General features: G+C 41.2%; 2 protein-coding genes across 6 annotated transcripts; both read left to right on the top strand.

Annotated features, from left to right (window-relative positions):
- The first annotated feature begins 42,716 nt into the window (after nucleotides 1–42,716).
- LOC118398412 (collagen alpha-1(XXI) chain-like) lies at nucleotides 42,717–107,664 on the top strand. 5 transcript variants are annotated; one of them, XM_035793725.2, is made up of 29 exons: nucleotides 42,721–42,946; nucleotides 48,401–48,531; nucleotides 48,749–49,309; nucleotides 58,077–58,242; nucleotides 58,363–58,591; nucleotides 67,000–67,173; nucleotides 67,723–67,800; nucleotides 74,150–74,239; nucleotides 75,253–75,315; nucleotides 83,353–83,406; nucleotides 83,501–83,554; nucleotides 83,745–83,798; nucleotides 84,268–84,321; nucleotides 85,117–85,170; nucleotides 85,258–85,311; nucleotides 87,420–87,473; nucleotides 93,465–93,509; nucleotides 94,143–94,196; nucleotides 94,390–94,443; nucleotides 95,985–96,038; nucleotides 96,244–96,315; nucleotides 97,188–97,223; nucleotides 99,531–99,575; nucleotides 102,947–102,979; nucleotides 103,092–103,238; nucleotides 103,399–103,453; nucleotides 103,539–103,733; nucleotides 103,841–103,918; nucleotides 105,848–107,664. In XM_035793725.2, exons 2-29 carry the CDS (start codon nucleotides 48,432–48,434, stop codon nucleotides 106,036–106,038), a joined length of 2,898 nt encoding a protein of 965 aa, XP_035649618.1. In that variant the 5' UTR covers nucleotides 42,721–42,946; nucleotides 48,401–48,431; the 3' UTR covers nucleotides 106,039–107,664. The 5 variants fall into 5 exon arrangements, 4 of the variants coding, with proteins under 4 accessions (XP_035649618.1, XP_052330146.1, XP_052330157.1 ...); XM_052474186.1 differs by lacking the exon at nucleotides 97,188–97,223; XM_052474197.1 differs by lacking the exon at nucleotides 48,401–48,531 and having other exon boundaries at nucleotides 42,722–42,946.
- A 2,150-nt stretch (nucleotides 107,665–109,814) lies between these two features.
- Nucleotides 109,815–124,884, top strand: LOC118398405 (bone morphogenetic protein 5-like). The gene is made up of 7 exons (XM_035793701.2): nucleotides 109,815–110,924; nucleotides 113,963–114,155; nucleotides 118,236–118,384; nucleotides 120,413–120,610; nucleotides 122,315–122,391; nucleotides 122,657–122,767; nucleotides 123,374–124,884. Exons 1-7 carry the CDS (start codon nucleotides 110,429–110,431, stop codon nucleotides 123,521–123,523), a joined length of 1,374 nt encoding a protein of 457 aa, XP_035649594.1. The 5' UTR covers nucleotides 109,815–110,428; the 3' UTR covers nucleotides 123,524–124,884.
- The last annotated feature ends 19,295 nt before the right edge of the window (nucleotides 124,885–144,179 follow it).

Below are 144,179 nucleotides of genomic sequence, written 5' to 3'. Positions count from 1 at the left end.
CTCAATAATTATGTTTATCTTAAGATTTTCTACTTTCCTCCCATGTGAGCTAGTTAACATGAGCTAGGACCATGCACAAAAATAAAGATTAATAGCGACATGTATTGTATGAGCTACGTTTATTCTCTGCTCCTTTGCCAAAGGGGTATCCACGGTTTTTCCACTCAGTTTAATTATCACTTTCAAACAACAGATTTGATTTCATCTCCTGCACGGAAACCTACAAATGTGCCTTTGCGTCATAACTTGATGTTCACCAATTGACAGTTGGTGGAACACCACTGGAGTTTCATTCAGTCATCACAATGGATCAATCTAGTAATTGACTCGTTTGTTGTCTGTATATGTATATATATATTTGCAATATATATATAAGGGATTGAAAGTGATGCAGACAATTACCTTGATGGAAGATACAATCTATCTGCAATATTAAATCTGATGTACTCCCTTACATTTTCTTTTACAAACATGTAAAATGTTCAATGCCTGACAACTAAGATATGTTTATATTGAGTATCAGAAGTGTGTTACTATAAATTCAATACAAATCATGGAAACAAAGAATGATGTATAATGTTGAAGTACAGCATCAAAAAGGCAACAGGAGTGATTTATCTTGACAGGAAGCCACAGAGGGAGAGAAGAGGGTGTATACAATTAGGTTGTGCAACAGGCTTGCTGTGATTGAAAACATTAATGGTAGATTAAGTTTCAGTTTCAGAGTTTCCAACTAGGGTGGTTTTGAAACCAAAAGCAGAGGTTTAAAAGCAGCGGAAAAAGCCACCAAGAGGTCCTGGAACCTGTGGTAGGTCAGCGACACTGATGGACGTGAACAGGTGGGCCTCCATTTCCAGGGCGACACACGATCTCTGGACTTCTTCTACACCAGCCACAGTGGCACCCAGATACTGCGCACATTCCACCGGGTGGAAAAGCTGTTCAACGGCAAGTGGCACAAGCTGGCGCTGCAGGTCAAGGGCGATAAGGTCAGGTTGCTGGTGGATTGCGAGGAGGTGAGCGTGGAGCCCATCGACAATCCCAGACCCATCATCCACCAAGGTTACACCTCCATTGTAAAGAGGGCTGCCTACAGTATTTTGCAATTGTATTCAACATTGATGAAGGCAGCACAGTCAATTCAGTGTTCATAAGAAAGCACACTGACCATAATATCCCGTGCCCTGGTACTGTAGGTAGACTTCCAGCAGATGGATGTGTCCTGTGATCCAGAGAAGGCCTACTCAGAGGACTGCTGTGAGCTCTCCAATGTGGTGAGTTGGAAGCGACTGTCAGCGGGTTCATGTTCCTCACTGAGAGATACGTACAGTACAGTATGTCTTTTAATCTAGCCTGTACTCTCATTGTCTCCCATAGAAGTGACTATGTGCTCCTCCCAAATGTGTACTGTGTGTTTGTGTGGTGTCTCTAGGGAGTAGGGAACCAATCATAAGAATTAGTTCTGTCCCTACAGGTGGACTAATCAAGTTCTATTCTATTCAGTGTGGAGGGTATGCTGAAATTGAACTGACAGCAGGAAGGGCCACCTGTACGTGTATGCCCGGACAGCCTGGCAACCAGGGGCCCCCAGGACCAAAGGTGACTACTAGGCTCATTACAGCACCACTGCTTTGAATAATGAGCTGAGTGCCATTAGCCTGGTGGGGCAGTCTCTGTGTTTGTTCATTGGCAATGATAAAAGAGTTGATTACAGCACATACAGGATGAGACCAACTTGGCTTGCTCATGGTCCAGGCTAATGGTAACTGCTACCAGTGTATTTCTCCATCTGCAGGGTGACAGAGGTCTCCCAGGCAACACAGGAGAGCCAGGAAGACTAGGCAACTGGGTAAGGACATTTTCTCATTATAGTTCTCACTACGGTGTTGAGTTGAGCTGTATGGGCGAGGGTCAACAACTTAGAATAATGAGTGTTAATTGTCACTCAGAATGTATGCTCTCTGTTGGTCTTTGTAGATTTTACAGTATGCAGACATTAGATGTTGGGCTGTAGGCCCCATATTGACTGAGGAGGTTTCTACAGTGAATTAAATAGAAGAACCACTGCTTGCTCGACAGCACTGAAGTTGTGGAAAAGGGCAATGGAAGCATAACTGAGAAACGGTATGATGTTTCAATAGCAGGCTTATCTGCATCGGAAGGGAAATGGTTTAGCTCAACATGGCAAAGGATCGTAGTCTGTCTGGTTTCACTTTAACATTAGGGGATGCTTAACAGAACACTTAATAGATTGAATCTGAATGTGTTGAATTCCACACACAGCGAAAGCAGACAGTTGCATAAAATTATTGCAAATGCCTAATAATGAATGTCGTTTTACTTGCTATGGTCGGATTGCTATGTTTTATACGTATTAATCATTGTTTCATAATTGTTTTCATCGTAGTCATCAACATCATACTACTGCCCTTCATTTACTTAGCTCTCAGGAAGAATGCTTTGTCATTGTCAGAGGACTGGAGAGAGTTCACATTTAAACATTTAACATTTAAGTCATTTAGCAGACGCTCTTATCCAGAGCGACTTACAAATTGGTGCATTCACCTTATGACATCCAGTGGAACAGCCACTTTACAATAGTGCACCTAAATCTTTTAAGGGGGGGGGGGTGAGAAGGATTACTTTATCCTATCCTAGGTATTCCTTAAAGAGGTGAGGTTTCAGGTGAGTTGAGAACAGAACACCTCTTAAAGTACAATAGAGAGCCATCCAGTGCAGAGCAGGGGACAAAATGTTTGTTAAGCAGTTTAATGAAAGGACATGGCATACTCATTGCATCAGGATTCAATTACATGTTTGACTATGCAAACATAACCCTGCTTTTAGGCTTCAGGCAGTAGACATGATTATTTCCATTGAGACTGAGTTATGACTAATTTACCTCTTTGATGTAGCTCCAGTACTCAGTGGTATGCGGGAGTTAAAATGCATAATGTCTTTTAAAGACAACCCAGAGAACCGAGAACATGTGCCCAATAGTGTGCAAGGCTGGCAGTGGGTCTTCAAAGACATAGGACGAGTTGTTGGCTTGGCATTTAACATGCCCTTTAGTCTGGAGAGACTCTGGGCGAAAATGGCCCATATATTCCACACACACACACACACACACACACACACACACACACACACACACACACACACGCACGCACACACACGCACGCACGCACGCACGCACGCACGCACGCACGCACGCACACACACGCACGCACGCACGCACGCACACACACACACACACACACACACACACACACACACACACACACACACACACACACACACACACACACACACACACACACACACACACACACACACACACACACACACACACACACACACACACACACGACTATGCTGGGTACTCACTCAAAGACAGGGGGATGAGGGGGACATACTGTTTCTGGAGCTCGGTTGGGGGCCAACATCTGTCTTCTGTGACTCAGTGGAACCCTCACCCCCTGCCAATATGTAAGTCACAGGGCACGACCATGTTTACAGCCACCCCCGCTGACGTCTAAGGAGGGCATTCCCTGGCTCCAATATATGAACTGACCACCCCGGTGGGTGGGTGGTCCTTCCATTAGTAAAGTTGTAAAGTTCACGGTCATGCTTCTGGATAAAGCGTTTAGCGTCTCCAAGGTCAGCCTCTTAGCAGTTCACTGTGCATGGCGTGGTCTGAAGTGAGATGGTTAGTAAACTGGTGTCATGGAATAGAGGACTGTTGGTCTTGATCAAAGGTGTTGGTTGACCAAGTAGAATAACCCCAATTCAAAGGCCAAAATTGTGTCTTATATGAGTGAGGATATGAGCATCTGTGTGGAAACACTTACAGAATAAGTTGTTCAATTTTCCCTTAGCTATGACACATCTTTCCTCGGGTCATAAATTGTGGTCTACACTTTGTTAACACTAACTCCACGTTTCAGGGGTCAGCATGTCTCGCACTACTTAGATATTCGGTCTAAAGGAAATATTTAACACATCATTATAGTCATCATGTACTACTAGAAACCCCTAATAGCCCATGTTCAGATTTCATCCTTCTGTAAACATCTAACTCCTCCAAGGAAATGTTATGGTTATTATGATAACTTCAAGTGTTTGGATTGATATTGTATATTCCATTCAAAGGCCACAATGAAATGCATATAACTTACTGTCATGCCCACACACTTGTCAGGTTGGGAAACTCCTATCTGTTCCGCCAATGTCTGGTCTGTCTTATACAATCAGTCAGAGCCACATTCCACTGGCCAAGACTACTGTATAACAGTCACCATGGACGGCTGTGATACACTGCTCTACAGTAGTTCAGTCATGATATCATTTATTATTTCACATCTAATTACTGTAAATTCAGTCATATGATTTTGCATGCCTAAGCTGGGTTCTGCATGAACACTGTGCAAAACAGAAAAATAGGAAGGTCCCCGAGGTGAGCTTGTGTGTTCTGATTGACGCAAGTGCACATTTCACTAGAATTACAGTTGAAGTCGGAAGTTTACATACACCTTAGCCAAATACATTTAAACTCAGTTTTTCACAATTCCTGACATTTAATCGCAGTAAAAATCTCCTGTCTTAGGTCAGTTAGGATCACCACTTTATTTTAAGAATGTGGAATGTCAGAATAATAGTAGAGAGAATTATTTATTTATGCTTTTATTTCTTTCATCACATTCCCAGTGAGTCAGGAGTTTACATACACTCAATTAATATTTGGTAGCATTGCTTTTAAATTGTTTAACTTTTTTAACTTTTTCACACGCTTTTTCAGTTCTGCCCACACATTTTCTATAGGATTGAGATCAGGGCTTTGTGATGGCCACTCCAATTCCTTGACTTTGTTGTCCTTCAGCCATTTTGGGACTTTGTCCATTTGGAAGAGCCATTTGCGACCAAGCTTTAACTTCCTGACTGATGTCTTGAGATGTTGCTTCCATATATCCACATAATTTTCCTCCCTCATTATGCCATCTATTTTGTGAAGTGCACCAGTCCCTCCTGCAGCAAAGCACCCCCACAACATGATGATGCCACCCTGTGCTTCACGGTTGAGATGGTGTTCATCGGCTTGCAAGCCTCCCCCTTTTTCCTCCAAACATAACAATGGTCATTATGGCCAAGCAGTGTTATTTTTGTTTCATCAGACCAGAGGACATTTCTCCAAAAAGCACTATCTTTGTCCCCATGTGCAGTTGCAAACCGTAGTCTGGCTTTTTTATGGCGGTTTTGGAGCAGTGGCTTCTTCCTTGCTGAGCGGCCTTTCAAGTTATGTCGATATAGGACTCGTTTTACTGTGGATATAGATACTTTTGTACCTGTTTCCTCCAGCATCTTCACAAGGTCCTTTGCTGTTGTTCTGGCATTGATTTGCACTTTTCGCATCAAACTACGTACATCTCTAGGAGACAGAAGGTGTCTCCTTCCTGAGCGGTATGGCGGCTGCATGGTCCCATGGTGTTTATACTTGAGTACTATTGTTTGTACAGATGAACGTGGTACTTTAAGACGTTTGGAAATTGCTCCCAAGGATGAACCAGACTTGTGGAGGTCTACAATTATTTTTCTGAGGTCTTGGCTGATTTCTTGTGATTGTTCCATGATGTCAAGCAAAGAGGCACTGAGTTTGAAGGTAAGCTTTGAAATACATCCACAGGTACACCTCCAATTGACTCAAATTATGTCAATTAGCCAATCAGAAGCTTCTAAAGCCATGACATCATTTTCTTGAATTTTCCGAGCTGTTTAAAGGCACAGTCAACTTAGTGTATGAAAACGTCTAACCCACTGGAATTGTGATAGAGTGAATTATAAGTGAAATAATCTGTCTGTAAACAATTGTTGGAAAATTTACTTGTGTCATGCACAAAGTAGACGTCCTAACCGACTTGACAAAACTATAGTTTTTTTAACAAGACATTTGTGGAGTGATTAAAAAACTATTTTTAATGACTCCAACCCAAGTGTATGTAAACTTTCGACTTCAACTCTACATACACTATATATACAAAAGTATGTGGACACCTCTTCAAATGAGTGGATGAGCAATTTCCGCCACACTCGTTGCTGACAGGTGTATAATATCGAGCATACAGCCATGCAATCTCCATAGACAAACATTGGGAGTAGAATGGCTTTACTGAAGAGCTCTATGAATGTCAATGTGGCACTGTCATTGAATGGCACCTTTGCAATAAGTCAGTTCGTAAAATTTCTGCTAGTGCTGCCCCGGCATCTGTAAGTGCCGTTATTGTGAAGTTGAAACATCTAAGAGCAACAACGGCTCAGCAGCGAAGTAGTACTATAGGCCACACAAGCTCACATATTGGGACCGCCGAGTGCTGAAAAATTGTCTGTCCTCGGTTGAAACACTCACTACCGAGTTCCAAACTGCCTCTGGCAGCAAAGTCAGCACAATAACTGTTCGTTGGGAGCTTCATGAAATGGGTTTCCATGGTCGAGCAGCCGCACATAAGCCGAAGATTACCATGCGCAATGCCAAACGTCGGCTAGAGTGGTGTAAAGCGCGCCGTCATTGGACTCTGGAACAGTGGTAACTCGTTCTCTGGAGTGATGAATCACGCTTCATCAATCTGGGTTTTGCGGATACCAGGAGAATGCCACCTGCCTCAATGAATAGTGCCAACTATAAAGTTTGGTGGAAGAGTAATAATGGTCTGTGGCTGTTTTTAATGGTTTGTGCTAGGCCCCTTAGTTCCAGTGAAGGGAAACCTTAAAGCTATAGCATACAATCCTGTTCTAAATTATTCTGTGCTTCCAACTTTGTGGCAACAGTTTGGGGAAGGTACTTTCCTGTTTCAGCATGACAAGTCCCCCATGCACAACGTGAGGTCCATACAGAAATGGTTTGTCAAGATCGGTGAGGAAGAACTTGACTGGCCTGCACAGAGCCCTGACCTCAACCACATCAAACAGCTTTGGGATGAATTGGAATGCCCACTGTGAGCCAGGCCTAATCTCTCAACATCAGTGCCCAACCTCACTAATGCTCTTGTGGCTGAATGGAAACAAGTCCCCGCAGCCATGTTACAACATATAGTGGAGGCTGTTATAGCAACAAAGGGTAGACCAACTCCATATTAATGCCTATAATTTTGGAATGAGATGTTCAACAAGCAGGTGTCCACATACCTTTGGTCATGTGGTGTGTCTAGCATAATCTGGTTTTCCACCTGATTGCTATGCAGCTCACACTGCCTTTCTTCCCCTAGTCTGCTTTGTAACTAATTTAAAAAAAAAATTCTGCTGCAGGGAGGTATGGGACAGGCAGGTGACTATGGCCATGTTGGGGAGCCAGGCGCTAAGGTAAGACATACCCTCAGAGGTCAACACCTTTGTTTCAATGTTTAAACAAATGTATAAAATGTGTATAACAACAACCTGTCTCCCTCAGGGCATTGAAGGAATCAAAGGAAACAAGGGGATGAGAGGACTTCATGGCCTTGATGTAAATCCAGCATCAAACACATTTCCATAATCTCTTTAGCTGGTCAGTGGTGTCACAGTACAGATTACTGCTAACGAGCTGCTGTGTTTCAGGGCGACAGAGGTCCCAAAGGTCTGAAGGGATTACAAGGCACCGGGGGCTTCAAGGTAGATTGTGTTGTGGTTCGTCATGAAGCATGTGGTCTCTTCAAATCCCCTAGGCTTCCATTTGGTCTGCCAACTCAGCATATGCAGATTGCAGAGTCATATATACAGTGTATAATAATTATGGCTCCGAGAGTATGTAGTCATTTTGAAAAGTAACAAAGTTGCTTCTTTTAATGAGTGTTGTTTTCCTGAGTGTCGTGCTTGTACCATGTAATAGAATATTAAGAGGGTCTCATATGGGTGTTTTGATGATTACAGGGAACTCGGGGGTCACCTGGAGAGCTGGGTGAGACCGGAGAACAAGGAGGAACTGTACGTTTTTCTAAACATGGGAGATACATACAGTATTGCAGTATTGTCATTGGTTTTATCATCATTGACTAACTTGTCTGTCTTCTTGAAGGGAGATCCAGGTCCACTTGGATATGAAGGAATTCCAGGATATACAGGAGTGAAAGTGAATATAATTTAATCCACCAGTCTTATTTCCCCATGTTCTCTCCTATGAATTATTTCATTTTCAATAACATTGTATGCTTCTATTCTTGTTTGTAGGGAGAAGAAGGGCCCTCCGGTGTTGAAGGACCGGTTGGGGCACAGGGAGCGCAGGTATGTTGAGGGGCCACACAGTCAACCCCACTTGTTATGATAATCATAGCCACGGGAAGTAGGCTGCAGCACCCCTGAAAAATCAGATAATAATATTTTTTTTTATCATAATAATGATTAAAAATATTTTTCTACACAAAAGTAGGGGCCACACACCGATCTGTAGAGCAGGCAACAAACAAAAATCAGCACAAACAACATTAGTACCTCTGGCCAGGTTTGGGAATAATCAACAAATTGAGTTAGTAATGGTAGCACTTTTAGCCCTAGTGATTTCCTAGTGGGAGGACTATCTGTAGGTCAGCTAACAAGGCAGTGAGAATGTTTACAGTGTCTCCATACAGTCCATCAAATTCCACTGTAGATGAAGAAGTCCTTAGTGACATTAAAACATCTCCAATCACAACAAACAGGAACAAATTGTGTATATCAAATCAAATCAAATTTATTTATATAGCACATCAGCTGATATCTCAAAGTGCTGTACAGAAACCCAGCCTAAAACCCCAAACAGCAAGCATTGCAGGTGTAGAAGCACGGTGGCTAGGAAAAACTCCCTAGAAAGGCCAAAACCTAGGAAGAAACCTAGAGAGGAACCAGGCTATGTGGGGTGGCCAGTCCTCTTCTTGCTGTGCCGGGTGGAGATTATAACAGAACATGGCCAAGATGTTAAAATGTTCATAAATGACCAGCATGGTCGAATAATAACAAGGCAGAACAGTTGAAACTGGAGCAGCAGCATGGCCAGGTGGACTGGGGACAGCAAGGAGTCATCATGTCAGGTAGTCCTGGGGCACGGTCCTAGGGTTCAGGTCCTCCGAGAGAGAGAGAAAGAAAGAAAGAGAGAATTAGAGAGAGCATATGTGGGGTGGCCCGTCCTCTTCTGGCTGTGCCAGGTGGAGATTATAACAGAACATGGCCAAGATGTTCAAATGTTCATAAATGACCAGCATGGTCGAATAATAGTAAGGCAGAACAGTTGAAACTGGAGCAGCAGCATGGCCAGGTGGACTGGGGACAGCAAGGAGTCATCATGTCAGGTAGTTCTGGGGCATGGTCCTAGGGCTCAGGTCCTCTGAGAGAGAGAAAGAAAGAAGGAGAGAATTAGAGAACGCACACTTATATTCACACAGGACACCGAATTAGGACAGGAGGGGTACTCCAGATATAACAAACTGACCCTAGCCCCCCGACACAAACTACTGCAGCATAAATACTGGAGGCTGAGACAGGAGGGGACAGGAGACACTGTGGCCCAATCCGAGGACACCCCCGGACAGGGCCAAACAGGAAGGATATAACCCCACCCACTTTGCCAAAGCACAGCCCCCACACCACTAGAGGGATATCTTCAACCACCAACTTACCATCCTATATGAACAGTATGTACATACAGTACATTCAGAGGTATTTAGACCCCTTGACTTTTTCCACATTTTGTTGCGTTACAGCCTTATTGTCAAATGTATGAAATCGTGTGCTGTGTGCTTAGGGTCGTTGTCCTGTTGGAAGGTGAACCTTTGCTCTAGTCTGAGGTCCTGAGCGCTTTGGAGCAAGTTTTCATCAAGGATCTCTCTGTACTTTGCTCCGTTAATTTTCCCCTTGATCCTGACTAGTCTCCCAGTCCCTGCCGCTGAAAAACATCCCCACAGCATGATGCTGCCACCACCATGCTTCACCGTAGGATGGTGCCAGGTTTCCTCCAGACGTGATACTTGGCATTCAGGCCTAAGAGTTCAATCTTGGTTTCATCAGACCAGAGAATCTTGTTTCTCATGGTCTGAGAGTCCTTTACGTGTCATTTTGGCATACTCCAAGCAGGCTGTCATGTGCCTTTTACTGAGGAGTGGCTTCTGGCTGGCCACTCTACCATAAAGGTCGGATTGATGGAGTGCTGCAGAGATGGTTGTCCTTCTGGAAGGTTCTCCCAACTCCACAGAGGAACTCTGGAGCTCTATCAGAGTGATCATTGGGTTCTTGGTCGACTCCCTGACCAAGGCCCTTCTCCCCCGATAGCTCAGTTTGGCCGGGCAGCCAGGTGGTTCCAAACTTCTTCAATTTAAGAATGATGGAGGCCACTGTGTTCTTGGGGATCTTTAATGCTGCACATATTTTTTGGTACCCTTCCTCAGATCTGTGCCTCGACACTCAGAGCTCTACGGACAATTCCATCGACCTCATGGCTTGTGGGATCAGCTGTGGGATAGAGAGATGTGTGCCTTTCCGATCAATTGAATTTACCACATGTGGACTCCAATCAAGTTGTAGAAACATTTCAAGGATGATCAATGGAAACAGGATTCACCAGAGCTCAATTTTGAGAATCATAGCAAAGGGTCTGAATAGTTATGTAGGTATTTATGTTTTTTTATTTTTTATAAACATGCAACATTTTGACAAACCTGTTTTTGCTTTGTCATTATGGGGTATTGTGTGTATGTTGATGAGGACATGTGTTATTTACTACATTTTAGATTATGGCTGTAACTTGTGGAAAAAAATATTTAAAAAAAATGTGGAAAAGGGAAAGGGTCTGAATACTTTCCAGAATGCACTGTACATATCTATCTCAAATACCTTGTACCCCTGCACAATGATCTGGTGTTGGTCCTCCCTGTATATAGCTTTATTCGTGGGTATTTCATTTCACTTATGTTACCTTTTATTTACCCTTAACTGGGAAGGGCTCGTAAGGTTGGTAAAGTTGGAGCTCCCGTTGGAGTTCGGCACATGTGACAAATAACATTTTATTTCAATTGAGAGTAAAGTTTGTCTCATTTCAGTGAAACAAAATAAATAAACAGAATAAATGAAGCCACAGAGGTTTTACATTGGTACATTTTTTTTGTTTTTCATCCCACATGTGGTTTGTCTTGACGTTGACGTTCAATGTCTTAACAGGGTGTTGTAGGTGATCCTGGAGAGACCGGAGCTACTGGGGAAAAGGGCAAACCTGTAGGTATGTCACATCATCACGTCTCTCATTTTTAATTTAAAAAAAAATATTTAATGTATTTTTATTTTTACCCCTTTTTCTACCCAATTTCGTGTTATCCAATTGTTGTAGTAGCTACTATCTTGTCTCCTTGCTACATCTCCCGTACGGGCTCGGGAGAGACGTAGGTTGAAAGTCATGCGTCCTCCGATACACAACCCAACCAAGCCGCACTGCTTCTTAAACACCGTGCACCTGGCCTCCTTGGCGAGCGCACACTGCGCCCAGCCCGCCACAGGAGTCGCTGGTGCGCGATGAGACAAGGACACCCCTACCGACCAAGCCCTCCCTAACCCGGGCGACGCTAGGCCAATTCACGGACCTCCCGGTCGCGGCCGGTTACGACAGAGCCTGGGCGCGAACCCAGGGACTCTGATGGCACAGATGGTGCTGCAGTACAGCGCCCTACGTCTCTCATTTCTAAACATGCAAACAGTTCCTTCATAGTATATATTTACAAGCATATGCAGTAGAACTAGAAATGGACATATTACTATATCAAATAAAATGACATATATTCAATTCAATTCAAGGGGCTTTATTGGCATGGGAAACATGTGTTAAAATTGCCAAAGCAAGTGAGGTAGATAATATACAAATGTGAAATAAACAATAAAAATGAACAGTAAACATTACACATACAGAAGTTTCAAAACAATGAAGACATTACATATGTCATATGATCAAATCAAATTTTATTTGTCACATACACGTGGTTAGCAGATGTTAATGCGAGTGTAGCGAAATGCTTGTGCTTCTAGTTCCGACAATGCAGTAATAACCAACAAGTAATCTAACTAACAATTCCAAAACTACTGTCTAAAAAACACAGTGTAAGGGGATAAAGAATATGTAAATAAATACATAAAGATATATGAATGAGTGATGGTACAGAGGCAAGATATAGTAGATGGTATCGAGTACAGTATATACATATGAGATGAGTATGTAAACAAAGTGGCATAGTTAAAGTGGCTAGTGATACATGTATTACATAAGGATGCAGTAGATGATATAGAGTGCAGTATATACGTATGCATATGAGATGGATAATGTAGGGTATGTAACATTATATTAGGTAGCATTGTTTAAAGTGGCTAGTGATATATTTTACATAATTTCCCACCAGTTCCCATTATTAAAGTGGCTGGAGTTGAGTCAGTGTCAGTGTCAGTGTGTTGACTCAATGTTAGTGGTGGCTGTTTAACAGTCTGATGGCCTTGAGATAGAAGCTGTTTTTCAGTCTCTCGGTCCCAGCTTTGATGCACCTGTACTGACCTCGCCTTCTGGATGATAGCGGGGTGAACAGGCAGTGGCTCGGGTGGTTGTTGTCCTTGATGATCTTTATGGCCTTCCTGTAACATCGGGTGGTGTAGGTGTCCTGGAGGGCAGGTAGTTTGCCCCCGGTGATGCGTTGTGCAGACCTCACTACCCTCTGGAGAGCCTTACGGTTGTGGGCGGAGCAGTTTCCGTACCAGGCGGTGATACAGCCCGCCAGGATGCTCTCGCTTGTGCATCTGTAGAAGTTTGTGAGTGCTTTTGGTGACAAGCCGAATTTCTTCAGCCTCCTGAGGTTGAAGAGGCGCTGCTGCACCTTCTTTACGATGCTGTCTGTGTGAGTGGACCAATTCAGTTTGTCTGTGATGTGTATGCCGAGGAACTTAAAACTTGCTACCCTCTCCACTACTGTTCAATCGATGTGGATAGGGGGGTGTTCCCTCTGCTGTTTCCTGAAGTCCACAATCATCTCCTTAGTTTTGTTGACGTTGAGTGTGAGGTTATTTTCCTGACACCACACTCCGAGGGCCCTCACCTCCTCCCTGTAGGCCGTCTCGTCGTTGTTGGTAATCAAGCCTACCACTGTTGTGTCGTCCGCAAACTTGATGATTGAGTTGGAGGCGTACGTGGCCACGCTGTCGTGAGTGAACAGTGAGTACAGGAGAGGACTCAGAACGCACCCTTGTGGGGCCCCAGTGTTGAGGATCAGCGGGGTGGAGATGTTGTTGCCTACCCTCACCACCTGGGGGCGGCCCATCAGGAAGTCCAGTACCCAGTTGCACAGGGCGGGGTCGAGACCCAGGGTTGAGCTTGATGACGAGCTTGGAGGGCACTATGGTGTTGAATGCCGAGCTGTAGTCAATGAACAGCATTCTCACATAGGTATTCCTCTTGTCCAGATGGGTTAGGGCAGTGTGCAGTGTGGTTGAGATTGCATCGTCTGTGAACCTATTTGGGCGGTAAGCAAATTGGAGTGGGTCTAGGGTGTCAGGTAGGGTGGAGGTGATATGGTCCTTGACTAGTCTCTCAAAGCACTTCATGATGACGGAAGTGAGTGCTACGGGGCGGTAGTCGTTTAGCTCAGTTACCTTAGCTTTCTTGGGAACAGGAACAATGGTGGCCCTCTTGAAGCATGTGGGAACAGCAGACTGGTATAGGGATTGATTGAATATGTCCGTAAACACACCGGCCAGCTGGTCTGCGCATGCTCTGAGGGCGCGGCTGGGGATGCCGTCTGGGCCTGCAGCCTTGCGAGGGTTTACACGTTTAAATGTCTTACTCACCTCGGCTGCAGTGAAGGAGAGTCCACATGTTTTCGTTGCAGGCCGTGTCAGTGGCACTGTATTGCCCTCAAAGCGGGCAAATAAGTTATTTAGTCTGCCTGGGAGCAAGACATCCTGGTCCGTGACTGGGCTGGTTTTCTTCTTGTAGTCCGTGATTGACTGTAGACCCTGCCACATGCCTCTTGTGTCTGAGCCGTTGATTTGAGATTCTACTTTGTCTCTGTACTGACGCTTAGCTTGTTTGATAGCCTTGCGGAGGGAATAGCTGCACTGTTTGTATTCGGTCATGTTACCAGTCACCTTGCCCTGATTAAAAGCAGTGGTTCGCGCTTTCAGTTTCACGCGAATGCTGCCATCAATCCACGGTTTCTGGTTAGGGAATGTTTTAATCGTTGCTATGGGAACGACATCTTCAACGCACGTTCTAATGAACTCGCTCACACCGAATCAGAGTATTCGTCAATGTTGTTATGTGATGCAATATGAAACATATCCCAGTCCACGTGATGGAAGCAGTCTTGGAGTGTGGAGTCAGCTTGGTCGGACCAGCGTTGGACAGACCTAAGCGTGGGAGCTTCTTTTTTTAGTTTCTGTCTGTAGGCAGGGATCAACAAAATGGAGTCGTGGTCAGCTTTTCCGAAAGGAGGGCGGGGCAGGGCCTTATATGCGTCGCGGAAATTAGAGTAACAATGATCCAAGGTTTTTCCACCCCTGGTTGCGCAATCGATATGCTGATAAAATTTAGGGAGTCTTGTTTTCAGATTAGCCTTGTTAAAATCCCCAGCTACAATGAATGCAGCCTCCGGATAAATGGATTCCAGTTTGCAGAGTCAAATAAAGTTCGTTCAGAGCCATCGATGTATCTGCTTAGGGTGGGGATATATACGGCTGTGATTATAATCGAAGAGAATTCTCTTGGTAGATAATGTGGACGACATTTGATTGTAAGGAATTCTAAATCAGGTGAACAGAAGGATTTGAGTTCCTGTATGTTTATTTCATCACACCATTTCTCGTTAGCCATAAGGCATACGTCCCCGCCCCTCTTCTTACCAGAAAGATGTTTGTTTCTGTCGGCGCGATGCGTGGAGAACCCCGCTGGCTGCACTGCCTCCGATAGCGTCTCTCCAGTGAGCCATGTTTCCGTGAAGCAAAGAACGTTACAGTCTCTGATGTCCCTCTGGAATGCTACCCTTGCTCGGATTTCATCAACCTTGTTGTCAAGAGACTGGACATTGGCGAGAAGAATGCTAGGAAGTGGTGCACGATGTGCCCGTCTCCGGAGTCTGACCAGAAGACCGCCTCGTTTCCCTCTTTTTCAGAGTCATTTTTTTGGGTCGCCGCATGGGATCCATTCCGTTGTCCTGGTTGAAAGGCAGAACACAGGATCCACGTTGCGAAAGTCATATTCTCGGTCGTACTGATGGTGAGTTGACGCTGATCTTATATTCAGTAGTTCTTCTCGACTGTATGTAATGAAACCTAAGATGACCTGGTGTACTAATGTAAGAAATAACACGTAAAAAAACTAAAAACTGCATAGTTTCCTAGGAACGCGAAGCGAGGCGGCCATCTCTGTCGGCGCCGAAACGATGTACAAATGGTTAAGGGAAAATATATAAGCATAAATATGGGTTGTATTTACAATGGTGTTTGTTCTTCACTGGTCACCCTTTTCTTGTGGCAACAGGTCACACATCTTGCTGCTGTGATTGCACATATCTCATTATTCAACTTGTTTGTCAACACCACGGTGCCCCAGGAGCAGAAGGAAGATATGGCACCATTAGACAAAAGGTGAGTTATTCCGACTAAAATGTACATTTAATCTCAGAGATGAGCAAGCTTTGGAAAACCTTTAGTAACACCAATAACAACATATCTCTACAGGGCATTATTAGAGACCCTGGTTTGCCTGGGAGAGATGGTGACATAGGAGTAGAGGTAGGTTCGCAGTCTTTCATCATCCATGATGCTGTTTGCAGGAATGCTTTACAGAAATACATACCATGTATTTTTAGGACATCAGCAACATGTCGAATACCCCTCATGAGACATGATGAGTCGGGGAATGTGCACCATATCTATTGTCTGTATCAGATCTGTTCTATTATCCATCCGTTCTCAAGGCTTATCAAGGACCACAGGGTCCGGAGGGTAGAAATGGATAATTCGGAATAATGGTAACAGAATTAGCCAATAAAACAAAAACATTTTATTTATTAGATTCATATATGTTAATGAAGGTGTGTGGTTTTACCCTAAACAGGGGGAGAAAGGAATGCTGGGGCCGGCAGGGGAGATGGGGCCTCAAGGCCAAACTGTAAGTACAGTCGTCTTTCACATCTGTCACACCAAAGTTCCAAAGGCTGGGCCTAAAATAGTGTATAAGAGGTCATACAAGAAGTTTTGTAGTGATTGTTATGTTGATGATTTAAAGAATATTTCCTGGTCTGTGGTGTGTAATGAGGAGCAACCAGATGCTTCATCTGACACATTTATGGAATTGCTTATTCCAGTTACTAATAAGCCTGCACCCATTAAGAAAATGACGGTAAAAATGGTTAAATCCCCGTGGATTGAGGAGGAATTTAAAAATTGTATGGTTGAGAGGGATTGGCAAAAGGGATGGCAAATAAGTCTGGTAGCGCAACCGATTGGCAAACCTACTGCAACTTGAGAAACCATGTGACTAAACTGAATAAAAATAAGAAGAAACTATACTATTAAACAAAGATAAATTATATAAAGAATGACAGTAAAAAGCTTTGGAGCACCTTAATTGAAATTCTGTCTAAAAAGGCAAACTCAGCTCCATCATTCATTGAATCAGATGGCTCATTCATCACAAAACCCACTGATATTGCCAACTACAAGATCAGCAAACTTAGGCATGACATGCCACCAACAAACGCTGACACTGCACATCCAAGTATATCTGACCAAATTATGAATGACAAGCATTTTAATTTTGAATTCCGTAAAGTGGAAGAGGTGAAAAAATTATTGTTGTCTATCAACAAAGACAAACTACCGGGGTCTGACAACTTGGATGGGAAATTACTGAGGATAATAGCAGACGATATTGCCACTCTTATTTTCCATACCTTCAATTCAAGCCTACTAGAAGGTGTGTGCCCTCAGAACTGGAGGGAAGCAAAAGTAAAGCCACTATCTAAGCCCCCTTTACTGGCTCAAATAGCTGACCAATCAGCCTGTTACCAACCCTTAGTAAACTTTTGGAAAAAACAATGTTTGACCAGAAAGAATGCTATTTTAGAGTAAACAAATTGACTTTCAGCATGCTTATAGGGAAGGACATTCAACAAGCACAGCACTTACATAAATGACTGATTATTGGCTGAGAGAAATTGATGATAAAAAGATTGTGGGGTTTGGCTTTTGACTTTATCGATCACAGTCTGCTGGTGGAAAAACGTATGTGTTATGCCTTTATACCTCCTGCTATATTGTGGATAAAGAGTTACCTGTCTAACAGAACACAGAGGGTGTTCTTTATTTATTTTATTTAACTAAGCAAGTCAGTTAAGCACAAATTATTATTTAAAAATACAGCCTACCCCAGCCAAACCCTAACCCAGAGGACACTGGGCCAATTGTGCACCGCCCTATGGGACTCCCAATCACAGCCGGTTGTGGTACAGCCTGGAATTGAACCTGGGTCTGTAGTGATGCCTCTAGCACTGAAATGCAGTGCCTTAGACCACTGCGCCACTCAGGAAACCTGTTAATGGAAGCCTCTCCAGCATAATCCAGGTAGAATCAGGAATTCCCCAGGGCAGCTTTCTAGGCCCCTTACTTTTTTCAATCTTTACTAATGACATGCCACTGGCTTTGAGTAAAGCCCGTATGTTATTGTATGCGGATCACTCAACACTATACACGTCAGCTACTACAGCAGCTGAAATGACTGGAACACTTAACAAAGAGCTGCCGTTAGTTTCAGAATGGGTGGCAAGGAATAAGTTTGTCCTAAATATTAAAAAAAACTAAAAGCATGGTATTTGGAACAATGCCTCAAAAACCTAAACTAAATATTGTAATGAAAAATGTGGAAATTGAGCAAGTTGAGGTGACTAAACTGCTTGGTGTATCCCTGGATTGTAAACTGTCATGGTCAAAACAACAGTAGTGAAGATGGGGAGAAGTATGTCCATAATAAAGCACTGCTCTGCCTTCTTAACAGCACTATCAATAAGGCAGGTACTACAGGCCCTAGTTTTGTTACACCTGGACTACTGTTCAGTCATGTGGTCAGGTGCCACAAAAAGGGACTGAGGACAATTTCAATTGGCTCAGAACAGGGCAGCATGGCTGGCCCTTGGATGTACACAGAGAGCTAACATTAATAATATGCATGTAAATTTATTCTGGCTCAAAGTGGAGGAGAGACTGACTTCATCACTACTTGCATTTGTGAGATGTATTGAATGCACAGAACTGTCTGTTTGAACTAATGACACAAGGCTCTACAGAGAGCCATGACTACATGGAACTCTATTCCACATCAGGTAACTGATGCAAGCAGTAGAATCAGATAAAAAAACGGATAAAAATACACCTTATGCAACAGTAGGGACTGTGACGAGACACAAACACAGGCACAGACACATGCATACACACAGGATAACATATGCACAATACACACACTTACACATACGTACATTACCTCCCTTCTCACCTAATTTGCTCACATTGTATATAGACTTGTTTATACTGTATTATTGACTGTATGTTTGTTTTACTCCATGTGTAACTCTGTGTCGTTGTATCTGTCGAACTGCTTTGCTTTATCTTGGCCAGGTCGCAATTGTAAATGAGAACTTGTTCTCAACTTGCCTACCTGGTTAAATAAAGGTGAAATAAATAAACATGGATTTTGTGTTGTAGATATGTGGTAGTAGAGTAGTGGCCTGAGGGCACACACTTAATGTGTTGTGAAATATGTTGTGAATGTATTGAAATGTTTTTAAAATTGTGTAATTGCCTTCATTTTGCTGGACCCCATTGGCAGCAGCTAATGGGGATCCATAATAAATACAAATCTTCACACGTCTCACTTTAATTAAGAACCCATTGCATTCAAGGAGGAGTATTGAGGAGCAGCACTATTAAATGTATCCTTCTCAACAGATGTCTGTGTCCAGTCATTTGCCATCCTACTGTACAGGATCATTTTTTACTGTGAAAAGTAAGTGATCCCTCTGCTAAATTTAAGAAATGCTTCTCTCTCCAGGGCCCCAGAGGTTATAAGGGATCAGCAGCAAAGCCAGGAAGACCCGGATTTATTGGACTCCCGGGACCTGTCGTGAGTGTTCCGGGTGACTCTTTGTAAACTATTTGAAATACAAGTTAATCTCTCCAAACCACTAAAACATGTCATTTCTCCAACAGGGGCATGTGGGAGCAGCTGGACGGCCAGGTCCCAAGGTAATCAACGTTATTCACCTACTGTACGGCTAGAAGAGCAACATGTAGGGAGTTCTATAATGAAGTGTGATAGCACCCAAATTATCATGTCAAATGTCAAGACATTCATTTGTCTACACCCAGATCACATAACATTATCATCACATATCTATGTGTTCTCAACGCTAAGGTAAAACTGGTGACCAATACCTATATACTGTACTGTAAGTGTTAGTGAGTTTAGATGACGTTCTGCAGAATGTTACATAAAAGCACAGCTTTGCAATTAACTGATTTGATCATGAGACTTGCTACTGTATTCAGTACAGTACCAACATTCCACGACTAAGTTACAACACTAGACGAAACACTAGACCTACTCTAAATCAATATCCAGAGATGTGCACAGACAAAACGTATTACCTGTCCTGTCTACCTGTCCTGTCACCACAAACAGAGCTTCTGTAGCTCACTACCCCCATTAACCTGGCAACCACCCCACATCAATCCCCATGTCCAGGGTGGAACAACAAAAAACTAGTGGATGATTCACTTAGTTCTCCCCGCCTGACTGGCTCTCCTCTTCTCCTTAATTGTCAAATGGCTGCTCTGCTCTTAAGGCATGTTCACTAGTGGTGACAAACTGGCTTTCACGGCAGAGCCATGGCTCTTGTTTCACAGAAAATCCTATTCTCTCCCCATCTGAACCTGAGGTAACGTAGGTACTAAACTCCCCTGGGGGCCTGTTCAGGGCCTGTTCTACCTGTTTATGTGCCTGCTGATAACAAACTCAAAGCTTGCTTTGCACCATGTGGCCTGGACGGGGCCTGTTACAGGTGTTTACTAGATGGGTTTCTTACAATCCTCTCAATCATATGTGCATTATACAATCAATGTGTCTGTTTATGCATTATGAAACATGTCAATTCTCTCACGGCGTGAAACCACATTCTCTGATGTAGAGTGAGAACAATGCAGATTCCTTAGAACCCCGGAAGTAGTTAGATCAAATATTTGACTCTCTGCAGCTGTTCATGCATTTCAAAACATGTTAAAATAAATGTACGGAAAAAACGACGTACAGTCATGCAGACTGCAGAGCTGTATATATAAAACCCTGGATGTGGAGATCACATATAGGACTTTCAACATGTTTTTGAAGTTTGATCCTGTCTGATGAGAGACAACTCCCACTGCACTGCAGTGCATAGCACACTCCATGTTGGCTGCGTCATTATGTGGCTCATAGTGGCTTCAGACTACAACGTGTGTGTGAGTAAAACCATGGGCTTCTCTGTTCTCCTTCCAGTGTCAGCTCTCAAATCAGAATATAACCTATTTTAAGAGCCTTTGGTGCTGGCTTTAAAAGCCCTCAAAAGGCTAAATGCATTAAGACATGTAAATCAGTATCTGTACAAGCCTTAATATATTTGTTTAGTAACTCCTATTTCTGAATCTTGTTATGGATTTTTGTTTTACACACAACATTAGTAATGCTTCATTACAATGTTATTAAACACTCTCCCAGGAACACTAAATAGAATTGCCGTGAATTAGGCATTTGGCACTTTGCATCTCCTTTTCTTGTCATTCGTTGTATACCTGTAATTGTCATGAAGACATCAGACTGATACAGAGTCTAAAGGGAGACATGTTGTTGGAACATGATGTCCCCTACAAAACAAAGTCGTTTTTGCTGTAGCTCTGAAGTACATGTTTATTTGACATTTGCCATCCATCAGGACAGAGGCGAAGGACTCTGGGGACACGTTGTCTACACGCACGCACACACACACACACACACACACACACACACACACACACACACACACACACACACACACACACACACACACACACACACACACACACACACACACACACACACACACACACACACACACACACACACACACACACACACACACACAATACACCGACGCATGTCTTGTATTCAAGATCCTTAATGGCCTGGCTCCCCTTCCACTCAATATTTTTGTTAAACAGAAAACCCAGACATATGGCAGCAGATCCACAAGGTCTGCCATGAGAGGTGACTGTATAGTTCCCCTAAGGAAAAGCACCTTTAGTAAATCTGCATTCTCTGTGAGAGCTTCCCATGTCTGGAATACACTGCCATCAGACACACATAACTGCACCACATATCACACTTTCACAAAATGCTTGAAGACATGGCTAAAGGTCAATCAGATTTGTGAACATGGTCCCTAGCTGTGTGTTGCCGCTTTCCATCTTGTCTGTAGCTTGTGAGGTGTGGAAACACTTTGTTGCTTTTATGAATTTTGTCTTGCTGCTTTTTGTTCTGTCTGTATGCTATGTCTTGCTTGTCCTATGTTGCTATGTCTATGGTGCTATTGTCTATATTGTAATTGTTTTTAATAACCTGCCCAGGGACTGCGGTTGAAAATTAGCCGGCTGACTAAAACCGGCACTTTTACTGAAACATTGATTAATGTGCACTGTCCCTGTAAAAATAAAATAAAATAAACTAAACTATACTAAACTAAACTAAACACACACACACACACACACACACACACACACACACACACACACACACACACACACACACACACACACACACACACACACACACACACACACACACACACACACACACACACACACACACACACACATCCTGTTCCTGGATGAAAAAAAGAAGATGGCAAAGATTTGTGGGCCATCAAAGACTCGTAGGGATTAATGAATGTGCGAGAAACACTGTCCTATAGATCAGATGAATTAGAGTCAAAGAAGGTAGCAAGGACATGCTGTGTTGTGTTTCAGTCATGTTTCACATGTTCATACAGACAGTCTGTGAAAATAAGTAGAATGTGCAATGGCATTTTAATCATATGTTTTGTTTAAATTGTATCTTACAGGGAGATACAGGCATTGAAGGGATCCAAGGAGTCAACGGTGCAAAGATACTTATAATATTGCCTTGTTTTTCATATATAAAATGTCATTGTGTTCAATTGTTTCGACTTCATCTTGAACAGTATTCATGAAGCCCATGTTATCTATCTGTACTCACTCTGGGTTTACTTACTTTCCATAGGGAGAAAAGGGCGAAAAGGGCCCCAAAGGCAAGGTAAATATACTTTACTTGCATTGTTGTCACATACAGTGAAAGAAAATGAGGACGACAGAGTCATTGCAGAAGACATTTGTAAGAAGAATTGTTGTTAAGTCTCCTGAGTGGTGCACCAGTCTAAGGCACTGCATCTCAGTGCTTGAGGAGTCACTACAGACACCCTGGTTCGAATCCAGGCTGTATCACAACCGGCTGTGATTGGGAGTCCCATAGGGCGGGGCAAAATTGGCCCAGCGTCGTCCAGGTTTGGCCGGTGTAGGCCGTCATTGTAAATAAGAATTTGTTCTTAACTAACTTGCCCAGTTAAATAAAGGTTACATTTTTAAAAAGTCCTTGGTATTCTACATAACCATATACACAGTGTCAGAAAGTATTCATGCTTTGACTTATTCCACATTTTGTTGTGTTACAGTCTAAATGTATCCATTTGTTTGTTTTTCTCTCTCACCTATCTACACACAATACCCCATGATGACAAAGTGAAAATATGTTTTCAGAACATTTTGCAAATGTATTGAAAATGAAATACACACAGTACCTTCGGAAAAGTATTCAGGCCCCTTGATTTTTTCCAAATTTTGTTACATTACAGACTTATTCTAAAATGGATAAACATTTTTACAAATCCTCAGCAATGACGTAATGACAAAAGCGAAAAAAAAACCTTAGCTCAAATGATTACATTTACATAAGTATTCAGGACCCTTTGCTATGAGACTCGAAATTGAGCGCAGGTGCATCTTGTTTCCATTGATCATCCTTAAGATGTTTCTAGTTTACAGTACATGTCAGAGCAAAAACCAAGCCATGAGGTCGAAGGAATTGTCCTTACAGCTCCAAAACAGGGTTGTGTCGAGGCACAGATCTGGGGAAGGGTACCTAAAATGTTCTGCGGCATTGAAGGTCCCCAAGAACACAGTGGATTCCATTATTCTTAAATGGAAGTAATTTGGAATCACCAAGACTCTTCCCAGAGCTGGCTGCCTGGCCAAACTGAGCAATCGAGGGAGAAGGGCCTTGGTCAGGGAGGTGATCAAGACCCGATGGTCACTCTGACAGTGCTCCAGAGTTCATCTGTGGAGATGGGAGAACCTTCCAGAAGGACAAACATCTGTGCAGCACAACACCAATCAGGCCTTTATGGTAGAGTGGCCAGACGGAAGCAACTCCTCATTAAACGGCACATGACATCCTGCTTGGAGTTTGCCCAAAGGCATCTAAAGAATCTCAGACCACGAGAAACCAGATTCTTTGGTCTGATTCAACTGATTCAACTCTTAGGCCTGAATGCCAAGCATCACGTCTGGAGGAAACCTGGCACTATCCCTACGGTGAAGCATGGTGGTGGCAGCATCATGCTGTGGGGATGTTTTTCAGCGGCAGTGACTGGGAGACGAGTTGGGATCGAGGGTAAAAAGAAAGGAGCAAAGTACAGAGAGATCCTTGATGAAAACCCTGAGTGCTCAGGACCTCAGACTGGGGCAAAGGTTCACCTTCCAACAGGACGACATCCCTAAGCACACAGCCAAGACAATGCAGGAGTGGCTTCAGGACAAGTCTTTGAATGTCCTTGAGTGTCCCAGCCAGAGCCTGAACTTGAATGCGATCAAAAATCTCTGGAGAGACCTGAAAATAACTGCAGCAACGCTCCCCATACAACCTGGCAGAGCTTGAGTGTCACGCCCTGACCTTAGAGAGCTTTTTATGTCTATATTTTAGTTTGGTCAGGGTGTGATTTGGGTGGACATTCTATGTTCATTATGTTCCTTTTTCTATGTTTTGTATTTCTTTGTTTTGGCCGGGTATGGTTCTCAATCAGGGACAGCTGACTATCGTTGTCTCTGATTGGGAACCATACTTAGGTAGCTTTTCCCCACCTATGCTTTGTGGGTAGTTATTTTCTGTTTAGTGTTTTCTGCACCTGACAGGACTGTTTCGGTTTCGTTTATTCTCTTTGTTATTTTGTTATAGTGTTCAGTTTAAATAAAAAGCATGAACACTCACCACGCTGTGCTTTGGTCCGATTATTCCTAATCCGGCGATGATACCCGTTACATTGAGAGGATATTTATTAAATATTTTTATTCATTTTTTTTATTGAACCTTTCTTTAACTAGTCAAGTCAGTTAAGAACAAATTCTTATTTACAATGACGGCCAACCAAAAGGCAAAAGGCCTCCTGTGGGGACAGGGGCTGGGATTTAAAAAAACTAATATATATACACCACCGTTCAAAAGTTTGTGGTCACTTAGAAATGTCCTTGTTTTTGAAAGAAAATCAATTTTTTTTGTGTATTAAAATAACATCAAATTTATAAGAAATACAGTGTTGACATTGTTAATGTTGTAAATGACTATTGTAGCTGGAAACGGCAGATTTTGAATGGAATATCTACAACTTGCGTACAGAGGCCCATTATCAGCAACCATCACTCCTGTGTTCCAACGGCACGTTGTGTTAGCTAACCCAAGTTTATAATTTTAAAAGGCTAACTGATCATTAGAAAACCATTTTGCAATTATGTTAGCACAGCTGAAAACTGTTGTTCTGATGAAAGAAGCAATAAAACTGGCCTTTAGACTAGTTGAGTATCTGGAGCATCAGCATTTGTGGGTTCGATTACATACTCAAAATGGCCAGAAACAAAGTACTTTGATCAAGCACCCTTTCGGCTACTGGCCCAACACTCTAACCACTAGGCTACCTGCTGCCCCTAGGCTACCTGCTGCCCCTGGGCTACCTGCCGCCCAGTCTTAGGCTACCTGCCGCCCAGTCCGACTCTTATGCTGTCAGAGTCCTTCACGTGCCTTTTTGCAAACTCCAGGCATGCTGTCATGTGCCCTTTTTCTCAGGCTCAGGCCGCTCAGGCCACTATCCCCACCTGCTTCAAGATGTCCGCTATCCTCTCTGTGACCATGAAAGGGAAAGTAACTGAATTGAATGAATACTGACCCGTAGCACTCACTTCCGTCATCATTAAGTGCTTTGATCGGCTTGTCAAAGACCACATCACCTCCTCCCTCCACGACAGACTCGACCCTCTCCAATTCACCTACCACAGTGACAAATCCACGGATGACAAAATCGCCATTGCACTGCAAACTGCACTCACCCACCTGGACAAAAGGAATGCATATGTGAGGATGCTGTTCATCGACTACAGCTCAGCCTTCAATATCATCGTACCCTCTAAGCTCACCAAAAAGCTCATGGCTCTGGGACTGAACTTCACCCTATGCAACTGGGTCCTGGACTTCCTGATGGGCCGGCTCCGGTGTTGAAGGTAGGCAATATTACCTCCTCCACACTTACTCTCAACACGGGGGTCCCACAAAGGTGCGTCCTCAGTCCTATCCTGTACCCTCTGTATTTGTTATTGTTTTTATTTCACCTTTATTTAACCAGGTAGCCAGTTGAGAAAATGTTCTCATTTACAACTGCGACCTGGCCAAGATAAAGCAAAGCTGTGCGACAAAAACAACAACCCAGAGTTACACATAAACAAATGTACAGTCAATAACACAAAAGAAAAAAACAATTAAAAAATCTATGTACAGTGTGTGCAAATGTAGAAGAGTAGGGAGGTAAGGCAATAAATAGGCCATAGAGGCTAAATAATTACAATTTAGCATTAACACTGGAGTGATAGATGTGCAGATGATGATGTACAAGTAGAGATATAGCAGTGCAAAATAGCAAGAGGGTAAGCAATAATATGGGGATGAGGTAGTTAGGTGTGCTATTTACAGATTGGCTGTGTACAGGTACAGTGGTCGGTAAGATGCTCTGACAGCTGATGCTTAAAGTTAGAGAGGGATATATACGACTCCAGCTTTAGTGATTTTTGCAATTCATCCAGTCATTGGCAGCAGAGAACTGGAAGGAGAGGCGGCCAAAGGAAGTGTTGGCTTTGGGGGTGACCAGTGAAATATACCTGCTGGAGCGCGTGCTACGGGTGGGTGTTGCTATGTTGACCAGTGAGCTGAGATAAGGCGGGGCTTTACCTAGCAAAGACTTACAGATGACCAGGAGTCAGTGGGTTTGGTGACGAATATGTAGTGAGGGCCAGCCAACGAGAGCATACAGATCGCAGTGGTGGGTAGTATATGGCGATTTGGTGACAAAACGGATGGCACTGTGATAGACTATATCCAGTTTGCTGAGTAGACTATTGGAGGCTATTTTGTAAATTACATCGCCGAAGTCAAGGATCGGTAGGATAGTCAGTTTTACGAGGGTATGTTTGGCAGCATGAGTGAAGGAGGCTTTGTTGCGAAATAGGAAGGCGATTCTAGATTTAATTTTGGTTTGGAGATGCTTAATGTGAGTCTGGAAGGAGAGTTTACAGTCTAACCAGACACCTAGGTATTTGTACTTGTCCACATATTCTAAGTCAGAACAGTCCAGAGTAGTGATGCTAGTCGGGCGGGAGGGTGCGGGCAGCAATCGGTTGAAGAGCTGGCACTTAGTTTTACTAGAATTTAAAAGCAGTTGGAGGCCACTGAAGGAGTGTTGTATGGCGTTGAAGCTCGTTTGGGGGTTTGTTTGCACAGTGTCCAAAGACTGCGTGGCCTCACATTGTTCCAACTCCGGCAGTTAACCCACTGTTCCTAGGCCGACTTGCCTAGTAAAATAAAGGTAAAAAAATAAAAAATGATAATTGTTTGCTGATGACACGACAGTAGTAGGCCTGATTACCAACTATGATGAGACGGCCTACAGGGATTAGGTAGGCACTATGACTGTGTGGTGCCAGGTAAACAACCTCTCCCTCAAAGTCAGAAAAGCAAAGGAGCTGATTGTGGATTTCAGGGGGAACTAGGCTCTGCACGCTCACATGGAAACCATGGTGAAGAAGGCACGACAGTGACTTGTCAACCTCAGGATTCGGAAGAAATGGTGCCTGTCCCTGAGGTACCTCACAGCCTGGTACAGCAACTCCACCGCCGCGGACTGCAAGGTGCCACAGAGGGTGGTACGCTCAGCTGAATGTACTGTACCATTGGTTGCACACTGTCTGCCTTCCAGGACACCTACAACATCAGGTGTCGCAGGAAGGCCAAGAAGATCATCGGGACCCCTCTGGTTACCATGATGACAATCCTGTGGGTTTCAACTGTAAAACGTCCATAGATGACTTTTTAAAAATCCAATGTATTTTCAATGTAGATTCCACGTCACAATATATAGACAAGTTTTGTTGAAACAACGTTGATTCAACCAGTGGGTTATGTCTGTGTGCTCTACCAAATGGGGACCACGTTAGAGGAATTGTAGTTTAGTCCTGGGCATTTAACAACCTATCAGTATGTTGTGGGTGTATTACAGAATATTTCTGTTGATATTCTGTCTGTGCTTTAGTTTGGAGACATGGGTGCACAGTTTCCCCACGGTGGCCGGGGGAAGTGTGGGCCAGGGGGCGAGCCCGGACGCACAGGCCCAGTCGGAACTAAGGGCGTCCGGGGTGATGGAGGACCAGTCGGGTTTCAGGGTCCGCCAGGGCCACCGGTAAGTACAGGAAGTGCCATGTTCAGCAGGATCTGAAAAGGTCAAGTAACTTAATTTGTTTTGGGCAGGTGCCACACAAGCGTTGAATATCAAAGTAGGCCTTTTTACTGACTGTCTGGGTAAAAGAAAAAAAAGACGAAGCCAGTACCTCCTTTACATATACTGTATATGTCTCACATAGTAAAACTCACAAAAGTCACACATGCAATGGATGACTCACCAACAACCCCTAGTGATAAGAGAGCATGGAACCTGCTTTCAATTGTGTTGTGTAAACAGTGACACTATTTACTGCCATAATTTTGTACTGACTGATCCACTGACTGATCCATTCAAAACAAGCCACCATATTTACAACCTGCATTGTGCCAATATGCCAACTATCTTCTGTTTTCCTTGATAAAACATATATAACAGATACCCTAAACTAACCTCATCAGAGCTGTTCTCACAGACTTAGTCATTATAGCGATTGGCATAGACCATGTGTGGTAACAGTGTCGAGCAGGCTTGTAAATGGTTTCTAATTAATGTTGTTTTTTGTGACTCACAGCAAGAGTTGGCTGTAAATCTATAATGTGCCTAACAAAACAATTGTTGTTTGTGTTTCTCTCCGTTCATTACATACACTCACCGATTTCCTCAAAGAGCCTTGCATGCCATTGGTTGGGCCTGCCCTGTCCTGCAATTGTTATATTCCATATAGCATGTCATTGTCCCACTGTTCAGTAATCTCCAAGTAATGGATGCAGTCATGACTTGTTTCCACAGGGCCCAACCCTCCCCTCTCAACACGTGATTGAGGTCTGCAAAAGAGTGGTGCTGGAACAGATGTCTACCTTTGCCAACTCTGTGAAGAGGACATGTGCTGCCGTGTGCCCACTCTACGGGGACGTCCCCTTGGGTGCCCCCGGTCCCACAGGACAGAAGGGAACACCGGGACCTCCAGTGAGTGTCATGTGTTAGACTTACTATGCGTGTGTGCGTGTGTGCATGTGTGCGTGTGTGCGTGTGTGTGTGTGTGTGTGTGCGTGTGTGCATGTGTGCGTGTGCGTGTGTGTGTGTGTGTGTGCGTGTTGGTTTTATTATTATCGTAGAAATCCTCTAACAACTGAACATGGAAACTGTCTGGAGGATGCCAAGAATATATTCCTTCCAGCCTCATTACACATATAGGTTGTTTTGCTCAGGAACACTGTTGAAGTGCACACTCCATACATTATTGTGTTTCTGTGTTTCCCAGGCCAAGTTAAATGCTTACATAGCACCAGGAGTAAGAAAGCTAAAGTATTTGGCAGTATAGATTGGAATGAAAACATTCAGACTTTCCACGTCCCTGTGAAGACAACATAAGAAGTCACAGACGAAGCACTTGCTCTGGGTTGAACGGTTCTTGGAGGGATTCACCAGCATCCCTGGAGTGGAAAGCCTTTTCCACATGTATTATGCACTAAGACAGACCCTGTTCAGGTTCACCAAACTAACGTTTTCCACACTCTTAGAAAAAAAGGGTTCCAAAAGTGTTCTTCTGCTGTCCCCATCGGACCACCCTTTTTGGTTCCAGGTAGAACCTTTTTGGGTTTCACGTAGAACCCTCTGTAGAAAGGGTCCTAAATGCAACCCAAAAGGGTTCTACCTCGAACCACAGAATCTCTCAGGCTAATAGAAGTTCATGAAACCACAAATGCATACAAATGCTTCTGTCAAGCATCCTGTTGTGACCTTCGATAACCAGCCAGCGATCAGGAGACAGAAATCTTATTGTGTAAATGTCTAACATTATATCTCCTTCAAAGCTCTGCACCTTACTCAAGGCTATAGATTGATGTGGTTTTAGGGCGGTAATGGTATTGACGGTATGAATGGAGAGATTGGACAACCAGGATTCTATGGGGAGGTGGGAGACACAGGCAAACAAGGACAGCCAGGTGAGAAATACTGTGCAAATGAATGACTGACAGAACTAAATTGATCTCTGCATTTTTTAAAATTACATTTTTTATTTCACCTTTATTTAACCAGGTAAGCTAGTTGAGAACAAGTTCTCATTTACAACTGTGACCTGGTCAAGACAAAGCAAAGCAGTGCGACAGAAACAACACAGAGTTACACATGGAATAAACAACCGTACAGTCAATAACACAATAGAACACAAAAAAAGGCTATATAGAAAGTGTGCAAATGGCATGAGGAGGTAAGGCAATAAATAGGCCATAGTAGCAACGTAATTACAATTTAACAGACTAACACTGGAGTGATAGATGAGCAGATGATGATGAGCAGATTATGGTGTGTAGTGATACTGGTGTGCAAAAGAGCAGCAAAGTAAATAAAAACAATATGGGGATGAGGTAGGTAGATTGAGTGGGCTATTTACAGATGGACTATGTACAGCTGCAGTGATCGGTTAGCTGCTCAGATAGCTGATGTTTAAAGTTAGTGAGGGAAAGGTAAGTCTCCAGCGATTTTTGCAATTCGTTCCAGTCACTGGCAGCAGAGAACTAGAAGGAAAGGCGGTCAAAGGAGGTGTTGGCTTTGGGAATGACCAGTGAGATATTCCTGCTGGAGCGTGTGCTACGGGTGGGTGTTGTTATCGTGACCAGTGAGCTGAGATAAGGCGGAGCTTTACCTAGCATAGACTTATAGATGACCTGGAGCCAGTGGGTTTGGCAACGAATATGTAGCAAGGGCCAGCTAACTAGAGCATACAGGTCGCAATGGTGGGTGGTATAAGGTGCTTTGCTAACAAAACTTTCCTACGCACTTTTCAGTATTTGGTATTCTTACCTTATTCAGTCATGTAACACGCTCTGCATGTGTGGCTACCTTGCACGCTCTGAATACATTTAATTCAACCACTGAAAACCCTCCCATTTGCTGGCCAAAAGATTTTCATTCAATAGGGTTTTCATTTATCTTTATTCTTTTATCTTAAGTCATCCCTTTAAATACGGTGTACCTTTTAGTTCGATTTTAGCCCACAGACATGAGAGAACAGGTTCAGATATTAGGGATCAATGAAAGAAAGCCATCTAAATGCAGTATATGCATATTCATCTCTGTTTCAGCACCAATTGATACTCTGATCTTATACATTATTTAGTTTTAGAAGAGTATTTATGAATCATAAAAAACCAGGTTTGGAGAGCCTTTACGCATGAAAGAAAGAAAACAGTGCTTTGAAAAGGGCCACATTCAGTTCTTCAACCCATGGTAATGTTGGAAGATTAGTACACATATAATTATAATAGGGATAACAGTGTACAATAGTAGGCTATACCCTCGTCTATTGATGCTTTATTGGTGGAATTATTATGGAATTATGTCAAGGTCAGAATACTGCAAATCTGTAGACACACCTCCGCCACACCTTAATTTATTAAATCGCCACCCCAAACGAATACCAGGTGAATAAAACGTTATTCTCATGCTTAAATTCAAGGTCAGAATAGGCATAGAGAGAAAAGTGCATAAAAGCAAAATGATGTTCCAGTTACACACTAGGGTTGGAATCGGGCCCATGACAGTATGTTTAGATCAGTCATGACGTGCATCAATATGTATTTGTTTAAAAGTAAACAATAAAACTGGCTCTTAATTTTCCTACAAATATGAAAAGAAATACCATGTCAACCAAAAGTTGAATGAAGCAGATGTGTAGCCATAACTAATTATGGCGTTGTGTGTGTTCTTGTGGTGAATTCTAATGTATTGTTTTAGGGCCTAACAATGACGTCACACTTATGGTACAATTCCCCAGCCAAGCTAATGAAATTGAAGAATATTTTACAAGCCGTTTTTTAAAATGTATCCAGCAATGATCTCAGTAACACATGGTTGTTAATCAACATGGACAACGTGTTCCTGTGTACCAGCTCAGTCCCGGGGGCATGCATATTTTGGGGTGGTAAATTCATGGGTTTTCCTGATGTCCTTCATGTTTTGAGAACGTTATGTCTTGTTCCCAGGTGATCAAGGAGACGAAGGAGACGAGGGAGCAAAGGGCCATGGCCTGCCTGGCTATATCAGAGACCAGGGACCAAAGGGCCATGGCCTGCCTGGCTATATCGGAGACCAGGGACCAAAGGGCCATGGCCTACCTGGCTATATCAGAGACCAGGGACCAAAGGGCCATGGCCTACCTGGCTATATCAGATACCAGGGACCAAAGGGCCATGGCCTGCCTGGCTATATCAGAGACCAGGGACCAAAGGGCCATGGCCTACCTGGCTATATCAGAGACCAGGGACCAAAGGGCCATGGCCTGCCTGGCTATATCAGAGACCAGGGAGCAAAGGGTAACTTTACATTTCACGTTGAATCCTTTTTATCGTCTGAATAATCATTTACAGCTTATCAAAGGAAACCCAACAATAGTTTTGACAGGCCCAGTTCTATTGTAATTATTATATACTGTAACAGCAGATGCTGGTTTCTTGTTAAGTAGGGGTGCATGTTGAATAATTTCCTTTTTCCAATGCAAATGGACATGGGAAGTCAACATCAAGTCTACTGCAAACTTTCAAAGCTGTGTAGTAGTTGGTAGGTACAGTCATTATTTACCCACTATTAGCTAACAGCCATTTCCCCTCCTTTACCCACCAGGCCAACGTGGAAGACCTGGTAGAGCCTTCAATGGCACACCAGGACGAGAGGGCGAGAGAGGCCATGTAGGCTGGCCTGGACTAAGAGGTCACCCAGGACTACGAGGAGTCCCAGGTGTGTGTCAGACCACTGGGTGCGCTCTGCTAAACAACAACACCACCAATGGATCATCAGCTAACCTTTAGCTCGGAAAGCTCTCGCCAGTTCGAACAACGCAACGCTAACCAGAGCATAACGGACCAATTTATTTTTTATCCCCGGATTCCCTCCGCAAACGGAACATTTTTTTCAGCTGGATCTTCACAACTAGCTATCGAGCTAAACCGCAACCCTGGTTGATTACTCCTGGCTAGCGTTTCCACCCACGTAGCTTGAAGCTAGCCCGGCCAGAGCTCCTGTGTTCCTGGCATAGTCCTGGGCTTCTATACCCGGATCCACGACCGGTCTATCGATGTCACTGCATGAAGAGGAATAAACAGACTCACCCCATCGCGACGTCCTCCAAAGGCTAACTCTCTAGCCCTCGCTATCTCCTTGCTTGCTAATTCGGCATGCTAACTGCTAGCTTGTTTAGCCCAGGTCCGCTAACTACTACCTTGTTTACCCCGGCCTGCTAATCTGTTAGCTTGTTAGCACAGGCCTGCTAACCGTCTGCATCGCATTGGCCCATATGTACTTTCTATCTCTTCCCGATTTTTAAAATGTGTTTATACCTTCCGGAAACCTGCCTCACCCAATGTGATACGGAATCGCTATTATTTTTAATTTTTAGAACACACTCAAGAACCTCCAGAAGCTAACCAGCTAACTAGCTACAAGCTATTTAGTCATTGTTAGTTTTTTTTAACCTGGATAACACTCGCCAGTCCAGCCCCCCTGCCCCATCCACCGCTGCCCCTGGACTCTGATCACTTGGCTACATAGCTGATGCACGCTGGACTGTCCATTAATCACGGTACTCCATTCTGCTTGTTTGTTTTATCTGTCGGCCCCGTTGCCTAGTCAATGCCATTTTACCTGCTGTTGTTATGCTAGCTGATTAGCTGTTGTCTCACCCACTATTTCAGCTAGCTTTCCCAATTCAACACCTGTGATTACTGTATGCCTCGCTGTATGTCTCTCTCAAATGACAATATGCCTTGTATACTGTTGCTCAGGTTAGTTATCATTGTTTTAGTTCACAATGGAGCCCCTAGTCCCACTCCTCATACCCCTGATACCTCCTTTGTCCCACCTCCCACATATGCGGTGACCTCACCCATTACAACCAGCATGTCCAGAGATAAAACCTCTCTCATCATCACCCAGTGCCTGGGCTTACCTCCGCCGTACCCGCACCCCACCATACCCCTGTCTGCGCATTATGCCCTGAATATATTCTACCATGCCCAGAAACCTTCTCCTCTTATTCTCTGTCCCCAACGCTCTAGGCGACCAGTTTTGATAGCCTTTAGCCGCACCCTCATACTACTCCTTCTCTGTTCCGCGGGTGATGTGGAGGTAAACCCAGGCCCTGCATGTCCCCAGGCACCCTCATTTGTTGACTTCTGTGATCGAAAAAGCCTTGGTTTCATGCATGTCAACATCAGAAGCCTCCTCCCTAAGTTTGTTTTACTCACTGCTTTAGCACACTCTGCTAACCCTGATGTCCTTGCCGTGTCTGAATCTTGGCTCATGAAGGCCACCAAAAATTCAGAGATTTCCATACCCAACTATAACATCTTCCGTTAAGATAGAATTGCCAAAGGGGGAGGAGTTGCAGTCTACTGCAGAGATAGCCTGCAAAGTAATGTCATACTTTCCAGGTCCATACCCAAACAGTTCGAACTACTAATTCTGAAAATTACTCTCTCCAGAAATAAGTCTCTTACTGTTGCCGCCTGCTACCGACCCCCCTCAGCTCCCAGCTGTGCCCTGGACACCATTTGTGAATTGATTGCCCCCCATCTAGCTTCAGAGTTTGTTCTGTTAGGTGACATAAACTGGGATATGCTTAACACCCCGGCAGTCCTACAATCTAAGCTAGATGCCCTCAATCTCACACAAATCATCAAGGAACCCACCAGGTACAACCCTAACTCTGTAAGCAAGGGCACCCTCATAGACGTCATCCTGACCAACTGGCCCTCCAAATACACCTCCGCTGTCTTCAACCAGGATCTCAGCGACCACTGCCTCATTGCCTGTATCCGCTACGGTGCCGCAGTCAAACGACCACCCTCATCACTGTCAAACGCTCCCTAAAACACTTCTGTGAGCAGGCCTTTCTAAGCGACCTGGCCCGGGTATCCTGGAAGGACATTGACCTCATCCCGTCAGTTGAGGATGCCTGGTCATTCTTTAAGAGTAACTTCCTCACCATTTTAGATAAGCATGCTCCGTTCAAAAAATGCAGAACTAAGAACAGATACAGCCCTTGGTTCACTCCAGACCTGACTGCCCTCGACCAGCACAAAAACATCCTGTGGCGGACTGCAATATAGCATCGAACAGTCCCCGCGATATGCAACTGTTCAGGGAAGTCAGGAACCAATACACGCAGCCAGTCAGGAAAGCTAAGGCCAGCTTCTTCAGGCAGAAGTTTGCATCCTGTAGCTCCAACTCCAAAAAGTTCTGGGACACTGTGAAGTCCATGGAGAACAAGAGCACCTCCTCCCAGCTGCCCACTGCACTGAGGCTAGGGAACACGGTCACCACCGACAAATCCATGATTATCGAAAACTTCAACAAGCATTTCTCAACGGCTGGCCATGCCTTCCGCCTGGCTACTCCTACCTCGGCCAACAGCTCCGGCCCCCGCAGCTCCTCGCCCAAGCCTCTCCAGGTTCTCCTTTACCCAAATCCAGATAACAGATGTTCTGAAAGAGCTGCAAAACCTGGACCCGTATAAATCAGCTGGGCTTGACAATCTGGACCCTCTATTTCTGAAACTATCCGCCGCCATTGTCACAACCCCTATTACCAGCCTGTTCAACCTCTCTTTCATATCGTCTGAGATCCCCAAGGATTGGAAAGGTGCTGCAGTCATCCCCTCTTCAAAGGGGGAGACACCCTGGACCCAAACTGTTACAGACCTATATCCATTCTGCCCTGCCTATCTAAGGTCTTCGAAAGACAAGTCAACAAACAGGTCACTGACCATCTCAAATCCCACCGTACCTTCTCCGCTATGCAATCTGGTTTCCGAGCCGGTCACGGGTGCACCTCAGCCACACTCAAGGTACTAAACGACATCATAACCGCCATCGATAAAAGACAGTACTGTGCAGCCGTCTTCATCGACCTTGCCAAGGCTTTCGACTCTGTCAATCACCAGATTCTTATCGGCAGACTCAGTAGCCTCGGTTTTTCGGATGACTGCCTTGCCTGGTTCACCAATTACTTTGCAGACAGAGTTCAGTGTGTCAAATCGGAGGGCATGCTGTCCGGTCCTCCGGCAGTCTCTATGGGGGTGCCACAGGGTTCAATTCTCGGGCCGACTCTTTTCTCTGTATATATCAATGATGTTGGTCTTACTGCGGGCGATTCCCTGATCCACCTCTACGCAGACGACACCATTCTATATACTTTCGGCCCGTCATTGGACACTGTGCTATCTAACCTCCAAACGAGCTTCAATGTCATACAACACTCCTTCCGTGGTCTCCAACTGCTCTTAAACGCTAGTAAAACCAAATGCATGCTTTTCAACCGATCGCTGCCTGCACCCGCATGCCCGACTAGCATCACCACACTGGATGGTTCCGACCTTGAATATGTGGACACCTATAAGTACCTAGGTGTCTGGCTAGACTGCAAACTCTCCTTCCAGACCCATATCAAACATCTCCAATCGAAAAACAAATCAAGAGTCGGCTTTCTATTCCGCAACAAAGCCTCCTTCACTCACGCTGCCAAGCTTACCCTAGTAAAACTGACTATCCTACCGATCCTCGACTTCGGCGATGTCATCTACAAAATCGCTTCCAACACTCTACTCAGCAAACTGGATGCAGTTTATCACAGTGTCATCCGTTTTGTCACTAAAGCACCTTATACTACCCACCACTGCGACTTGTATGCTCTAGTCGGCTGGCCCTCGCTACATATTCGTCGCCAGGCCCACTGGCTCCAGGTCATCTACAAGGCCATGCTAGGTAAAGCTCCGCCTTATCTCAGTTCACTGGTCACGATGGCAACACCCATCCGTAGCACGCGCTCCAGCAGGTGTATCTCACTGATCATCCCTAAAGCCAACACCTCATTCGGCTGCCTTTTGTTCCAGTACTCTGCTGCCTGTGACTGGAACGAATTGCAAAAATCGCTGAAGTTGGAGACTTTTATCTCCCTCACCAACTTCAAACATCAGCTATCTGAGCAGCTAACCGATCGCTGCAGCTGTACATAATCTATTGGTAAATAGCCCACCCATTTTCACCTACCTCATCCCCACAGTTTTTATTTATTTACTTTTCTGCTCTTTTGCACACCAATATCTCTACCTGTACATGATCATCTGATCATTTATCACTCCAGTGTTAATCTGCAATATTGTAATTATTCGCCTACCTCCTCATGCCTTTTGCACACATTGTATATAGACTCCCCTTTTTTTCTACTGTGTTATTGACTTGTTAATTGTTTACTCCATGTGTAACTCTGTGTTGTCTGTTCACACTGCTATGCTTTATCTTGGCCAGGTCGCAGTTGCAAATGAGAACTTGTTCTCAACTAGCCTACCTGGTTAAATAAAGGTAAAATAAAAAACATCAGAATGCACCCCAAGGGGTTGAGAAGACACCCATAGAGGCAAAGAGGAAACTTTTGACCAAGCTGTATTTTCTTTTTTATTATGATATATCATTGAGAACATTATATTATTATACAATACAAAATCAAGTGTACAATTCTTAATTGTAAATCACAAATTTTTCAGCAAAGTGTTTATCACAATTCTGTTGAAGCATGCTAGCTACTATATAACTGCCATATAACTGCTCAATAACAGTTACTGTTGGCCAATGGTTGCTGTTATGGCTAGCAGCTAATGTTAGCCAATGGTTACTGTTATGGCTAGTAGCTACTGATAGCCAACGGTTTGTGTTATGGCTAGCAGCCAATGATTACTCATCTGGCATGCAGCTACCCTTAGCCAATGGTTACTGTTATGGCTAGCAGCATACTGTTATAGTCAAATGTCTTTTCAAAATAACAGTTTGTGTCAGTCTGTGCCTAATGTCAGTTGTGAAGTCATGTGTTATTTGATTAAGTTTTTGTATGCCTTGTTACTAGCAGGTTTAAGTGTCATCCAGAAGGCATAATGTTGGTTCATTATGAAGTAACCAACAAAACGACCTCTTGTAGTGGAAAGATCTGGAACATAAATGTGAATAAAAAAGAACAGTACACATTGTGTGCCTGTTTTTGATTGTGTTTCAGGCCTAGACAGTTATCGCATGACATGCATTATTCTATATCTGGTAGATTGAGGCTTGTTAAATTCATGAGTCCCATGTGTTTTATTTATAATTCTGTAATGAGACAATGTCTCAATGCCTGTACATTTCACAAGATGTTTGCTTGCATATCTTTAAGTGAAAACATATGGTTATGATTGTAGACAAACACGAAAACGAATCATAACTCCCACAACATCAACAGGTCTGTTCTTATGTTTGAGAATGAATTAACAGCTGTGTTGGATGTGCTTCTGTTTTGAAATCTGTCTTTCGCTCACATGCAAAATACAATCAAAAGACATATTTATCATTTAATGCCTTCTTCTTCTTCTTCTTCTTCTTCTTCTTCTTCTTCTTCTTCTTCTTCTTCTTCTTCTTCTTCTTCTTCTTCTTCTTCTTCTTCTTCTTCTTCTTCTTCTTCTCAGATCTCTTTCCTGAGTGTAGGTTAAGGGCTGGATTCAATCCGTATTGCAGAAGTATTGTGGAAGATCCTCGCTATACTGTAGTGATTGAAATTTAAAGGCAATGTTCCTGTGTTTGTGGAGACTGCGTTCACGGTAACTGCTGCATTACCTTTACATTTTAACACGGATCTTCTGCAAAACGGATTGAATCCAGCCCTAACATACAAATGGGTTACTATGTAGTGTACATGGAGAAAAAGGTCCTGTGGGGGAGCACACGAGGGTCTCTCCTGTCTTCAGTTGCTTCACGAGATCATTGTTTGTCAGACGTTAGAGGATTGTCTGAGAGTAACTAGAGTAACTTTTCACGAAAACGTCTGTAGAGTCAACGGTTTACCTCTTTACAGTGTGTTTATTAGATATCCCTGTGAGAGACCCACATAGGTGATCATCCTTTTCTCCCATCTTCTTGATGACATCTCAGCTGTAGCTGCAGGCCTGCAGCATCCTGGGCTGCGGAAGCGGAGCTCTCCTCTACTTTGCTCTGTGGGGTTCCTTCATTTCAGAGGATGTTCTGTTCTGTCCTGGCCAATTCTCTCCATGAAAAATCTTGTTATTATTCCACTCACACTTTCTCAGTCAGCCTGATCACTCGCCTCAGCAAAGCATCATACTAATCTATGTGGCCAACCGCACAAGTGATCATGTTAATTGCCGTTTATTGCATGGAATTATAAACCATTACCACTCCACAGATGCACCGTGCCAATAGCAAGAAGCTGGTTTGTTATTGTGAGGTTCAAATTGAGGGTAGTGATATTAAGGTTTAAAGAGAGGAACATGCTTTATTTCATCTTCAGTTAACCGTGAAGAACCGCCGGAATGGGTTTACATTACTAACAAGCCAACAAAACAAAATCTACCTGTGTTATTGTACAATGACTCCAACATGTCTGAGGCTGGATTATGTGGGCAAAAGAGGAAAATAATATTATCTTATTGATGTCATTAATTATATTAAGATGGAAAAGTGGTCAGCGCAAGGGAGGGAGAGGGTATTCTCTACAGTTGGAGTACCAGCCCTTCCATCCAAAGTATACTACAGGCTATGTAAGAAGAGTAGGGGAGATTCTCAATTGAGCAAAAGTCCTATCCTCTCCTCGACTCCTCTGTCCTCCTCCCCTCCTTGACCCGGAAACTGAAAAGTGGGAGAGAGTGTCAGTTTGACACGCGCTGAAATCAGTGATGTCATCACGTTTTATTAAATAGAACCATGTGTTTATGGCAGAGACGTCCTGTTTTTTGCATGGGCTGTGTCTCAATCCACTGAGCCAGTATTGGCCATTGGCCTTTGCGGTACACAGTCGCTTCATGAGATCAGTGTTTGTCAGACGTTGTAGGATTGTCTGAGAGTAACTAGTGTAACTTTTCACGAAAATGTCTGTAGAGTCAACGGTTTGACCCTAATATGACCCCACAACAGAAAGCTGAGACTCTCACGAAAACGGACATTGGCTGTTTTGCTCCACAAGCTTCACAAGATTCAGGAAGTTCAAATTAATAGAAGGGAATAGGGAATAGAATGTGCCAAAACTCCAGGGGTAAAATATGTCTCTACATGTTTTTCTTTTTTTTGTCCTGAGTTTTCTTATATCTCTCAGATATAGGACAGGCACTTCAAAACATATTTCATTTTGATTTATTTTTGGACTTTCAGTTTTTCCACGTATAAAAGTATTATTCAATGCGTTTCTATGGGCTAATAACAGTAAATGGTATGATCATCTTAAAACAATTCCATATGTTAGTTTAGTAGATATCGCCCTCTAAAGGCTTCGACTCAAGAGGGTTTTGAGGCTAAGTTCATTGTTAGAACCTTTGAGCCTTAAGATGCTTTTGGGAAAACAGGGCCAGAACACTCCTGTTGAAGAGCCTTCATATCACATTTCGAAAATGTTAGAGCGACACGACTCCCAGGGATTTTCTAGTTTTCCAGGTGTTCCCGTTGAAAAGTCATCCATCATGGCAGTGTAAACCACAGATTAAGCATTTGTCCAGTGTGGAACTCAGTTGCCAGAAGACTGGCAACAGGTGGGCCCTGTACCACCAGGGTACGCCGAGACACATGGTATCTCAGGTCTGATTCAGGAAGTATCTGCTGCTTGACTTCAGAACAAGAACATGTCAAATGGATTTTGCAAAGAAACTCTCTGTGCTATATTGTAGTGCTCTGAGCAGCTGGAAGATGGCTGTATGTTATTTCAGGCAATTTAACTATACATTTGTGTTTGATGAGTATAACATCAATACTTGCTACACTTGCTTATGGTGCTTGTGAGTTTCCAGTGGTTTCCTTTAGGATGAGGGTGATGATGCCTTCGCTATGGAGGTGATGGAGGCATATCATGTGGAGAAACAGAATCCTGTTCTACACGTCTCTCCATTCCATCACAGCATGTCCAAGAGGGATATACAGCTGCAAGTCTGAGGTGCACCATTTCAGCCTAACATTTACTGTCAGGAGAATTTCAATTGACATGTCATCATCTTGCCGATACATGTAATCTAATATTGACTCTCCAAAGTGTTGGGAAGAAATTAGTCTCAATAGTTTCCTGTTTATTAGACAAAGTAGTTAAAAAGTTTCATTGGGGCCCTTGAAGCTGTGAAGTCTTAAAAATGTAGCATGTCAAGTTTGGGAATGCACCTACAACCTTCACGTTGTCATTTCAGTCACTTACACTCTACAGCCCAGACTATGTTGTTACGTTGAGCACCTACTACAAATGTACTAGCTCACTACAACGTTTTGACCAATCAGCTGGTGACCCTTACATGTGAAACACCAATAAATATTCTGTTGGATTATATTTTTCGGGCGATGTACTGTTAGTACATTTACATTTACATTTAAGTCATTTAGCAGACGCTCTTATCCAGAGCGACTTACAAATTGGTGCATTCACCTTATGACATCCAGTGGAACAGCCACTTTACAATAGTGCATCTAAATCTATTAGAATTAGAATGGAAGAACTCCGGCGCAGCAGCTAACCTGTGCCAATCCCATCAAACAGTGAGAGGACGTTGATTGGTCGACGCAGGTTGGCAGGGATGGACGGGTATACCCGATCGGGCTCAAACTGAAAGGCACTGTAGTAGACCATTTTTATGAATTGACAACATTTTCCAGGGCACCACTCAATTTCCTGTTGACTTGACAACTAACTAAAGGTATGCTAGATACTTTATGTAAAATTCCGTCATCAACATTTAGACAAAACAGCCATGTTTCTGACATGATTGATCTCTCTATTAGCATGCTGTCTTCATGAGGTTATGTTAGACATTTATCTTTTATAGATGCACCCCTATCATGACACAATCATGTCAAAACAGTAAGCAGTATTTTATTACATCAGCTTTTAACTATTTAGCTCATATGTAACAGCGTGTATCAATAGCGTAAACACCTTTCCTCGAAGAGATGCCGATCATATTTGAATTCATATATCCTCCTACAGTATCTGGACAGCATGTAATGTGCAGTTTATCTTAGTTATATTACACTTTATATTACACTGAGTCTTTGGTTCCCTTAGTAGGTCAGGTTGGGAAGTGATCTTGATGTGTACAATATGTGTATTTTTAGTCTCATTAGATCTACATTCTGCAGGCCTAACATTGTGTCTTCTGGGCGGCACTGAGAGTATTACAGCCTCTACATGCATTCTGAAACTGGCACTGTTAATCATTGCAATACTTAGGTGCAGAAAGCCAAAACGGAGTCTCATTTGTTGATCAGGCCAGGATGGTGCAGAGTTATGAAACTCAAACTGATATGATTAAACTAACATCTACAACAACATTCTCAACTGATATCAGATTTGGCTGGACATTTTTGATGAATTTCAGCTGTAAGGGTACTAGGAACGGTACCTTTTCACAGTCATTTTTTGCACCTTTTTCTTTGCTCACTTGTAGAAGATGATCTCCTGCTGTCCACCTTGGTAAATCCCTTCCATGACCACATAACGGGGAGATGACAATGCAGAGATGACAATGGAGATATGGAGGCCCATTGGAAATTAGGCTACAAAGCAATGGAAAGGAACGCATGCAGCCTTATGTATAATACACCCTGGCTCCCGGCTTCCAGACTCCATGTTTCTACCCTCACCCACCGTACACAATCCAAACCCTCAGCGGCTTGGAAGCATGCTGTACTTGTTACTACTATTTTCCCCTGGCACTGACAGAACGGGGCTGTCTGTCAATATTTCTTATCTGCCTCTCTTTAAGCCTGGATAATCGAGAGTGGCTGTTGGCCAGTTAAAAAGTCGGAAAGGACAGAGAGAGAGGGGAGGAACAAATGAGAGAGCGGGAAAGAGAGAGGGTAGAGAGGCAAAGCAAGAGAAAGGGAGAGAGGAAAAGAGAGAGCGATAGAGAGAGATGGAAAGTGGATGGAGAGGGGAGGCTTTCACTCATAGGAGGAACATTTGGTGCAGTGCTGAAACTTCTTCCCCAAACCCAGCTTCTTCTTCTGCCTAGAGATCGCCACGGCTATGGCCACTGGACACCTATGAGAAGGCGACCGCACACACTGACAAGAGGACTCTGTCTCCACTAACCTCTGGTAACTTTTCTTTTTGGGGGTATTTTGCCATTTTGTGAAAACTACATTTTGTACACTTGTTGAATTTGGGTCTCAAAGGGACTTTGATGACAATACGTGTATCTACGGTATGCTAAAGAATGTTTCACGTTGAAATTATTAAATTAATAGTTTCTTGTTTGAAAATGGTTTATTATGAAATTGCTTAATGCAATGTAAGGCAAGTAAACACCTGTTGGAGTACCTCATTGCATCCTTTTTGGATAAATCATTAGTATGGACTTTTAGTACAATTTCAAATCGTTGACATGCAATTTGTTTCGGTGTGTTGTAGTGTGTTGTAGCTTTCACTGAAGCTTTGTGCTTATCAATGTCTCAGATGTGATAATCTACTAGTGTGTAGATTCCTATGATCTGAGCTGCTGCAGTGGCAGACAGCAGGTAGCAAACTAAAGACATTAAGAGGAGTTATCAGTCCCTTGTATGTCCCACTGTCATATGCAAAGAATTAATGGAATTATTCAACTGAACTTTGCTGGGAGCTCTGACTCTGCTGGGCCCTCGTCTGAGTCTCCTTGTAAACCGACAAAAAAGGTTTTGGGAAAAAAATCCATAGAGGTACCAAGACCAGGGGCTTGCATTTATTATTTTCATGAGTTTCTGCAGTTGTGACATATGTGAACAAAACAAAAGCTAGGCAATCCCAAAAGTAACCCCCTGTAGATCATTCTAAAATAGGAACATGTTGACAGTGAAATACCCCTCCCAGGCTCCAAGTGGTTCAGTCCACTGTGATGATAAGGGTTCATGGTTGTCATTACTTTATTTGATTTTTGAGTTGATATAATGTTTTGGCTTTTCCCTCATTGCCTGAGGAACTTGGCAGTAATACATTTCCACCTTATTTTGGCGAAGTAGTACATACTGAACAGCAGATGTTGATTTTGGGATGGAATAACTTTTTATTGCATTATTTTAAGCAATTAAGTTTAAAATGCAAATGTTGACATGTTAAAGACAGTCATTTAAGACTGCAGGTGTACAGTGCCTTCGGAAAGTATTCAGCAAAAACAGGTTTTTATTAAATTAATACAAATTAAAACATGAAATATCACATTTATATGAGTATTCAGACCTTTTACTCAGTACATGTTTCAAGCAGACCACCATAGTCCCTGTGCCCAAGAACACGAAGGCAACCTGCCTAAATGACTACAGACCCATAGCACTCACGTCCGTAACCATGAAGTGCTTTGAAAGGCAGGTAATGGCTCACATCAACACCACTATCCCAGAAACCCTAAACCCACTCCAATTTGCATAACGCCCAAACAGATCCACAGATGATGCAATCTCTATTGCACTCCACACTGCCCTTTCCCACATGGACAACAGGAACACCTATGTGAGAATGCTATTCATTGACGACAGCTCAGTGTTGAACACCATAGTACCATCAAAGCTCATCACTAAGCTAAGGATCCTGGGACTAAACACATCCCTCTGCAACTGGATCCTGGACTTCCTGACGGGCCGCCCCCAGGTGGTGAGGGTAGGTAGCAACACATCTGCCACGCTGATCCTCAACACTGGAGCCCCCCAGGGGTGCGTGCCCGGTCCGCTCCTGTATTCCCTGTTCACCCACGAATGCATGGCCAGGCACGACTCCAACACCATCATTAAACTTGCAGACAACACAACAGTGGTAGGCCTGATCACCGACAACGACGAGACAGCCTATAGGGAGGAAGTCAGAGACCTGGCCGGGTGGTGCCAGAATAACAACCTATCCCTCAATGTAACCAAGACTAAGGAGATTATTGTGGACTACAGGAAAAGGAGGACCGAGCATGCCCCCATTCTCATCGACAGGGCTGTAGTGGAGCAGGTTGAGAGCTTCAAGTTCCTTGCGGTCCACATCAACAACAAACTAGAATGGTCCAAACACACCAAGACAGTCGTGAAGAGGGCACAACAAAGCTCATTCCCCCTCAGGAAACTAAAAAGATTTGGCATGGGTACTGAGATCCTCAAAAGGTTCTACAGCTGCAACATCGAGAGCATCCTGACTGGTTGCATCACTGCCTGGTATGGCAATTGCTCAGCCTCTGACCGCAAGGCACTACAGAGGGTAGTGCGTATGGCCCAGTACATCACTGGGGCTAAGCTGCCTGCCATCCAGGACCTCTACACCAGGCGGTGTCAGAGGAAGGCCCTAAAAATTCTGTTGGAAGGTGAACCTTCACCCCAGTCTGAGGTCCTGAGAACTCTGGAGCAGATTTTCATCAAGGATCTCTCTGTACTTTGCTCCGTTCATCTTTGCCTCAATCCTGACCAGTCTCCCAATCACTGCCACTGAAAGGCATCCCTACATCATGATGCTGACACCACCATGCTTCACCGTAGGGATGGTGCCAGGTGTCCTCCAGACATGACGCTTGGCATTCAGGACAAATAGTTCAATCTTGGTTTCATCAGACCAGAGAATCTGGTTTCTCATGGGCTGATAGTCTTTAGGCACCTTTTGGCAAACTCCAAGCAGGCTGTCATGTGCCATTTACTGATGAGTAGCTTCCATCTGGTCACTCTACCATAAAGGCCTGATTGGTGGAGTGCTGCAGAGATGGTTATCCTTCTGGAAGGTTCTCCTATCTCCACAGAGGAACTCTAGAGCTCCGTCAGAATGACCATCGGGTTTTTGGTCACCTCCCTGACCAAGACCCTTCTCCCCCGATTGCTCAGTTTGTAGGAAGAGTCTCGGTGGTTCCAAGCTTCTTCCAATTAAGATTGATGGAGGCCATTGTGTTCTTGGGGATCTTAAATGCTGCAGAAATGTTTTGGTACTGTTCCCCAGATCTGTGCCCCGAAACTTTCCTGTCTTGGAGCTCTACAGACAATTCCATCGACCTCATGGTTTGGTTTCTTCTCTGACATGCACTGTCAACTGTGGGACCTTATATAAACAGTTGTGTGCCTTTCCAAATCATGTTCAATCAATTGAATTTACCACAGGTGAATCTCCCCAAATGCAGGTTTGCCAAGCGTGTAGCATCATACCCAAGAATACTCAAGGCTGTAATCGCTGCCAAAGGTGCTTCAACAAAGTACTGAGTAAAGGTTCTGAATACGTATGTATTTCAGTTTTTATTTTTAATAAATTAGCAAACATTTCTAAAAACCTGTTTTTGCTTTGTCACTATGGGGTATTGTGTGTAGATTGATGAGCATTTAAAAAAAATCAATTTTAGAATAAGGCTGAAACCTAACAAAATGTGAAAAAAGTCAAAGGGTCTGAATACTTCCCGACGCCACCGTATACCTACAGTCTTAAATGACTGTGTTTAATATGTCAACCTTTGCATTTTATACAGTGCCTTCAGAAGGTATTCAGACCACTTGACTTATATGGGGGATTGGAAATTATGCTGGCAATTACATTGATGGAAGCTACAATCTATCTGCAATATTACAGCTGATTAACCCTTCCCCCCATTTTAAGTTTAAAAAAGGCTGCAGGTGCTAACCTTGAAATAGCCATTTAGTACAGTAGAGAAAACCATTCATAAACTTTTATCCTTAACAACAGCTCTATGATGTAGAAGAAAATAGCAATCAAAGACTGTGGGTAAGAACCTGATCGAGGAACCAGAAAATCTGTATTGTGTTTTTAGTCTAGATAACTCTTCTGGTAGCACCTTTTCTGGAAAAGTAGGAGGAATCAGCTGTTCAACATGAGCTTCCCGACTCCCTTGTCCAGCTGGATGCAACCCACCAGGCATCACATAAATATTGTACTCAGTATTACTGCAAACTAGATGAATAACTCAGACTCTAAATCCCTCAAGGAATTGGGAGTCATGTTTTGGGTTCAAGTTTTAGGAAATATGTCTGGCAGAAGAATCTTTATGTTGGTTATGTTGTCTTTTTCTAGGGGGGTTATAATAACTGCACACCAGCGTCATTATTCCTGCCATTCTGTCATCTTGACCAAGGTGGAGAGCTATAAAGTGCCCCAATAACATCAGAGGTCAATGAGTGGGTCATAGAAGGGAAAAAAAGCCATATGGTGAATGCGCGCTTGGTTGGGTTGTGTATCGGAGGACGCATGACTTTCAACCTTCGCCTCTCCCGTTGTAGCGATGAGACAAGATAGTAGCTACTAACAATTGGATACCACGAAATTGGGGAGAAAAAGGGGGTAAAATTCAACAATAAATAAATAAATAAAACAAATGTAGTGTGGTGCATACTCCAACAAGCGCTAATGTATAGTAGCACATTAACTTTGGCATCCAATCAGGTCTCTTTATCTCTTGGACAATGGTTGCCATCCATTTGTCATGACTAAATGTGTTTGGTCACTATCCAGAGCAGGAATTTCACTGTCTGACACAGTAAATGAATTCCATGTGGTTTCAGCAGAAATGTAGAATTATCCAGATCGGAGGGAAGTCGATAGAGGGAAAAGCCATGCTGACTGGCTCATGTCACAGTGTTGCTTTCCAGCGACTTCCCCCGGTGCTCAGGACGGGTTGGGGGGAAAGGGCCGGAACAAAATGGCCGGCTCTACCGTGGCAGCTTGGCCCCTCACTAAGCTGTGCCTCAAATCCTGGGTCAGAGAGTGGAAAAACCCAGTCATGTTATGGCTGTGACAACAAACAGACAGCACAGTTACATATGGTGGACGAGGGTTAGATCTCGGTCATTGCAGAATTGACCTATCCAAGTCTAGTCATTGTCTCAGGAAAACCCACTGCTTTAGGTTAATTGGTTGGAATGACTGAGCATACCAAAGTCCATACCTACCTTCCTTCCACAAATCACAAATGCTTTCTATGGAGCATACTGTACAATATCTGTTCCTCAGTGGAGGCTGCTGAGGGGAGGAAGGCTCATAATAATGGCTGGAACGGAGTGAATGGAATGGCATCAAACACATGGAAACCATGTGCTTGATACCGTTCCACCTATTCCACTCCAGCCATTACCGCGAGCCTGTCCTCCTCAAATAACGTGCCACCAACCTCCTGTGCAGTTCCTCATTCATAGCTGCTTCATTTATATCTGCAGTTTCTTACTTTCACTTGCTGGAAACTGCAATGAAATACACAGTTTCCTAAAGCAGCCAGAGAGAAACAAAGAAGTATGGCTAAAAGTATTCTGAGTACTCACAGAGAGAGAGAGAGAGAGAGAGAGAGAGACTTCAGAATGTTCTTCCATGTTTCATTGTTACTAACACAGACTTATTTTCCATTGTAAGTTGCTTTATCTTGTTTACAACAAATGCAATATACTGACCCTCCATTGTTTGTCACAGATGTCTACTTTAAATATTTAAGATATGCATTGCATGGAATTCAAGTAAGAACAGTGACGAGTAAGAAAACCAGTCTGCAGTTCATTGATTTGTTAACTGATAGGAATAATTGGAATGACAATCTCAGCTATGCATGTGTTGTTTCCCTTTCCCTATAGGTGCACATTTGGAGTTTGGTACTTCAGTATCATGCGTTACAAAACCAGATCCATGCATTGTGTCTTGCCGTGTCTGTGCTTCATGCTCCTTCACTTGTCTTGTGCAGCACAAGATGAGGACATGAGATTCAGTAAGAGTGCTTCTGTCTTCATCGTTATATGTGACACATTTCCATTGCATGGTGTCCATTATCGCTTACTGTTACTATAAATGCAGAATGGATGTTCAGGAAAGCTTTCTATGTACTGTATTGGTAAAGGCCATTCCTTTATAAGAAGTGAATATTCTTCATTCATCTTTTTTTCAAGGCTGTGTAAAACCACTCATCTTTATCATCTCTCTTACAGGTTGTAAAACTGTTGCAAGTGATTTGGTCTTTATCCTAGACGGCTCATGGAGTGTAGCTGATGTGAACTTTGAAATAGTCAAGCGATGGCTCGTCAACATCACCACAAGCTTTAACATCGGCCAGAAGTTCACCCAGGTCGGTGTGGTCCAATACAGTGATGATCCAATCATAAATATCCCGTTAGGGAAGCACCTTCGTAGCAAGGATCTCATCAGAGCCATGGAATCCATCGACTACATGGGGGGAAACACAAGAACTGGGACGGCCATACAGTTCGCTAGCGACAAACTATTTAACCTGTCTGAACGAGGCCCTAAGGGTGTTGCTAGAATCGCTGTGGTCCTAACAGACGGAAAGTCACAAGATGAGGTGAAAGCAGCAGCAGAGGAAGCCAGGAGAAGAGGAATAATAATATTTGCCATTGGTGTGGGATCTGAGACGGAAGAGGAGGAGTTGAACGCTATTGGAAACAAGCCCTCCTCCACCTATGTGTTTTATGTCGATGACTATAAAGCTATTTCCAAGATCCGTGAGACCATAAGGCAGAAGTTGTGTGAAGGTAGGCATTTTCTAATGAAGAAATGGGGATTCTCATGAGCCCCATCCTTCAGCTTTATAACAAACCAAGTGGTGGGGCTGACATTTCTGTTGTTCAAAATTAAGGTGTCGTTCTCTAAAAACCCTTCGGTTGATTTAACATGTTTTCACATTGCTAAACATTCAAGCTCTTAAGAAACAGGAAATGTCTTGAAATGTAATGTTTTCTCAAGATCTAATGATTGTGAATCTAATGTTTTCTGAAGTTGTTGACTGCGTTGGATGACAAGCCAAACTGTGTCAAGAGAGTCATGTCAACGTGATGTCACTGCTTCAGGGTGAAGGTTAGGGAAGCAATTGCTAGAACACCAGGTTAAACTTTTATTGACCTATACCTAATCTTTGTAAAACTGAAAGGGGTACAGTATGTGCATGGCTTTTGGCACTTGGTGTCATGGTAGTCGACATAACAAGAATGTTGAAAATACTTCTAAAACAGAAGAGTTTTATCAAGAACAACACCCAGAACAAAACGGTACCTTTTTGAAAGGTTGTATCCACATTCAAACAATAAAGAAGTATGATCCCTTGTAAATGAATAGCCTACTGGGACTAGAAGGTAATTTTCCATTAAGAACAATTGTGGGACTTGCTTTATCTCTTTGAAAGTATTTTTGTGGTAGTGGAAGAAGTGTTCTATGTTTAGACTTAAATGCAGAGAAGTAAGACTAAGATTTTGTCTAACTTGTTGGGAAAGTAGTTAACTGTCACGTTGTATAATGATCAGAGACATGTGCAGGAATACGTAATAGGGGGGCTTTATTACTCCCTCCAAAAAGACATGTCATGAAAAATGCACAGGGACGAATCCCAAAACAAACACGTATATAAAATACGCAGGGATGTAACCCAAACAAAAGAGTGAGGTTTAAACGTCTAGTAACTACACAGGACAAGACCAGTAAAAACACTACACGAGACCCAAAATAACAAGTGCACAATACACATACCACATACCAACTTCCGTGGTATGTCTTCAATGGTAAAAACAATAACACATACAGTGCCAGTGAACATTTTGGACACACCTACTCATTCAAGAGTTTTTATAAATGTTTTACTATTTTCTACATTGTTGAATAATAGTTAAGACATCACAGCTATGAAATGACACATTTGAAATCATGTAGGTAGTAACCAAAAAAGTGTTAAACAAATTAAAATGTATTTTATATTTTACATTCTTCAAAGTAGTTACCCTATGCCTTGATAAAAGCCTTTCACATTCTTGGCCTTCTCTCAACCAGCTTCACCTGGAATGCTTTTCCAACAGTCTTGAAGGAGTTCCCACATATGCTGAGCACTTGTTGGCTGCTTTTCCTTCACTCTGCGGAACCCATGCCAAATCTTTTTAGTTTCCTGAGGGGGAATCGGCTTTGTCGTGCCCTCTTCACGACTGTCTTGGTGTGTTTGGACCATTCTAGTTTCTTGTTGATGTGGCCTCCAAGGAACTTGAAGCTCTCAACCTGCTCCAGTACAGCCCCGTCGATGAGAATGGGGGCGTGCTCGGTCCTCCTTTTCCTGGTGTCCTTTAGTAGTGGTTTCTTTGCAGCAATTCAATCCTGAAGGCCTGATTCACACAATCTCCTCTGAACAGTTGATGTTGAGATGTGTCTGTTACTTGAACTGTGAAGCATTTATTTGGACTGTAATCTCTGAGGATGGTAAGTCTAATGAACTTATCCTCTGCAGCAGAGGTAACTCTGGTTCTTCCTTTCCTGTGGCGGTCCTCATGAGAGCTAGTTTCATCATAGCACTTGAAGAAACTTTAAAAGTTCCTGAAATTTTCCCGGATTAACTGATCTTCATGTCTTAAAGTAAGGATGGACTGTAATTTCTCTTTGCTTATTTGAGCTGTTCTTGCCATAATATGGACTTGGTCTTTTACCAAATAGGGCTATCTTCTGTATACCACCCCTATCTTGTCATAACACAATTGATTGGCTCAAATGCACTAGGAAGGAAAAAAAGTATACAAATTAACTTTAAAGAAGGCACACCAGTTAATTGAAATGTATTCCAGGTGACTACCTCATGAAGCTGGTTGAGAGAATGCCAAGAGTGTGCAAAGCTGTCATTAAGGCAAAGTGTGGCTACGTTGAAGAATCTAAAATCTAAAATATTATTTAAAATATTTTAATTAATTTATTAAATTTGTTTAACACTTTTTTAGTTACTACTTGATTCCATATGTGTTATTTCATAGTTTTGATGTCTTCACTATTATTCTAAAAAACCTTGAATGAGTAGGTGTGTCCAAACTTTTGACTAGGACTATATAATTATTAAAAGGCAAGACAAACTTTGAAACAACCATAAATACATTACTTTATATTGACATCCTAGAAAGTGACACTATTCATTGCGCTTTTCCCTAACCTATAATTTGAAATGTATGTAAGTTCTGTGGCAGTTAATTCAACAGTGGGAAGTTAGCTTCATGAAATTAGTTGATGACTTGTAGGGAAGGCCTGTTTGCTCAAAGACCTCTCCATCACAGTTGACAATTCCACGGTTTCCCCCTCCTAGAGTGCAAAGAACCTTGGCCTGACCCTGGACAAACATCAAGGCAGTGACTCATCCAGGCACTTGTCATCTCCCATCTGCACTACTGCAACTTGCTGTTGGCTGGGCTCCCCGCTTGTGCCATCAAACCCTTGTAACTTATAAAGAATGCTGGAACCCGCCTGGTGTTCAACCTTCCCAAGTTCTCCCATGTGACCCTGCTCCTCTGCACATTCCACTGTCTTCCAGTTGAAGCTCGCATCCACTACAAGACCATGGTACTTGCCTACGGAGCAGCAAGATGAACTGCCCCTCCCTACCTTCAGGCTACGCTCAAACCCTACACCCCAACCCGAACACTCCGTTCTGCAATCTCTGGACTCTTGGCCCTACCACCCCTACAGGAGGGCAGCTACCCCCTTTTTAAAAATGTTTTTTAATATAAAATGCCTTTCGTGAACTAACACTCACACTTTACTTTTTCCCCCCTTACTAGCTCTGACTTTGCTGATAGCTACTTTATTGAGGGAAAATGTACTTACTATGACTGTGATATGTGGTTGTCCCACCTAGCTATCTAAGATGAATGGACTACTGTAAGTTGCTCTGGAAAAGAGCATCTGCTAAATGACTAAAATGTAAATGTAAAATGTTGATGTGGTTACTAAAACAGTAGTACCTATTGATTGGTAGAATATAAGTCTGTTCTGATTCGAATAGCAGAGAAGTAAACTAAGATTGCATACCATGTAAGTTTTTGTCCAACTTGTTGAAAGATGTGTCAAAATGTCAGTTGTTTGTATAGGTTGACAGAAAATACAGTTGATGTGGTTACTAAAACATTTGTAACATTTGATTGGAAGAAGATATTTCTGTTCTGATTCCAAATTTGAAAAGCAGAGACATTTACTAAGATGTTATACATTCTATGTCTAACTTGTTGGGAAAGTGGTCAAAGTAGCTGATTTGTGTCAAAAGTTGTATTTATGGGTTGCACCTCTGTCACTCGGTTGCGTCGTTGCCACTGTCAGTGATCTACAGATGCTGCAGCATATTTATGTCCGGCTGATGGGTAATGCTCAATCTTTCTGAACGGGTTCTAATGACTGTTTCCTCAAAAGTACACTAGTGGCCTGGAAATACGATGACTTTGATAAAGTAGACAAATAATTAGTAGAAAAAAACTTTGCAGTCATTATGATGTCGTCAAGTTTTCTCTAGAGAAATGGCAATGTTGCCATGAGCTAGCAAAGTTAGTCAGAAATAGCTATCAATGCTAATGTTAGCTAGCAAAAATTCTGGTGCTCTCCCCTCAGTCTTAGTGAGGTAGCTAAAGTTTTACTGCATCTAAAGTCAATCTGGTGACATCGCAATGATGACAACAGCTTATCATACTAATTACTTGCCTCCTTTTGAAATGTCATTGTGTTCCTAAGCCACGGTTATGCAATTTAGACAAAATCTTCATCAGCACTGACACTACATTGAGTAGAATGCTCAGCTGGGCATCAGTCCCAAAACAGACATTCAAAACAATATTGTGCTGAAACGTGCAACTCGTGAATTGTTTACTTGGCATAGGTCAAGGGAGTTTTTAAGAATGGAACCTTTAGAATGCTGACAAAATCTTATTTTAAGTGGATGAGGACAAACACGTTGTATAGTTTAAAATTATAGATGTTATCTAAAAATTGTATCATAGCCTAATATTCCAGACAGTCTACACATTTGAATGTTTGAATGGCGTTTTAGCTTAAATGATGTAGAGGAATAGCGTTCTAAATATATATATTTAAAGTGGGCACTTTTGCTTTCGCAAGTCCTATTAATAATTAAGATGTGTGTTTAGGGTGTGGGTGTCATTTACATTTACATTTAAGTCATTTAGCAGACGCTCTTATCCAGAGCGACTTACAAATTGGTGCATTCACCTTATGACATCCAGTAGAACAGTCACTTTACAATAGTGCATCTAAATCTTAAAGGGGGGTGAGAAGGATTACTTATCCTATCCTAGGTATTCCTTAAACAGGTGGGGTTTCAGGTGTCTCCGGAAGGTGGTGATTGACTCCGCTGTCCTGGCGTCGTGAGGGAGTTTGTTCCACCATTGGGGGCCAGAGCAGCGAACAGTTTTGACTGGGCTGAGCGGGAACTGTACTTCCTCAGTGGTAGGGAGGCGAGCAGGCCAGAGGTGGATGAACGCAGTGCCCTTGTTTGGGTGTAGGGCCTGATCAGAGCCTGGAGGTACTGAGGTGCCGTTCCCCTCACAGCTCCGTAGGCAAGCACCATGGTCTTGTAGCGGATGCGAGCTTCAACTGGAAGCCAGTGGAGAGAGCGGAGGAGCGGGGTGACGTGAGAGAACTTGGGAAGGTTGAACACCAGACGGGCTGCGGCGTTCTGGATGAATTGTAGGGGTTTAATGGCACAGGCAGGGAGCCCAGCCAACAGCGAGTTGCAGTAATCCAGACGGGAGATGACAAGTGCCTGGATTAGGACCTGCGCCGCTTCCTGTGTGAGGCAGGGTCGTACTCTGCGGATGTTGTAGAGCATGAACCTACAGGAACGGGCCACCGCCTTGATGTTAGTTGAGAACGACAGGGTGTTGTCCAGGATCACGCCAAGGTTCTTAGCACTCTGGGAGGAGGACACAATGGAGTTGTCAACCGTGATGGCGAGATCATGGAACGGGCAGTCCTTCCCCGGGAGGAAGAGCTGCTCCGTCTTGCCGAGGTTCAGCTTGAGGTGGTGATCCGTCATCCACACTGATATGTCTGCCAGACATGCAGAGATGCGATTCGCCACCTGGTCATCAGAAGGGGGAAAGGAGAAGATTAATTGTGTGTCGTCTGCATAGCAATGATAGGAGAGACCATGTGAGGTTATGACAGAGCCAAGTGACTTGGTGTATAGCGAGAATAGGAGAGGGCCTAGAACAGAGCCCTGGGGGACACCAGTGGTGAGAGCGCGTGGTGAGGAGACAGATTCTCGCCACGCCACCTGGTAGGAGCGACCTGTCAGGTAGGACGCAATCCAAGCGTGGGCCGCGCCGGAGATGCCCAACTCGGAGAGGGTGGAGAGGAGGATCTGATGGTTCACAGTATCGAAGACAGCCGAAAGGTCTAGAAGGATGAGAGCAGAGGAGAGAGAGTTAGCTTTAGCGGTGCGGAGCGCCTCTGTGATACAGAGAAGAGCAGTCTCAGTTGAATGACTAGTCTTGAAACCTGACTGATTTGGATCAAGAAGGTCATTCAGAGAGAGATAGCGGGAGAGCTGGCCAAGGACGGCACGTACAAGAGTTTTGGAGAGAAAAGAAAGAAGGGATACTGGTCTGTAGTTGTTGACATCAGAGGGATCGAGTGTAGGTTTTTTCAGAAGGGGTGCAACTCTCGCTCTTTTGAAGACGGAAGGGACGTAGCCAGCGGTCAGGGATGAGTTGATGAGCGAGGTGAGGTAAGGGAGAAGGTCTCCGGAAATGGTCTGGAGAAGAGAGGAGGGGATAGGGTCAAGCGGGCAGGTTGTTGGGCGGCCGGCCGTCACAAGACGCGAGATTTCATCTGGAGAGAGAGGGGAGAAAGAGGTCAGAGCACAGGGTAGGGCAGTGTGAGCAGAACCAGCGGTGCCGTTTGACTTAGCAAGCGAGGATCGGATGTCGTCGACCTTCTTTTCAAAATGGTTGACGAAGTCATCTGCAGAGAGGGAGGAGGGGGGGAGGGGGAGGAGGATTCAGGAGGGAGGAGAAGGTGGCAAAGAGCTTCCTAGTGTTAGAGGCAGATGCTTGGAATTTAGAGTGGTAGAAAATGGCTTTAGCAGCAGAGACAGAGGAGGAAAATGTAGAGAGGAGGGAGTGAAAGGATGCCAGGTCCGCAGGGAGGCGAGTTTTCCTCCATTTCCGCTCGGCTGCCCGGAACCCTGTTCTGTGAGCTCGCAATGAGTCGTCGAGCCACGGGGCGGGAGGGGAGGCCCGAGCCGGCCTGGAGGATAGGGGACATAGAGAGTCAAAGGATGCAGAAAGGGAGGAGAGGAGGGTTGAGGAGGCAGAATCAGGAGATAGGTTGGAGAAGGTTTGAGCAGAGGGAAGAGATGATAGGATGGAAGAGGAGAGAGTAGCGGGGGAGAGAGAGCGAAGGTTGGGACGGCGCGATACCATCCGAGTAGGGGCAGTGTGGGAGGTGTTAGATGAGAGCGAGAGGGAAAAGGATACAAGGTAGTGGTCGGAGACTTGGAGGGGAGTTGCAATGAGGTTAGTGGAAGAACAGCATCTAGTAAAGATGAGGTCGAGCGTATTGCCTGCCTTGTGAGTAGGGGGAAGGTGAGAGGGTGAGGTCAAAAGAGGAGAGGAGTGGAAAGAAGGAGGCAGAGAGGAATGAGTCAAAGGTAGACGTGGGGAGGTTAAAGTCGCCCAGCACTGTGAGAGGTGAGCCGTCCTCAGGAAAGGAGCTTATCAAGGTATCAAGCTCATTGATGAACTCTCCGAGGGAACCTGGAGGGCGATAAATGATAAGGATGTTAAGTTTGAAAGGGCTGGTAACTGTGACAGCATGGAATTTAAAGGAGGCGATAGACAGATGGGTAAGGGGAGAAAGAGAGAATGACCACTTGGGAGAGATGAGGATCCCGGTGCCACCACCCCGCTGACCAGAAGCTCTCGGGGTGTGCGAGAACACGTGGGCGGACGAAGAGAGAGCAGTAGGAGTAGCAGTGTTGTCTGTGGTGATCCATGTTTCCGTCAGTGCCAATAAGTCGAGGGACTGGAGGGAGGCATAGGCTGAGATGAACTCTGCCTTGTTGGCCGCAGATCGGCAGTTCCAGAGGCTACCGGAGACCTGGAACTCCACGTGGGTCGTGCGCGCTGGGACCACCAGATTAGGGTAGCCGCGGCCACGCGGTGTGGAGCGTTTGTATGGTCTGTGCAGAGAGGAGAGAACAGGGATAGACAGACACATAGTTGACAGGCTACAGAAGAGGCTACACTAATGCAAAGGAGATTGGAATGACAAGTGGACTACACGTCTCGAATGGTCAGGAAGTTAAGCTTACGTAGCAAGAATCTTATTGACTAAAATGATTAAAATGATACAGTACTGCTGAGTAGGCTAGCTGGCAGTGGCTGCGTTGTTGACACTACACTAATCAAGTCGTTCCGTTGAGTGTAATAGTTTCTGCAGTGCTGCTATTCGGGGGCTAGCTGGCTAGCTAGCAGTGTTGTTTACGTTACGTTGCGTTAAAAGAACGACAATAGCTGGCTAGCTAACCTAGAAAATCGCTCTAGACTACACAATTATCTTTGATACAAAGACGGCTATGTAGCTAGCTACGATCAAACAAATCAAACCGTTGTACTGTAATGAAATGAAATGAAAATGTGATACTACCTGTGAATGCGACCGGGTTGTTGAGTTCTATTCAGTAGACGTTGGCTAGCTGTTAGCTGTTAGCTGTTGGCTAGCTAGCAGAGTCTCCTACGTTAAGGACGACAAATAGCTGGCTAGCTAACCTCGGTAAATTAAGATAATCACTCTAAGACTACACACTCTAAACTACACAATTATCTTGGATACGAAGACAGCAAAGACAGCTATGTAGCTAGCTAACACTACACTAATCAAGTCGTTCAGTTGAGTGTAATAGTTACTACAGTGCTGCTAATCGGTGGGCGTTTGCTAGCTGGCTAGCTGCTGGGCAAATAGCAGTGAAGACTACGTTAGGACGACGAAATACGATAATTATGCAATTATCTTTGATACAAGACGGCTATGTAGCTAGCTAAGAAGAAATTGCTAAGATTAGACAAATCAAACCGTTGTACTATAATGAAATGTAATGAAATTCTGTCTGTTTTTTTCCAATGAGAGGGATGTTCTTTACATTTACATTTACATTTAAGTCATTTAGCAGACGCTCTTATCCAGAGCGACTTACAGATTGGTGCATTCACCTTATGACATCCAGTGGCAGCCAGACTGCATATTTGCAAAATGTCCAGTGTCCCATGCCAATGTATTTTATTACAGATTTTAACACTTCGGCGTCCAGGCCAAATGAAATAAATTATTGTGTTCCATGGATTCACTCTAAATGAACATACAGCCCAACCTGAGCAAAGATTGGTGGCGCTTCTATGAAAATTTGTTTGTGGTGTTCAACCAGCAACACAAAAAAACACACTCTGCCATGTTGTATTTTTGTACATTTCATTCAAAACTCTCTTATTCGCTCCATTTCAGAGACTGTTTGTCCAAGCAGAATCCCAGTCGAAAGCGGTGATGTCAAGGGCTTCGATATTCTACATTATCTGGATTTGGCTATAAAAGTGAAAAAAACTCAAGGGTCTTTTTATGGGGCCAAGGCCTTTCAGGTGACATCTCGTGTTGACCTGAGTGAAAGCACAAAGTAAGCTTAAAACATCATGCCATGTCTGTATTGCTAAGTCTACTATATCTCTCTGGTACACATCACTCTGGTTGTTTTATAGTGATGTGATTGACTGATTGTTTTATTTTTGGCCCACAGGAACTTGTTTCCAGATGGCCTGCCTCCCTCCTATGTCTTTGTGTCCACACTGAGGTACAAGGGGTCTCTGATCAGGGAAGAGTGGGACCTTTGGAGGATACAGACCAATGACGGGAAACCACAAATGGCAGTCACACTAAATGGATTTGAACGCAATATCATGTTCACCACAACCAGTGTAGCACCAAGTGGTACTCAGACAGTGGTCTTCCAACAAGAACCTGCCAAGGTATGTGAACATCATGAGTGATTGGTTTCCAAATCACCAAAACAGACACATGACATGATAATACTTTACCAAGGCTCAATGGAAAGAAAAAAGGAAAAGAGAAACAAAAATAGTCTGTCTAAGTCATTCATTCATTTCTCATCTGAACTGGTAATTAACATTAACATCTTTAATGCAGATGGATAATCCATAAAGTCAATATAACACAGAGAGAGCTCATAGAAAAGTTAGCACTGTGATATGGTGTATTATTGCACACATTAATGATATTACTATTAGTATCCATAATACTAATGACATGCTAGAAAACTACATTGGTGCTGTTATATTCCAAACAAACATTTTCAAGAAAACGACTATCTGAGGATTAGGAGGTGGGGGATTGAAGACATGAGAAGAATGGAATGTAGAGAATTTAAATAATAATGTATAATCATCATCTGGTCAGATTATCAAACTTCCTAGAGCAGTCACCATGTCAGACTATTTGAAATCATCCAAAGTTTTCCTAATAGCCATATGCTAGCCGAGGCCTACTTTAAAATGTATTCCTAACATGCCTAAGCCAACACAATCTCACACTCAATTTGTACAAAAAGTATTTTAGCAGATTTTGTGTGTTTTTGTGCGTTTTGTGTAGCTTAATTCGTGTGAAAATACACACATTTTTGGGGAACAAACTTCGGAATAATCTTTTGAAAGTTATTGAAGCAGTGCATTTTGGGCAATGATGTTCTACACTGCCATTTTTTGTGTCCCATATTTATTTATATAAAAAAACTAACGTCTTAACAACAATACATGGTTTCCAGATACTCCCGTAAAGCCCAGCTCATTGGCTATCTAGCTAGCTTTGTTTGATCCCTATTGGTGCTTATTTGACACAGATACAGCTGTTCAAGTAATGGCCGCCCACGTCATCGGCGTGCCATGAAGGCATCACTCTCTGACCAAATATGGTGTCCTATAGGATATACTACACCCCTAATGAAATATTAAAGTCTTGTTACCTTCTAGGATCTCTGAGGAATAGACACGATCGTGATTTGACTTGTTGAAACAACGTTTAGGGTGAGATTTTCAAAATTTTTACAAAATCGATCGTTCATGTTAGGATATGAAAAAATAAAATTCTAACAAAACGACACTTCATGTTATCTCTGGGACCTTTTGGATGATAAATCAGAGCACGATTTTAGAATGTAAGTACACATTTCACCGTCAGCGGTGAATTTATTCGTAAACGTATCACGGTGAAAAAACAGTTTGTTGTTAGGAGCTCTCCTCAAACAATAGCATGGCATTTTTTTCCGCAGATATAGCTACTGTAAATTGGACAGTGCAGAATTTAAGCTTTCAGACGATATAAGACACTTACATGTACGGACATTTGTTGTTTCTCTAAAATCTGCGATCTTGACATAACGCACTGCATGATTTGCAACTGTCCCGTTGACGGGACGCCAATCCTTATTAATCAGGTTAATGTAAAATAATAAATTATGTTGGCTTACACTTATGGCATTTCCAAGGCTGTTTCATGATTATTATTACGGTCGTGTCACTCATGTTATATACTTAGGGTATTGTAACAAGACATACGCCAGCATTGTAGGCCTACTGCCTGTGTCCAGAGGCCTACTAGGCTTTCATGCAATGGCCATTACACGGAACCCAAACCGGCTGTGCGCGTGTGCCATCATGCATACATTTATTTTGTCCCCCCACACCAAACGCAATCACGACACACAGGTTAAAATATCAAAACAAACTCTGAACCAATTACATTCATTTGGGGACATGTTGAAAAGCATGAAACATTTATGGCAATTTAGCTAGCTAGCTTGCACTTGCTAGCTAATTTGTCCTATTTAGCTAGCTTGCTGTTGCTAGCTAATTTGTTCAGGGATATAAACATTAAGTTGTTATTTTACTTGAAATGCACAATGTCCTCTACTCTGACAATTAATCCACACATAAAACAGTCAATCGAATCGTTTCTAGTCATCTCTCCTCCTTCTAGGATTTTTCTTCTCTTGACTTTCTATCACGATTGGCAACCTCCATAAATTAGGTGCATTACCGCCACTGACCACGTTCGTTTTTCAGTCACCCACGTGGGTATAACCAATGAGGAGATGGCACGTGGGTACCTGCTTCTATAAACCAATGAGGAGATGGGAGAGGCAGGACGCAGCGCGATCTGCGTCACAAGTAGAACTGACTTCTATTTTAGCCCTTGGCAACGCAGACGCTCATTGGTGCGCGCGAACAGTGTGGGTGCAATAATTTAATAATATAGATGTCAAAATTGATTTTGCAATGCGAGCGGTGTAGTCAGCCTGTTAGGGCTCACTTTGCCACGTATGAGCCCTGGTTAGAGTCCCTGTTGCAGCTTTCACTTTCTTCCGCTACATTGGTGGCAGCGTTGGGATCACTTCCAGCTCACGTCGAGTTATGTGATCTAGTGGTGGGAAGCAATCTGTTTTTCAACATTGTGTTGTGTGTAATTACATTGATATAGCCAGTGTTGGGTATAATTACATTGATATATCTTGTGAACAATGGATAAGCAACAATGGGCGTGATGGATAGAAATAGTCACTACAGGTGTGATCAGTGCAATGCCCTGACCAGTTATTCAGAAGAAAATCCTCTGTGACTGTCTCATTTACATAAGTTAACTTACCAGTGTGGACCCAAAACAAACACATTCTACACACTTACAAAGTACCTGTTTAAAGTGTTATTACAACCGTGGTGTCATTTTGTTACTGAAGCTTATATATCTAATAACCTGACAATGATCCATATCATATGGGTAGACACATAATGCAAGTGTGTTATGCAGCCAAACACACCTATCCTTTTTTAGGATGCAAATCAGTAATATGAATCACTGTTCATCCATCCTGTTCTGATCTAATGAGATGGATGTAGGATTTTCTACGGCCTAGAATTTTGGTTCTCATTGGCAAAGACTGAACTCAAGTTAGGGGTTATATGTCAGACTCTTCTACACCACTTTGCCCAACATGTTATACCCCAGGGGTGATATAACTTGTATCATTATTACAGGGCTGTGAAACCCATAGCCGAATGGCTTCAGACAGAGCATTTCTTACTGGAAATTGCTGCTGACATTGAACATAGCTTAGGGTTAGGGAATGTAATTCATTTCAGACTCTCCAATACCAACATTCCCAACATCATATACCAAAATAGATTGTAAATAAACCCTTTTTAAGGTGATATACCTTGTATCATTATTATAGGGCTGTGAAACCCTTCAGATTGAGCATTTATCACCATTCATTAATGCGTTTGAGCCAATCAGATGTGTTTTGACATAGCAGGGGTGGTATACAGAAGATAGCCCTATTTGGTGAAAGACCAAGTCCATATTATGGCAAGAACAGCTCAAGTAAGCAAAGAGAAGCGACAGTCCGTCATTACTTTAAGACATGGTGAGTCAATCCGGAAAATTTTAAGAACTTTGAAAGTTTATTCAAGTGCAGTCACAAAAACAATCAAGCGCTATGATGAACCTGGCTCTCATGAGGACCACTACAGGAAAGGAAGACCAAGAGTTACCTCTGCTGCAGAGAATAAGTTCATTACAGTTAACTGCACCTCAGATTGCAGCCCAAATAAATGCTTCACTGAGTTCAAGTAACAGACCCATCTCAACATCAACTCTTCAGAGGAGACTGCGGGAATCAGGCCTTCATAGTCAAATTGCTGCAAAGAAACCACTTCTAAAGGACACCAATAATAAGAAGAGACTTGCTTGGGTCAAGAAACATGAGCAATAGACATTAGAACGGTGGAAATCAGTCCTTTGGTCTGATGAGTACAAATTTGACATTTTTAGTTCCAACTGCCATGTCTTTGTGAGACGCAGAGTAGGTAAACAGATGATCTCCGCATGTGTGGTTCCCACGTAAAGCATGGAGGAGGAGGTGTGATGGTGTGGGGGTGCTTTGCTGGTGACATTGTCAGTGATTTATTTAGAATTCAAGGCACACTTTACCAGCATGGCTACCACAGGATTCTGCAGCCATCCCGTCTGGTTTGCACTTAGTGGGAATATAATTTGTTTTTCAACAGGACAATGACCCAAAACACACCTCCAGGCCATGTAAGGGCTATTTGACCAAGATGGAGATGGATGAGTTGGACTGCAGAGAGAAGGAAAAGCAGCCAACAAGTGCTCAGCATATGTGGGAAGTCATTCAAGACAGTTGGAAAAGCATTCCTCATGAAGCTGGTTGAGAGAATGCCAAGAATGTGCACAGCTGTCATCATGCAAAAGGTGGTTACTTTGAAGAATGTCAAATATATTTGGATTTGTTTAACACTTTTTGGGTTACTACATGATTCCATATGTGTTATTTCATAGGTTTGATGTTGTCACTATTATTCAACAATGTAGAAAATAGTAGAAATAAAGAAAAACCCTTGAATGAGTAGATGTGTCCAAAACTTTGACTGGTACTGTATATAAAAAAACAAGCAATATTGTTAATCAACCAGGTTGTCTCTGAAATAATGATATTATAAGACTAGCCTTGCGTTGTTTTTTAAATGTATTAATACCAAAACTGTTTTCTAGGTGTGTCCAAACTTTTGACTGGTACTGTAAATAAATGTGGGCCACAAAAAAAAGGCAGTGTAGAACACCACTGCCCATTATGCACTCTAATAACTTTCAAAATACTGTTTGGAAGTTTGCCCCCCAAAAATGTATTTTCCTGTGAATGAAGTCACACGAAAGTGTGTCTTTTCTCAAGAATGAACACAAAAATGCACAAAATCTGCTGAAATAGTTTTTGTACATTTTTGCATGAATTGTGCTGCCTGAGCTGAGTGTCTTGGATTCCTTCAATTCTAACCTTAGTGATTTTAACAAAAAAGACAACTGAAGTACTAAAGCTGAGGCTTTTCTGCGCTCTGTGTCTTTGTTACATGTGAAGTTCTTTATTCTTTGTTTCTTCAATGTTATTTCTATCAATGTTTTGTGATTACACAACAATAATTCAAATATCCATTGCACTCAATAGTTGACAATTTGTTAGATTTTCCTAGTCCTTGTTAAACTTTGTACAGTGGTGTAGTGGTACCTGGAGAAGTGGGTATACTCACATTTTCCTATAGTTTTTTACGAGTTTCCTTATTATTTTTTCAGGTTTTCACTCTCAAAATAAAATATAAAACAAGAAAAGATGTGGATGTCCTAAGTCCACAACAATGCTAAAACCACACCAGGAGACTATTTTTGAGTAAAAATCATATACAAAAATATAGTCCCCTTTTAATTCAATTGCGCACCTAGCAAGAGACCATTTGGCTATTTGTGGTTCTGTACTGTACATTGTAAGCCTACAGTGATTGAGTTTGCAAAACAAATGCCCTCCGGATTTGTACAAATAATCTTGATATCATTCTACCAGGTAGGCCTACTTGGTAGTCAACATTTGATTGGGAAGGTTTTCGGGGAAAGCCTTTAGAAAAGTTCAATCAAACAAAGATTCAACAAAGACTTTCAGACAACTTTTTCCATACCTAATTTTGCCCATTGTTGCCTTAGCATTTACTGGTAGATATTATAAGTTGAAACGTCTTTCCTACATTACCGGCTACCAATGTCGTTAAATTCTGTGAACTGCTCCATGTGTCTTGATGTCTATGAGCTGAGAGGTATTGCTGCCTGATATTCTGCTGGAACTAGCTATGTGTATGGGGCAGATGTGAATGTATTTCACATGCTTTGCAGTTGTGTAGGCTACTTTGTGCATGATTTATCTATTGTACTAGGGTGAATAAGGAATAAGTATACATATTTTTGCATTTAGTCTTCTGTAACCTCTTTCAACATCTATCCAACATGTTAGCCCAACACATGATACAGTTTCAAATGTTTCCTAAACACACACACACACACACACACACACACACACACACACACACACACACACACACACACACACACACACACACACACACACACACACACACACACACACACACACACACACACACACAGCATGTTGATATCTAATTCACAGGAGGGATGACACACCCATTTGTGTACACTGAGTCAAAACCATATTTTCAGTTCACATTTGGTAGACTAGGACAGCAGGTTAGATAAACTGGGACACCATTATAGCCTAATTGTACCTCAATGACAATTCAATTCAATTGTGTGTGATTAGCAATCATCTGAGAATTTCAGCAATGTATCATGTGTTTGGCAGTTTCGGTCGGTGCCGTTTAAAATGAAGGAGGACGATAATTTTTTCTATGAGCATAGCCTTATTTATATTGCAGCATATTGTCATTCATATTACATTCACCTAGCTCTGTAACATCGATAGGTTTAGGCTACTACCCATCATGAGGTTGCTACAACCAATCCTATGGATGAAAGTTTACAACATTGGTGCACAGGTGTAGAGAACGCAAACACAGTTCACTTTCATAACAGCCACATACAAACAGCATGAATTATTTTCATTGTACGATTCATTCTAGCATCTATGTGATCTCCTCCTCTCACATTTTCCATTCGCTTATGGACTTCAGTGCACAACACATCAGCAGTCTGTGACCAGGTCAAAACACTTTTCCAAGCCAAAACTTCATATCATAACTGATAACCGCTAGAGCTGTTGCCAGAAAATTGAATTTTAATTTCTCGACCAATTCGTTTTAGAGAATTTGGCAGTACGTCCAACCGGACCTCACAACCGCAGACTACGTGTATAGCGTATTGTGGGCGAGCGGTTTGCTGATGTCAACGTTGTGAACAGAGTGCCCTATGGAGGCGATGGGGTTATGGTATGGGCAGACATAAGCTACGGATAATGAACAGAATAGCATTTTTTCGATGGCAATTTGAATGCACAGATACCGTGACTAGATCCTGAAGCACATTGTCGAACCAGTCATCCGCCTCCATCACCTATTGTTCCGGCATGACAATGCACAGCCACATGTTGCAAAGATTTGCACACAATTCCTGGAAGTTAAAAAGTCCCAGTTCCTCCAAGGCCTCCTACTTACCAGACATGTCACCCATTGAGCACGTTTGGGACGCTCTAGATCGACGTGTACGACAGTGTATTCCAGTTCCTGGCAGTATCCATCAACTTCGCACAGCCATTGAAGAGGAATTGGACAATATTCCACAGGCCACAATCAATGGCCTGATCAACTCTATGCGAAGGAGATGTGTCGCGCTCCATGAGGCAAATTATGGTCAATGACCGGTTTTCTGATCTATGCCCATACCTTTTTCTAAGGTATCTGTGGCCAACAGATGCATATCTGTATTTTCAATCATGTGAAATCCATAGATTAGCAGCTAACAAAACTATTTCAATTGACTGATTTCCTTATATGTAACTCAGTCAAATCTTTGAAATTGTTGCATGTTGCGTTTATATTTTTGTTCAGTATATTTAGTATAGTTTTTACATAAAAAGCATAACTTTTTTAATGTTTCACTATTTATATATTTTTATGAAACTCACTGAGGAGGAGGATTCTCCCCTTTTTCCTCTGAGGAGCCTCCACTGGTGTTCGGCTAATATGTTGGATAGATGTCTGAAGAGGTTACAGAAGGTTACAGGTTACAGAAGATGGAAATGCACACAGTTTTTCTGAATTCACTCAAATAACAATACTAATAACAGGATATAGTACTACAAGAACAAGAGCCCTGCCTAACCTAAGTACAGGGGATCCCTCCCTAATGTAGACTGGATCTCTTTCCTCCATTGCAAAAAAAAATGCTTTAGCTATTCCATGCTGTCCTAATTTAGCTAGCTATGGTTGGTAAAGCGGGACATCAACAAAAATGACTGAATTCAAAAATGTAAACATAATATTGACAACTTTTTAAAATGTATCATATAGAATGCACATTTACATCACAATTTGTCCCAGTGCATTATTTATGTCAGTTTTATAACCTTAACATCAAAACAGAAAAAAAGATATGTCACTGATCTTACCGTGTGCTTCACTGGTGTGAGCTTCCTGTTTGAAGCTTGCTCTGCCCCCCTCTACGATGTCACACAAATTAAGTGATGTGATTTTGTTAATGCGGTTTCTCTGCAAGGGCTTAGTAACAATAGTTTAGATTTTCTCTTGTCTGACCAATAAATAAACGGTTCAGGATTAAGCTGTCACAGTTTATATGATGTCCCATTCTTTCTGAATTCACCCTACATAATTGATACAGCGTAGGCCTATAATACTATAATATTCTGATACGCATCAGTGGGGATTAATATGTAAGACGTGAGTAGGCCTATACCTCAAGCCCACTGAAAAAAAGTGGGTATACGGCGTATACATGTATACATAATAATTCCTTATCCTCTTTTTTGGTCAAATAGAAACTATTTGATGAGAACTGGCACCAGTTTAGGCTACTGGTCACTGAGCAGGATGTTATCCTGTATGTTGATGACCTGGAAATTGAAACCCTGCCGTTGGAACCTCCTGTTGGTATCTTCATTAATGGGAAGACCCAGATCGGAAAGTATGTCAGCAAAGAGACAACTGTACCAGTAAGTTTATCAAGAGACAACATTTTCACAACCTGCATTTGTGCCTCTTTGAGCAAGACAACTGTTTATATTGGATCACATTTGAACCTCTACTGGTCTAACTGTTTAACAGTAGGATTTCAAGGGTCAAGGGTCTGCATTTTCCTCTGAAAAATACTGACCTTAGATTAGACAATCTTGGCATGAAGATCCTCTCTGTCCTCTATGTCTTATTTAGTCTTTATTTGGCCATGTTGATAATTGGTGTGCCAAACATGCTAACCTGCAATCAATCATAATGGTGTTGTGTTTTAATTGGTTTGACATGATCTATTTTACAGTCTTCAAACTTTTTTTTAAAGCAAATTTGAGACGTGCAACCAGAATGTATCTGGATTTGTTTTTAAACCCATAAAACTATCGCAAATATAATGAAGTTGTCACTTAAGTCTAAAGAAATAACATCCTGGTACAGTGACGATACAGACTTATGACTCATTAATCATTAGAAAACTGTTAGGGAAGAATTGCTTTTCCCCCAGACTCATGAATGATTCCTATCTTTAACAGTTTGAGATCATGAAACTCAGGATCTACTGTGACCCCGAGCAGAACAACCGTGAGACCGCCTGTGAAATACCAGGAGTTGTGAGTATAAACACCTGTTTGGATCTGTGCTTGTAGTAAATGTGCCACATTAAAACCAAGCTCTATTTTTTAAGGGATCTCATATTTTCTTTATCTGTTCTTGATCACAATGCACCACTATATGCCACCATACCACCATGACTTCGTATCAGAAAATCCAATCCTACGATCCGTAGCGTGTCCAGGGAGTGGCCACTTAGTGCCCCTCCCCCCAGAAATGATCTTATCTAATAGGTCGGCTCTGAATATATTTTTATATAAATGATATGCATTTTTACCAAGATGTGCACGGACAGCAAGACTTATCAATCTCACTGGAGAAAGCATCCGAGTGAGCGAAACACCGCCCCTCTGTCTTAATGTGTAGCCCATGTATCTGATGCTGTCTGGCCGAAAACCGTATGAAATCAACACGATAGATAGGAATGAGAAATAATTTTATACTTTTGTTTATTTTTTATTGTTTATTTTTTATCCATGAATATACGCCACTTTGTAGTCTGAACGTCATAAAACTTATGGTGTTTGTAATAGATGTTCATTTCCATTCAAATGGCGGGTGCCCAGTGCACTGTTTGGAGTAGATGATCGTGTGCATGTAACCTACTTAACCTACTTTTTGAATCAAGACTGGTTGTGTTCATCATGACACATTTAAATGTAATAGATTTTTACAGGTAAATTACATCTTCACTATAAAGCCCATAACAAATTTTAGACCTTTGTAGGTCCGTTAAAAAAATAGAGACCCCCCTGAAAGTAAGGTTATAATTCGCACTCTGGATGCCAATTACAAGTGAATTTACTCCTGTATGCTAATACCCTTATATAGAATCTGACTTTGAACGCAAACATTGTAACAAAACGTTGGAATTGATTAACAGGGAATTGTACCAAACCTAAGCTGAAGCATTTCACGCGTTGAACCATCATAAAAATATATTTTTAAAAAATCCACCTTGCATCGATTAAGTTCATCATTTTATGGGTCTGTGCCCCACCTTGGCCACCCCATTCAAAATGACCAGGACATGCCATGGCCTATGATGTTATTTTGAAATCTGATGACATTTAGTCAAAACGTTACTTTCTTATTTTTCCTTTTCAGTTGTGCATTGAAGCATATGGTACCAGGAATACCATTAGCCATTATATAACCATTTTTTAATAGATTATTACATGTATCGCTTGTGATTTGCTTCATCCTGCCTCTACTTTGGTGGAGCGCCTTTACCTCTGCTTACCTCATGCATATTGCTCTCATTGTTATTTTACCGTCGGACGGCAACCTCTCCCTGGCAGAGTCTGTAATACCTGCATTCAAGTTTAAAGCAGATCACCATAGTCCCTGTGCCTGAGAAAGAGAAGGTAACCTGCCTAAATGACTACCGCCCCATAGCACTCACGTCGGTAGCCATGAAGTGCTTTAAAAGGCTGGTCATGGTTCACATCAACACCATCATCTTGGAAATAATAGACCCACTCCAAATCGAATACCGCCCCAACAGATCCACAGATGACGCAATCTCAATCGCACTCCACACTGCCCTTTCCCACCTGGACAAAAGGAATACCTATGTGAGAATGCTGGTCATTGACTACAGCTCAGCGTTCAATACCATAGTGCCCACAAAATTCTTCACTAAGCTAAGGACCCTGAGACTAAACACCTCCCTTTGCAACTGGATACTGGACTTCCTGATGGGCCACCCCCAGCTGGTAAGGCGAGGCAACAATCCTCCATACGTGGGCCCCTCAGTGGTGAGTGCTTAGTCCCCTACTGTACTCCCTGTTCCCCCGCGGCTGCGTGGCCAAGCATGACTCCAACACCATCATTAAGTTTGCTGATGACACAGCGGTGGTAGGCCTGATCACCGATAACGATGAGACAACCTATTTTGGGTATTTGGTATTTTATTAGGGAGGAGGTCAGAGACCTGGCTGTGTATGTGGTGCCAGGACAACAACTTCTCCCTCAACGTGGGTAACGCAAAGGAGATAATCGTGGACTACGGGAAAAGGAGGGCCGAACACGCCCCCATTTACATTGACAGGGCTGTAGTGGAGTGGGTTGAGAGTTTCAAGTTCCTTGGTGTCCACATCACCAACAAACTATCATGGTCCAAACACACCAAGAAAATCTTGAAGAGGGCATGACAACACCTTTTCTCCCTCAGGAGAAATCACTGGGGCCAAGCTTCCTGCCACCCAGGACCTATATACTTGGCGATGTAAGAGGAAGGCCCCAAAAATGGTCATAGACTGTTCTCTCCTACCGCACGGCAAGCGTTACTGGAGTGCCAAGTCTAGGTCCAAAAGGCTCCTTAACAGCTTCTACCCCCAAGCCATAAAACTGCTGAACAATTAATCAAATGGCCACCCCCCCCCCCACCCACCCCCCTTTGTTTTTACACTGCTGCTACTCGTTGTGTATTATCTATGCATAGTCACTATACCTCTACCTACATGTACAAATTACCTCGACTAACCAGTACCCACGCACCTTGACTTGGTACCGGTATCCACTGTATATAGCCTCATTATTGTTATTTTATTCCTTACTTTACTTTTTTTTTAAACTTTACTTTATTTAGTAAATATTTTCTTAACTCTATTTGCTTAAAATGGCATTGTTGGTTAAGGGCTTTTAAGCATTTCACAGTGAGGTCTACTACACCTGTTGTATTCGGTGCATGTGACAAATAACATTTTATTTATTCTGTTTGTGAAGCAGTGGCCAAATGCTCCACTGGCTTGGCTATTTATTTCACTACTAATCCACAATGCCAGACCATTGTTTTGCATCTGTGTTTCTGGATTTCAGTTTGGGAGCAACAAAGAGAGAGAGCAATGCACTGAAAATACACCTCCGCATGCCAACATCTCTCTCTCTCTCTCTCTCTCTCTCTCTCTCTCTCTCTCTCTCTCTCTCTCTCTCTCTCTGTCACTCCCGGCATGACTTGCAATGCTTAATTGACCTTCAATTCAACCTGTGTTATTGTTTTAATGGATTGGTCTATTATGGTGAGATTACAGGTTGCCAGGTGCTTCAATGACATAATCTCGCTCCTTTTATTTCCAGGATGGAGAGGTATGTATTTTGGCTGATGGCTTTGCTTTATTACAAAGAAACCCCTAGTTTAATTTTCATCACTAGAGGTAAGACTTATTTTATTGCATGGTCTTTTGCAACAACACTTTACCTTAAGTTACCCATATACCTATGTAACTACACAGGAATAACTGTAGTTATAACATTGTAATAACATGTAGTTACAAAGTAACTGCTTTGTAATCACATAGTAATAGCGTTTAGGCACACTTTACATTAGGTTGCACATACCTGTAGTTACATGGAATTTTATGGATTTCAGGGTAAGTGAGTCTAAGCTAATATTCTTTACTTATTTTAATTAATTAAAGTGCTGTGTTTGAATACCCATAGTAACATACTGTATTCTACATACTTAATGAGTATACACTACATACTATATACTATTAGTTCACTTTAGCATACTGTAAACGAATGCTATCCTTTCAGTTGAGCATACTAGCGCTACACCTGTCTACCGGAAGTTGATTCTGTTGCTATGCAACCTCTTGCTAGCTTGTTAGCATAACAAATTACTAGCTAGACATGTTTGTGTTTGAAAATTCAATCTGGAGAGCCAGAGTGCGCGCTGGGAATTCTTAAATTCAGAGCGTTGTCAGATTGTCCATTCCTTTTTTCTGAGTGTTTCCCCTCTCTGAGCATTCAGAGCGCACACTGGCTGAGGAGTAGGGTTGTTCCGAGTGTTCTGACCATCACAACAGCACTGCAGTCAAGCACACAAGCTAACTGGCTAGCTACTTCCAGACACAAATGAGAAAACACCTCCCTCTAACCATTTTACTCACCATAGCAGAGCTGGTAAGACTGTTTTCATGTTATCCAGAGTGTTGGTGACTGTAACTATGCTGCTGGCAACAATTTAATTAGCTTTTTTGCTGACGTTCACTGACACCGGCATTATAAACGGGTGTTGAGCGTTCATAAATGAGTTATTCTGCACTCTGGCACACTGAGACGAGAGTGCTCTGTAATCGGAGTTGATAGCCAGAGCTAATTTCTGTCCAATTTCTGTCCAAATGTACGGTAGTACGACATCCAGGAACATTTAGCATACTAACTCTATCCATACTATGACCAATAAGCATACTACATACTGTACTCAATTTACATCACAAAAAGTATGGTTAGTGCGGTTAGTATGAGTATTCAAACACAGCTAAGGTGTGTTTGTTTCTTGCTATAAACGTGTAATATAGCCCCTTGTCTCTAGAACTACAGTTGAAGTCGGAAATTTACATACACTAGGTTGGAGTCATTAAAACTTGTTTTTCAACCACTCCACACATTTCTTGTTAACAAACTATAGTTTTGACAAGTCAGTTAGGACATCTACTTTGTGCTTGACACAAGTCATTTTCCCAACAATTGTTTACAGACAGATTATTTCACTTATATTCACTGTATCACAATTCCTGTGGGTCAGAAGATTACATACACTAAGTTGACTGTGCCTTTAAACAGCTTGGAAAATTCCAGAAAATGATGTAATGGCTTTAGAAGCTTCTGACATCATTTGAGTCAATTGGAGGTGTACCTGTGTATGTATTTCAAGGCCTACCTTCAAACGCAGTGCCTCTTTGCTTGTCATCATGGGAAAGTCAAAAGAAATCAGCCAAGACCTCAGAAAAACAATTGTAGACCTCCACAAGTCTGGTTCATCATTGGAAGCAATTTCCAAACGCCTGAAGGTACCACATTCATCTGTACAAACAATAGTACGCAAGTATGGACACCATGGGACAACGCAGCCGTCATACCTGGGGCGTCAGGTAGCCTAGTGGTTAGAGCGTTGGACTTGTAACTGAAAGGTCGAATCCCCTAACTGACGAGATAAAAATCTGTTGTTCTGCCCCTGAACAAGGCATTTAACCCACTGTTCCTAGGCTGTCATTGAAATTAAGAATTTGTTCTTAACTGACTCAGGAAGGAGATGTGTTCTGTCTCCTAGAGATGGATGTACTTTGATGCAAAAAGTGCAAATCAATCCCAGAACAACAGCAAAATAACTTGTGAAGATGCTGGAGGCAACAGGCACAGGCAACAGGCAACAGATGCTGGAGGCAACAGTATCTATATCCACAGTAAAACAAGTCCTATATTGACATAACCTGAAAGGCCGCTCAGCAAGGAAGAAGCCACTGCTCCAAAACCGCCATTAAAAAAAGCCTACTGTTTGCAACTGCACATGGGGACAAAGATTGGAGAAATGTACTCTGGTCTGATGAAACAAAAATAGAACTGTTTGGCCATAATGACCATCATTATGTTTGGAGGAAAAAGGGGGAGACTTGCAAGCCGAAGAACACCATCCCAACTGTGAAGTACGGGGTGGCAGCATCATGTTGTGGGAGTGCTTTGCTGCAGGAGGAACTGGTGCACTTCACAAAATAGATGGCATCATGAGGGTGGGAAATTATGTGGATATATTGAAGCAACATCTCAAGACATCAGACAGGAAGTTAAAGCTTGGTCGCAAATGGGTCTTCCAAATGGACAATGACCCCAAGCATACTTCCAAAGTTGTGGAAAATGGCGTAAAGAAAACAAAGTCAAGGTATTGGAGTGGCCATCACAAAGCCCTGACCACATCCTATAGAACATTTGTGGGAAGAACTGAAAAAGTGTGTGCGAGCCAGGAGGCCAACAAACCTGACTCAGTTACACCAGCTTTGTCAGGAGGCATGGGCCAAAATTCACCCAACTTATTGTGGGAAGCTTAAGGCTACCCGAAACGTTTGACCCAAGTTAAACAATTTAAAAGCAATGCTACCAAATACTTATTGATTGTATGTAAACTTCTGACCCACTGGGAATGTGATGAAAGAAATAAAAGCTGAAATAAATCATTCTCTCTACTATTATTCTGACAATCCACATTCTTAAAATAAAGTGGTGATCCTAACTGACCTAAAACAGGGAATTTATTATTAAATGTCAGGAATTGTGAAAAGCTGAGTTTAAATGTATTTGGCAAAGGTGTATGTAAACTTCCAACTTCAACTGAACGTTTACAAAGTCATTTTGTTGGTAGTGTCTGCTGTGTCAATTCTTCTGGGCTGCTGAAAGCTAAATGATAAGGCTGCTGCTAAGAGACATGAACTGAACGCACTCTCTTGGCTTCTGTTGTCTGAGAGTGTCTGTTAGCAGGAAATCAGATAAATAATTGATTAATAGTATAGCTTAGTGAAAGCTATGTAATGTGTGATTAGTGAATGATGTGTTTCTTGTTTATTCCAGTGTGCAAACGGCCCTGGTGATATAGACGTGGACCCCACTCCAGAACCCTGTACTTGTCCTCCCGGACCCCCTGGCCTTCCAGGCATTAAGGTCGGTCAGAAGGCTTACACCCCGAGACTTGCCAGTTTCTAAATCCAGTGTCACTTCCTTCCATCCGGAACATGCTGCTGTGCAAATCAAATACACTTCTGAAAGCATTCCACATTTGAACAGTTTTGTAACTAAATGTTTTGTCTCCCCGCATGAGCAATTCGTCCAACACCATGTAAGTATAGCCAAGTAGAAAGATAAGGTTGAAGCAGATGTGGCTGTCTGCCTACAGTACATCAAGGTGACAGCAATGCATATGATTGGGTTGTGGTTGGGAGATGTTATCAATAACACCTGCCCCACTGTCCTACGTCCTTCTTGATGGAAATAATAGGACTAGTTCCAGACTGTTTGGCAAGAGAATGCCACGTTGACTAAAAGTAGAAACAGACTGGCTTCTAGGCAAAATTACATTTACTGAAATGGGCCACAAAATAAAATGCTCTGTGACCCATTTCATGGTTCACAGAGCATGTGCCAAATAATTATAAGATGTTAAAACTAACACTAAAGCTTTGAAGTAGCGTACCTTTAAGCAATAGCGTACCTTTAAGCAATATTACCATAGCAACTGGTCCATTTATTCTATAAGAGTGTACAAGGTTTCAGACATGTTTGTGTTTATAAGGGCATGGTCATGCATGGGTGCAAATCCTGTTTTTCAACAGGAAAAGATTGCTCAACAAGGTTTTGATGGTAGATCCAAAATGCTACAAGCATGGCTGGTTCACAGATGGACATTTTGGGCTGATATATTAACAGGAATTGTAATAAATGGCATCTTGAATAAAGTAAAGTTAAACCTATCCTGCTGTGATAGTCAGTAAAGCCGTGACATAACATTTTCTAGGAAAGGTCAAAACCATTACTGTCTGATGCTCCTCACAAAGAACAATTTGCAGCATGCAATCGAAAAACGGTTTCTGAGTAGTTCAACGGTTTCATGAGTGGTGCACTTGCATTGTTTTAAGGTCCAAATGGTCCAGTCAATAAGCTGCTGTTTTCTCTTTCAGGGAGAAGCAGGAACAATGGGAAGGTCCGGTCAAGCTGGTCCTGCTGGTGCTGATGGTAAGCCTGTGAGTACTCCATCATTTTATATTCAAACATCCACTCACTCAACACTCATCAGAATCCAACACTTTGGAGAAAATCAATGTATCAATAATGGATGCACTGCTATGCAGATGTTGGAACGGGGACTTGCTTCCATTCAGCCACAAAAGCATTAGTAAGGTTGGGCACTGATATTGGGCAACTAGACCTGGCTCGCAGTTGGCGTTCCAATTCGTCCCAAAGGTGTTAGATGGGGTTGAGGTCAGGGCTCTGTACAGGCAAAGTCAAGTTATTCCACCACAATCTCGATCTTGTCATGCTGAAACAGGAAAGGGCCTTCCCCGAACTGTTGCCACAAAGTTGGAAGCACAGAATTGTCTAGAATGTCATTGTGATGCTGAGTTAAGATTTCCCTCCACTGGAACTAAGGGGCCTAGCACGAACGATGAAAAATAGCTCCAGACCATTATTCCTCCTCCACCAAACCTTACGGTTGGCACTATGCATTGGGAAAGGTAGCGTTCTAATGGCACCCGCCAAACCCAGATTAGTTTGTTGGACTGCCAGATGGTGAAGGGTGATTCATCACTCCAGAGAACGTATTTCCACTGCTCCAGAGTCAAATGGTGGTGAGCTTTACACCACTCCAGCCGATGCTTGGCATTGCGCATAGTGATCTTAGGCTTGTGTGTGGCTGCTCAGCCATGGAAACCCATTTAATGAAGCTCCCGACAAACAGTTATTGTACTGACGTTGCTTGCAGAGGCAGTTTGGAACTTGGATGTGAGTGTTGCAACCGAGGACAGATAGGTGATCACGTTCTGTGAGTTTGTGTGGCCTACCACTTCGCGACTGAGCCGTTGTTGCTCCTAGACATTTTCACCAAAAAATAACAGCTGACCGGGCAGCTCTAGCAGGGCAGAAATTTTACAAGCTGACTTGTTGGAAAGGTGGAATCCTATGACATTTTTAAAAATGTGTTATTTCACCTTTATTTAACTAGGTAGGCTAGTTGAGAACAAGTTCTCATTTGCAACTGCGACCTGACCAAGATAAAGTGTAGCAATTCGACACATACAACACATACAACAACACAGAGTTACACGTGGAATAAACAAAACATACAGTCAATAATACAGTAGAACAAAAGAAAACAAAAAGTATATATACAGTGAGTGCAAATAAGGTATGTTAAGGAAATAAATAGGCCATGGTGGCGAAGTAATTACAATATAGCAATTAAACACTGGAATGGTAGATCGGCAGAAGATGAATGTGCAGGTAGAGATACGGGGATGCAAAGGAGCAAAATAATGAAATACCAGTATGGGGATTTTTTAAAATATTTTTTATATTACCTTAAGTCAGTTAAGAACACATTCTTATTTTCAATGACAGCCTGGGAACAGTGGGTTAACTGCCTGTTCAGGGGCAGAACGACTGATTTGTACCTTGTCAGCTCAGGGGTTTGAACTCGCAACCTTCCGGTTACTAGTCCAACGCTCTAACCAATAGTCTACCCTGCCGCCCCATGGATGAGGTAGGTAGATAGATGGGCTGTTTACAGATAGGCTAAGTACAGGTGCAGTGATCTGTAAACTGCTCTGACAGCTGGTGCTTAAAGCTAGTGAGGGAGATGTGAGTCTCCAGCTTCAGAGATTTTTGCAATTTGTTCCAGTCATGGGCAGCAGAAAACTGGAAGGAAAGACGACCAAAGGAGGAATTGGCTTTGGGGGTGACCAGTGAGATATACCTACTGGAGCGCGTGCTGCTATGGTGACCAGTGAGCTGAGATAAGGCGGGGCTTTACCGAGCAGAGACTTGTAGATAACCTGTAGCCAGTGGGTTTGGCGACGAGTATGAAGCAAGGGTCAACCAACGAGAGCGTACAGGTCGCAATGGTGGGTAGTGTATGGGGCTTTGGTGACAAAACGGATGGCACTGTGATAGACTGCATCCAGTTTGTTGAGTAGAGTGTTGGAGGCTATTTTATAGATGACATCACCGAAGTCGAGGATTGGTAGGATGGTCAGTTTTACAAGGGTATGTTTGGCAGCATGAGTGAAGGATGCTTTGTTGCGATATAGGAAGCCGATTCTAGATTTAATTTTGGATTGGAGATGCTTAATGTGAGTCTGAGGCTGAAAGTTGAAAGTCACTGAGGTCTTCAGTAAGACCATTCTACTGCCAATGTTTGTTTATGGAGATTGCATGGCTCTGTGCTCTATTTTATATACAGTTGAAGTCGGAAATTTACATACACCTTAGCCAAATACATTTAAACTCAGTTTTTCACAATTCCTGACATTTAATCCTAGTAAACATTCCCTGTTTTAGGTCAGTTAGGATCACCACTTTATTTTAAGAATGTGAAATGCCAGAATAATAGTAGATAATCATTTATTTCAGCTTTTATTTCTTTCATCATATTCCCAGTGGGTCAGAAGTTTACATACACTCAATTAGTATTTCGTAGCATTGCCTTTAAATTGTTTAACTTGGGTAAAATGTATCGGGTAGCCTTCCACAAGCTTCCAACAACAAGTTGGGTGAATTTTGGCCCATTCCTCCTGACAGAGCTGGTGTAACTGAGTCAGGTTTGTAGGCCTCCTTGCTCGCACATGCTTTTTCAGTTCTTCCCACACATTTTCTATGGGATTGAGGTCAGGGCTTTGTGATGGCCACTCCAATAATTTGACTGTTGTCCTTAAGCCATTTTGCCACAACTTTGGAAGTATGCTTGGGGTCATTTTCCATTTGGAAGACCCATTTCTGACCAAGCTTTAACTTCCTGACCGATGTCTTGAGATGTTGCTTCAATATATCCACGTAATTTTCCATCCTCATGAAGCCATCTATTTTGTGAAGTGCACCAGTCCTTCCTGCAGCAAAGCACCCCCACAACATGATGCTGCCACCCCGTGCTTCACGGTTGGGATGGTGTTCTTCTGCTTGCAAGCCTCCCCCTTTTTCCTCCAAACATAACGATGGTCATTATGGCCAAACAGTTCTATTTATGTTCTATCAGACCAGAGGAAATTTCTCCAAAAAGTATGATCTTTGTCCCCATGTGCAGTTGCAAACCGTAGTCTGGCTTTGTTATGTTATAGGACTCGTTTTACTGTGGATATAGATACTTTTGTACCTGTTTCCTCCAGCATCTTTACAAGGTCCTTTGCTGTTGTTCTAGGATTGATTTGCACTTTCGCACCAAAGTACATTCATCTCTAGGAGACAGAACACATCTTCTTCCTGAGCGATATGATGGCTGCGTGGTCCCATGGTGTTTATACTTGCGTACTATTGTTTGTACAGATGAACGTGGTACTTTCAGGCCTTTGGAAATTTCTCCCAAGGATGAACCAGACCTGTCGAGGTGTTGTTGATTGATTTTGATTTTCCCATGATGCCAAACAAAGAGGCACTGAGTTTGAAGGTAGGCCTTGAAATACATACACAGGTACACCTCCAATTCACTCAAATTATGTAAATTAGCCTATCAGAAGCTTTTAAAGCCATGACATAATTTTCTGGATTTTTCAAAACTGTTTAAAGGCACAGTCACTTAGTCTATGTAAACTTCTGACCCACTGGAATTGTGAAACAGTGAATTATAAGTGAAATAATTTGTCTGCAAACTATAGTTGGAAAAATTACTTGTGTCATGCAAGAAGTAGATGTCCTAACCGACTTGCCAAAACTATTGTTTGTTAACAAGAAATTTGTGGAGTGGTTGAAAAATGAGTTTTAATGACTCCAACCTAAGTATATGTAAACTTCCGACTTCAACTGTACCACACCCCCTTGGGCCTTATTTCTTCTGTAAAGTACAATACTTGGCAAGAGCACTTGGCTAACTCTAAAGGCTGTTGCTTCATACTGGGAGGCAGGAGAAACTTTGCTACTCCTACTGGTGTGATAACTGGGCTCATGAGGAGGGCCAGATGGAGACCATCCATATATCATTATTTGCAGGAAAGCTTTGTGTTTTAAATAATACGTCCAGATCTACATTATCTAGAATAGATCGTAGTCAAATGTAAGTAATCATTGCTGCCACAGTTTTTTTTAACATGCAGTATATCTGCAGAGACTGAGAGTAGACTTTGATATAGTGGTCTGGTTGCCACTGAAGATATTGAAACATATTGGGTCTTCACCTGATTATATGTTAAGTGGCCTTTAGTCTGAATATAATGATTATGAAACAGACCACGAAGATAGTCATTGAAGCATGTCCTCCCTGAGATGCTCTGTAATATCAAACAGAAAGAAAAAGAGAAGAATGTGTCATTTCATTTGTGAAGGTGAATGTCGCTCTGACATACAGTACAGTGTCTAGGTTAATGATAAAGTGCCTACATATCTTCGCTCTATGTTGGTATGTGGTTTCTTTGTGTTGGAGCGGAATTGTCTTACCGGAATTAATTGAGTGTAGACCACTTAGAGTGTGTTGAGATTGCTAGCTATGATGGAAACATGATGAAGACCTTGAGGGGAATATTACATTTGTATGAATGAAGCAAATGTTTTAGGGGAATGCATGGTCATTGTTTCCATGAAAGAGTACAGTATATCGTCACTGTGACAGGATAAATCTTGTAACTTGATTTAGAAGGTGTTTGTGCGTTAGCAGTCAGATTTCGTTGAAACTGCTGAGCATGAAAGGTAACAGTCTCTGCGTGAATACTCACATAATAACTTTGAAATTCAGTAACAGAAAACATGAGTGGCACTTTTTCTGATATTACTTGTTTGCTTGTACCAGCTCTATTACTATCACACTGAACTTGTGGGGCTGGTTACCCGGACACAGATTTAGCCTAGTCCTGGACTAAAAAGCAAGCTCAGTGGAGAATCTCCATTGAAAGTCATTTTTAGGTTAGGACGAGGCTTGATCTGTGTCCGGGAAACCGCCCTGTAATCTGTCAGTATTGTTTGCCCAAGTGGCATATGAATTACATTTTTGAATATCATCATTATTCAAGGTCAAGTTGTGTTCTTTTCTGCCTAAACTATATCATGGATAAAAGACCTATTGTTTCAGTCATTTTCATGACTTCAATTTGTTCATTGTTTTCTGTCAATGAACTATGTATCAACTCGCTGTTCGGATGACATTTTGAAGTCATATATTTTCATTGCTTTTTCCATTACAGGCTTTGATATACTGTAAATTGGTCTGTGTGGGGTGTTCAACTTGCACTAAATACTGATCTCTACTGATGACAGAGGTCATGAGAAGTGTAGACCAGTTTACAGTACATGTCACGGTTTTCATATGGTGAAGGAGAGTCGGACCAAACTGCAGCGTGTCGATTGTGATCCATGTTTATTTAAACACGACTAAACACGAACACTACAAAACAATAAACGAAACGAAAACAGCCTATACTTGTGTCAACTAACATCAAACAAGGACATCAAGACACTCAGGACAATCACCCACAATACAACCAAAGAATATGGCTGCCTAAATATGGTTCCCAATCAGAGACAACGATAAACACCTGCCTCTGATTGAGAACCACTTCAGACAGCCATAGACTAACCTAGAACACCCCACTAAGCTACAATCCCACTATCTACACACCACATACAAAAACCCATGTCACACCCTGGTCTGACCAAATACATGAAGAAAAACACAAAATACTACGACCAGGGCGTGACAGTACAATATGTTCTTTGTGAACATAATGTGGCCTTTGAATACTGGCAGTGCATTGTTGAAGCAAATCTTCCTCCAAAAGTGCAATAAAGTGATGAGAGAGTGTCTTTCACAAGTGTTTTGTGAAGTCATCACTTGTAATCAGAGGAAAGATATCCGTTTATTTCAAATTCTACACTATGTAACAATGAAACCCGTACATGTCATCCTACCACTGAAGTTAGGCCAGATGTTACGTTTGAGGTTATTCCAAAACACGGGGGCTGTTTTATTGCATATGTTAACTTCCTTAGCAACTAAGAATCTTTGAGTTCAGTAAACATCGTTTAGTGTTTTGAGTCATTAAATAGAATTGAGCAATTATGTAGAGAATAATTATCTTATTCGGACAACCCTAACATATTCCTCAATGAATTTGTCGGCACAGTTACTGTACATTAAATAAACAAATGGTGCCCACTTGCAGGGTAATCAAGTATGGGTGTGAAAGTGTAAAATACATTACAGAATTGGCACTGTACCCTGTACAGTAGCCTAGTTTCCCATGACACTAAGGGTAAAGATCCATGCAGAATTGTAAGCCCAGACAGTTCTTTGCGTTATTACATACAGCCAGAAATAACTTCTGGATATCAGGGTGGCGGTAACTCACCAGCATTTTGACCAGAAATTCAACTTTCCTGAATTTGATCCTTTGTTCGTACCACCCAACTCTACTGAACTTATCACAGAGGTTGCTCCAAGACGCCGCCGGCAGAGAAGAGGTATTCAGAGTTTACTTTTAGTCTGACTCAGGAGGCGTGCACCTTCCTCCACCGCTCCCGGGTATATTACTCGCTAATGTTCAGTCCCTGGACAGTAAAGTAGACGAGCTCAGGGTGAGGATCTCCTTCCAGAGAGACATCAGGGACTGTAACATACTCTGTTTCATGGAATCAAGACCCTCTCCGGATATACTGTGCCCGTCCATACAGCCAGCTGGGTTCTCAGTACATTGCGCAGACAGGAATAAAGAACTCTCCGGGCAGAATCAAAGCAGAGGTGTATGTTTCATTATTAACTACTCATGGTGTGCTTGTGGTAACGTACAGGAACAGTCCTTTTGTTCATTTGACCTAGAATACCTCACAAGCAAATGCCACAACGGCTCTTAAGGAACTGCACTGGACTTTGTGTAAACTGTATGCCACATATCCCGAGGCCGAATTTGTAGCTGGGGACTTTAACAAAGCAAATCTGAGATAACTGACAATCTGAAATCGTCCACCCACACAGACAGTGTGGTGAAGAAGGAGCAACAGCTCCTCTTCAACCTCAGGAGGTTGAAGAAATTCGGCTTGGCTCCTAAAACCGTCACAAACTTTTACAGTTGTACGATTGTGAGCATCCTTTCGGGCTGTATTACCGTCTGGTACGGCAACTGCACAGTCCGTAACCGCAGGGCTCTCCAGAGGTTGGTGCGGTCACCCCAATGAATCACCTGGGGCACACTGCCTGCCCTCCAGGACATCTACAGCACCAGCTGTCACAAGAAGGCCAAAAAAGATCAAAAAGGACTTCATCCATTTTCACCCCGCTATCATCCAGAAGGCGAGGGCGTTGGAGGTGCGTCAAAGCTGGGACCAAGAGACTGAAAACAGTTTCTATCTCAAGGCCATCAGATTGTTAAATAGCCATCACTAGCCGGCTATCACCCGGTTATTCAACCCTACACCTTAGAGGCTTCTCCCCTATGTCTATAGACATGGAACACTGGTCACTTTAATAATGGAACTCTGATCACTTTAATAATGTTTACATACTGTTTTACCCACTTCATACAGTATGTACAGTATATACTGTATTCTAGTCAAGGAGTATCCAATTGAACTATTGCTGTATATATACTATTCTATCCACATATTCTTCAGATATTCAACATATTCACTGTCCATAATGTCTATACAACCCTATCACATATACAGTACCAGTCATACGTTTAGACATGTGTAACTCTGTGCTGTTGTTTTTGTCGCACTGCTTTGCTTTTTCTTGGCCAGGTCGCAGTTGTAAATGAGAACTTATTCTCAACTGGCTTACCTGGTTAAAAAAAGGTGAAATAAAGAAAATACTACATGAAGAGTGATATAAAAGGTCCTTATATCTGATGCTTTCTCAAATGTATCAAAACCCCTTTGTTTCCCTTCATATAGCATTTCCTTATGAATGACTTCTGAAGCATCTATGTATATAAGCCTTAAAAAGAGCTTATGAAAGATGTATGTATGAATGTTTTAAAAAGTTGCAATTTAATTTAACATACAGCTGATAAATGTGTTTCATCTATGAGCAACATTAATAAAGGGTGAATATCTCATGACTTCCCATCTCTCCGCTTTTTTAAATAAAGGGCATCTCTGGCAACCGAGGATTTCCTGGGCCACAGGGTCCAACTGGGACAGAGGTATCAGCTGCACTCTAAAACAAATCATATTTTTATCAGACTAGGGTTTTTGATGGTAAATCAATGGAGCTGCTCTTTCTGTTCACTATTTCAGGGGCGACGCGGGGTTGATGGTAACAAGGGAGAACAAGGACGGCCTGGTGATTCGGTAGGAAGGTCAAAAAAGGGCATTAGTATTATGTTTTATTGGCATGATCTATTTTATGACACTGAAGACCCACTTTTAAGCAATATCACCAATGATTGGATTCCAGAGTACGGATCAAAAGCTACTTCTAATAATCTACAATCCATTTTATCAAACACACATTTTAAGTATAAATCTCTTGTCTTTTCAGGGTGAAAGAGGGGTTCCGGGATTACCTGGGCCATCGGGCCAAGCAGGTGAAAAGGTACGCCATAAAAGTGGCTTCACTGAATGAGGTTATCAAATGTATCATTCTCTGTAGAACAGGGTTTCCCAACCGGCGGCCCGAGGGCCAAATTTGGCACATGGGTGGTTTTATTTGACGCCCCATGTTTTCTGAGCAAAATATATATAAATATATACAGTATGTATATATATATATTTGTTTTTTGCATTTTCATTGTTGGACATAAAAAAATGTAAAAAATTGGACATAAAAATTCCATTTGAATCCAAGAGACCAGCTCTTTTTATGAGGCAGTGTCTGTTTTATTATCAGCATATTGTCACTTGTAATTTTGCTAATCCAGGTGTTATAGGTAAAGTTTCAAATACTTTCACTGCCTCAGTTTCCATAGGCACTTGATCAAATGTGATCAGAGAAAGGTAGGTGAGGAGCGTTGCATGTTAATAACTTGTTATCAAACTTTCAGTATATTTCATTTCTTTCCCAGGGCTCTTTAGGTCTTTCAGGGGGACCAGGACTTTCCGGCAAAGATGGCCAAGTGGTAAGAATATCACAACACTGGCATTTATCACATGGTTATATACAATAGTGGCTAAATTAACAGTATATTTATTTTTTTATTTCACCTTTATTTAACCAGGTAGGTCTGTTGAGAACAAGTTCTCATTTACAACTGTGACCTGGCCAAGAAAAAGCAAAGCAGTGCAACACAAACAACAACAGATTTACACATGAAATAAACAAACATACAGTCAATAACACAATAAAAAAGTATATATACAATGAGTGCAAATGAGGTAAGATAATGGAGGTAAGGCAATAAATAGGCCATAGTGGTGAAATAATGACAATTTACCAATTACATTCACATTTACATTTAAGTCATTTAGCAGACGCTCTTATCCAGAGCGACTTACAAATTGGTGCATACACCTTATGACAACCAGTGGAACAGCCACTTGCATCTAAATCTTGTTGGGGGAGAAGGGGGGTGAGAAGGATTACTTACCCTTACTTACCCTATCCTAGGTATTCCTTGATTAAACACTGGAGTGATAGATGTGCATCAGTTGAATGTGCAAGTAGAGATACCAGGGTGTAAAGGAGCAACAAAAAAAAATAACAGTATGGGGATGAGGTAGTTGGATGGGCTATTTACAAATGGGCTATGTACAGGTGCAATGTACAGGTGCAATGTTCTGTGCTTAAAGTATAGGTTAGGTAGTAGTTAAAAGGCAACTTACTTGGGCTTTCAGGTTGACAAATATATTGACAAATGTATACAGCCTTATTGGTCCTTTCAATATTGGTAATCTTGATGATTTGCTGATTTCAGGGAGAAAAGGGAGGCAGGGGACACCCTGGGCCAGCAGGACATCCGGGAGAACCGGTACGTATAGGTACTCTGGTGTCAAACCAGGAGCTGATGTGCCTTTAAGTTTGAAAATATCTCTCTTTCTCCCATTCTTCAACTCAGGGTTTATCTGGAAGAGATGGAAAGAATGGACTTCCAGGACAAATCGGTCAAAAGGTTTGTTTTTATGTCACTGATCATTTTACATTTACTTTTGAGTAATTTAGCAAATGCTATTATCCAGAGAGACTTATAGTTAGTACATTCATCCTAAGATAGCTAGGTGAGACAACCAATTAAGTACATTTTTACTCAATTTTTTAAAAAAGTAGAAAAAGTCAAGTGCAAGGTTGTTTTTATATTTTTTGTTTTTTGGGGGGGTGGGGATAAGCCTGAGATGTCTTATTTAATCAAAGAAAGGTTAACTTACAGAGGGATGGGATTGACGTATGAAAACATGGACCATCAGGTTGACTTGGCATAGTCGATCTGAACTGGACCCCCAAAGGATTTGCTGTTATTGTCTGGGAGTTCCCCAACAGTGGAAATCTATTATTGCTGTTAGCACCATTGTGATGTATAAATGGTTTAGCACCATTGTGATTTATAAATGGGTTAGCACCATTGTGATCTATAAATGGGTTAGCACCATTGTGATTTATAAATGGGTTAGCACCATTGTGATCTATAAATGGGTTAGCACCATTGTGATTTATAAATGGGTTAGCACCATTGTGATTTATAAATGGGTTAGCACCATTGTGATCTATAAATGGGTTAGCACCATTGTGATTTATAAATGGGTGAGCACCATTGTGATTTAGAAATGGGTTAGCACCATTGTGATCTGTAAATGGGTTAGCACCATTGTGATCTATAAATGGGTTAGCACCATTGTGATCTATAAATGGGTTAGCACCATTGTGATCTGTAAATGGGTTAGCACCATTGTGATCTATAAATGGGTTAGCACCATTGTGATCTGTAAATGGTTTAGCACCATTGTGATCTGTAAATGGGTTAGCACCATTGTGATCTGTAAATGGGTTAGCACCATTGTGATCTATAAATGGGTTAGCACCATTGTGATCTGTAAATGGGTTAGCACCATTGTGATCTGTAAATGGGTTAGCACCATTGTGATCTATAAATGGGTTAGCACCATTGTGATCTGTAAATGGGTTAGCACCATTGTGATCTGTAAATGGGTTAGCACCATTGTAATCTGTAAATGGGTCAGCACCATTGTGATCTGTAAATGGGTTAGCACCATTGTGATCTATAAATGGGTTAGCACCATTGTGATCTGTAAATGGGTTAGCACCATTGTGATCTGTAAATGGGTTAGCACCATTGTGATCTATAAATGGGGTAGCACCATTGTGATCTATAAATGGGTTAGCACCATTGTGATCTGTAAATGGGTTAGCACCATTGTGATCTATAAATGGGTTAGCACCATTGTGATCTGTAAATGGGTTAGCACCATTGTGATCTGTAAATGGGTTAGCACCATTGTGATCTGTAAATGGGTCAGCACCATTGTGATCTGTAAATGGGTTAGCACCATTGTGATCTATAAATGGGTTAGCACCATTGTGATCTGTAAATGGGTTATCACCATTGTGATCTGTAAATGGGTTAGCACCATTGTGATCTATAAATGGGTTAGCACCATTGTGATCTGTAAATGGGTTAGCACCATTGTGATCTATAAATGGGTTAGCACCATTGTGATCTGTAAATGGGTTAGCACCATTGTGATCTGTAAATGGGTTAGCACCATTGTGATCTATAAATGGGTTAGCACCATTGTGATCTGTAAATGGGTTAGCACCATTGTGATCTATAAATGGGTTAGCACATTGATGTTTCCAGGTTTCTCTGACACATGGTTTTCATTATCTTAACAGCAGTTCATCATCATTTAGGATGTTGTGTCTGCGTTATAAATTCTGGATTTATATTCTTATATTTTTTCTCACATATAGCACCTTTTAAAACAGTAGTTATTCATTGTATGTTCCTAATGTCTTTAGATTGGCAGTTTGTTGCAAATCATGGCTTGACATCATGGATAAATGGAGAGCTAATCCTGTAGAAACACACTGATACCTCATCTATTGCTAACGTTATGTATCAAAGATAGTTGAGACAATATCCAATGACTAAATACATGATTGAGTGCTGCTATCTCTTTTGAGCTGTACCTGTAATGGGTACACTGAAATATTAGGCATGATGTCTGTGTTTATGATATTTCGATGCATTATTTTAATCAATAGGGAGAAGTTGGAGCAGCTGGCATACCTGGTCTAGACGGAAGGGAGGGCCATCTTGTAAGTCATGAACACTTATATACTTTCTTTATCCATTGCTTATTTAGACTTTACATTCCAATGCACTCTAAATGGTGTATTTTCTTCTGTGCTTGGGTTTCTATAATAGGAAAAAATCCAGAATTGCCCCCCCACCCCCTCAAATAAAACAAGTTCCTTGACTTTAGCAGGAGATATCCAAAACAGTCTTGGTCATCTGGGGCTATTTGAATCAAAAGCAGACACCATGGAACATGAGTTTTTCTGACAGCTAGTACATTTGGAGTGGTTCCCCTGTAGTTCATCCCAGGATATTAACTCTATTATGGAAATACATAACTTTATGTGCTGCTGGGAACACAGCTAATTGGAAAAATGTTAGTCATTTGGGGACAGACATTTTTTTTATCTGAAAAATAAAGTTTTACGCAAGGGCATCCCCATTAATGGGCAGTTTTGCCGATTTGGCCACACAAGCTGAGTGATGGAACTAAAATGTTTGAGAATGAGTCAGTTGCTCCACAGGGCTGTAAGCCATTTGGTTTGCCAGAACATCCAATGAGCTTCTTTATGGACTAAACCGCACAATAGTTGTAGCTGCCTGCAATCCCCTCAAGCTAGTGTCTTTAGAAGTGATTGTATATTATTTTCTATTTATTTTCAATGTATTTATTGAATTATTATTTTCCCAGATGTGTTGATGACATTGGCATTAATGGCATGGGAGGAGGAATGGGTTGAGTGATCCAGTTAAATGGTGTGGAAGATTAAGTGGCTATGGACATACTGTATTGGGTGACCAAAGGAATTGTAGCCAGGACACCAGGGTTAACACCCCTACTCTTGAGACATGACATTTTCAATAACCAGCGAAGATCATGAGTGTTGTATCTGAAAGATGCCACATTGAGCCATTGGAGGGTTTTTAGATTAGATGGATGAACACCTCCTATTGGCCCTCCAAAATTACTTACAGGCCCTATCCAAAGCCAACAGATGGGTGCAGTATAGCAAAACCTGCACTTCAGCATTTTGCTGACCAAGCAGAATACTGTAGCTCATGCGGTGTTAAAGGTCCTTCGGGGCATATTTAGTGTTTGGAATTGAAAGGATGTTGATTTTTCAGCTAGCATTGAGGAATCGTCCCAGAAGTGGCCCTCTTCCGGGGGCTCGGAACTGATTGAATTGGACCGGAATCGGGTGTCAGACTCGGCCCAGAATCAAAATGAATCACTGCACAGAATCGGTCCAAGTACATCGGGCCGTTTCTGTCTATTGGATTTCAGCCCACTTTGTCGGCATCTTACCAGAATCCCCCCAGAAACGGCCCAATGTAAATAAATGTATCCAAAATGAAAGACATTTGGCAGTTGCAGTCTTGTCCCATCGCTACAACTACCGTACAACTCCGGTACGATCTCGGGAGGCGAAGGTCAAGAGCCGTGCGTCCCCCGAAACACAACCCTGCCAAGCCGCACTGCTTCTTGACACAATGCACGCTTTACCTGGAAGCCAGCCGCACCAATGTGTCGGAGGAAACACTATACATCTGTCGACCGTGTTAGCGTGCATGCTCCCGGATCGCCACAGGAGTAGCCACAGCGCGATGGGACAAGGACCTCCCGGCCGGCCAAACCCTGCCCTAACCCGACACTGGGCCAATTGTGCGCCGCCTCATGGGTCTCCCGGTCGTGGCCGGCTGCGACACAGACGGGAATCGAACCAGCATCCACAAGTGGCTGTGCCACTCGGGAGGCCCCATCCACAAAGTTTTGAATTCTGATCAATTGCCTTGTACAAAGTATCAAAATACTACTTAAACAGAAAAGAATCTTCAATAATTTAATTGAAATGTTAATTACATTTTTGGATCACAGAAACAATGAGAAAATATGGAAAAATACATTAATATTGAAATGTTAATTATATAAAGCAGCCCGTGTAATCATCTGCCAGAGAGTAGCTACAATCGACCCGAGCCCCAAGTAATACATTTGGGCCAGATAACTGACACCGGAATCGGCCGAGCCCCAGGTAATACATTTGGACCAGATAACTCACTCCGGAATCAGCCCGAGCTCAATCCCGCATTCTAGACATAAGTAATACTGCTGAAGGTGGCCCAGATTCGGGCCACATGACGTCGGGCCGAGTCTGACTCTCAGCCGAGTGCCCCGACTCTCAGCCGGAATCGGCCCAGATCCACTGTCCTAGCTAGAGTTCTTTGCAGTCAAATTTCAAATCAGTAGAACACAATGTAACAAAGTAAAGAGAAGGGAACAAAGGCTGTTCTTGGACACTTTCATAGATCGGCAAATAAATATAATTCCATTGGAAGAAAATACTATATGGAATGCTTTGTGCCAATATGTCCTTATCACCTTCAATGAGTCATTTAAGTGTCACAGTCACATCCTGTTCATAGAATAACACTTATCTTCCCCATATTCCATCAGTGATCCAAGAATACGTGTCACATACCATAGTTGACCATGATGTACTACTTAGCCTATTCCAAGAACATCTTTGCTGTTTTACACATACCTTCCCTGTCTTATGACACATCAATGGATTTTTATTGTGTCTTAACTGATGTGGCTAATTGTTCTGATCTTTAATGTGATGTAATTTCCCGTGATTTGATCAATAGCATGGTCTAGGGAACAGCTTTTAATATGTTTGCAGCGTCTGAGGATTCTTGAGGGGTTATTTTGCAACATGTTTCCATGTTCTTTTACAATCCCCTCAAGATATAGTCTCTGTCATTTGCCAAACATCTGCCACCGTTTATCATGAAAAATTACTAAAGAGCCATTTCAAGGTAGTTTTGTTGGATATGCTCAACAATTCTAAATTGTTTATTGACTCAACTGTACATTCACAAACTTTAGGCACTTTTCCCATTAGTCCATGAACAACAAATATTGCCACGCTCAACTGCCAAACATAGATCTATCCCACTGGGAACAGACGTCAATTCAGCATCTTTTCCACGTTGGTTCAACGTCATTTCATTGAAATGACGTGGAAACAATGTTGATTCAACTACTGTGTGCCCAGTGGGGTGGCTTTTAGAGTGCAAGACCGGAAGATCAGATTATGCTCTGAGGTATAACGGAATATGCAGAATTTGGCTAACATAATGTTTTTATGGTTGTGTGTTTGATAAAGAAAGTCTTAGGGGTCTTCGGGGGATTACCACTGAGGTAGTGAAATGTGTGAATTTGGATCACTTTGGCATGCTAGCTACATGAAAAACATCTTAGGAATAAGAAGGTTGTGGTACAGTGTTGCATGTCGTGATATGGACAAGTAACATTGTTTTTATATAGTAGTTAGTCTACCACATGAACATCAAAGGCAAGAAAGGGAAGCATTTTTAGGAAGAACAGAGGAGCATAAAGTCTGAAGAGGATGTGGTAAAAAAACAGAAAACATTTTCCAAAGCCCGGTCCTGGCACCTTCACACAGAGAAACATCTAGGAAAGCATGATTTGTTAAAGATGGTAGTTATTTAGAAATTGGCAACAAGTGTTGAGACTGATGGAGAGGTACATACTATTGGCAAGGAAGATCAGGGATGAATGACATAATCACTTAAAGGGGAACAGACAGGTATGTAGTGTCATGTAGCTCAGTTGGTGGGGCATTGTGCTTGCAACGCCAGGGTTATGGGGGGGGGGATCAGTATGAAAATGTATGTACTCAATACTGTAAGTTGCTCTGGATAAGAGCATCTGCTAAATTACTCAAATGTAATAGATTTCTGGGAAATTCTAGAGCGTCACTCAATTTTAATAAATGTAAAATGCTTCTCAATCCCTGCTTGGGATGTGACATTGTTGGTTATTCTTCATTTTCCGCCAATACACCAACTACGTAAGAACGTGTTACGTCACCCATATTCGTGTAGCCTTTGAAGTTATTCTTTGTTTGAAGTGTGAAAGATGTCTGTTTAAAATCTTTGAAAAGGAGGACATGTTTTCAACAGATAATATACATGCAGCTATGAACATACGTCGATCATACTTGAAAAAGGAGACCTAGTCGTCTCTGGGACTACTTAAAGATGACGTATCAACTGACCTTGGCCTGTACACAATATTTTGTCTTTGGCCTCATCTTGCACCAGGGTTAGACCACAGTGAATTATCAGGGATATTGGGTATCACTAAATGTAGTAGGCCTTGTTTAGTATTTCCATAAACATGGCATATTTGTTCACTACACACATGCTTCTTATTATAAACTCCAGATTTGTTACACTGAGTGGTCAGATAAAGTGGGTAAGCTTGCATGGAACTGGAATGCATCCATTCCACTTCAAGAAACTTATCCTCAAGTATTTGAAACACCTATTATTGATATCAATTAGTAGTAACTTGGCTAAAGTCTTTTTGGGACTGTCACTATTAATTTAAAACCATCTACTGTATATACAGTGGATTTTTTTATTAGCTTTGAGGTATGAGACTTTATGTCCTAATGACTCTGAAAGTGTCCAAGTTTAATTTTCCATGTTCAAATGACTGATTATATCCAAGTGAAAACTATTGTGAGCAGAGAACTCTTATAGGTGCACATAAACATGTATTTTTTATATACAAACTTTATGATTCCTCTCAACGTAGTGTATTTCTTGGACAACAAACCTATTTGTACTATTAGGTTTATCTTGTTTAGGAGTCAACCAGCTTGTTTAGGAGTCAACCAGCGACCTGTATGCTCTAATCGGCTGGCCCTCGATACATATTTGTCGCCAGACCCACTGGCTCAGGTCATCTACAAGTCCATGCTAGGTAAAGCTCCGCCTTATCTCAGTTCACTGGTCACGATGGCAACACCCACCCGTAGCACGCACTCCAGCCTAATTTGGCCGCCTTTCCTTCCAGTTCTCTGCTGCCTGTGACTGGAACGAATTGCTAAAATCGCTGAAGTTGGAGACTTTTATCTCCCTCACCAACTTTAAACATCTGCTATCTGAGCAGCTAACCGATCGCTGCAGCTGTACATAGTCCATGGGTAAATAGCCCACACAATTTACCTACCTCATCCTCATACTGTTTATATTTATTTACTTTTCTGCTCTTTTGCACACCAGTATCTCTACCTGCACATGACCATCTGATCATTTATCACTCCAGTGTTAATCTGCTAAATTGTAATTATTCACCTACCTCCTCATGCCTTTTGCACACAATGTATATAGATGTTTTTTTTATTTTCTATTTTTTATTTTTTGTACTGTGTTATTGACTTGTTTATTCTTTACTCCATGTGTAACTCTGTGTTGCTGTCTGTTCATACTGCTATGCTTTATCTTGGCCAGGTCGCAGTTGTAAATGAGAACTTGTTCTCAACTAGCCTTCCTGGTTAAATAAAGGTGAAATAAAAAATTCATATAAAATCAATCAGCATTCTATGAAAAGATAAACAAAGGGTTAACACACACATACTGTATATTATATAGATTGGTATAATAATCTCTCTGATGCATTATAAATACAATGAGGTTTTAAGACGCTATCTTCCTGTCCATTCATTGTGATACCCAATGATACAGTATATAGTACCACTGTTCTCTGCATTAGGGCTGTATTTGCATTTGTTTTAACAACATCCTGTGGAAGCCATTAAACCGGCTGGCTAATAAAGCAAGCGAAGCTCAGGGGAAAGACATTTTATATGTGATTAATCCAGACTCTCAGAAGAAAGAAAACAAAACCATACATCTGTGAACCATGTATGTTAGCTACATTAGAGGGGGAGGAAACTCTTAACTGTCTGCCTTTCATCTATATAATGTATTGAATACAAATGCATTGAATACAATTGTAATGTATAGGCTAATATCATGGTAAGTAAAATGTGACATTGTGTGCTGTCATATAGAGTAAGGGCGGCAGGTAGCCTAGTGGTTAGAGCCCGTAACCGAAAGGTTGCTGGTTCAAATTTCCAAGGTGAAAAATCAGCAAGGCACTTAACCCTAATTTGCTCTGTCTTTGTTTCCAGGGTTTGCCTGGCGTGCCTGGAAACGTAGGCCAGAGTGGAACTAAGGTGAGCTCCTGTTATTATCATAAAGGTCTGCTCATATCAGGACATGCCCATACTGTCCATTAAATTGATATTATGGTGTTTTAAATAAAAACATAGATTCAAAGTCACAATCTTCTTTCCAGCAAGTTTATACATTAGCAAACATATTGTGCTTGCAAGAAAGGCTATGTTATTGTGCTTCTTTATTGTACATTCCCTTGTTCTATGTCTAAAACTATGAATGAACATTATGCTGTGTTCAACCACAGTTTACATGCACCGTTATAAAGTATAGACTAAAATAAATAGGAAGATAATTAAGTGTTTTTAATGGCTTTTGGAAAATGCACAAATTATTTTTGGATTACTGAAATGTGAAAATACTTCAGCCAAGTGCACAAAGAAGAACATTTTTAAAAGTATGGGGACTCAATATTTTTTTCCCATAACATCAGACTTTTATAAACTATGGTTTGAGTTTTGATATTGAAATGCATAAATAATGTTTAATGAAGCTGTCATGTGACATATAGAAAGAAAACACATGTAATCAATGAAGAATGTACTCTTTTTCAGAATTGGCAAACCTTTGCACAAAATTACAATATAAAAAGGTTACTGCATATGTTATGAATTCTATCATTATAATTACAGGGTGAAGCTGGTTGGTCAGGACTGAAAGGTGCCAAAGGTTCAACTGGAACATCTGTAAGTTGGCTGCAGTCAATAGATAGTTTAACGTTGTCCAAATGTATTCAGGATCACACTTACAGTAGTATATGTGTCTTAAATATGTATTGACATAGTGCTAAGTCATTTTCACACTTACTCACTGACAACAAATGTCTAGAGATACGGGGGATATTTAAATTGATGTTGTTTTATTGTTTTTCTTCTTGAGGGTGATAATGGCTTTCCTGGTGAACCTGGATCATCAGGGCGACCTGGACCTACGGTAACAGTCATTTTTCTTCTGTTCAAGAAATTTAACGTGCTGTGAACAAACCCTTTCAGGGATGATGTCAATTGTATTTTGCCCAATGTCCATGTGAATACTATTTGCAGAAATAGTCAAATGTACTTTCATGGGGTTCTAGGCTGAGAAAATCTCAATAGTAAATAGCAATAGTAAAGATCTGCACACTCAATTGCTCAAACACATACCTTTATTACACCATTAGCATTGAAACGTTGTGAACCAATGAAGGTACAGTATGTGTGGAGCAATTTGAGTGTTGTGACCCTACCTTACTGGTACTGTGTCAGGGAATGTACTCCCCAGACATGCAACACCACCACTAGAGGCAGTGATGACCACACAGAGCAACTGTAAAACCCTGAATGATATTGAGTATTAGTATGAAATCCCAAATACTGCTGAGCAGTGGTATGAAATCCCAAATACTGCGGAGCAGTGGTATCAAATCCCAAATACTGCTGAGCAGTGGTATGAAATCCCAAATACTGCGGAGCAGTGGTATGAAATCCCAAATACTGCTGAGAAGTGGTATGAAATCCCAAATACTGCTGAGCAGTGGTATGAAATCCCAAATACTGCTGAGCAGTGGTATGAAATCCCAAATACTGCTGAGCAGTGGTATGAAATCCCAAATACTGCTGAGCAGTGGTATGAAATCCCAAATACTGCTGAGCAGTGGTATGAAATCCCAAATACTGCTGAGCAGTGGTATGAAATCCCAAATACTGCTGAGCAGTGGTATGAAATCCCAAATACTGCTGAGCAGTGTTATAAAATCCCAAATGCTGCCGGCTGCATTACCTCATCTGTCCTTACAAGGCGGATTTTATAGTTGCACTGTGAATATCAGTCCCTTGTCTATTGGTGTGTGAAATTAGTTCCTCAGTGTTATTGTTGATGCATATAGTTTTGCTTGGGTTAGGTTTGAAATATTCCAACCAGGATTTCTAGAAAACGAAGGAATTTATTGAAAGTTCCTGGAATTTTGCAACCCTAGCTTGGGTTAGCATTTTCTACATGGATATAACTTCTAGCGAGTATGTTGTTTAGAGCGGTGCCATGGCTATACTAGTGATGCCAAATGAAGTGGTGGTCCAAGCCTACAGTGCTACTATTGCCTTCGTCAGTGGAATTTTGGGATGGAAATCAAAAGCGGTCTGTTTCTCTGGTCTCCGACTCTCTGTCTCCCAGTCACTTTTTATTAGCTGATCTCGCATTAACGAGAGCCAATGTGTATTAGTTAATGGCACAGGGGTGAAATAGTAGTTTATGGACATGAGCAGTGTTTTCATATTCATGGATTCGTTTCAGACAGCAGTTATTGGAACACATTTGTTTAGAAAAATCAATTGTCGCCTAAAACTCTAATGCTGATTATGAGCTTTTCTTTTTTCCCACAGCAGTATTTTATTATTTAAAAGCAGAATTGTATTTCCATATCAGTATCTACTGTGGATTGTGTGCTATGTCTTACTATAGAATTCCACCTTTAATTAATTACATTTTTTCAAATAAAGGGCAACAAAGGTGAAAGTGGACTACCAGGTCAACCAGGGGTTTCAGGACCAGAGGTCAACATTTAACATTTCATATCTGTTGATTATGCCTATTGTGAATGTAAATAGACAGTAAAGGTGATACATGACATAATTTAGAACTGTTTACAGTACGATGTAAGCTACAGAACGTCTAAAGGACGAAGTGTCCTTACCATGTTCTTACCATATGTTCTTACTATGTACAGTATGATGCTTGATTGAAGGAATGTTATTCCAGGGCATGTCAGGTGACCCTGGAATAGCAGGTCAGCCAGGACACCCAGGAATGCCAGGCTTGACAGGACCTAAGGTATTTACAGGCTCCTACAAAATCACTCTTAACTGCTGGGAAAATACTGTGTCTTGAAAGTTTGATACGGATTTACCTGTGTGTAGGCTTATTTAGCAATTACTGATATTATTGAAATGAGCAATTATAGTCATTTTAACAAAATGTTCAGTTCAAAGAGGATCTCACATCCTTTTGAAATTGATATAAATGTTTTCTTCTTCTGAGACGCAGTGTAACGATTGAGCTGGAATTGAGCATTAGGAATGTTTTCTGCAAATGTTTTCAGTGTTGCCATCCCAATCACATTTTGTTTATTTAATGAGAGAGGAAAAATACTGACGTTGCATTTTGATTAAGAATTAGGAGCCAGAAACCTACTTTATGGTGAGCTGTGTTTCCAGATTCACCTCCATTAACTTCAATACAGAATATTAATTTATACTACAGCAAACAAGCAAGTCTTTCATGGGATGAAATAAATAAATTACCCCAAGGACTGCAATTTACAGGTGAGGGTTAATCGAATGCAGTAAAATACATAATTGATCTATAACAGTATTGTTTACAGGAACTGTTTCAGACATTTTGAGACAATAGTTAACCATTTCAGAAATATCATAAACAGTACTTTTTAGTTTGTCTTTCATTTCATTTCTACCACTTCAGGACAAGTTGCAATCTTACTACAAAATATCTGAAAAAACAAGTGAAACACTACAAGAGGCTTGTATAATGTTGAACATACTGTCATCTGTCATATCCATAGCATGTGTCATGGATGTGGTGCAGTATGTGGGTATTGAAGTTGAACAATTTGTAATCGTAACTCTATATTCTCCCACTGCCCATAAGAATAACATGCGATTGCGGTGTCGTTTCTATCTCACCAGGGAAAAAGGGGAGATCCAGGTGAACGAGGAGGGGAGGTATTCATAACATTTAATTAGGGTTTTCTTATGTAACACCTGATGATATTTCAAACCCATTAGCAACACCTGAGGCTTTGGATGGAGCGTCTGTCCTCATGTTCCAGACATTTCAAGTATTCAGTTTGATTGCATTTTGCCATGTTGCTCAGACCAAGAGAACAAATAATGGTATACAGCAAAGAATGAAAGTGAACATACTGTAACTGTAGAACATATTGAAAATGTAAATTTACTTATGGACCAGAGATTGCTTGGGAAAACATAAATAGAGGTTGCTACATTTTCCATTTACAAAAGACTAATCGGATGCTCGGTTCACTACCTCCTTCCAAATGTGGTTGCTTTCATTTAGCCGGAGTGGAATCATGTTGAACAACCTCTTAATTAATTTAACGTCATGGAAAACAGGGACAGCTATGATATTTGTGGGAAAAACTAGGAAGCATACCGAGTCAATTGACAATGTCACCACAGGACTGCGGTTAAGAAGTCACTTGGACTGAGTCTCTGAATGTAAAATATCCATTAAACTGACTGTCATGGACATACAGTTGAAGTCGGATGTTTACATACACCGTAGCCAAATACATTTAAACTCAGCTTTTCACAATTCCTGACATTTAATCCTTGTAAAAATTCCCTGTCTTAGGTCAATTAGGATCACCACTTTATTTTAAGAATGTGAAATGTCAGAATAAGAGTATAGAGAATTGTTTATTTCAGCTTTTATTTCTTTCATCACATTCCCAGTGGGTCAGAAGTTTACATACACTCAATTATTATTTGGTAACATTGCCTTTAAATTGTTTAACTTGGGTCAAACGTTTTGGGTAGCCTTCCACAAGCTTCCCACAATAAGTTGGGTGAGTTTTGGCCCATTCCTCCTGACAGAGCTGGTGTAACTGAGTCAGGTTTGTAGGCCTCCTTGCTCGCACACGCTTTTTCAGTTCTGCCCACAAATTGTCCATAGGATTGAGGTCAGGGCTTTGTGATGGCCACTCCAATACCTTAACTTTGTTATCCTTAAGCCATTTTGCCACAACTTTGGAAGTATGCTTGGGGTCATTGTCCATTTGGAAGATCCATTAGCGACCAAGCTTTAACTTCCTGACTGATGTCTTGAGATTGACTAATGTCTTGCTTCAAAATATCCACATAATTTTCCCACCTCATGATGCCATCTATTTTGTAATGTGCACCAGGCACTCCTGCAGCAAAGCACCCCCACAACATGATGCTGCCACCCCCGTGCTTCACGGTTGGGTTGGTGTTCTTTGGCTTGCTAGCCTCCCCCATTTACCTCCAAACATAACGATGGTCATTATGGCCAAACAGTTCTATTTTTGTTTCATAAGACCAGAGGACATTTCTCCAAAAAGTACGATCTTTATCCGCATGTGCAGTTGCAAACCGTAGTCTGTCTTTTCTATGGCGGTTTTAGAGCAGTGGCTTTTTCCTTGCTGAGCGGCCTTTCAGGTTATGTCGATATAGGACTCGTTTTACTGTGGATATAGATACTTTTGTACCTGTTTCCTCCAGCATCTTCACAAGGTCCTTTGCTGTTGTTCTGGGATTTATTTGCACTTTTCGCACAAAAGTACTTTCATCTCTAGGAGACAGAACGCGTCTCCTTCCTGAGCGGTATGACGACTGCGTGGTCCCATCGTGTTTATACTTGCGTACTATTGTTTGTACAGGTGTTTGGAAATTGCTCCCAAGGATTAACCAGACTTGGGGAGGTCTACAAAACGTTTTCTGAGGGCTTGGCTAATTTCTTTAGATTTTCCCATTATGTCAAGCAAAGAGGCACTGAGTTTGAAGGTAGGCCTTGAAATACATCCACAGGTACACCTCCAATTGACTCAAATTATGTCAATTATCCTATCAGAAGCTTGACATCATTTTCTGGAATTTTCCAAGCTGTTTAAATCGTGATACAGTGAATTATAAGTGAAATAATCTATCTGTCTGTTAACAATTGTTGGGAAAATTACTTGTCATGCACAAAGTAGATGTCCTAACCGACTTGCCAGAACTATAGTTTGTTAACAAGAATTCTGTGGAGTGGTTGAAAAACGAGTTTTAATGACTCCAACCTAAGTGTATGTAAACTTCTGACTTCAACTGTAGCAACAACCTTTCCTTAAAATCGCATTCTAAAATCATGAATGGAAATGTTTAAACTGTTCTGAAGGACAATGACTTGATTACTGAAGACCTTACATTTAATCACAAGCAAAAATGACAAAAACATTGTACGACTAAAAACAAACACCATAATTGCTAGTTGAATTTTCTCTACAGGGATTAGAAGGTGAAAAGGGAGATATGGGGATTCCAGGTAATCATGTAAGTTGCACTTCCTATGATTATAGTGCATTTGAAAAGTATTCAGACCCCTTGGCTTTTTCCACATTTTGTTACTTTACAGACTTATTCTAAAATGGATTAAATTGTTTTCCCCCCTCATCATTCTATACTTAATACCCCATAATGACAAAGCAAAGGCAGGTTTTTCGAAATGCTTGCAAATGTATAAAAAAACAAAAACTGAAATATCACATTTACCTTAGTTTTCAGACCCTTTACTCAGTACTTTATTGAAGCACCTTTGGCAGCAGTTAGCCTCAAGTCTTCTTGGGTATGATGCTACAAGCTTGGCACACCTGTATTTGGGGAATTTCTCCCATTCTTCTCTGCAGATCCTCTCAAGCTTAGTCATGTTGGAAGGGGAGAGTCGCTGAACAGCTATTTTCAGGTCTGTCCAGAGATGTTCGATCGGGTTCAAGTCTGGGCTCTGGCTGGGTCACTCAAGGACATTCAGACATGTCCCGAAGCCACTCCTGCATTGTCTTTGCTGTGTGCTTAGGGTCGTTGACCTGTTGGAAGGTAAACTTTCGCCCCAGTCTGTGGTCCTGAGTGCTCTGGAGCATGTTTTCAGCTCTCTGTACTTTGCTCTGTTCATCTTTCCCTCGATCCTAACTAGTCTCCCAGTCCCTGCCGCTGAAAAACATCCCCACAGCATGATGCTGCCACCATCATGCTTCACCGTAGGGATGGTGCCAGGTTTCCTCCAGATGTGACGCTTGTCATTCAGGCTAAAGAGTTCAATGATGGTTTCATCAGACCAGAGAGTCTTGTTTCCCATGGTCTGAGAGTCTCCAACTCCAAGCGGGTTGTCATGTACCATTTACTGAGGAGTGGCTTCAGTCTGGCCACACTACCATAAATACCTGATTGGTGGAGTGCTGCAGAGATGGTTGTCCTTCTGGAAGATTCTCCCATCTCCTCAGAGGAACTCTGGAACTCTGCCCGATTGTTCAGTTTGGCTGGGCGGCCAGCTCTAGGAAGAGCCTTGGTGGTATTTCTTCCATTTAAGAACGATGTAGGCCGCTGTGTTCTTGGCAACCTTCAATGCTGCAGGAATTTTTGGGGTACCCTTCTGTGCCTCGACACAATCCTGTCTTGGAGCTCTACGAACAGTTCCTTCAACCTCATGGTTTGGTTTTTGCTCTGACATGCACTGTCAACTGTAGGACCTTATATAAATAGGTGTGTGGTTTCCAAATCATGTCCAATCAATTGAATTTACCACAGGTGGACTCCAAATTGTAGAAACATCTCAAGGATGATCAATGGAAACAGGTTGCACCTGAGCTCAATTTGGAGTCACATAACAAAGGGTCTGAATACTTACGTAAATTCTAAAAACCCAATTTTGCTTTGTCATTATGGGGTATTTTGTGTAGTTTGATGAGGAAAAAAATAATTTTGTCCATTTTAGTATACATAACAAAATGTGGAAAAAGTCAAGGGGTCTGAATACTTTCAAATTGCACCATATATCAATGATTGAATTATGGCTTTAATATAAAAGTATTTTATCCATTTGGACAGTTGATTGGCCAGTTGCCTCGGAAGCCCAGTTACACAGTACTTAATGCTTGCAAATGCTATGATTTGTGAAACTGTTCTAACCACATTAGGGAGTCTCCATTGCCTACACTAAAGGTCAAAGGTATTAGAACTCATTCAAGGGTTTTTCTTTATTTTCTACTCCTTTCTACATTGTAGAATATTAGTGAAGACATCAAAACTATGAAATAACACACATGGAATCATGTAGTAAGCAAAAAAAGTGTTAATCAAATCAAATTATATTTTATATTTGAGATTCTTCAGATAGCCAACCTTTGCCTTGATGACAGCTTTGCACACTCTTGGCATTCTCTCAACCAGCTTCATGAGGTAGTCACCTGGATTGCATTTCAATTAACAGGTGCTTGTTCTTAAAAGTTAATTTGTGGAATTCCTTTTCGTTAATGCGTTTGAACCAATCAATTGTGTTGTGACAAGGTAGGGGGTATACAGAAGATTGTCCATATTTTGGAAAGAACATCTCAAATAAGCAAAGAGAAATGATAGTCTATCATTACTTTAAGACATGAAGGTCAGTCAACACGGAACATTTCAAGAAGTTTGAAAGTTTCTTCAAGGGCAGTCGCAAAAACCATCAGTTGCTATGATGAAACTAGCTCTCATGAAGACCGCTACAGGAATGGAAGACCTAGAGTTACCTCTGCTGCAGAGGATAAGTTCATTAGAGTTACCAGCCTCAGAAATTGCTGCCCAAATAAATGCTTCAGAGTTGAAGTAACAAACACATCTCAACATCAACTGTTCAGAGGAGACTGTGTGAATCAGGCCTTCATGTTCGAATTGCTGCAAAGAAACCACTACTAAAGGACACCAATAATAAGAAGAGACTTGCTTGGGCCAAGAAACAGGAGCAGTGGACATTAGACCGGTGGAAATTTGTCCTTTTGTCTGGAGTCCAAATTGGAGATTTTTGGTTCTAACCGCTGTGTCTTTGTGAGACACGGTGTGAGTGAATGGATGATCTCCACATGTGTATTTCCCACTGTAAAGCATGGAGGAGGAGGTGTTATGGTGTGGGGGTGCTTTGCTGGTGACACTGTCTGTGATTTACTTAGAATTCAAGGCACACTTAACCAGCATGGCTACTACATAATTCTGCAGCGATACGCTATCCCATCTGGTTTGCACTTAGTCCCACTATCATTTGTTTTCAACAGGACAATGACCCAAAACACACTTCCAGGCTGTGTTACCAAGAAGGAGAGTGATGGAGTGCTGAGTCAGATGACCTGGCCTCCACAATCCCCCAACCTCAACCAAATCGAGACGGTTTGGGAAGAGTTGGACCACAGAGTAAAAGAAAAGCAGCCAGCAAGTGCTCAGCATATGTGGGAACTCCTTCAAGACTTGTAAAAGAATTCCAGGTGAATCTGGTTTAGAGAATGCCAAGAGTGTGCAAAGCTTTCATCAAGGCGAAGGGTGGCTATTTGAAGAATCTCAAATATAAAATATATTTTGTGTTATATGTGTTATTTCATAGTTTTCATGTCTTCACTATTATTCTACAATTTAGAAAATAGTACAAATAAAGAAAACCCTTGAATGAGTAGGTGTTCTATAACTTTTGACCAGTAGTGTATATAATTCATAACTAAGAATATTTTCCTCGTCACAATGTATTAATTTCATATTGTAGACTAGCACTGACTATGTTGCAATACACTCATGTAGTGGAATTGGATTGGAAATGTGGTAGTATGGGAACAACTCTCAAATTGAGTTGTGAATTGAATTGTAATTAAGCAACATTACTAATCAGCCATCATTACTTTGATTAATAGGGCTCTAATGGCTCATCGGGACAAAAAGGGGGGGTAAGTCTGTCATTGACTTCTGTAAGTTGCTGTAGCCCTGAATAGCCAAGCATTCGTCCTCATCTAGAGTATGGCATTGTGTGTACTTATACTATGCTCTTGTGCATGCTAGAAAGGGACAACAGGAGACCCCGGTCAGAGGGGACTGGGAGGTCACCAAGGCCAGCCAGGAATATCAGGGCAGACAGGCCCGTCTGGGCCTCGAGGACAGAGTGGTGACGTTGGGCCTCCTGGGCCACCTGGACTAGAGGGTAAACCTGTATGTAACCCACCAGTACACTCACCACCATGCATGGTCTCACATTCAACTGCTCATTTATCAACAATCATCATAATTGATCCAACAATGTCTGTGCCGTTTGTATGAATTGATTGAGACATTTTTGCATGATGCCATCAATCATGTCACATCTCCACAGGGAAGGGAGATGTCCAAGCAAATCATTCAGCAAATATGCAGAGAGGTACTTAGATGTGAGTATTGATCATGTTTGATAATTGCTGTATTCTCTATACTGCACCTATATCTCAGCCCCCCTCCATTGTGTTTTTATCCCAGTGGAGATGCCTTCGCTACTCCTCAGTAACCAGCAGCAAAGTCACTGTGACCACTGCCAAAGCAGGGACGGGACTCCCGGAGTACCAGGCCCTGTTGGGCCCCAGGGATCAAGGGGCTTTACTGGGAACCCTGGTTCCATTGGACAGCCGGGCCATCCAGGTCGACCTGGGCGTCCTGGGATGTGTGGCTTGAAAGGTAGGACTCAATTAATCTGTGCAGTATGTACGGGTAAACAGTCAAGTAGAACGTAAGTAAACATTGGCTTTGTACTGGAACACATTGCATGCTATTTGTGCTTCCAGGAGATCCAGGAATAAAGGGGGAGAAGGGGAGTCAAGGAAGAGCAGATATTGGAGATCCGGGAACACCAGGGTCTCCAGGTAAAATATAAATATGAAATATATTTACTCCATATGGTATGCTACCTACCGCACATCGAATTTTATATAATGTGCATTCGGAAAGTATTCAGACCGCTCGACTTTTTCCACATTTTGTTAGTTACAGTCTTATTCTAAAATGTATTAAATAAAAATATCATCAGTCTACACACAATACCCCATAAAAACAGAAATGCCTTATTTACACAAGTATTCAGACCCTTTGCTATTAAAATCAAAATTGAGCTCAGGTGCAGCCTGTTTCCATTGATCATCCTTGAGATGTTTCTACAACTTTGTTGGAGTCCACCTGTGGTAAATTCAATTGATTGGACATGATTTGGAAAGGCACACACCTGTCTATATAAGTTCCCACAGTTGACAGTGCATGTCAGAGCAAAAACCAAGCCATGAGGTCGAAGGAATTGTCCGTAGAGCACAGAGACAGGATTGTTTTGAGGCACAGATCTGGGGAAGGGTACTACAAACATTGCTGCACCATTGAAGGTTTGCAAGAACACAGTGGCCTCCATCATTCTTAAATGGAAAAAGTGTGGAATCACCAAGACTCTTCCTAGAGCTGGCCGCCCGGCCAAACTGAGCAATCGGATGAGAATGGCCTTGGTCAGGGAGGTGACCAAGTATCTGATGGTCACTGACAGAGCTCTAGAGTTCCTCTGTGGAGATGGGAGAACCTCCCAGAAAGACAACCATCTCTGCTGCACAACCCAGTCAGAGCATTATGGTAGAGAGGCCGGACTGAAGCCTCTCCTCAGTAAAAGGCACATGACAGCCCGCTTGGAGTTTCCAAAAGGCACCTAAAGGACTCTCAGACCATGAGAAACAAGATTCTCTGTTCTGATGAAACCAAGATTGAACTCTTTGGCCTGAATGCCAAGCATCACATCTGAAGGAAATCTGGCACCCTCCCTACGGTGAAGCATGTTGTTGGCAGCATCATGCTGTGGGGATGTTTTTCAGCGGTAGGGACTGGGAGACTAGTCAGGATCGAGGGAAAGATGAACAGAGTAAAGTACAGAGAGATCCTTGATGAAAACCTGCTCCAGAGTGCTCAGGACCTCAGACTGGGGTGAAGGTTTACCTTCCAACAGGACACCGACCCTAGTCACACAGCCAAGACAGACAAGGCAGGAGTGACTTCAGGACAAGTCTCTGAATGTCCTTGAGTGGCCCAGCCAGAGCCCAGACATGAACCCGATCTAACATCTCTGGAGAGACCTGAAAAAAGCTGTGCCACGACACTCCCTAGAGTGGGAGAAACTCCCCAAATACAGGTGTGCCAAGCTTGTTGCATCATACCCAAAAAGACTCCAGGCTGTAATCGCTGCCAAAGTAATTGCTGTGTTTCAACAAAGTACTAAATAAAGGTTCTGAATACTTCTATAAATGTTATATTTCTGGGTTTAAAAAAAATACATTTGCTAACATTTCTAAAAACCTGTTTTTGCTTTGTCATTATGGGGTATTGTTTGTCGATTGATGAAGAAAAAAAACTATTAATCCATTTTAGAACAAGGGTGTAACATAACAATATGTGGGAAAAGTCAAGGGGTCTGAATACTTTCCAATTACACTGTATGTAATATCATTATTTCTACTTGGTTAGTCAAGATAGAAATGAAATCAGTACAATTATTTTAATATTGATGAGTCTTGGTCACTGCACAGTGTTCCAATCATGTCCTCAGTCCAAGCTGTTTGAGAGCACTTTCTGGGAGTCATTTCATGTCTATTGCAACCTGTTTTCAGAGCAGTATGCTGATAAACACACTGTTCGCCTTTTGACATTAACTACTCCTATTCAGTAAAAACTGATCAAATAACAGGATTAGTAATTGTTGGCAACCAGCAGAACATGTTTTGGAACCACAAGAGAAACACCTAATTTGTAATGGTCTACTTTCCCAGGTCCAATGGGTCCCCAGGGAGACAGTAAACTAGGTCATCCAGGGAAACCAGGACCCCCTGGCCTAAACGGGGAGGAGGGGAAGAGAGGTAACCCTGGGGCCCCTGGCCAGCCAGGGGTGTGCCATCTATCCATGTGTTACGGTGTCATGATGAGGAGCAGGGATCCTTTTAGTAAAGGGCCAAACTATTGACCCAACATGGCAGCAGGCAGGCAATCGAACGGTCTGGAGTTGATGCATAACGCTCAAAGAAAAACAGCAAATCTTTCCAATCTCAGGAAGATCACATTTTTTCCTCAGTCACGGAAACAGGAAGTACCTCTTAACATGTACGGTATATAGCAAAGATATCCATGTGCGTCCTTTCATGAGCTTTCTCAAGCCCAGTTTATACCTGGTTCTAACATTTGTCCTTTGTCCTGATCTTGTCTCATTCTGATTGTGCCCTCATTTTTAGACAGGTGTAGACGATTAAAATATGCATTGTGATATGATTGGGATCAGATCTGCCTGACCCCCTTAGATAGTCAGGAACTCATTGTGTCTGGATATCTTACAAATGTAGAGGGATCTGGATAGTGAAACACTTTAAATCATCATTATCCCGCCTCCTAAAATAATGGACAGATGGCACCATTGACTTCCCACTGGGCACACACTGGTTGAATCAATGTTGATTCCACATAATTTCAATGAAATTACGCTGAACCAACTTGAAATAGACGCTGAATTGACGTCTGAGCCCAGTGGGTTATGCCGTCAATATGTCTTCATTCTGTTCTTGTCACATTCTGCTTTGTTATGTCACAAGCTCCATTTTGCTTTAAAGGGACAGTGTGAAGTCTACAGGAACAGCTACAGGGGAGAAAATTGCACTATCCCTTGAAAGAATGATAGTAATTGCTCCTACATTTGGTTGATTTTGGTTGGCATCGGTTGGATTCTGGGGCAAATTGTAATCCAATGTTAAGAATTCTGCCCTGCTCAAACAAGTACACAGGAATAAAGGCCTGCACCTCCACTTGGACTGTGCTGATGATACCAATGTATTGCTATATACTGCCCCCTGGTGCTTTTTATGCACCATACTTTCTGAATGGTCACCCAGAATTGGTCACCCCTAAATTTGTTTACCAAATTTGTTTGTAGTAATATATATGCAATGTTTAAATAATTTGTAAATTGATGAATGCAATTATTGTAAACAACATCTAAAGAATTATTAGAAAGTTTCAGGGCAAATCTGTGAGCTTGCTACAGTATCTCTATAACAGAGGCTGCTATGTTCAAAAGCCAAATGTTTAATGATCTAAAACAAAACCTTGTGAGCATTACTGAAATGTTTGTTTATATTCCCTTTTTTCACAATAACTTGTTTGTGTATTGTATGAAAATACAGAAATACGTATTTTTCTTAGGTAAAAAATAGCTAGTATAACAAATGTAAACCTGGGACATCCTATCCACTTTCAGACAAAAGAGTGAGGGTGAAAAGAAACATGTTGACATCTTGACTTCATCTGAAGTTTGCTGTGTCTGATGCAAATCATTTTCTGTTAGTGCATATATGCCATTTATGTGCCTGAGTACCTTACCGTGCCGTACCATACCTAATGTTACCTTAGCCTAGCAAGTTTAATTAATTTTGTTATTTATAAAACTGAGCTAATCGACTGTGTATTAATGGGCTTTACCTGTGAGAGCTTGGTCTGTTTTATTTTTGCTGGGTCTGATTTTATTAAACAAAATTATGTTTAATTGTGACCTTTGCAGTGATTTTTGGTAGCCTTAATTAAATCATTTTTTATGACTTATGAAGATATTTTTGTTTTATTTCTTTGTGTGTCGTGTCATGCAAATTAAATAAGAATTCCACCATTTTGTTGTGTTACCGCCTAAATTTAAAATGTATTGAGATTGAGATTTTGAGTCCCTGGCCTACACAATACCACATAATGCCAAAGTGGAATTATGTTTTCCCTCCAAAAAAGCAGACATTGAATATCCTTTTGAGCATGGTAAAGTAATTACACTTTGGATGGTATATTAATTCACCCAGCCACTACAAAGATACAGGCGTCTGTCCTAACTTAGTTGCTGGAGAGAAAGGAAACCTCTCAGGGATTTCACCATGAGCCCAATGTTGACCTTAAAACAGTTAGAGTTTAATGGCTGTGATAGGAGAAAACTGAAGATGGATCGACAACATTATAGTTACTCCACAATGCTAACCTAAATGACAGAGTGGACAAAGCAAGCATATACAGACTAAACTATTCCAAAACATACATCTTGTTTGCAACAAGGCACTAAAGTAAAACTGCAAAAAAATTGGCAAAGAAATTAACTTTATGTCCTGAACACAAAGTATTGTTTGTGGCAAATCCAACACAACACATCACTGACTACCACTCTTCATATTTTCAAGCATGGTGGTGGATGCATAATGTTAAGGGTATGCTTGTCATCGGCAAGTACTAGGGTGTTGTTTTTGTGGGCTAAAAATAAACAAAATGGTGCTAAGCACAGGCAAAATCCTAGAGGAAAGCCTGATTTGGTCTGCTTTCCAACAGACACTGGGAGACAAATTCACCTTTCAGCAGGATAATAACCTAAAACACAAGGACAAATCTACACTGGAGTTGCTTACCAAGATGATATTGAATGTTCCTGAGTGGCCAAGTTACAGTTTTGACTTAACCCGCTTGAAAATATATGGCAATACTTGAAAATGGTTGTCTATCAATGATCAATAACCAACTTGACAGAGCTTGAAGCATTTTTTAAATAATAATTAATATAATTAACTGTCCAATCAAAGTGGCCTGATGACTCAGGCAACCATCAAACACCCTGAAACCCAATGTATGTTGATGAATTAAATAAAATGAAAATGTTTAAAGAAAGAAATTATATCCCTCAAACGAGTTTATAGTGAGAATTTTCGTAATGTCAACATGCCATCATAAAGGACTATTATTTAGGCTAAGCCAGGGTTTCCCAAACTCGATCTCTTTCTGTTTTAACAGATGGTGTAGGAATCCTACACTAGATGGCGCAATGGGGTTATAATTCTGCAACTGAGCTGTTAAATCATTTAATCAATGGGGTGATTAGTCAATTGAAATAAAAAGAAATACTTCATACAACATGCCTTATGCTGTGATGTCTTGAGGGTCATATTGACAGCACAGCTACTGCATCTGAGCCAACCAAAAACTGATAACTTGGACACTTGCATAATACATATTAATAATAATAAAGCTGAGGTGGGCCTACTGTACAAAGTGGTTACAGGTTGTTTTTGCATGTAACGTTAACTATTGCATTCAACCCCTTAAAAAGTGTATATTTTATATATAATATTTATATAAATTATAAAATATTTATATAATTAAATACCCAATCAATTATAATATTGTAAACCTGGCAAAGTAGCTAATTTCTCACCGCATACACAGGCTTACACATGCCTTAAAAAAATCTTCTTTGATACCCATTATTTACCATTGTAATTACGACCATATTCCCAGGTAGGACAGGTGTTGGTTGAGGCCTCAGGATAACTTGCATACATGTCACATCTCACCAGCCCATTGTCTTCTCATCAAGGCAACGAGCTCAATTGTCATTTTTTCAGAGAATCTGAAAAATGTTACCTTTTGAAAATAGATGGGCCTATCCGAATAAGACATCGACCTACGTTTTATGTCGTCAAATATGAACGTTGATTGATATATTTCTAGATTCAATTAATTTACAAATGTGCCTTCATCACCACCTAAAATTACACATAATCAAATTACGCATTTGTCCAAATGTCCTCTCCTAAAACGCACGGATTTGTCCAAACCTGTAGAGGTAATTAAATGGCCATGTTGTTCTTCTTTGACTCGTTAAGACAGGTTTCAGATTTCAAGTGTCTCCCCTTACACATCTGAGCTGCCACATTCATCTTCATGTCGGTTAAGTTTTATTGCGGCCGCTAGAGGTGGATGCAAAACTTGGTCCTGGCTGGGTGGTATGGACTCATTGGATGGACAACAAGCTTCAACACATTTTCCAAAAACGTTACGCGCTTTGGCAACGAGTGGCAACGGGTGCTATTATATAGTCTAGTGATTTCCTCGACATCACTCAAAGGGGCTGTTATCTTCCTATTCAATGAAGGTGTTGGGCTTTTTCGAATTTTATGGGCGTACCTGCATGCTATTGTGTATAAGTGGAGTTAAAAGTGCGAGAGAATGTCACAATTCCACATTTGATGCGTCTACTTTGAAACATGTGACAGTGAGAACTTGGATTTAAGCGGAGGACTCGAGAAAACTTGCTGCATGTCTGGAACTGGGACCTCACGCCGAAGAGAAGGGACAGCTCCACAACATAGATTGATGTGAGACTTCAAAGAACATCATTGCAGGCAGGCGTTCTCCTAAAAAGTGATGTGACATAGTAACCTGTATGTTATCCTGCAAGAAAACATTCAGAAATTGTGATATTTGTATTAAAATGGAGATCAATTTTATACACGAGTAACAACTGTATACCTGTGTAACATCATTATCAAACACATCATTGTAGAATGAGAGCCTTCATTCCTTTGAACCGGGCCACATTTGGACTTTTATGGAGCTGCTTGAGTTTTCTACACTGGGTTCATTGTGGTTTAGGGGACAACCATGTGCATTCTAGTTTTATTTACAGGAGATTGCGTAACCATGAACGGAGAGAGATTCAAAGAGAGATTCTCTCTATTTTGGGTTTACCACATCGTCCAAGGCCCTTTTCTCCAGGAAAACAAGCATCCTCAGCACCCCTGTTCATGCTTGACCTGTACAATGCCATGACTACTGAGGAGGAAGAAGGATTGGGAATACAAGAGGTTACAGGGAAAGGATTCAGCGGGAAGGCTCATGGAAACTCGCGTAAAGGGAACTACGGCTATCCGCAGGGATACACTCGTGTGGCGCAACCTTACCGCGCGGCCCCTCTGACGAGCCAAATCCCTCCACTCACTACATCTCACGACACCAACTATCTCAACGATGCTGATATGATTATGAGCTTTGTCAACTTAGGTAAGTAAGTGAACTGACTTGAGAAAAGTTTCAAGCTGCCTGATTTATGCCTTGCGCTCCAGCACCATTAATTTTTTTTTTGAAAATATGGTGGCCACTGATAAACCACAGTATTTTAAGCCTTAGAATTGTCACATGACCTTCTCACTGCAAATATCTAAAGGCTTAGATTCGTTTATATATGATTAAAAACAATGTATATTGTCAGTACACAATGTCCTTCAATACTGAAAACATATGCTTAGACCATGTTTTTTACAAAATATATATATAAAAAATACCAGGTAGATTCTCAAAATGTACATTTAACAACCTTGATTATATTAAAATGAATGATTATTTGTTTTTCTTGAATTTGATCTTAATCATTAGACTACAATACAAACCCTAAACATGTTAAACAAATATTCCCACAGTAGCCAATGTATGCTTATTAATTTTGTTGCAGAAAATGATGATATTCAGTTACATTTACAATTAATAGGAGTTATAGGCTATTCCTATTGTAGCAGGCCTTAATTTCCCGTTTGTCACCTATAGCAAGAACAATGCCACACTGCTCACAACTATGTTTGCAAATTCTCTTCAAAGGTCACAGTGCTGTTTGTCTGAGTAACATACATTTCATGGGTACTGTTTATGAAGTTAGAAGTCTTTTTCGAACTTAATATCAGATTCTACTTCAGCCTTTCAGATGCCTGATATTAATGCAGGACCATATTTACACGCTAAAACACTGGTAAAAGCACAAACAATCCACATTTTGAAGACCATATCCATTTTCTTTGAATAAGGTTTGAATAAGCAAAAGAAGAGTTTGTCTGGACATTCTTGAAATTCTCAACTCTATGGAGATCTTAAAATATTCAACTGCAATATCATCATGTCACACTTCCCCTAAAATACATTTTCTCTTAAACCGTCATATTTGACTTACCTAGGAAACAGGCCTTGTATTTTGAATAAATATATGTTTATCAAAATACTTCGCAAAAGGCCCGCATTAGAGTATTTATATGTTTTGAAATTGTCAGCATTTATTGTAGCGTAAAGAAAAGCTTTCTTATAATTTACAATGTTTCATCAGTAGTTCTGAAATTTGACCCAGAAGTTCATAATAACTTATCAGATGACTGTCTGACCTTGGTTAAATTGACCTTAATTATTTCCTGTTGTTAAAGAAAGGAAAGCGATTGAGTGAAGCCTGCACTTTTTCAGCACTTATTCCATGTGGCACTGGGTTTGGGCAGTTAGATGTAAAGGCAGTAGCATTGTTAATTCGTTTTTGTGTCATTTTTCATTAAGCATTATATCCCAATGGAGAGTGAAATGTGTATTTAAGGGATAGTACACCAGCGGTAAAAAAACAAAGTATAAGATTTTTTGTTAGGGAGCTAGTGAAATGTTATACTTGTTTACATGTGCTAGTATGATAAACAAAAATGACAGTTACAGAGGACACATCTTACAAAAAAGAGGCTTATAAAAAGATATAGCTAAAGAGTGCTATAGCGTGAGCATGTAAAATGTATTAATGTGAAGGTGCTGTTGGATTTAAAATCCCTCACCTTGGTCTGTCACATCTGTTTCCACTTAGAGCTGCATGGCATGTACACAGTCAGCCTTGAAAGCTCTGTGCTCTCATTCTGGGGACAGTCAGTGGTAAAGTGTACAATGAGACTATTTACACAAGTATTACTACTACATAATAATTGACTTCACTACACTAATGCTACCACTAACTCCTATAATACTAATAGTTGTAGCATAGAAGTATGTTGTGATTATTATTGATTATTAGATCATTTACGTGATGTACTCACAAAAATGCATCTTCACTCTTGTCGACATAACGATGAGAAATTATGCAAAATATGTGTACATTCTCAACTTCCTCTTCTTCCAAATTGTAATGAAAAATGAATTCCATAAACAAAGTGAATTCCCTGAAACTGTGGCAGACACTTTTTAGTGAGTCAAACCACCTTCGCAATTAATCTGCAGCTATCTGACACTTGAAATGCTTCACTTCTGCTTCACATTACTGGCCATAGCTAATCATGGTGCAAGTCCAATCTGTAACAGGCAGAACTGACCCCTGACCTTTGTGTGTTAAGCAACCACAGACCTTCACTGTAGATAAACTATCAGTGAAATGGACTCACTGACTCTATGATTTCACTGGCTGTGCCAGAACACTAACACACCTCAACTCCCAATCCTTTTATGCTGCTATTTAGCAACAGTGTTGGATGGTTAGCTGTCACTTTGTGTCTTCTTGACTGCATAATGGCATGCCTTTGATTGCAGACAGGGTTGAAAATACACTCTGCTCATCTTTGCTCTTCTTTGTTTGTGTTTTTCTATTGATAATTACGTAACATTTTTTATGTGCACATTTTATATTCAGTATAAACTCGTTCATCATTGTCCTCAGATAAAACAAGTTTAAACAAATTGGTCAGAGAAAGCTAAATATGGGTTTCCTGTGTCAAACACGGCCAATGTATTGTATAGGAACTACAGGAGGTCAATATTAGGTTGGCAAATGAGGTCAAAGCAGTCACTCAAATCTTGTCAAAAAAGGCTGTCTGGTCTCTTTTTGTCACGTTGAGGGGCAGACGAAAGTGTCTTTAATTGAAATCAGCCTGTTTTTCTTAACTGACAGCCCATTCATCATGGGCAGAGAATGCAGTTCGGCACACAGTGGAGGGCCTGTCTGCAAACTGCTACCTGTACTCAGTTGACTGATTAAATGGACTGGAGAGTGCTTTTGTTGGAGTCAAAATGTTTGCATTGGCTTTTGGAATGTGAAAACATTTGATAAATTACCTTTTTTCAGTTAGGTAGGTTACTGCTGGCACACCACATTCTGTCTGTGCAACACATTTTGTATCTATTGTGGCTCAGGGAAGGTATCAGTAATAATAATCACTGATCTGAATCACAAATCTGAAGGCTTGTGCATTGCCACTCTAAATATTATGCAGTTATGCAAATCCTCTATTTAGTCCTCATGGACCAGTCTTCTTTTTCAGTGGAGAAAGACAAAGATTTCTCCCATCAGCGGAGACACTACAAGGAGTTTCGTTTCGACCTGACTCAGATCCCAGAGGGAGAGGCGGTGACTGCTGCCGAGTTTCGGATCTATAAAGATGGCAGTCATGCCCGCTATGAGAACATTACCCTGAAGGTCACCATCTACCAGGTCATCAAGGAATATCAAAACAAGTAAGCACCATCTGACCTTCATTTCAACACCTTCAAATCATCCCAATTCATAAAAAAAAAAATATATATATATATAAAGTACACCATCACCTTGTAAATGATTGTGGAATGGAATATACATTCAACCATGTACATTTAAAATTCTCTCTGCAGAAACAGAATATATTGAAGGTTACCTATAGAATAAACTGACCTTTATATTCTTTATGATTCACATAAAGTTCCACAAGGTAGTTTTTCTCTAACAGTACTATGTACAGTAGAGTATCCTTAACATCCAGTTGTATACCTCTTTAGACTGTCACTGTAAATTGTGTCTAAATGTAAATGTTATGAACTGAATTGGCTTTTGTATGTAATTGATCATTATATGGTTTAGAGTGGTGGATTCCTCAGTCAAAAACCTATACGAAGGGAAGAGAAAGCACATCTCATTCTGTTTAACTGAGAGGAACCAGTCATCTCGAATGTCCCCTATTATTGTTTATAGGCATCCTGAATCACTGTACATAAAAGGTGCAGCCATGTGAGTTTACAAACCAGTTTGCCTTGTTCGACCGTAGCCTTTTTGCCAGATAGAGAATCACAATGGTTGCTGATTTGGGTTTTGGGTTTTGATGCAGGATATTTTGAGAATGGAAGAACTCTTTATCATATGTGAGATGTAATCTCTCAGTGATATAGTTGTAAATGTATTTTCAAATAAATACTTTAATGAATTAATTCATCAATACATCAATCAGCCAATCAATTAACCAATCAATCAATCAATCAACCAACCAATCTATCAATCACCATAGCATAAGAGGAAACCTAACACATTGTGAAATTGAATACAGCTTAAAGGGCCAGTCAGCATTTGCTACATCCATTTTTGGACTTATAAATTAACTACGTATACCTATTGATTCTTGAAGAATATGACTTATAAGTGCCTCATAAGCTTAATTCAAATGTCATTCCCCATCAGAACCCAACATATAAGCTTGTCTTACTCTAATGTTTGCAAACAAAGTCAATGTAAACAAACACTATATAGCCTTAAAACATGGTTAGAACTATAATTTTGAAACCATGGATGTCCTTGTATCCATAGCTCTGTCTATGAATTTGAGAGTTCTCCAGTCCCATCTCTCAGCTTTTAACCAAAACAGAGGCAGAGATACCGTTTTGTTATTGTTTCTCCTGCCGATTTCCACTTAGAATTATTTTACATTTATTTATTACAATTAATTTTTTTAGAGGGTAGATCAGCTATAATATTGCAGATGGATTGTGGCTTCTATCAATGTATTTGTCTCCATTATTTCCAATCCCCCATATATTTTTTGTGTAAAAAAAATCTATATATATATATATATATAAAATATATTTTCCTTTATTATTTTCCCTTTACCCTACCACCCCTCCCCTAATTTGAGTAAACTAATGGACAACAACACTTAGGCTTCTACTTCCATTTTACAGACACATTATATTTTACAATAGTTATCTTTAGTTTATTTTTAGTCGCATCCTTCAGCTCCACTCTGACTGTCACTTTAAATGAGTTTCGAATTTGTGAATGGATGCATTTGAAAGTGGCTGTCTTTAGATAACATTGTCTAAAGTTGAGCATCTGCACTGGGGGACATGCTTGTGTCAGCGTAATCCTAGGGAGGCTTTCAAATGTCCCTTTAAAACCTGCACTGTTCTGTGAAACACTTGAGGCAGGCAATTAGGTAGAAAATAAAAGACATCCTGTTTACACTAGCACATCATGGAAGTTTGGAAGGACTTTATCCTGATTCATGTGCTTATTTCAAGTGTCTTCAAGAAGGTCAGTTGTCTCCTTTGAATTATAAAATCATGACCTGATATACACGTTTGGCGTTAGATTGGTAAGTGACACAAAGTAATCAGAAATGCCACGAAATGGAAGCTTGTCACAAGTATATATTATAATTTAGAAGCTTAATTAACTATATCTTTGTTTTATCTGAACTTTGTTTCCAAATGGGGGAATCTGGGAGGGATTAAGGGCTATATTAAGGTTATTTTTATGTTTCCTTTCTTTTGTTAACTGAAAACATCCATTGTGCTGTTTATATTATATGTCTTCTATGGAAATCAAAGTAGTAGCTGTGATAAATGCAGTCAGTAGCCTACACAGCTTGGTGTATGATGAAACAATCTTTTAAGATGAAGCAAACAAGAAAGGAGGCAATAAGCCAGTGTTTATACAGGCAGCCCAAATCTGATCTTTTACCCAATTATTGGCAAAATATCAGAATTGGGCTGCCTGTGTAAACAGACTCAGCAACATGGTTAGGCATACATTCTGGTCCAATTATGTTTTTCCTTTGATTAAGACCAAACATACATTTGGACTTTATTTGCATTTGGGCATGAATAATATGTTTTCAATAAGATATTGAAACTTTGGAACAAACATACATTTCCATTTGCACATGTTAACTAAATATATCGATTTAATCTTTGAATTCTACAGTTTATCTTTGCCTGGTCTACAAGTGTTCTATATTCAGTACTTAACTTGGGTAGGAGCTCACCAGAGTTGAGGACCGGCACCTAAAATGTTCTACTGCTTGAGCTCCTGTTCCTCTTATAGAATATTAGCACAAAGGTGTTGTGGAGTTCCTGCACCTAAATATAAACAGTACCAGCACCCAAAATGAGTACCGGAACCTATTTCACTCCAAGTCAAGCACTGCCTATATTGCTCTCCTTTCATCTGACTGACTATTTGTGAACCTCATCCTTGTATCTCCAACCTTGTTCCGCCTCATTCTCACCACACCGGGCCCTTACAAATATAGTCCACGGATAAAGCTTTTCCATTAGCATGTTCCCCACTTGTGAAGCCTCGGAAGTCCATCAGTTATCACTCCTCCTGGTCTATGTGTTGCCTGTCAGGCGGCTTGTTGCATCCCAGTTCAGTTGAAGCCATGTGGGCCCATTAGGGGCTGCCTAGGGGGCTCCCATCATAACCCACATGCCCACCTGCTTCTCTTAACAATGTTCCGGAAGTGGGAAGCCGTGACATAGCTGAACACACAGGGGTCTACTTAAAGCAGGGCCCACATTCACTGGCCAAATATGTGTGAGGCTGATTGAAGGGGAGATATGACCCTCTTGGGCTTTTCTGGAGGTCCTAGTCATTGAACTCTCCCATCTGAAGCCCCAGGCCCCAGTCATCGCATTCTCTTTTATGGCTCACCGAGGTCTGGAGCCATCACACATTTAGCTCCTCAGCTCCTAACTGTGACTTTTCGGCTTGATAAACATTATTCAGAGTTTCACAGTTCAGCACCTTTTTCTCTGCTCCTCCCCCAAGGAGCCATCATTAAGCCGGTGTTGAACTGCTCAACGGTTCAGTCACATATGGTTTAAAATTGGTGGTAGAGCAAAGACAAATCTGTTACTTAAATGTGTTTTTTCACTGCTTGGAAATTATAGCCTTGAGTACATACATGACTGGTTGATTAATATCCTGCTTATCCATATTTTGTGCGGTTGTGAAAACAGATTGTCTCTAATCCGGCTAAAGAGTCATTAGGCACTCCTTATAGAGCGGAGTATATTTCAGAGAAATGTCAAAATATGGGGCTTAAAGGATAGAGCACATGGAACAACAAATGTAACTAGTAAGATACATTTTTGTCAAAGGATGTTTTTGGCTCAGATCTAAGAGAGAAAGCTGGAATAAATTGCATCATGTAGTGATTATTTAATGATACTTTGTTTATGTAATGGTTTCCAATATGGCAGGTCAGGGCCTCATTAATTGTTTGACTGCTTCCAAGTCTAAACGACCCAGAGGAAGCATGTATTCTCTCTTTGTGTGGCCCTTGCAAGTTTTAACAACACTAAGATGCATAAACAGGAATTTCATGATTAGTTCCAGAGCTCAAAGAGCAGAGTGAGGTCCGTCAATTATATCACCCCTGTGTTAAATATTTTTTATCCAGTAAATCAAAGTTTACCCATAGTAATATATGTGTATTGCCATCTGTTAAGTTATCACATGCATTCACTTGTTATTTTTTATTGATTTTATATAAATGTTTTCCTTAACAGGGATGCAGAGACATTCTTGTTGGATTCCAAAAAGATCAAGGCCTCTGATGGGGGCTGGCTGGTCTTTGACATCACAGCCACCAGTAACCACTGGGTGCTGAACCCACTGCAGAACATGGGTCTGCAGCTCTCTGTGGAGACTTTGGATGGTAAAGGAAACACTATTTTTAATCTTCCTTTGTTGTTTTAGGGAATTAAATATAGAAAAGCAGTTAAACGTTGTAGTTACCCCAGGCTTCAAAAGTAGTTTGCTTTGAAATTATTTTTTGTAATTCAGTAGACACTCTTATCCAGGTAAGGAACAACCAGGCTTGATCAATCCAGGAATGTATCTTTGCGTACAGATTACCAAGAGAAATTTCCATCAAAACATGTAGGCCAGGGCTGTTCAATGTCAGTCCTGGAGGGCCAAAAAACCTCTGTCCAAATCTGGTGTGCCAACTGTAGCCAGTGAAAGTGCTGAGAAATGGGGTGAGATTCTGGATAAACTGTCAGTGTTCTTGATGAGCTGCACAGCTCTGATGGCACAACCGGGGAGCCAGACTAGGAGAGAGTTGCAGTAATCCAAGCAAGATGATGAGTGACTGGTCTAGGAGATGTGTTAAATAGCTTGTGAGAAATGACTAGATATTCACTGATGCCTTAGAGCAGGGTTCCCCAATAGGCGGCCCGTGTGCCAAATTCGGCCCGTGGGTGATTTTATTTGGCCCCCAAGTTTTCTGAGCAAAACAATTAACATATATAAAAAATATGTAATTTTTGATCTTGGACATAAAATATTGTAAAATCAACAGGAAATTAAAGTGATTTTAATTGAGGAAATCTGTTCCCAAGTATTCCCCCGCATAAATAGAGGCAGATGTGATTGTATCTCAATGTAATCAAGGTTTGAAATTATTCTGTTTTTGTGGGTTCTTGCGGTCAATTTGCAGTGTACAAATTATTTATATGTTCCGTCCACCAACCGTCCGCTCAATGAAACATCTGCCCACGGCTGAATGTAATTGGGGGCCACTACTTTAGAGGCAGTCTCTACCGGACCGAGTCATTGATGTTCTCTGTGAAAGAAAGAGAAACCTGTTTTTCCAGGGTCACACCCAGGTTCTTTGCCATCTTGGAGGGAGACACAGCTGTCCATAGAGGAGAGGACAGGCCTGTGTTGTCAAGGTTTGAGGTTGAGATGTTGATGTTTATAAGACATGAATAAATACATACCATATCATAACCTGTGTGTCAGATGAGAGAAGGACAGATAGCGTTGTGTGCCCTATGCATAGCAAAGGTAGGATAATCCCTGTGAAGAGAAAACAGAGCCCAGTGACTGACTGCGAGATCAATAGGGGAAGGAGAACTGACCCCAGGGGAACACCTGTTGCTTGGTTTCATGTCGAGGACAGATCATTTTCATGTCACGTAGTAGGAGAGATCATCCTGAGATGCCCATCCCTCATAGAGGTGGGGCTTCAGAACAGGATCTGATATTTCACATGTCAAAAGAGGCTTAAAAGATTAAGGCAGTTTTAGATAAATTTTTCCTTTTTTTAAAGCAGAATGTTAATGTTACAGAGTTTATTTGGATAATAATGCATGTTAACTATCATAAATTGAGCCATAATTCCTGCCTCTAAGATTGGAGAAACATCAAATGTTTTTAATTTTTTTCATTAGTAGAAGTTTTTTTTGTGTGTGGGGAAATGAGGAAAACATTTCAAAACCCAAAGGAGTACCTGACTGTTTTAACAATTATGACAAGAATACGAGGAAGATGGGTATTTTTATCTTCTTTAAAACCACAAGACATTGATGGAATGTTCTTTGGGATTATCTATGAATCAGATACATTAGCTGATGACATATGACAATAAATAAATAATAAATTATCTTTGTGGTTTGTGTGTTTTCCTCCATTTAGTATGATATATTACGTTACGTTAGATTACATTATGAATGGAATAGTGGTCATATAGCAGTCGTACAATATCATACAAATTGGAAAACGGAACTTATCATACGTCTTTGCTCATAAGAACAATGCAAGCTTCCAAAATCTACTCTAATGACACCGTTTTACCCTATTTTGTTTTGTTTAATTGCTCCCTTAAATTAACGCATTTGATTAGACAGGATCTAATTATGCTTCTGTTTGCTGCTATTCACATTGCTTGTTGTTTTAAAAGGACGGAGTATAAACATGAAGTCTGCTGGCATCGTTGGAAGGAATGGGCCACAATCCAAACAGCCATTCCTAGTGTCATTCTTCAAGGCCAGTGAAGTGTTGTTGCGCTCTGTCAGGGCTGCTGGTGGAAAGAGAAAGAACCACAACCGCAACAAATCAGGTGGTCAACAGGAATCACCACGGGCACCCAAAAGTGGAGGTGGGCTTATTAAACTACACTCTCAGAAAAAAAGGTACCAACTTGTACTTAAAGGGGTACAAACGCTTGTCACTGTAGTGGTACCCTGTAAGGTATGTCCATTGTAACATTAGTTATAGGTAAATAATTGTACCCTTGCAGTTTGTACCTTAAATATAGACAAAATGTAGCATTTGCCTTTTTAGGGTACCACCACATTCTTTTTAAGCTGCAAAAATGTACTTATTTTCTATAACAAGTCCCTCAAGTGTACATGTCTCTCCACCATCCCACTTCTGACACAATTCAGGGGGTAGCCTGACCAGGACTCAAACCTGAATCCAGCGACTGTCAAGCCAACACCTTAACCATTACACCACCTTTTGACAAGGTTACTCAGTTGTGGTTAATATAAATTACAGCTCCTTTCTTGTCACATAAGTAAGCCTTTATAAAGACTTCAGAACTGGCAAAGGATATGCTCAAACTTGAATTAACATAACCATAGACCACTTAAACTGGCACATCACTTCCATTCTCAGGTGGCCCAAAATAACTAACTGAAAGCCACGTCCCCACTAAGCCACGCCTCCATTGATTATACTTTTATGTTCAAAATAAATAGATTATTTGCACTTGTACCCTAAAAAGTACCAAATAGTACCATGTGAGGTCATATATGTACCTCTGAACATTATGCATATTTTTATATTTTGTACCCCAAGAAACAATACTGTACCCTAACTGTACCCTTTTTGTCTGAGAGTGAACCATCATTGAAATTGTTTTGGGTTTGGGTTGGCAAATTTACTTCAGATAATGAAACACCTTTTGAGGTTGATGGCAAACCTTACAGTCCCATTTGTTATTCCCTGTCAGTGCATTAAAACAGTCTGTTACACACTCCAGGATGTTATGTCTACTCAAGCAGCCTCTTGTTGCCAAGGAGCCTTGTTTTGACTGCATGCTGCTCCAATTAATGGATCAAAAGTCTAAATAATCTACTGCAGGAAAGATGGAGCTCCGGGATCGGCAACTCCAGTCCTCATGGGCCCGATTGGTGTCACACTTTTGCCACAGCCAACACACCTGACTCCAATATTCAACTTATTTAGAATACAATTAGTTTTATCAGCTGTGTTTGATAGGCATTGGGGGAATGTGTGACACCCCTTCAGCCCCTGAGGACTGGAGTTGCCCATCTCTGATGTAGATCAATATAAAACAGATACATTTTCAAAATAGTAAACCGACCTGCCTAATCTATTACCTCTTTCAGCTCCTCATAAAGATGGTACATGGATATGAATATGTACTAATCACCTCACACAACTACTCTAGCTAAGCTACACAGAACGTCCACAATGACCATCTCAGTTAGTTCTTTTAATTTGGCTGTAATTCTTTGATAGCTGTTTTTAACTGATGTGGTTCAGTGCATTAGGGATACCCAGTCAACACCCCTTCAGTGGCCACATTAATGTAATAACCATACATGAGTTGGTGCTGCCATTTGCTGTTAACAGTTTGGTAATATTTCATGAATAATTGATTTGGTGTTCATTTCCTATTGTCAAAAAATAATTGTACTGTGGGTAAACAATATACCACAGTGCTCACAGGTGCTGTATGAAATAAAAAACTCATGTCTAGAACTACAGTATATAATAGCCTAATGATAAACTTGCAGACTTGAGGGATTAATTCATTGTTTGTTGTTTTCAGATCATAACACCAGTGAGCAAAAACAAGCCTGCAAGAAGCATGAACTTTACGTCAGCTTCCGAGACTTAGGATGGCAGGTAGGAAAGATGGAACACTATTTGAACCATACCATATCTACTCTACATAAGCATGGCAGAGCTTAATGTCACAAGTGGTCATAGCATGTGTGTTACAAATATGTGTGTGTAAAAAGCACCTCTTTTAGTTTCAACTATTGTATTAAATGCAGTAGACCAGAAACAGACAGACTTAAGAAAAGACATCAAGTGTCAATAAAGTGTCTTCAATATTAAAGAGGAGGACTTTGATGCTTATTTTGTATTTTCTTTATTTTATTTGAAGGACTGGATTATTGCACCGGAAGGTTATGCTGCTTTTTACTGCGATGGGGAATGTTCCTTTCCACTCAATGCACATATGAATGCGACAAATCACGCCATTGTGCAAACCCTGGTATGTAGAAAAACCCTCAAAAGATGCTTATTTCCCATGAACTCATATTGAATTGCTTTACCAATATGGTAATAATTAATTCCACACCATATTGATGTTCTAAGCTACTCAAACTGCAGCTTTGGGTTGTTCCACCAATTATCTGGGTCGTTCCACCAATTCAGTACAACTTTGATTTCACCTAATTGTAATATTCTGTCATAAACAGCACATGTTCAACTTAATAAAAAACAAGTTTAACACGTTTTCTCACGAGGTAAAAAAGAAAGTAACAGGGTTGACTTTGTCAAAGCAACAAAATAGCGAAGTGTTTACAATGATGATGAAAACATGGAGATATTTGGGGGTCAAGCGGGTTAAAATCCTAGAAGTCACAGAGGGACATGTCAAAATGCAGAATGTTGTCACTTATGCAAGTCTTCATTCATGTAAAAAAAAAAGAAAGATTTATAGAAACATGCTATTCATTTAATATACCAGGCTTTTAAAAATCAATATTGGTGCACAATTCCTACTTAAAATATCAAACGGGATGCAAAAGGCACTATTTTCGCGGGAATGACCAATCTCCTTTGTATACTCAGTCCTTTCTATTTGCTTCCACAGGTCCATCTGATGTTCCCTGACAATGTGCCAAAGCCATGCTGTGCACCGACCAAGCTGAACGCTATATCGGTGCTTTACTTTGATGACAGCTCAAATGTCATCCTCAAGAAATACAGAAACATGGTTGTTAGGTCATGTGGTTGCCATTAATGGCAAGCAGGATTGTATTTCAGATATGTGGTATTGCTGGAAAAGTTCATATCAATATAGATAGATCTGAATGTGTGTTGTGCTGTACAGTATTATGTATATATTAGTTTTATTAACTTATTTATTTCCCCCTATTTTTGTGATAACACTCAATATTGTACAATGAGTATTAGTCCATGTATATTTGACATCTCTTAGCACCCTCTCCTATAGGCCATAGCGAACATATACAATTACATTGTAATAGTTATAGCATTTCATTGTACATCTTAGTAAAAGGAAACCTCTCTATAATATCAATATTTTGGATCTTATTGTTTATTGGATACGGTTCAACAAAGTATACCAGTCTTTCCAAAATATTGCTTTATTCAAGCACACCGATATCACTGTTTTTCAAACTGTTACATTGGATTTCATTTTCAAACCATTGTTTAAACTATTATAACCACTCAAAAAAGGTTTACATATTGCTGCTACAGTTAAATGAGGTCATATTTTAGGACATACCAGTTGAAAATGTTTTGTGTAGCTATCTTATTTCAAATATAGTGTCAATTATTGCATCAACATTGTATTATTATGGTTTTATAAGCACGTTGTAGCCTATACTAGCTTACATGTATGCAACTTGGAACACTCTCTTTGATTTCTCCTTCAGATGTGTTAAAAGCAGAATCTGTATTCATGTCATTTGAGTAACAGCCTGGCACAACATTAATCACATTAAAGGTATGATGTAAAATAGTACATTAAGTATTTCAAATAGGACTCCTTGAATAACACTCTAGGGTTTTTCCTCTGGCCTTGACGTTAATCATGTTTACACTGTACACAGGCATCAAATAGTCTATCATAAAATCTATAGTTGGACTTCTGGCTATAATATATATGTATATATCATGCTTTCTATCAAATAAGTTATGCTGAAAGGTACTTCCTCTACGTCAAATATGTCATGCATTCTGTTGAATATATCTTTCCATAGCATTCACTGAAAAAACATGAGGACTGGCCTGCTATATTCTCAGACCCAGGAAATGTCATAGTTCAGTAACAGTCTATTGTAGGAATATATGAGAACTAGACAAAAGTTGTGGAGTAGCTCCCTAAAAACGTACTTTACGGCCAGTATATATTTTCATTTTACATACGCAATACATAATGAATGAAACTACTCTAAGAAAATACATTGTTTGCCCAATTGTGGTAATATCACTGTTATTTTTGTATTATTATGGATATTATATTATTGTTGTCATGTTGTTATGCTTCATAATAATTTGAGTAATATATGTTTGGGAAAAGTACACGTTATTGTATTATTAGAGTGTGGCTTATATATTATTAAATGATCTTTTTGAAAATATTGCTTTCAAATACTTTCAATGTTTTATAAACTAAACCAAAACACTTTAAAAAGTTAACAGAAAACTTACATTCCTTAAATTATTTTCCATTTTAACTTGAAAATAACTGTCTTTTTTCCACCCTCAAGGGCCCTAAAACACCAAGCCCACCTTATAGAAACTCAATTGACAAACATATCTTTATTCTATAGACTTCAATGCCTCTTTTTTCATCCAGCTGCCAGCCTCCAGGTTGTCTTCTTGTATTAGTGTTTGGAATTCTATGGATGTTTTATGTTGCCGGACTACCGTCTGAGATTTATAAATGTTTGACAAGTATGATATAAACATAGGGGTCCACCCAGGGAGCCTGTAAATCTGCTGTGTTGTGAGAGAGTGCTAGTATTTAGTGGTACTGGGAGCTTTGAGCAGAGCTCTGCTCTCTCCTGACAGGGAGGATTACAACATCCTATTTGTTGCTGTGTGTGGTGATCTACAGTCACTAGGCACGAAAGAGGCATCCCTCCTATTTTGGAGAATGTAGAATAAATATATAGTTTAGACCATACAGTGCCCAACTGTTTTACCACTACATTATTGTTTGATGCATAGTATATGTCAGTAACATCGGGGTTTGAGTTACAGTGGTGGGATAGCAGTGCTTGTTGTTGTGCTGTCCTCATCTTTGCTAGCACTAAATCATGAAAGGTACTTGAGCCCTGCCAAGCAGCTGTTGGTAAGCCCCGTTGTGCATGGGGTTGCCATAGAGAAGTGACCGTTTTAAATCAACTAGCTAGGACATCCAAGCTATTAGGAAGATAACTGCCAAGAGGGAGAATATCTAAATGTATTCTGTTTAATCTGTTACACACAAACACTTTGGAGACACAATTCAGTTCAAGACAGTTCTGATTTTCTAACTACTGACAGTGCCCTCCTGTCTTCCGAGATAAAAAGAGAAACACCTCTTATATGAGGGCTATGATTTTTGACATAGTTGCCATTCCAGCTCCCACTTAGCTGAAATGGAAAAAAATAACAAATAGTTAACCATTGAGGAAATAGCCCCTAATAACCACGAACACAACAAGAGCTGGATTGATTGAAACGTAGACATGTTTATGCAGTATACATAAAGTATATTTGTTCATGTATTATTTATGCAGTAGCCTAGCGGCAGGAAGCCTAGCAGTTAGAGAGGCGAGCCAGCAACCAGAGGGCTGACAGTTTGAATCCCAGGTCTGACGGGAAAAATCAGACGCAAACAACCAGAGAGTTGTTGGTATGAAATCCTAGATGGCATTGCATGCGGTTGTGCCCTTGAGCAAGGCACTTAAAACCCCACAACATCTGCTGCACTGGCACCATAGTAGGCTTTGGCAGCCCACTGCTGCAACCTCTCCAACATGTGTGTATGTGTGGCTTTCGGAGGGGTCGGGATAAAGCGGAAGCGAAATATCCTTTGGACCTTCTGTACAATTGGACGAATAAAGTCAGCTTAATCTACTTCTCACACACACAAATTGTATTCTGGAAGCTGGAAGCTTGCACCTGTAAAGTGAGCAGACCAGGGACAAATCAAAGAACGTTATATCAACAGGTGCATACACTCCCCTGACTAATGACAAGCTCTCACGATAGTGGCTCACTTATGAAATGAGAGCAGAGACCTGGGATGACTAGGTCTTGCATTCACCCCTGGTCTGACAAATCAGTCCAAGTAGGGCTTCCTGAAGAGTGTGAGAGAACGTGCCACTTTTAGAGAAGTCCTTTGGTTGCCCAGGGATGTTCAGTACACTTGGAAATGTAGGTAACCAAAGGGATTAGGTTAAAGATTAATATGTATTTACACAACTGTATTGACATTCACCGAACACAGGAAATGTACTTTTTCTTCCCTCACCCTCCCCTTTTTATAGCATTTTTTCTCACGTGGCAGAACATTGAGTGACTGTGTTTCACTTAATTAAAAACAGTGACCTGCCTTCCCAGATGTTATGCGCGCTCCATCGAAAAAGAGTGTTGACATTCAATGAATATAAGAGGCCACCTGCTAACTTAACTAAGGATGATTTGCATTCCTGTGGCCTGTTGCCTGGCATGATTACTTCTAGCACTTTACAATCCCATCTACTGTTTAATATCACGGATTCTTTCCAATCCAGCTACACTTCTCCCTCTCTATAACGTATGGGGCTAGGATGAATGAGCTCCTATTTTAAGGAACTCTCATCAAGTATACAGGCTTCTTAGTGTAAACCCCCCGACCACATGAAAGGAAAGGGAAACAGTTGCCACACTGAGGGCAGATTGATACACTGCCCCCTTCCCCTTGGGAGGGCCCCAAGCTGAATTACAGCCTGCAGTGAGTCAGAGGTGCCCTGCCACCCATCACATCAACAACCCTCTACTCTGAGACACACCACAAAACGGCTGCTCTGAAAACAGACATAAAACAACCCATGACAATCCTCTAAAGTTTGTGTAGGGTGTTTTTCTTTCTTTGCCAAAGAATGTTACAATTACGAAACAACCTTCATATTCCTATGGTTTCATGGTCATGGTTAACTTAGATCGTCCTCATTTAGCATGTTATGCCTAATAACTCAGACAATGGATAACAGAATATATTGCTGTGTAATATTCTAAATTATTCTATAATCTTATTCTGGTTTTGGGAGATGTCAATCAGTTCCTTTATATCTAATGCTTTGTAAGCCAGTAAACAGTAGCAACCCTGCACTGCACACAGTGCTGATGAAATGTCAGTTTTGTGTTTCAGCGCTCTCAGTATGGTCACTCTGTTGATTTAATATATAAAACAGACCCACCAGTACCAGCAGTTGTTCAGGAACATAGTTTCATCTTGTTCAGCAAATGTGTTATACTGAGCAGAGGAAGCTGCTCCTGAGATGGCCCATCCATCACATGGGGATGGTCTGAATTGCTACGTGTTGATTGGGTGGTTCTCTCTGTAATGTTCAAAACATAAGTCACAGAAACCATGTGGTTCTACGTCAGAACAGTATTAGAACACAGAAAACAAACACTATACAGGGGTTTTTGTAACCTTGTAAGGCGCAAGTAGGGTAGGGACATTTGATTTAATGTTTCAATTCCCGTCCCTCAGTTTCAATGTTGGAATTGAAGACCATTAGGGAGAAGGTAGACTTTTTCCTGTGCATTGTGAATCGTGGAACAGCACAACACCATTACATTGTACTTTTTGAACCCGGTGAAGTGCAGTAGTAACATGACAGGTAATCTCTTGTTTGTGCAATCAGTTCTCATCATCATTTATTATTTTTGCAGATATACAGTATTTAATAACAACATAAGTGTCACCAAATGCCTCAATATGGCTGGCTGAAACATTTCTGAGGTTGCGTAATATCCCCGCTATAGACGGTTATTTAAATTTTTATTTTATTTTATTTATTTATATTTTATTTATTTATTTATTTATTTGCAACTGCGATCTGGCCAAGATAAAGCATAGCAGTGTGAACAGACAACACAGAGATACACATGGAGTAAACAATTAACAAGTCAATAACAAAGTAGGAAAAAAAGGGGAGTCTATATACAATGTATGCAAAAGGAATGAGGAGGTACGCAAATAATTACAATTTTGCAGATTAACACTGGAGTGATAAATGATCAGATGGTCATGTACAGGTAGAGATATTGGTGTGCAAAAGAGCAGAAAATTAAATAAATAAAAACAGTATGGGGATGAGGTAGGTGAAAATGGGTGGGCTATTTACCAATAGACTATGTACAGCTGCAGCGATCGGTTAGCTGCTCAGATAGCTGATGTTTGAAGTTGGTGAGGGAGATAAAAGTCTCCAACTTCAGCGATTTTTGCAATTCGTTCCAGTCACAGGCAGCAGGGTACTGGAACGAAAGGCAGCCAAATGAGGTGTTGGCTTTAGGGATGATCAGTGAGATACACCTGCTGGAGCGCGTGCTACGGATGGGTGTTGCCATCGTGACCAGTGAACTGAGATAAGGCGGAGCTTTACCTAGCATGGACTTGTAGATGACCTGGAGCCAGTGGGTCTGGCGACGAATATGTGGCGAGGGCCAGCCGACTAGAGCATACAAGTCGCAGTGGTGGGTGGTATAAGGTGCTTTAGTGACAAAACGGATGGCACTGTGATAAACTGCATCCAGTTTGCTGAGTAGAGTGTTGGAAGCGATTTTGTAGATGACATCGCCGAAGTCGAGGATCGGTAGGATAGTCAGTTTTACTAGGGTAAGCTTGGCGGCGTGAGTGAAGGAGGCTTTGTTGCGGAATAGAAAGCCGACTTGATTTGATTTTCGATTGGAGATGTTTGATATGAGTCTGGAAGGAGAGTTTTCAGTCTTGCCAGACACCTAGGTACTTATAGATGTCCACATATTCAAGGTCGGAACCATCCAGGGTGGTAATGCTAGTCTGGCATGCGGGTGCAGGCAGCGATCGGTTGAAAAGCATGCATTTGGTTTTACTAGCGTTTAAGAGCAGTTGGAGGCCACGGAAGGAGTGTTGTATGGCATTGAAGCTCGTTTGGAGGTTAGATAGCACAGTGTCCAATGACGGGCCGAAAGTATATAGAATGGTGTCGTCTGCGTAGAGGTGGATCAGGGAATCGCCCGCAGCAAGAGCAACATCAATGATATATACAGAGAAAAGAGTCGGCCCGAGAATTGAACCCTGTGGCACCCCCATAGAGACTGCCAGAGGACCGGACAGCATGCCCTCCGATTTGACACACTGAACTCTGTCTGCAAAGTAATTGGTGAACCAGGCAAGGCAGTCATCCGAAAAACCGAGGCTACTGAGTCTGCCGATAAGAATATGGTGATTGACAGAGTCGAAAGCCTATGAAGAATAATATGTGGGAAAGGGGAAAACAACACTGTGTGAAGTTCTGATTCAAATAAAATATCCTTAACCCTAAAAACAGCAACATATTTCGACCCCTAAAAGTGCCAACAGGGGTCTTTTTTTTTTACCCCAAATTGGAAATTATGGCAAAAAGACACTTTCTGTCAAACAGTAATACTTTTTATTGTTTTGTAACGTAAATAAATAGTTTACGTTCCCCAAAATAATCATATGAGACTGACAGGCTGAATTCTGTTTTATGTATCAAACTTTTTTACATTGGATAAAAGTAAAGACTCAGAGCTAAAAAAATAAATGGTATATCATACCCTACATTTGAAGAACAATGGAAAGTAATTCTGCTTTGAAAGTTAATAAACTTGTAACCCCACTTTTGAAAAAATGACCCTTGAATATTTTGGTACACCTACTGGAGAGCTCTTCTGTGTCTACACCCCGCTTAGCATCTTTCCCACCCTCTTAAGCTTTAGCCCCACCCATCTCTTTAAGGATTCACATGTGATGCCATGTACTAAACAACCAAAGATTTCAAGACGAAACGCTGAATTATACTACGTCTATTGACCGTTGTTGCAGTGACATCATTAAACATATTGTTGTCCGAAATCAAACTTGTCATTATCGTTATTAAAAAGTATGAACACAAAAACTACAGGCTGCATAACATCAGCAGCCTGTTGGTCCAAATTAGCATAACTGGTGTATTTTAACACCAATAACCCCACCTGTTTAAAAATGTACTTAATATATGTCAATCTAGCAAACCAGGAAACTAAAAGCAACTTTCAAAACAATGTTTTGGTTTGTTTCTAGCTTGTCAGCTAGCTAGCTAACGTTAAGTTATCTTCTTGCGGCGAGCCATCCCGGATCCGGGATCGTGAATACAGCCTCAAGTTCAATACCATAACGCAATGTTAACTATTCATGAAAATCGCAAATGAAATGAAATCAATATGCTAGCTCTCAAGCTTAGCCTTTTGTTAACAACACTGTCAGCTCAGATTTTCAAAAATATGCTTCTCATCCATAGCAAAACTAGCATTTGTGTAACAGTATTGATAGCTATTGATAGCTAGCATTAGCATTTAGCATTAGCATTCAGCAGGCAACATTTTCACAGAAAACAGAAAAACATTCAAATAAATCATTTACCTTTGAAGAACTTCGGATGTTTTCAATGAGGAGACTTTCAGTTAGATAACAAATGTTCAGTTTTTTTGAAAGATTATTTGTGCAGGAGAAATCGGTCCGTTTGGTGCGTCACGTTTGGCTACCAAAAACCCTGAAAATTTAGTTATCCAAACGGCAAACTTTTTTCCAAATTAACTCCATAATATCGACTGAAACATGGCAAACGTTATTTAGAACCAATCCTCAAGGTGTTTTTCACATATCTCTTCGATGATATATGGTTCGTGGAAGTGTCCTTTCCCCTCTGAATCGCATGGCAAAATGCATACAGCTGAAGATTACGCAACAATTTAGACAAAGGACACCGGGCGGACCCCTGGCAAATGTAGTCTCTTATGGCCAATCTTCCAATGATATGCCTACAAATACGTCACAATGCTGCAGACATCTTGGACGAACGGCAGAGAGCTTAGGTTCATTCATCACACATTCACAGCCATATAAGGAGACGATGGGAAACAGAGCCTCAAAAATTCTGCTAATTTCCTGTTTGAGGTTTCATCTTGGTTTCGCCTGTAGCATGAGTTCTGTGGTACTCACAGATAATATCTTTGCAGTTTTGAAAACGTCAGAGTGTTTTCTTTCCAAAGCTGCCAATTATATGCATAGTCGAGCATCTTTTTGTGACAAAATATTGAGCTTAGGTAACAGCAGAGGTTAGGTAACAGCAGAGGTAACTCTGGGTCTTCCTTTCCTGTGGTGGTCCTCGTGAGAGCCAGTTTCATCAAAGCGCTTGATGTTTTTTGCGACTGCGCTTGCGACTGCACAAATTTTCCAGATTGACTGACCTTCATGTCTAATAGTAATGATGGACTGTCATTTCTCTTTGCTTGGTCTTTTACCAAATTGGACTATCATCTGTATACCAACCCTACCTTGTCACAACACAACTGATTGGCTCAAACGCATTAAGAAGGAAAGAAATTCCACAATTGATCTTTTAAGAAGTAAGGCATACCTGTTAATTGAAATGCATTTGAGTTGACTACCTCATGAAGCTGGTTGAGAGAATGCCAAGTGTGTGCAAAGCTGTCCTTTAGGCAAAGGGTGGGTACTTTGAAGAATCCCATATATAAAACATATTTAGATATTTTTTTTTAAATCTACATGATTCCGTGTGTGTTATCTCATAGTTTTGATGTCTTCAATATTATTCTAGAAATAGTAAAAATCAAGAAGAATCATTGAATGAGTAGGTGTGTCCAAACTTTTGACTGGTACTGTACATGCTGTATATATAAAAAAGTGCACATTTATAGTCACATTTTATGCATTTCTGTGATACTCAGAAGCTGAGAAATTGACGTTTAAACTAATCTGACATGGTTAAACTAATCTGACAAATTTGGACGATATTGGCGATATGGTCGCAGGTTCCATTAGACTTTTAGCTCTAACTTTGGAACCCAGTGGACTATCAATTCAGTTCCAATTGCATCTGAAGGACAATACTCTCTAGTTGGTCAAAATACATTGGCTGGGGCCTCCCGGGTGGCGCAGTGGTTAAGGGTGCTGTACTGCAGCACCAGCCAGTCCCTGTGTTCGCGCCCAGGCTCTGTCGTAACTGGCCGTGACCGGGAAGTCCGTGGGGCGACGCACAATTGGCCTAGCGTCATCTGGGTTAGGGAGGGCTTGGTTGGTAGGGATGTCCTTGTCTCATTGCGCACCAGGGCCGGGCGCAGTACGCGCTAACCAAGGTTGCCAGGTGCACGGCATTTCCTCTGACACATTGGTGGGTTGTTGACTTTCAACCTTCGTCTCTCCCGAGCCCGTACGGGAGTCCCGAGCCCGTACGGGAGATGTAGCGATGAGACAAGATAGTAGCTACTACAACAATTGCATACCATGAAATTGGGGAGAAAAAGGGCTAAAACTTTAAAAAACAAAAACAACAACAACAACAAAAAATACATTGGCTGGAGGCTAAATAAGTATTTACATTTTTGTGTAATTTTTGTGTTGTAGTGGCAAAAATGTAGTGGCAAAAATGTAATACCTCCAGCCAATGTATTTTTTGTTGTTGTTGTTGTTTTAAAAAAAAAATTACCCCCCAGAGGCAAATCTTGGATGGCTCCATATCTATATACAACATCTAAGAGGGCGTCTTGTCGTGTCCTTGTGTATATCTTTATATATATCTTTTTATATATCTTTTTTCTTCGCATATCTTTTTTCATATTTTTCTTAACCCCAACTTTAACATACTCTCCTGCAACCCGCCTCACCCAATGTGGCATGGATCTTCTATTTTCTATACTTTAGAACCGGAGCCCCCAACAGAAGCTAGTCAGCTAACTAGCTTCTAGCTAGGAATCAGCTAGCCACTGATTGCGGTCATCAGCTAACCTTTAGCCAGGACAACTCCTCCCAGTCTGTACAGCGTGTTTCAATCCAGAGTTTATTCAGGTTCAGAGCTTAATCCAGAGATTCATTTTTCTCCATATCACCGGATTCCTACCGCAAGCTCTGAACCTCTTCACCTGGACCATCGCAGCGAGCTAGCTGCTATCCGATTGGCTTCTCCTGGTTAACGTCTCTGTCCCGAAGCAATCACCAATTAGCCTGGAGCTAGCCTATGCTAGGCCCATCTCCCTGCTAGCTGAAGAGGTCCATCAGCCACTCCTTAGGCTACAATACCTATTTTGCCAATTGGCCTGGACCCCTTTTATTGCCGATACAGAGCCCCGCCGATCCATCACGACTGGACTACTAACGTAATCCGCCCGAGGGGGTTATTCTGCAGGCTCCTTCGTCATGACGTCCCTTGAATGCCCATCTGCTAGGCTGCTAGCCGTGGCCCGCTAGCTGTCTAGAGCATACCAGACTGTTAGCTGAAATGGTCCATCAGTCATTTCTTGGGCTACTATACCTATTTTGCCAATTGGCCTGGACCCTTTAACTACACGGACCCCTGCTGATCCAGCACGACTGGTCTGCCGACATAACCGCACGAGGGGGCTACAACAACAGACTTCTTCTGTTGCGATGTCCCTCTAAGGCCCTTCTGCGAGCCTGCTAGCCCCTGCCCACTAGCTGTCTGAATCGCCATGTCTCCAGCCCTTCCAGCTACTAATTGGACCCTATGATCACACGGCTACACATGCCACTCCCTAATGTCAATATGCCCTGTCCGTTGCCGTTTTGGTTAGTGATTATTGTCTTATTTCACTGTAGAGCCTCCAGCCCTGCTCAATCAGCCACAGCTAACTCTCTTGTCCCACCTCCCACACATGCGGTGACATCACCTGGTATAATTGATGTCTCTAGAGAGAAAACTTCTCTCATCATCACTCAATGCCTAGGTTTACCTCAACTGTATTCACATCCTACCATACCTTTGTCTGTACATTATGCATTGAATCTATTCTACAGCGACCTGAAACCTGCTCCTTTTACTCTCTGTTCCGATAGTACTAGACAAGCAGTTCTTATAGCCCTTAGCCGTACCCTTATCCTACTCCTCCTCTGCTCCTCTGGTGATGTAGAGGTTAAACCAGGACCTGCAGTGCCTTGCTCCACTCGCATTCCCCAGGCCCTCTCATTTGTTGACCTCTGTAACTGTTAAAGCCTTGGTTTCATGCATGTTAACATTAGAAGCCTCCTCCCTAAGTTTGTTTAATTCACTGCTTTAGCACACTCTGCCAACCCGGATGTCCTAGATGTGTATGAATCCTGGATTAGGAAGGCCACCAAAAACCCTGACATTTCTATCCCTAACTATAACATTTTCAGACAAGATAGAACTGCCAAAGGGGGCGGAGTTGCAATCTACTGCAGAGATAGCCTGCAGTGTTCTGTCTTACAATCCAGGTCTGTGCCCAAACCATTTGAGCTTCTACTTTTAAAAATCCACCTTTCCAGAAAAACATATCTCACCGTTGCTGCATGCTATAGACCACCTTCTGCCTCAATCTGTGCCCTGGACACCATATGTGAATTGATTGCCCCCAAACTATCTTCAGAGCTCGTGCTGTTAGGTGACCTAAACTGGGACATGCTTAACACCCCCAGCCACCCTACAATCTAAGCTTGATATCCTCAATCTCACAAAAATGATCAATAAACCTACCAGGTACAACCCCTAATCCATAAACATAGGCACCCTCATAGATATCATCCTGACCAACCTGCCCTCCAAATACACCTCTGCTGTCTTCAACCAGGATCTCAGCGATCACTGCCTCATTGCTTGCTTCCGTAATGGGTCTGCGGTCAAACAACTAGCCTCATCACTGTCAAACGCTCCCTAAAATACTTCAGCGATCAGGCCTTTTTAATCGACCTGGCCTGGGTATCCTAGAAGGATATTGACCTCATTCTGTCAGTAGAATGTGCCTGGTTATTCTTTAAAATTGCTTTCCTCACAATCTTAAATAAGCATGCCCCGTTCAAAAAATGTTGAACCAGGAACAGATAAAGTCCTTGGTTCACTCCAGACCTGACTGCCCTTGACAGCACAAAAACAACCTGTGGCATACAGCATTAGCATCAAATAGCCACCGTGATATGCAACTTTTCAGGGAAGTTAGGAACAAATATACACAGGCAGTTAGGAAAGCAAAGGCTAGCTTTTTCAAACAGAAATTCGCATCCTGCAGCACAAACTCCAAAACGTTCTGGGACACTGTAAAGTCCATGGAGAATAAGAGCACCTCCTCCCAGCTGCCCACTGCACTGAGGCTAGGAAACACTGTCACCACAGATAAATATACGATGATCGAGATTTTCAATAAGCATTTTTCTACGGCTGGCCATGCTTAACACTTGGCCACCCCTACTCTGGTCAACAGCCCTTCACCCCCTTCAACGACATGCCCACACTTCTCCCATTTCTCCTTCACCCAAATCCAGACAACTGATGTTCTGAAAGAGCTGCAAAATCTGGACCCCTACAAATCAGCAGGGCTAGACAATCTGGACCCTCTCTTTTTAAAAGTATCAGTCGAAATTGTTGCAAACCCTATTACTAGCCTGTTCAACCTCTCTTTCGTATCATCTGAGATCCCCAGAAATTGGAAAGCTGCCGCGGTCTTCCCCCTATTCAAAGGGGGAGAAACTCTTGAGCATCACTACTCTGGACGGTTCTGACTTAGAAAATGTGGACAACTACAAATACCTAAGTGTCTGGTTAGACTGTAAACTCTCCTTCCAGACTCACATTAAAAATCTCTTTGAGCTGGGGGCAGTATTGGGAAGTTTGGATGACTGACGTGCCCAAAGTAAACTGCCTGTTACTCAGGCCCAGAAATTTGGTTATCCAGGAGACATTGGATAGAAAACACTCTGAAGTTTCTAAAACTGTTACAATAATGTCTGTGAGAGTAACAGAACTGAATGACCATTTTCTGTGTAGCTAGGACCCTTGGGATTGCAAACAGAGGAAGATCTTCGAAGGTAAGTGATTTATTTTATCGCTATTTCTGATTTTTGTGACGCCTCTGCAGATTTGAAAAATGTTTTTAATGCTGGTGTATGCGGGGCACTGTCCTCAGACAATCAAATGCTATGCTTTCGCCGTAAAGCCTATTGTAAATCGAACAAAGCGGTTTGATTACCAAGATTCTAAGCTAAAGAATGATGTATGACACTTTCATGAATGATTAATTTTACTATTTTTGTATTTTGAATTTCGTGCTCTGCAATTTCACAGGATGTTGTCGTTGTAGAACGCTAGCGGGTCACCTAGCCCAAATCACTGAAGCTGGAGACCCATATCTCCCTCTCTAACTTTAAGCACCAGCTGTCGGAGCAGCTCACAGATCACTGCTCCTGTACATAGCCCATCTGTAAATAGCCCATCCAACAACCCCATATGGTTATTTATTTTTTTGGATCCTTTTCACCCCAGTATCTCTACTTGCACATTCATCTTCTGCACATCTATCACTAAATTGTAATTATTTTGCCACTATGGCCTATTTATTGCCGTACCTTCCTTATCTTACCTCATTTGCACACACTGTTTATTCCGTGTGTATCTCTGTTTCGTTGTTTGTGTTGCACTGCTTTGCTTTATCATGGCCAGGTCGCAGTTGTAAATGAGAACTTGTTCTCAACTAGCCTACCTGGTTAAATAAAGGTGAAATCAAATATATAGATATATATTTTCAGTTTATGTACATCTACCTCTGTGCCAAATGTGGTGCTTTTATCTACTATTGAGTCTACATTTTCAGCTTAGCTACGCACTAGAAAACATATTTGTTAATTCCTCCATATTAACACAGGAATCATAGTAAATTGTATTTTCTTGACAGTAACTAGTTGCTTGACAAAGTCCCAAAATTACTGAGGGATAAATAAAGGTTAAAAAGTATGACATTTTTGACCATTTGGGTTCAAAATGTACCCCTGTTGGCGCTTTTAGGGTTAACATTGGTTTGTCAGTGATCTAATGAATACATGTAAATGAATTGCCACAAAACAACAGCCATTGTACATTATGTTGGGTAATTCCCACTTCTGTTTCCCTTCGGTAAACTACAGGATTTTTTTATATTTTTCTTTGCCTCACAGTTTATTTTCAAAGTGTCAGCTTGCACTCTGTCCACAAGGCTGGTGAAATTGTATCTAATAACAATGTTTTGCAGTTTACTTTAGTCATCGTTCCACATATGGTTCTCCATATTTGTCTTCTGTGGGTGGGCTGGAACTTCCATTATAGCTCAATCAGTGTCTCTTGAAAAGCACGTACATCTGGGTCAGATTTTTTACATGTTGTTGGGTATGACAAGGCAAGAAATACAAGGAATGTCTCCTAATACGTCTAGATGTATGTGTGCTTGTGTGCACATTTGTTTCCTGAACTATAAAAATGGGGTGTTGTTGCAAAAAACTGCATGTGACCTGAAATGTCTTCTGCAATCATTATAAAATGAAGCACCTGTGCCTTGGTAATGTTTGCCCTGTGACTTTGACTTTCATCTTCAGCCATCCTTTCCTGAGAAGCAAGCTTTTCCCCAATGTAAACTTGTGTCTTGTTGCAAATTTAGGACACATTCAAGGTTCCCCTCTATCGCTACAAACATAAATTGAGGATTACATCAACCCTATGTGAATTTCCTTCTTTCATATCAATCAGCCTATACTGTTTAAAGATCAGTGGATAACATCTCGCTATCAGTCTTAAACAACAGTTTTCCAGTCATTTATTCTTGAGACTTGCTTACCAAATCATGCCATATTTCCCCATTTTATATTTTCCTGTCACATTTTCTGTTTACTTTTTTTTGTAATAATAGGAGATTTCGCGATTTACTTTCAGTTATGGAATGCTGTGTTTTGTTATGGTTTTCATCAAAAGAAAATAAACTATTGTTGAGACTGATACAGGAAGCATGCCCTGAAAATTTATGTACAATGCTGTAAAGATGTTAAAGACTGCTGTTTCATTTAAAGTGTGACTGGTTTAATAAAATCATTTTCTTAAATAAATACATTCTCGTAAACCTGCCGTTCAAATGAAAGTCCGACATTGAGGCTTTTAACGGGAACATCGAATGCTTCGAAATATAAAAATGCTACTCTCAATCTATAATGTTATCAGAGGCAGGGTGGTCAGTGTATGTCTCAAGTCAAACTGGCTAGCTTCTGGATCCTCTCACTTGTTCCTGTATTCCAACATAAATCAGTCAGAGCTTCTGACCACATCATGGGCACTTGGGAAGAGAATGCGTGCTTTCTTCTTACTGTACAAGGCTATAGGGCTGCTACTGTACCTCACAATCAGCTATGGTCATAAGCCTGCAGTCAAGAGGGCTTTTAAACAGTATGCATGTTCTCCAATACTACCCCAGGACAGAACAACATGACCATTAGCTACGTGTTTTGCAGTGGAGAATTCCCTAGAAAGAAAAAGATAGTAAGGGGGGAAAAGGCTAATTCTGCTATACAGTATATTAACCATCTTCTTCTGAAATGGTTCAAAACGAGGTCAGACATCGAAACCCTGTATCAATCAAACTGATTTATCATCAAGACTCAAAAGCGGAAGTTGGATCTCCTTCCAGAGTCCATCAGAAGTCAAACACACCTGGCTTTAGGACCCAAGTGAAATACAAAAAAACACTATTGCAATGATGGTAGGATGCCATTTTAAATAAGAATTTGTTCTTAACTGACTTGCCTAGTTAAATAAAAGTACAATTTTAAAAAGTACAACAAATTAAAATATCCAGAAGTAACTTCCTTGACAACAGAAACCTGATGACCAAGAGTATCTCAAAATGATGTGTAATTGTAACAGAATTTGTTGTTCCAGTCTTTGGATAAAATAAGAAAATATAATTTCCTTAGTCAATCTTCATCACTGTTGCGATAGCCAAGACACATATTTCATCAAAATGTGTCGAGTTGTGTAAGACAGATAGGTGGAGTAAAATGAATTTACCATGCAAGGGAATGATAGCAGGAGTTCTAGCTTCTGTCTGTTGTTCTAGGCACAAGGAATAATACTGTTGCATTGGATACAAAATGCGTTGTGCATTGGGGTCCTCATCAATCAGATCATTTTCTTGTGAAGTTCTGAAGGTCAGTAAAATGCATTAAACCTCACCAGAAGAGATGAGTTATGCTCTCCACTGTCTTTTCATCCTCTCACAACACCCGAGGAAGATATGTTTGCTTTGGAAAAAGAGATTCAACTCACTTAGAAAGTAAATAGAGATATCAACAGCTGTCATTTAACTCTATTCATTTTTGTTCAGCTTCTTGTCAAGAATGCTATGAAATATAATTTTTTCCATCACAGAGATGGGACAGTTTGAGAGATCATCATTTATAACCCAAGTGGACCCTCTACTGTACAATTAACCAATCTGCACAATACAGCCTAAACTGCATTAAAACATCTGCCCAGTTACATCAATGTCAAACCTGTTGTTACCTACAGTAGTGTTCTATTTAATAGCCAGCCAGCAGTCTTCTCAGGAATCAAATTGACCATGATGTAGAACTCTTACAGCCAATCCATAATGTTTTAGCAAAAAAATGTACTTTTCATCGTGATTCCAAGCTTTAATGATGCAACGCACGGTAAGCTATTCTGCATTCCCACCTGCTGAACAGTACTTTAACAATCAACATTTTGTTGCTTTGTACATAGAGCTGTCATAGAGGCCATGTCAAGCGGTCGAGGGGCCTCGAAGCCAACTACGGCTTAGTGGAATGAGCATCCAAATCTGTTGAGAAATGACTTTGTAAAGTTGAATGTCCTACGTGACCCTCTTAGCCCTGCACTTGATGGTCATTTGGGGACAGTGGCCCTAATGCACAGGTCAGTGGCTTTTGTAACCAAAAACCAAGGGGTGCTAGGCAATGTGACTACTGCAAAGTAATCTTTAACACACATGCTGTCTCTGAGGGAAGCTGTGGAAAGTTGGCCCCGGCCAGTCGACCTTCCTGAAGGAACTGTATAAGGTAACCCGCTGTTTTTATAAAGGCTTTTACGTTTGCAAAAAATAATACTTCCCTGAGGTCATTTTTTTCTCTCTTTTACATACAGTTGAGTTGGGTAGAATGTGAAATAGTTAAGAACCATTCTGTTTTTTTAATGCTTTCTCAAGTGTTCTGACAAATGTATCACAGATCTATTTCTTTTTATCACATTGTATCTATTCAGCATATCTGATGCCGACTACATACACATCTCAATCCATCCATTCTGACCAGATTTAGCTGACACAGACCTTTGCAACCAGATAATCACTGGGAAGCTAATTTAGTGCTAACTTTCCATGGTTGAACAGTACATTTATAAAGCTTTCCTGCTGCCCATAAATAACGGACATTGTTGAAACTTATTCTAGCATTCACCGTTGAAGAATGAACAAGGCTCTTCTGTTGCAACCAGTGTTTTTAAGCAATTCAATCAAATCCGAGGTTTAGAATTGAAGACGGGTGGAGGGATGAAAATTGATTTAATCTGGATCCTGTTTTCTTTCTTCCATTTTGTTTTCAGTATACTGAGAGCTCAAAACCCTTTCATGCCATGTGAAAAACCTGCTCCCTATAAAGTGTGTTTTTCCACATCTGTTTCTTTCTGAAGATAAAAAGATATACTCTCAATTTCTCATAAGCAACATTTCCCAGATAAGATGGGTATTTAACAGGATAACTGTTGGCATTTGCCATTGAGTTTTTATTTTTGATATCTAAATTTGTTCATCATCTGTTTGTTCTCCAAGAGTTTAATGCTTAAAATATATTGTGCATAAGAGATACACAAAGGAATGCAGATGCATCTTTTTCCTGTTAGGATATTGTGTTATAGCTGTTAGCCCATGCTATGCTGAGTGGTTGCATAAGTGTAGGCCTACCACTTGTTAATTAAGAAAAGTCATCATGTTTTGTGAGATTCATTTATTTCGTTTTGTTTACACTTCTTGGCAGTAAATTATCTTTATTTTGGCACCCAAGTTGAGAAACATTGATCAATTAAAGCATTTGGAAAGGAGGAGTCCTTTCAGACCATACATATGCCTGAATATTCAAGATGTGCATTAGTTGTATCATCAATTACTCTTCAGTGTGTGAGGTGATAAAAATATATATAATTTAGCCCTAATAGATGACTACTGTGCCTTATCTTTTACGGTAAGAGGTGTATTGGGATTTCTGTATAGGACTTGTATTTAAACTGGAGATTGATCCTCTACACACAAGGGAATTACCAGTAAAACAGTGCAGAAATGTTTTGACATACTGCCAATGTGCTTCTGTGCTCAGACATATCCATTGATTCATTTATATATATACTTGCTATGAAAGCATTGTTGAAACATGTGTAATTAGATTTAGATTTAAATTAACTTTCCAATAGATCTGAAGAATGTCTCATTTTCCTTCTTAACATGAATCATTAAAAGCTGCTTAAAAAAGAAGAAAAAAGCTATCTTAATATCCTTTTGATATGCATCTTGAACATAAAACATCCTCACTCACCTGCACTGCATTGCTTTCAATAAGCAAGGATTCCCCTAAGGGGCATTTCCCCCCTTTAAAAGTTACCCTTAGCAGCTGGCATTTGTCAAGATGAGCCTACATTTTTGTTCATTTTAGCTGCATAGCTCTCATGTAAGGGAAACATTAAATGCCCAGTTAGGGACATTGAACTTAAGTAGTTTACTCCAGCTGTCAGAGATTCAGCTCTAGCCTTTTGAAATTGTACCCTGTAGAGGCAATTCTTATTCGTCCAAGCCCCAGATAATAACATTGTACTATAGAGTAGAATTGAAAACTTGCTTTGGCAATAACACATTGCTGTGGGAATTCTTTACAATTTAATGCATTTATCTCAAATGGAGTAGTAATGCAGGTATACATTATAATGATACTGTACCTACATCAAAAGTATTGTATGTTACAAAGTGGGATTAAGCTGGATATAATTGTCTTTTTTTGTCAGAAATCTACACAAAATACTCTCTTATGTCAAAATGGAAGAATTTGTCAATTTTCTTTAAATAGAAAATTAAACAATGTATCTGTATCTTGATTAGATAAGTATTCAAATCCCTGAGTCAATACATGTTAGAATCACATTTGGCAGTGATTACAGCTGTGAGTCTTTCTGGGTAAGTCTCTAAGAGCTTTGCACACCTGGATTGTACAATATCGGCCCATTATTATTTTAAAAATCCTTCAAGCTCTGTCATGTTTGTTGTTGATCATTGCAAGACAACCATTTTCAAGTCTTGATATATATTTCCAAGCTGATTTAAGGCAAAACTGCAGCGAGGTTATTCCGGAACATTCACTGTCATCTTGGTAAGCAACTCCTTGTGTTTAAAGTTATTGTCCTGTTGAAAGGTGAATTTGTCTTCCAATGTCTGTTGGAAAGCAGACTGAACCAGGTTTTCTTCTAGGATTTTACCTGTGCTTACAACCTGATCTCAGAGCATTTCATATTATTCGGTACCTAAATCGTTTGTGTTCCATATTATATGATATGTTAGTTTTGTATTGTATGTATTAATGTGTGGATGTCCATCACCCATTTCGTATGATATGTTACAAATTTGCAAAATGTGCAAATGTTATGAATTTGTGAAACGCACAATATGTTATGAATTTGCAAAATGTATGATATGTTATGAATTCTAGTTAGGTGGCTAGGTTAGGGGTTAGGGTTATGTTTAGGATTAGGTTAAAGGGTTAAGGTTAGGGTTAGGGGAAGGCTTAGCTAAAAGGGTTAATGTTAGGGTTAGGGGAAGGGTTAGCTAAAAGTGTTAAGGTTAGGGTTAGGGGAAGGCTTAGCTAAAAGGGTTAATGTTAGGGTTAGGGGAAGGGTTAGCTAAAAGTGTTAAGGTTAGGGTTAGGGGAAGGCTTAGCTAAAAGGGTTACGGTTAGGGTTAGGGGAAGGGTTAGCTAACATGCTAAGTAGTTGCAAAGTAGCTAAAAAGTAGTAAGTATTTGAAAAGTTGCTAATTAGCTAAAATGCTAAAGTGGTCCATGATGAGATTCAAACTCGCAACCTTTGGGTTGCTAGACGTTTGTGTTAAGTGCCCACCCATCGACACAGACCAACAACCCTATTTTCATTTTTGCCTTAAGTAACCATCTGTCTTATCTAACCATACCAAACATAACATATCATAATCATTTCTGTTTCCCGGATTTACATTTAAGTCTAGTCTATGAGACCAGGCTGGTGCTAAGCTCTCTTCCGCTTCTTTTTATCCACAAAACTCCCTAGTCCTTGCCAATCACAAGCATACCCATGACATGATGCAGCCACCACCATTCTTGAAAATATGAAGAGTGATGTGTTGTATTGGATTTGCCCCAAACGTAATGCTTTGTATTCAAGACAAAAAGTTAATTTCTTTGCCCCCCTTAAAATATTTAGATGCACTATTGTAAAGTGGCTGTTCCACTGGATGTCATAAGGTGAATGCACCAATTTGTAAGTCGCTCTGGATAAGAGCGTCTGCTAAATGACTTAAATGTAAATGTAAATGTACATTATTTGCAGTATTACTGTAGTGCTTTATTGCACACAGGATGCATGTTTTGGTCTATTTTATTCTGTACATGCTTCCTTCTTTTCACTCTATCATTTATGTTAGTATTGTGGAGTAACAACAATGTTGTTCATCCGTCGTCAGTTATTTCCTATCAGAGCCTATCATAAGCAACATTTCCCAGATAAGATGGGTATTTAACAGGATAACTGTTGGCATTTGCCATTGAGTTTTTATTTTTGATATCTAAATTTGTTCAT

The sequence above is a fragment of the Oncorhynchus keta genome, chromosome 2, assembly GCF_023373465.1.
Source record: "Oncorhynchus keta strain PuntledgeMale-10-30-2019 chromosome 2, Oket_V2, whole genome shotgun sequence".
NCBI lineage: Eukaryota > Metazoa > Chordata > Actinopteri > Salmoniformes > Salmonidae > Oncorhynchus > Oncorhynchus keta.
The sequence above is the reverse complement of the archived record's forward strand: the minus strand, read 5'-3'. Positions and strand labels throughout refer to the sequence as shown.

Coding starts and splice junctions, on each gene's coding strand:
- LOC118398405 (XM_035793701.2), top strand. CDS start 110,429: ATGAGAGCCTTCATTCCTTTGAACCGGGCCACATTTGGACTTTTATGG. Junction 118,385..120,412: donor CTCTGTGGAGACTTTGGATG/GTAAAGGAAACA, acceptor TTGTTTTAAAAG/GACGGAGTATAAACATGAAG. Junction 122,768..123,373: donor ACGCCATTGTGCAAACCCTG/GTATGTAGAAAA, acceptor TTGCTTCCACAG/GTCCATCTGATGTTCCCTGA.
- LOC118398412 (XM_035793725.2), top strand. CDS start 48,432: ATGCGTTACAAAACCAGATCCATGCATTGTGTCTTGCCGTGTCTGTGC. Junction 83,555..83,744: donor AAGGACGGCCTGGTGATTCG/GTAGGAAGGTCA, acceptor TTGTCTTTTCAG/GGTGAAAGAGGGGTTCCGGG. Junction 97,224..99,530: donor CAGGTGAACGAGGAGGGGAG/GTATTCATAACA, acceptor TTTTCTCTACAG/GGATTAGAAGGTGAAAAGGG.